At 44.3% G+C, this 122,798-nt stretch overlaps 1 protein-coding gene across 2 annotated transcripts; it reads left to right on the top strand.

The window, feature by feature from the left end:
* The first annotated feature begins 1,247 nt into the window (after positions 1-1,247).
* LOC129857096 (ephrin-A4-like) lies at positions 1,248-67,050 on the top strand. Of its 2 annotated transcripts, XM_055925025.1 has the most exons (6): positions 1,248-1,604; positions 1,718-1,908; positions 43,834-44,147; positions 46,580-46,648; positions 65,144-65,179; positions 65,281-67,050. In XM_055925025.1, exons 1-6 carry the CDS (start codon positions 1,572-1,574, stop codon positions 65,385-65,387), a joined length of 750 nt encoding a protein of 249 aa, XP_055781000.1. In that variant the 5' UTR covers positions 1,248-1,571; the 3' UTR covers positions 65,388-67,050. The 2 variants fall into 2 exon arrangements, with proteins under 2 accessions (XP_055781000.1, XP_055781001.1); XM_055925026.1 differs by lacking the exon at positions 46,580-46,648.
* The last annotated feature ends 55,748 nt before the right edge of the window (positions 67,051-122,798 follow it).

Raw genomic sequence — 122,798 nt, 5'->3', positions numbered from 1 at the left:
CTGGCATGGTGACTCTCTGTAAAGTCTAAAAAGGGGACTATATATACATTATAAAATGATTTCATCTCAATTCTATATTTATATATGTTTGTAGACTATCTGTATCATTTCTGCAACTGTGTCATTTTGTCATAAAGAATAACCTCAGACATACACCGGAGTTTAGAATTTAAAAACGATACAATTATTTTCAAACATAGTGTGAGCCAATCCTCCATCTCCACGGCCATCCTCTGTCATCCTCTCTCAGCCCCTCAGACATTGGTCAGCACCTCCATCTCCTCTTGACAAGCTCTTTGACTCCGCCCTCTCATCTGGATAGCACACCACACCCCCTTAGTTGCACGTGCAAAGAGCATGGATTGGTCTGTGTCGGCACATGGTTCGGTGTGACTAATTTAGTAGTCAGAATGGATCACCCTCCATTTGTAGTGCAATTTAAAATAATTCAACGTGTGGATTGAACTTGATCATAATAAACTATTTTTAGAGGCCAAAACTGCCATCTGAAAAAAATGTTGGCCCGTTCTGGTGATCATAATATATCCACAAAGACCTGGGCCCATATCCACAAAGACCTGGGCCCATATACACAAAAACCTGGGGCCATATCCACAAAGACCTGGGCCCATATCCACAAAGACCTGGGCCCATATCCACAAAGACCTGGGCCCATATCCACAAAGCATCTAAGATCAGTTTGAACTTTAGTTATATGGACAGATCCTAGATCAGCACTTCTACTCTGAGATACTTTGTGGATGGGGGCACAGGGTTTTAGGCACCGCTAGGTTGCTAAGCAGTAGCCAACCAGCAGAGCTCATGACTTCATGCTCCAGACCTGACATGGGGGCCTGGGGTAGACCCCCACCTGTGCCAACTTAAGTACTGTAAGTCTTTTGGCAGGGATGCCTAGATGACATAGGTCTATTCGTTTTCTTTCATATTGTTCTTTGTTTTGTCAGTCTTTCTTCTAAATATTTTGGCAACCATCATTTTTTACCACCTATATTTTAATACACTTCCGCATAATTTTGCACTTTCTTTGCCTTCTGCTGTCCATACTCTTAAGGGAAGAAGAGGAAGAAACGTATTTGATGCACCACACCCTCAGCTCACACGTCGGCGCACCTCACACCTCTAAAAACTATGGAATGTTGACACCGCCCATGCGTTCCACTGATTGGTTTAAAGTTTCCTGGGTCCCTCCCTCGCCCACGGCCCTCTCGCCCTGTGCTCCTCCCAACCCAAATCACAGCGCACCGCTCCAGACAGGACCCACTGACACCTATCAACTGATTCCAGCTCTAATTCGGAAAACGCTGCTATTTAACCTAGCATACTCATAGTTCAGCAGGTGATTATCAACAACTTGCAAGTTAACTTTAGGCATATACTCGGTAAGTTAGTCTACTTTTAAAAGGTTGTTTTTTTGACATAAGGAAATAAGTTGTGCTGCATCAGAAAAAAAGAGGCTATCCTTTTCAGTATCAGTCAGCAACTTTACCAAACTATCTGACTTTCTTTGTTCAACTTTTGAGGGGTCTCTCCATCGTTTGACTTTATTCACCATGCAACAACATAGGATGTACCCCGAAAGGAAGGTATTTTGGTGAATTCGTTTGAGAACGTTTGAACGGGAGTATTGCGTCAATAAAGGTGATTCTACTCTGCGTTAACTGGGGCCACTACTCTACCTGTCACCGAATTCTTTCAGCCAAACACTCCCACCCCGGTCCCCTCGTGCTGTCTTTCCGTGGGTCGCCTGCCTCGCCCGCTAACCGTGATGGCGTGCGGTTGGAGTCCGGGAGCTGTCACGGTTTGGAGAACTACCGTTTTCCTGCTCAACATCGCGTGCACAGCGTCGGCCAAGAGACACGTCGTCTACTGGAACTCCACCAACACTAGGTGAGCTAAGTGTTTCTAGAACAACCAGGGAAATCCTCCCGCTGCTCTGAAACTGGGGGAATAGTTTAGGGATTGTTCATTTGGTAGAGTTTTTGCATTGCTCATTTGGAACAAGTCCATGAACTTCACTTTTCCATTATCTTACGTTTCTGCATGAGTAGCCCACGTCCTTTTGCATTAGCCTACTGCACAGACAGGACAACGCCATAGTGTTTATGCATATTAGTCCACTTTGAGTGAACTTGTAGCACATTGAGATTGGGCAACGTTCAACCTCCAACCCTGTGGTGCCCTAACTGAGCAGTGTGATAGGTCTAACTATAACAGGAGTCAGGACTTCTCCTTCCTACATTCATGTCAAACCTCCAACCCTGTGGTGCCCTAACTGAGCAGTGTGATAGGTCTAACTATAACAGGAGTCAGGACTTCTCCTTCCTACATTCATGTCAAACCTCCAACCCTGTGGTGCCCTAACTGAGCAGTGTGATAGGAGTCAGGACTTCTCCTTCCTACATTCATGTCAAACACCCAACCCGGCTTTTACCTGTATTGACATGCTCACCTACACGGTTATGCAAGAACTAACCTTTTAAACAGTGATGGCTGCCCATGCAGGTCAACAGGCATGAGTCAAGTTGTGCTGACAGCTTCTCCAACCCAGCCACATTACCCAGTCCTTTACTAATGCATAACCCACAGCTAGTCTTCATCATACCCTGGTGAGGACAGCTTCTCCAACCCAGCCACATTACCCAGTCCTTTACTAATGCATAACCCACAGCTAGTCTTCGTCATACCCTGGTGAGGACAGCTTCTCCAACCCAGCCACATTACCCAGTCCTTTACTAATGCATAACCCACAGCTAGTCTTCGTCATACCCTGGTGAGGACAGCTTCTCCAACCCAGCCACATTACCCAGTCCTTTACTAATGCATAACCCACAGCTAGTCTTCGTCATACCCTGGTGAGGACAGCTTCTCCAACCCAGCCACATTACCCAGTCCTTTACTAATGCATAACCCACAGCTAGTCTTCATCATACCCTGGTGAGGACAGCTTCTCCAACCCAGCCACATTACCCAGTCCTTTACTAATGCATAACCCACAGCTAGTCTTCGTCATACCCTGGTGAGGACAGCTTCTCCAACCCAGCCACATTACCCAGTCCTTTACTAATGCATAACCCACAGCTACTCTTCATCATACCCTGGTGAGGACAGCTTCTCCAACCCAGCCACATTACCCAGTCCTTTACTAATGCATAACCCACAGCTAGTCTTCATCATACCCTGGTGAGGACAGCTTCTCCAACCCAGCCACATTACCCAGTCCTTTACTAATGCATAACCCACAGCTAGTCTTCATCATACCCTGGTGAGGACAGCTTCTCCAACCCAGCCACATTACCCAGTCCTTTACTAATGCATAACCCACAGCTAGTCTTCATCATACCCTGGTGAGGACAGCTTCTCCAACCCAGCCACATTACCCAGTCCTTTACTAATGCATAACCCACAGCTAGTCTTCATCATACCCTGGTGAGGACAGCTTCTCCAACCCAGCCACATTACCCAGTCCTTTACTAATGCATAACCCACAGCTAGTCTTCATCATACCCTGGTGAGGAGAGCTTGGCTGTTGAAACATTGGTAATAAATTAAGTGTGCAGAGCTTTTTCTTTTTAAAGAGGCAAAGCAATAGACCTAGTTTGAATGAATACTTCACAGATGTATTCTTCCCTCCGTTCCTTCATTGAGGTAATAATCACTGTTCTGACATGACTGCATTAGTGTTAGTTCTGTAGTGGAAACCCTTGCTTTCACTTGTCTAGCCATGTTGTGGTAGTGATTTATATGTAGGAAGCATTCAAACAGGGAACTAGATACTGAACTATTCTGCTGACAGGTGTGTGTTTGACTCCAAACCACCGCCATGTGTAAGTGTTTAGTTGGTAATGGGAGCGTGCTGTGTGGTTTTGTATAGTGTGTGTGTGAGCAGGAGAGTCCAGTTGTCTATTGACAGGCGTTGTGTTTTATATTGAAAGTCAAGTGTTTTTCTGCTTCAAAAGAGTGATCAGGGGCATGCAAGTATTGTTTCCCTTCGCAAAACATGTGTTGGTGCAAGACATTTGGCAGGAGTGCAACTCTATTCGGCTGGCAGCAGCACAAGTAAATTAGCTTACAATGAAAAAGTCAGGTATTTATTTTGAAAACGATTCATGGCCATCACATTTCTAATGTTTATCATAGAAAGAATGTAGCCAGCAACATTTGCTAATGTTTTGCTTAAAATTAATCTGTCATTTTACCGGAAAGCCATCTACCGGAGAAAAGCAGCTCAGTCTGAGTGCTGTCTGCTGATAGGCCTGTTTGTGAATTCTCATCCAATGGAGGAGTGCAGCTGATGCTGAGCAGAAATTACAATAAGAATCATTTTTGATCTGCGTTAATAAAATGCTGCAAGATATTATTTTATGCGTTTTATCTTTTTGTTGTTGTGAAAAACGCAGAAAAACGCAACCCCTAAGTTTAACTTGCTAGTTATCTAAGTAAGTGTCTGAATTAAGGAGGTGACGGGGCATCATTCGCTTGTAAATGTTCAAACTAACCAAAAATGATATTTGGTAGCACCTACCAATACATGTATATCCTAATGAGCTGATAGCTAAATATCTGCAAAGACAGGCAAACAGATTCCATGGAAATGACCTATTACTTTTGCTAATTTTGTCAGTAGTCTGGTAATAGACGCCCAATGGGATTTTTTTCCATTTAGTGGCGCCCCATTTTGTACTTAGCCGGTAATAGCGTAAATCCCTGGATGAGAGAAGGACGCAATGACGTTATGAAAATCTGGATACCGCCCAAACCATTGCCAAAATCCCAAAGTATCCCTTTAACTGAACCTAAATATTTTAATATGGATGACAGTTCCAAATGTTATGAAATGCATACTTCCTCCCTTCCCTGAGGAAATCTGACCTGCATGTATGTGATTGGATGACAGAATGTATGGTTGCCATCCTACTGTTTTCACCAATTAAATATAATTCCTCAAGGAATGAAGGAAGAGTTTTCTAACTATTTGGAGCGGGGCCCTGCAATTGTGAACCACCTAAAATTGCCTGGGAAACACCGCTGCACCTCTCTCTCTCAGGGGAAGCTGGAAGGGTCACACTCTGTGGCAAGGAAAATACTTTCTGCTGCACCACCCAATCAGAAACCCATCAGTGTGTCTGTGATACTGCACCCAGGACAGGGTCCCCAGGGGCCAGTGTGTGTGTGTTGTTGCTCTCATGCCCACTCTCCTGCACCTCTCTCTTCTCCTCCTCTCCCCTACCCTCTCCTCTCCCTCTGTCCAGAGCAGGATATTGGCTGTGTGATTAGTTTAGGTTCAGCCATTTTCCCTGAGCTGCTGTTGAGAAGCTATAGGCCGTCCCAAGGCCCATAAACCTGGCCAAGCGACCACTGCCTCCCTCTACCTCTGTCTCTGCAATATACCACACCACAGTGCTCTCTTAATCACATATCTAGGATCAGCTCACCCTCCCCAAACCTGATCCTTAACCATTAAGGCTGATCAACAAAACTGACCCGATATCAGTGTCTAGTGGCGTCATCCTACTGCAGTGAGGGTCTAGTGGAGGATCGAGAGGGGCGACAGCTGACAATTAACATTAACACCAGGCTCCTACAGTCACAACACACAGCAGGCTGCTGTTAATATAGATGATTTAGGAGCCTGGCTTGTCACCTTTTCCCATAGAAATCAGGATTTATTGTTTTAATGAAGTAGAAGCAGTGATGTGTGAACAGGGGTTTATAAAGTCAGCCATCTAGTTAAAATGGCTGGAACAAAGACTATAGCCTGGCTGCTGTAATTTATTACTGCTGCACAATTAGCTAGCAGACTCTTCTCTAACACTTTATAGAACATTTATTAATATGTATTAATAAACTAATATACATATGTCTTACTAATAAATGAGTACATTTTAAGCATTACACACATTTATATGCAATAAGAGTAATTACCTAGTAATTGAACGTTATTAAAAAAGTGATTAAAGTTATTAAAGTGTATTAAAATGTATCTGGCTCTAGTCTAAATCAGAGATTTACAGCAGGAGACCTAGAAATGTAGATTTGTTTTGTTGTTTTATATCCTGAATGATTGTTTTCTACAGGAGCTGTATCATTGACCAGGGCTCCACATTCTTTATCTCTGTGGTACTTCCTGGGGTAAATAAAGGTGAAATAAAACACCAGTTATAAACCAAAGTTAATTTAGTGGTGAGTGTGCAGCGTTCCTCCCAGTGTGTAGCAGGCTGGGGATAGTTCTCTGCTGTGGATTTAGACTCCACTCATGGGGTTTGGTTTACCTTGAAGAATCTGTGGCTCCAAACTAGTTTACAACGTAGGTGACCATGCATGTCTGTACATAGGCCTGGCCTCTACTTGTTCTGCCACATGCTTGGTTCTGACATTTTGGTTTTCAAGCTCCATATCGCTGTCTCTGTTGGGTTGGTCTGCTCCTTTATCCCCTGTTCTCGGTTGGCTCACCCTCTCCTCCTCTACACACGCTAACACCCTTCAGTCCTGCTCCTTTACACACCCCTCTGTCCTCCAGAGAGGGGTGACAGCTGACATTTTAAAACTAGTAGTGTATTTGTGGTTTGATATTTCAGGCTTGATTTTCCCTTCCCTTATGAAAAATGTATCAACCCCTATGAAGATGTACATTTAATTATAATTCACATTTCCTGTTGCAGGATTATTTTCCCTCAACAAGTTTAGACACTTACTGTATATGTAAGGAATACCAGTCCAGCTCTCTCTCTGCAGTAGAAGGTAGAGATTTGTATTTATGTTTGTTTCTTTATTGAAAAAGACTTATTGTTTTACAGCTCCTCTGTGTAATATTCATCATGTACCTGGGTTCATGTACTGCACTGTAGACACTGAATGGAAAGCTGACAGTGTCTGTGTAATTGGGCCTAATCAGGGGAGTTATGATTGCACCAGTAGACTTGTTTCTCTCTCTCATATTCCTGTGTGTGTCTCTCCGCTGTGTGCCTAGCTCAGTGTTAATCTCAGTCCTCCCCTGCTAAATGATTAACATGAAGAAGCTGTGAACTATAATCAACAAGACTAAAGTGTGGTAATTACCACTCTATTCCCTGTCCTGCTAACACCATCCCTTCATCTCTCTCTCCCTCTCCTATCTGTGTTGATGATGCTCATGTGTTGTCTTGCCTGACGTAGTAAACATTGTGCTTTATGTTGTGTGTGTACCAGGAGGCAGTCTGACGGTGTAGTTGTGTACTAAACAATGTGTTGCAGTAAGTCCAGTGATTTGTCGCAGGCTGAATCAATGTTTCTGCCCATTGTGCTGCACTAAAGTTCATTTCAGTAGAACAATGACTCTGTCAGGGTGTGTGTCCTAGTCTGTGAACTTGTTTCTTGGAGCATGTGTGTGTGTGTGCATGTGTTCAGGGGGAGTGTGTGTGTGTGTTCAGGGGGAGTGTGTGTGTGTTCAGGGGGAGTGTGTGTGTGTTCAGGGGGAGTGTGTGTGTGTTCAGGGGGAGTGTGTGTGTGTTCAGGGGGAGTGTGTGTGTGTTCAGGGGGAGTGTGTGTGTGTTCAGGGGGAGTGTGTGTGTGTTCAGGGGGAGTGTGTGTGTGTTCAGGGGAAATGTGTGTGCGTGCGTGCGTTCAGGGGAAGTGTGTGTGTGCGTGCGTTCAGGGGAAGTGTGTGTGTGCGTGCGTGCGTGCGTTCAGGGGAAGTGTGTGTGTGCGTGCGTGCGTTCAGGGGAAGTGTGTGTGTGCGTGCGTGCGTTCAGGGGAAGTGCGTGCGTGCGTTCAGGGGAAGTGTGTGCGTGTGTTCAGGGGAAGTGTGTGCGTGTGTTCAGGGGAAGTGTGTGCGTGTGTTCAGGGGAAGTGTGTGTGTGCGTGCGTGCGTTCAGGGGAAGTGTGTGCGTGCGTGCGTTCAGGGGAAGTGTGTGCGTGCGTGCGTTCAGGGGAAGTGTGTGCGTGCGTGCGTTCAGGGGAAGTGTGTGCGTGTGTTCAGGGGAAGTGTGTGCGTGTGTTCAGGGGAAGTGTGTGTTCGTGCGTGTGTTCAGGGGAAGTGTGTGCGTGTGTTCAGGGGAAGTGTGTGCGTGTGTTCAGGGGAAGTGCGTGCGTGTGTTCAGGGGAAGTGCGTGCGTGTGTTCAGGGGAAGTGTGTGTGTGCGTGCGTGTGTTCAGGGGAAGTGTGTGTGTGCGTGCGTGTGTTCAGGGGAAGTGTGTGTGTGCGTGCGTGTGTTCAGGGGAAGTGTGTGTGTGTGCGTGCGTGTGTTCAGGGGAAGTGTGTGTGTGTGTGTGCGTGCGTGCGTGTGTTCAGGGGAAGTGTGTGTGTGCGTGCGTGTGTTCAGGGGAAGTGTGTGTGTGCGTGCGTGTGTTCAGGGGAAGTGTGTGTGCGTGCGTGTGTTCAGGGGAAGTGTGTGTGCGTGTGTTCAGGGGAAGTGTGTGTTTCCGTCACCAGAACAGGGCTGAGATACGACCCGTTACTGGAAAGACCAACACTCAATCACAGGAAGTCTCTACTTGAAGCTTTCAAAACAGGACATGCTCTCCTATAACAGAGACATTTCATAAAGGGTTATTTTCTAGGTTTTCCTTTTCCAATAAAGTAGCGAGATACTGTAGCACATGGCAGACAAAATGGATTGTTTTTCAACAAGCAAGGACCTTTCTCCCTGCATGTGAACTTCCTCCTACTGAGAAGTGATAAGGAAAGGCCTAACTGGGAGGACCAACCCAGGTCTCAGACAGTGATAATGAAAGGCCTAACTGGGAGGACCAACCCAGGTCTCAGACAGTGATAATGAAAGGCCTAACTGGGAGGACCAACCCAGGTCTCAGACAGTGATAATGAAAGGCCTAACTGGGAGGACCAACCCAGGTCTCAGACAGTGATAATGAAAGGCCTAACTGAGAGGACCAACCCAGGTTTCAGACAGTGATAATGAAAGGCCTAACTTGGAGGACCAACCCAGGTCTCAGACAGTGATAATGAAAGGCCTAACTGAGAGGACCAACCCAGGTTTCAGACAGTGATAATGAAAGGCCTAACTTGGAGGACCAACCCAGGTCTCAGACAGTGATAATGAAAGGCCTAACTGAGAGGACCAACCCAGGTCTCAGACAGTGATAATGAAAGGCCTAACTGAGAGGACCAACCCAGGTCTCAGACAGTGATAATGAAAGGCCTAACTGGGAGGACCAACCCAGGTTTCAGACAGTGATAATGAAAGGCCTAACTGGGAGGACCAACCCAGGTCTCAGACAGTGATAATGAAAGGCCTAACTGGGAGGACCAACCCAGGTTTCAGACAGTGATAATGAAAGGCCTAACTGGGAAGACCAACCCAGGTCTCAGACAGTGATAATGAAAGGTGCCAATATCTATGACAGAGTATAATTTAAATGGGTCGTTGTTTTGTTTCAACTTGTAGTTCATTTAGGTATGACAAAGTGTCAGAGGAAAATGTGTTTTTGGAGGGAGGGTGTCGACTAGAGACTTGTACTGTGACTGCAATGTCTATCTTTCTGTAAACATTACCCTACCTGGCCTCAATTTGTAAATCTTTCTAACAAATCCATTGAAATGTGAATTATTGAATAGGAGCACCGTCGAGGGGTGTGTGTGTAATCCACAGTATTGCGAGGCGCCAGCCGGCTAGAGACTGCTGTATTACCCCTCTGAAGGAAATCTTATGTAAACGAGCTGCCAAACAGAAAATATAATCCTGCAGCAAGCAATTGAGGTGGATAAACACACACACACTGTTGTAAATGAGTTATTTTCGGTGGAGAGGGTGAGAGAGAGGCCTTGCACTCTGTATCAGCCTCTCAGATAGTCATGGTGCTGAGTGCATTTACAGAGCAGCTAGAATACCTCTGGTCAAGGTATTTAGGAATTATCGATACCAATTTAAATGCTAGATATAATCACTGACTCCTTGCATTATCGCTGGACTACATATGGACCCAAACCGGCCCCAGACCTCTTTCCATATCTCGCCATTTCTCTCTGTGGATAATCATTATTGATTTTATTTACTGCGTCTAATATTGACTGTAGAGTGAATGTCTTCGTGTCCTGAAACGGCTATTGTCCAGGGACAGATGAAGTTTGGATAGCGGGTCTGTCGGCATGGACACGCAAGCGGCTTCTGTTCGGCACAAAATGGCTGCCATGTGACAAGGAGGCTCGGGATGACGCAGACAAACAGCAGAGTGTGGGAATCATCTTGTATGCATTAAACATCAACAACAACAACAAATGCATTGGTTTGTAGAACCGTATATAACAGAGTTATTCACTCGATCATCAAATCTGGAACTCAAATGGTCCTGCATGTAATGGAATATGAATGTTGGGAGTTTTCAATAGATTCTGTTTGTCTCAGCTGAAAGACATAGTGTTAACCATTTAAGTCATTTCTGTCTCAACTCCCTCTGCTTTACCACTGTGTGTTCTGCTTCATCACACACACACACACACACACGCACACACACGCACGCACACACACGCACGCACACACACACACACACACACACACACACACACACACACACACACACACACACACACACACACACACACACACACACACACACACACACACACACTCATCTCAGAAGCCTTGCCAAGAGGCAGCCAGGGAATTCCCTGCTATAGAAAAATTGAATTAGTATTGACTGAGGAGGATGAGGTACAGGGAGAAGCAGAGGAGCCTAGATTATAGAACGGTACAGGAGCCTAGATTATAGAACGGTACAGGAGCCTACAAGGCATTTGACACACATCCTGTGTTTGACATGACAGCTGTTAGTGTGTTCAGTCCCCAGTTGTTGGGTTTGCATTGTCGTCAGGTTCATGGAAGTTGTGGAATTGACATTTTCCTCTCATGAGCAAGTTGGCATAGCTCATATGATCGTCAATGGTGATGGTTGTTATGACTACAGAGATGGTTTTGTCAGTGTTATCGGATATGCGTAAATGTTTTTTGCTCTGACTAGATTACACTTTGTTTGGACAAATCCTCACGTGTGTCAGTATGATTGATATATTAACCTTCTCTATGCTTCTCTAATACAAGCTCACTGACGGCTATAGAACAGCCATCCATATGCAGGTCTATAGTATCACTCCATCTCAAACCATATTGTCTCCATCAACCTGCAATGGACAAATACATTCAAACCAACTGTGACATTGGAGCTGGAAAACATATGAAAGTGAATTGCCTGTGATCTTTATTGGGCTGACTACCTGTCTGTCTGCTTCTAGATTGTAGGTTTTATCTATCCAGGTACTAGGCTTGTCCCCTGTGAACTAGTGTTACGCTGTACAGTAGAGTGTAGTTCAGTACAGAGGTAGGGTGTACTACTGTTACTCTGTACAGTAGAATGTAGTTCAGTGGAGAGGTAGGGTGTGTTACTCTGTACAGTAGAATGTAGTTCAGTGGAGAGGTAGGGTGTGTTACTCTGTACAGCAGAATGTAGTTCAGTGGAGAGGTAGGGTGTGTTACTCTGTACAGTAGAGTGTAGTTCAGTGGAGAGGTAGGCTGTACTACTGTGTTACTCTGTAGAGTGTAGTTCAGTGGAGAGGTAGGGTGTACTGCTGTGTTACGCTGTACAGTAGAGTGTAGTTCAGTGGAGAGGTAGGGTGTACTACTGTGTTACTCTGTACAGTAGAGTGTAGTTCAGTGGAGAGGTAGGGTGTATTACTGTGTTACTCTGTACAGTAGAGTGTAGTTCAGTGGAGAGGTAGGGTGTGTTACTCTGTACAGTAGAGTGTAGTTCAGTGGAGAGGTAGGGTGTACTACTGTTACTCTGTACAGTAGAGTGTAGTTCAGTGGAGAGGTAGGGTGTACTACTGTGTTACTCTGTAGAGTGTAGTTCAGTGGAGAGCTAGGGTGTACTACTCTGTACAGTAGAGTGTAGTTCAGTGGAGAGGTAGGGTGTACTACTGTGTTACTCTGTACAGTAGAGTGTAGTTCAGTGGAGAGGTAGGGTGTATTACTGTGTTACTCTGTACAGTAGAGTGTAGTTCAGTGGAGAGGTAGGGTGTGTTACTCTGTACAGTAGAGTGTAGTTCAGTGGAGAGGTAGGGTGTACTGCTGTGTTACTCTGTACAGTAGAGTGTAGTTCAGTGGGGAGGTAGGGTGTGTTACTCTGTACAGTAGAGTGTAGTTCAGTGGAGAGGTAGGGTGTGTTACTCTGTACAGTAGAGTGTAGTTCAGTGGAGAGGTAGGGTGTGTTACTCTGTACAGTAGAGTGTAGTTCAGTGGAGAGGTAGGGTGTGTTACTCTGTACAGTAGAGTGTAGTTCAGTGGAGAGGTAGGGTGTGTTACTCTGTACAGTAGAGTGTAGTTCAGTGGAGAGGTAGGGTGTGTTACTCTGTACAGTAGAGTGTAGTTCAGTGGAGAGGTAGGGTGTGTTACTCTGTACAGTAGAGTGTAGTTCAGTGGAGAGGTAGGGTGTGTTACTCTGTACAGTAGAATGTAGTTCAGTGGAGAGGTAGGGTGTGTTACTCTGTACAGTAGAGTGTAGTTCAGTGGAGAGGTAGGGTGTGTTACTCTGTACAGTAGAGTGTAGTTCAGTGGAGAGGTAGGGTGTACTGCTGTGTTACTCTGTACAGTAGAGTGTAGTTCAGTGGAGAGGTAGGGTGTGTTACTCTGTACAGTAGAGTGTAGTTCAGTGGAGAGGTAGGGTGTGTTACTCTGTACAGTAGAGTGTAGTTCAGTGGAGAGGTAGGGTGTACTGCTGTGTTACTCTGTACAGTAGAGTGTAGTTCAGTGGGGAGGTAGGGTGTGTTACTCTGTACAGTAGAGTGTAGTTCAGTGGGGAGGTAGGGTGTGTTACTCTGTACAGTAGAGTGTAGTTCAGTGGAGAGGTAGGGTGTGTTACACTGTACAGTAGAGTGTAGTTCAGTGGAGAGATAGGGTGTATTACTCTGTACAGCAGAGTGTAGTTCAGTGGAGAGGTAGGGTGTGTTTCTCTGTAGAGTGTAGTTCAGTGGAGAGGTAGGGTGTGTTTCTCTGTAGAGTGTAGTTCAGTGGAGAGGTAGGGTGTGTTTCTCTGTAGAGTGTAGTTCAGTGGAGAGGTAGGGTGTGTTTCTCTGTAGAGTGTAGTTCAGTGGAGAGGTAGGGTGTGTTTCTCTGTAGAGTGTAGTTCAGTGGAGAGGTAGGGTGTGTTTCTCTGTAGAGTGTAGTTCAGTGGAGAGGTAGGGTGCAGCACACTTCATACTGGTTTATGGTGTAATAAAGTTCCTTGCACAAAGCACCGCTCCACTTTATCTAATCATCTACACAATATGCAGTAAGGGGTCAGTAGTCGGACTTTGCTGTGGATGTGTGGGTGGGTGTGTACTGAGATTTTCTGTTTTTGTGTGAGTGTCTATACTAAGGTCTGCGTATTGTTTATGTGCTGTAGTCAGGAGGAGGTTGAGACGTGTGGTTATGTGCTGTAGTCGGGAGGAGGTTGAGACGTGTGGTTATGTGCTGTAGTCAGGAGGAGGTTGAGACGCGTGGTTATGCGCTGTAGTCGGGAGGAGGTTGAGACGTGTGGTTATGCGCTGTAGTCGGGAGGAGGTTGAGACGTGTGGTTATGCGCTGTAGTCGGGAGGAGGTTGAGACGCGTGGTTATGCGCTGTAGTCGGGAGGAGGTTGAGACGCGTGGTTATGTACTGTAGTCGGGAGGAGGTTGAGACGCGTGGTTATGTACTGTAGTCGGGAGGAGGTTGAGACGCGTGGTTATGCACTGTAGTCGGGAGGAGGTTGAGACGCGTGGTTATGCGCTGTAGTCGGGAGGAGGTTGAGACGCGTGGTTATGCGCTGTAGTCGGGAGGAGGTTGAGACGCGTGGTTATGCGCTGTAGTCGGGAGGAGGTTGAGACGCGTGGTTATGCGCTGTAGTCGGGAGGAGGTTGAGACGCGTGGTTATGCGCTGTAGTCGGGAGGAGGTTGAGACGCGTGGTTATGCGCTGTAGTCGGGAGGAGGTTGAGACGCGTGGTTATGCACTGTAGTCGGGAGGAGGTTGAGACGCGTAGTTATGCGCTGTAGTCGGGAGGAGGTTGAGACGCGTGGTTATGCGCTGTAGTCGGGAGGAGGTTGAGACGCGTGGTTATGCGCTGTAGTCGGGAGGAGGTTGAGACGTGTGGTTATGCGCTGTAGTCGGGAGGAGGTTGAGACGTGTGGTTATGCGCTGTAGTCGGGAGGAGGTTGAGACGTATGGTATGAATGTTATAGCTACTCCTGTATTTTACTGGATGTTAAAAAAATATATATATTTTATCTTTATTTAACTAGGCAAGTCAGTTAAGAACAAATTCTTATTTACAATGACGGCCTAGGAACAGTGGGTTAACTGCCTTGTTCAGGGGCAGAACGACAGATTTGTACCTTGATCTTGCAACCTTTCGGTTACTAGTCCAACGCTCTAACATGATATTAGTTGTAACCTGCTACAGTAGTATTGTATCATCTCTCCCCCAGTAGTTTAGAAATGCCTCTCCGTAGTATCACAAGCTGCTTTCCTACCTCCCCTGAGAGATCAGGAAAACACACACACCAGCCCCCAGAGATGGTGAAAACAGTGGAAGAGGGGGCTGGAGAATGCGTTAGGAAGGATGGCAGAGAAAGAGGCAACAGATTTCAACTCTCCAAACGGCAAGGCCTTCTCTAGGGATGGAGCGAGAGAGGGAGAGAGGGAGCGAGGGAAGAAAGGATGTCAGCAGGTATTACTATCACTGTCAGGAGGTAGTGTGAGGAGAGGACCCACACACACACATACATTCACCTGCCAATACACATACGCTATATATACACACACATACATACACACACTCAAAGCAGCTGCTAGAAGCCTCTGAGGAGAGTCCGGGGGGAATCCCACTCCATTCTGTGCGTGTAGATATAAAACACCTGTAAGTGTTTTTAGAACAAAATCTAGATGGAACGCTGTATCATGTACTTATTTAAACACTACTCCCACTTTTTACTTGGCTGAGTGGATATATAGTATGAGGTGTGTGTTTTCTAATAATAACCAGTACCACGTGAATTTCAGCTTTCTGTTTACACTATTTCTCACCCTGTTTCACCCTCTTTCTTTCTGTTCCTCGCTTTCTCTCCCTGTTATCTCTCCATTCCCCCACCCCTTCATATCTCTCCCTGTTATCTCTCCATTCCCCCACCCCTTCATATCTCTCCCTGTTATCTCTCCATTCCCCCACACCTTCATATCTCTCCCTGTTATCTCTCCATTCCCCCACACCTTCATATCTCTCCCTGTTATCTCTCCATTCCCCCCACCCCTTCATATCTCTCCCTGTTATCTCTCCATTCCCCCACCCCTTCATATCTCTCCCTGTTATCTCTCCATTCCCCCCACCCCTTCATATCTCTCCCTGTTATCTCTCCATTCCCCCCACCCCTTCATATCTCTCCCTGTTATCTCTCCATTCCCCCCACCCCTTCATATCTCTCCCTGTTATCTCTCCATTCCCCCCACCCCTTCATATCTCTCCCTGTTATCTCTCCATTCCCCCCACCCCTTCATATCTCTCCCTGTTATCTCTCCATTCCCCCCACCCCTTCATATCTCTCCCTGTTATCTCTCCATTCCCCCCACCCCTTCATATCTCTCCCTGTTATCTCTCCATTCCCCCCACCCCTTCATATCTCTCCCTGTTATCTCTCCATTCCCCCCACACCTTCATATCTCTCCCTGTTATCTCTCCATTCCCCCACCCCTTCATATCTCTCCCTGTTATCTCTCCATTCCCCCACCCCTTCATATCTCTCCCTGTTATCTCTCCATTCCCCCACCCCTTCATATCTCTCCCTGTTATCTCTCCATTCCCCCCAGCCCTTCATATCTCTCCCTGTTATCTCTCCATTCCCCCCAGCCCTTCATATCTCTCCCTGTTATCTCTCCATTCCCCCCACCCCTTCATATCTCTCCATGTGTCCTTCTCGCACCCTCTCTATTTGAAGGAAAAACTCTGTTCAACTCTCATTCCCAACAGATTTTTGAGAGGCTTCATTTAAACGAGGAGCATGTCCTGCTGATATTGTCAGACTATTTTGTCATGTGGCCACAATAATCTGGTTATTATTCCCAACATTAGAACAAACAGAGAAGTGGTTGTATTTTTCCAGTCACATTTTCCATCTCCATAGACTTACCCTCCTAGCAGCAGGACTCATGAATCTCATTGGACTTTCATTCAGGTGGAAATGAATGTATTGTAGTCTCTCTGCTTGTCCAAAGACTGTTGGGGAAAAACTCTGAGAGTTGTAATGGTCTGTGAGTTCAAAACACATGTGTGTGTGATGACTATTGACAAGTGCGTAGTCATTGCATCTGAACTGTAGAATACCTACTTTATTTCCTTATGTATTTTGAGCATTTAGTTGGAGTGATATTAAAAAAATAAGATATATATATATATATATATATATATATATATATATATATATATATATATATATATATATATATATATATATATATATATATATGCAATAGGCAAGTCCGTTAAGAACAAATTCTTATTTACAATGACAGCCTACCGGGGAACAGTGGGTTAACTGCCTTGTTCAGGGGCAGAACGACAGATTTTTTACCTTGTCAGCTCAGGGATTCGATCCAACAACCTTTTGGTTACTGGCCCAACACTCTAACCACTAGGCTACCTGCTGGTTACTGGCCCAACACTCTAACCACTAGGCTACCTGCTGGTTACTGGCCCAACACTTTAACCACTAGATTACCTGCTGGTTACTGGCCCAACACTTTAACCACTAGATTACCTGCTGGTTACTGGCCCAACACTTTCATTACTAGGCTACCTGCTGGTTACTGGCCCAACACTCTAACTACTAGGCTACCTGCTGGTTACTGGCCCAATGCCCGAACCATACTCCGGGCCCGAACCATACTCCGGGCCCGAACCATACTCCGGGCCCGAACCATACTCCGGGCCCGAACCATACTCCGGGCCCGAACCATACTCCGGGCCCGAACCATACTCCGGGCCCGAACCATACTCCGGGCCCGAACCATACTCCGGGCCCGAACCATACTCCGGGCCCGAACCATACTCCGGGCCCGAACCATACTCCGGGCCCGAACCATACTCCGGGCCCGAACCATACTCCGGGCCCGAACCATACTCCGGGCCCGAACCATACTCCGGGCCCGAACCATACTCCGGGCCCGAACCATACTCCGGGCCCGAACCATACTCCGGGCCCGAACCATACTCCGGGCCCCAAAAAAAAACAAAAAACGTTTAACTATAGTCACCTCTCTTTTTTTAAATGTGTTTAACATTTGAACAATATACCATATACCAATATACCATAACTGGTATAACAAATAGACTGTCTTCTATTCTAAATTCAATTTCTTGCAAAAAATAAAGCACCATATAACATTTCACAATACATTATATTTTCCTTATGCAAAACCATACCGGAGACTCAGAGCAGACAATAATTTTACAATTACAGTTAAACTGTTTTAAAATGTAATTTGATACTTTGGGGTTAATTTGCTCAACCTATAATTCCGTATTTATTACAGCTAAATCATTTAATGTATTAAATAGTTTCGCTCCAAAATGACACAAAAAAATGTTTTGGTATACCGTGCGTCATTATAACCTACTCTATTCTACCTATCTATACTTTACCTCTATTCTACTGTATGTTTCTATTGTACTCTATTCTGCCTCTACTATACTCTGGTCTACCTGTACTATACTTTTCCTCTATGCTGTTTCTATTCTACCTCTACTCTGTTTCTATTGTACTCTATTCTACCTGTACTATACGTTACCTTTATTCTACCTCTACTATACTCTATTCTACCTGTACTATACTTTACCTCTACTCTATTCTACCTCTACTATACTCTATTCTACCTCTACTATACTCTACTGTATCCCTTTTTCTCTACTCCTCTCTCTCGTCTACTTGTCTCCCATATTTCTCTTTTTACTTCATCTCTACACATTTATTTCTTTGTTTTTGTTCACCATTTTTAAGACAATAGGAAAAGAATATAGAATGTATAGACATTTCATTTTTACACGGATGAGGAGACTTAAATGTTTTTTTAGCGGTTGAGTTTGTAACCAATTAATCTGTTTTATGTAGGAAAAATGTATTTACAGAAGTCAAAAGGTTATTGACAGAATTCAGACCGTTGCTAGGACTACGGTGCTCTGAATGGAGTGTGACAACTGACCAGATAGCTTCAGTTGATGAACAAGTTCTACCTATACTTTACCTCTATTATACCTCTACTGTATGTTTGTATTGTACTCTATTCTGCCTCTACTATACTCTGTTCTACCTGTACTATACTTTACCTCTACACTGTTTCTATTCTACCTCTACTCTGTTTCTATGCAGATAGCTTTGTTCATCAACGTTTTGAACCAAAATCTTTACATTCTAACCATCTGTACATCAACAGTGAGCCATAAGCTCACCTCAAGCAGTGACTTAGATGTCTACATTATTGGGTTAGGTTAGGCTTACTAAAGATTAGTCTTAGCCCAGTAGTAAGAGCTAGAGATTGAGCCAAGGCATTAAGGAAATGGAAGGAAGCGTTTGCCTTTGACTGACATGGTTTAAACATTTACAACCCACTAGGACGTTTTAGTATTACATTTACTAGTGTGTCTCTTCTAACACATTATGTCGCCGTGGCAACTTCCCTGTCAAGGGGGAGTGGTGCGTGCGTGTGTGCATGTATGGGTGAATGTGCGTGCAGTGTGTGTCTGAGGAGACAGGGTGGGGGGAGCTTTGGGGTCCTGTGCGTGACTAGAGCAGGACAAAGCTGGCAGCCTGGGGGGGAAATGGGGGGGGGGGGGGGGGGGGGGGGGGGGGGCGCGGCATTTCATCCTGTCGACAGATCCACTAGATATGAACATGACCCAATCGGACGGAGGAAGATGGGGAGAGAGAGAGGGGATCGTGGACAGGCTGTGACAGAGGGAGTGGGTTAGTGTGTGAGAGAAAAGGGGAGAAGGAGAGAAACAGCGAGGGAGAGAGCTGGTTACTGTAGGATAGTGAGATGGGGCAGTTTAGTCCCCTGGGATTCCTAGGCAGTGACCGTGAAAGTACTTAGATAAACAGAGAAAGGGAGGGAGGAAGACGGACAGAGGTGGGGAGGAGGGGGGAGAGTGGTGGAGAAATGATGACAGGGGGAGGAAATGAGACCTGCTGAAGATGGAGTGAAGGAAAGAGAGGAAAAGAAGGTAAACAAGTCCAGAAGTTTTAAATGAGCTCACTGAGAGAGACTGGAACGGGACGGCTCATAGTGATGGGGGGACAAAATCCATGGAGTTACACATCCTGATATATCCTATCATTTTGACAATATCACAATATTATTCTTGCTCTAGTTGGCTGTACCAACAAACTCTTCTTCTTTTGAAATACGGAGTCAATTTGTTTTCAGTGCCTTTATTTCCCTGACTGATCAAAACAGTTTTTCTCATGGCTCCCTCTTGTCCATATGTAGCAGAAATATGTTTAGAACATCAAATCTAAATAAGATCACAGTATCGAATCACAATGCACATACAGTAGAATCACAATACACAACGTATCGGCACGTAAGACATGCCACAAGAGGTCTCTTCACAGTCCCCAAGTCCAGAACAGACTATGGGAGGCACAGTACTACATAGAGCCATGACTATATGGAACTCTATTCCACATCAAGTAACTGACGCAAGCAGTAAAATGTAGGGGGGAAAAATACAAAATGCAAAATACACCTTATGGAACAGCAGGGACTGTGAAGGAACACAAACATAAGCACAGGCACACACGATAACATACTCACTATACACACACACACACACACACATGGATTTTGTATTGTAGATATGTGGTGGAGTATGGGCCTGAGGGCACACAGTGTGTTGTGAAATCTGTGAATGTTATGTTTTTAAAATTGTATAAACTGCTTTAGTTTTGCTGGACCCCATGAAGTGTAGCTGCTGCCTTGGCAGGAACTAATGGGGATCCATAATAAATACAAAATAAGTATTGGGATAATATTGTATTGTGAAGTTCCTAGCAATTCCCTGCCCTGTCGACTCACTCTCATTGTTCACACATTCATTCCCTCTCTCCTTCTTCCTTCCTTCCCTCCTCTCTCCTTCTTCCTTCACTCCTCTCTCCTTCTTCTTTCCTTCCTCTCCTTCTTCCCTCCTTCCTCCTCCTCTCCCTCTCTCCTCTTAAATAATTCAGACTGGTCCGCTGTGCTGGGGCAGGATCCTAGTTGTCTAAACGAGTGTGTGTGTTCTAAACGAGGGCTCACAACCCCAGAGCCCAGTCCTGCCGTCCTCTCCTCTGTTCCTCCACTAACAACCACAGAGGCGTCAGAGAGAGGGATGAGGAAAGGAGAGGGGAGAGAAAGACAGAGAACACCTGGTCCACGTATATCAACCTCTGAGCAGTGTTAGTACTCACACTGACCTTCACGTCAGAACGAGAGGGAGAGGAAAGAAAGAGTGCATACCATCAGAAGACTGACCCAGTTAGTAAATGATGGTTTCTCAAAGCCAGAGCTGATTTATTGGTGTACACCATTTGCTTAGTGAGTGCCCTTTTCACCAAGCTGAAGTTTGCGTTGTGTGTGTGTGTTTAGGCCCGTATCTCCCTCTATGTCCTCCTTAACCTACTTTTTACAGGTGGTCTTTTCTGAGACCTCCACACACATTCTAGACTACATACAACGTCTAGGATATGGAGAGTACCTAAGCATGGGATTTTGTGACAAAAAACAGGGTGGACTATCCATTTAAAATGCGTCTCGGCAGAAGTGTGTGTGTGTGTGTATATATATATATATATATATACATACACACACACACACACACACACACAGTGGGGCAAAAAAGTTTTTAGTCAGCCACCAAGTTTATTTTACACCATCATTTGCAAATAAATTCATTAAAAATCCTACAATGTGATTTTCTGGATTTTTTTTCTCATTTTGTTTGTCTTAGTTGAAGTGTACCGATGATGAAAATTACAGGCCTCATCTTTTTAAGTGGGAGAACTTGCACAATTGGTGGCTGACTAAATACTTTTTTGCCCCACTGTATATCACACACACACACACACACACACACGCACACACATAGTACCAGTGAAAAGTTTGGACACCTACTCATTCAAGGGTTTTCCTTTTATTTTGACTATTTTCTACATTGTACAATAATAACACAAGACTGTTATTTAAGCTCCATTTAGAGACCTAGAGAGCCCTCATTACTCTGAGGTTTGGAGGAAGGATGGAGGAATGGGTGGGGCAGAGGCTTGACTTGAATCACAGCCTTGGATTGATTGTTTCCTAGGCAACAGTACGGCTGACATTATTTACCCCTACATGCCCCCGTGCGCGCACACACACTCCACTCACATACACACTCTGAAAGCTTGAAGCTACAGTATGCGTTACTTTGTGCATGTATTTGTCCAGGGTGTGTGTGACTTTGCATGTATTTGTCCAGGGTGTGTGTGACTTTGTGCATGTATTTGTCCAGGGTGTGTGTGACTTTGCATGTATTTGTCCAGGGTGTGTGACTTTGCATGTATTTGTCCAGGGTGTGTGTGACTTTGCATGTATTTGTCCAGGGTGTGTGTGACTTTGCATGTATTTGTCCAGGGTGTGTGTGACTTTGTGCATGTATTTGTCCAGGGTGTGTGTGACTTTGCATGTATTTGTCCAGGGTGTGTGTGACTTTGTGCATGTATTTGTCCAGGGTGTGTGTGACTTTGCATGTATTTGTCCAGGGTGTGTGTGACTTTGCATGTATTTGTCCAGGGTGTGTGTGACTTTGCATGTATTTGTCCAGGGTGTGTGTGACTTTGTGCATGTATTTGTCCAGGGTGTGTGTGACTTTGTGCATGTATTTGTCCAGGGTGTGTGTGACTTTGTGCATGTATTTGTCCAGGGTGTGTGTGACTTTGTGCATGTATTTGTCCAGGGTGTGTGTGACTTTGTGCATGTATTTGTCCAGGGTGTGTGTGACTTTGTGCATGTATTTGTCCAGGGTGTGTGTGACTTTTGTGCATGTATTTGTCCAGGGTGTGTGTGACTTTGTGCATGTATTTGTCCAGGGTGTGTGTGACTTTTGTGCATGTATTTGTCCAGGATGTGTGTGACTTTGTGCATGTATTTGTACAGGGTGTGTTTTTTTGTATTCATTTCTGGATAAAGATTCTAAGTGGAACAGGAATAAGTCTTTTCCCAAAGCTAGAGCTGGAGTCCTATTGGACTGGTTCTGTTAGAGGCCTGTCTCTATGACGATTTGCTCTGTGCTCCTCAGCTGTGAGGTCCTCCTGTTTCCTGCTACTGCTGCTCACAGACATACACACACAGACACACACACACACACAGACACACACACACAGACACACACACACACACAGCGCTCAGGCCCTAACAGGCATAAAATAGGGTCTGGGCTGTCGTTTAAGCTGACCAGGCCCCTTGCTTCCCCAGAGTGTGTGTATTCCCCAGAGTGTGTGTTTATTCCCCAGTGTGTGTATTCACTCTCCATTGAGAGATACGGGCAGTAGACCCATCTGAGGCTGCAGGTAATTTAACGGATCATGCTGCAGGAGAGTGGTGCAGCCAATCACTTCAGTAATGCTGAACACTCACACACCAGTGAAGCCGGACAAGGCAGGGAGGCCTGTTACTAACTACCACAGACTGAGTTCAGCTCCAACTCATGTAAACACTGAACAGAGTGTTAGGGATCCTCCTGCCAGTGTCTGTTTAGCAGCAGTGACCAAGGACTGGAGAACCACAGACAGCAGGATGGGCGGGGGGGTCAAGATGCACTTCCTGTTATCCCTGTAGGAAGTGTGGGAAGTACAACACACACACATCGGATGAAGGAGAGATGACAATAGGAAATACAGCACACGGGGACACAAAGGAAAGAGATCACAACAATGTCTTCCACTAATGCCCCATTCACTCTACTCAAATACATTTTACTTGTCACATGTTCGTAAACAACAGGTGTCGACTAACAGGGAAATGTTTACTTACTGGTCCCTTTCCAACAATGCAGAGTTAAAGATACACAGTGAAATAGAGGGGGGACTGGGGGGAGATTTTAGAAGGCAGATGGGTAGGATAGGGAGGAGGGTGGGGAGTCCCAGATGTCTGGGGGGGTTTAAGTCTGTTTGTATGTGTGGAGGAGACAGAGAGAGGACAGAGGCCTAAGCACTAGGTTAGACACAACATGCATGTCTGAGCTGCTTAGGCCACACTGGGTCTGTAATGAGGAAACCAAGACTAAATGAGTTAATGCTGGATAAAGGAGTGAATGAGAGACCGTATAGAATCATATGAGATTCAACGTGGAGGGGAGGAGGCGTTAGTGCTGTGCCATGTATCCAATTAATTCCAATCTATGTTTTTGCGTGATATTCCAAATGCCTGTATCGCAAGAATCACGTGTTTATGTTTGTCCACTTGGCCTAATGTTGTCGCTTTGTTCTCTTCTCCTTCGCGCCTTCTGTGCTGTGTGCACTTTCCCATTTACCCCCACACCAAGCTCCTCCCCCCACACCAAGCTCCTCCCCCCACACCAAGCTCCTCCCCCCACACCAAGCTCCTCCCCCCACACCAAGCTCCTCCCCCCACACCAAGCTCCTCCCCCCACACCAAGCTCCCCCCCCCCCACACCAAGCCCCCCCCCCCCACACCAAGCTCCCCCCCCCCCCCACACCAAGCTCCTCCCCCCCCCCACCAAGCTGCCCCCCCCACACCAAGCTGCTCTCCCCCCCCCCACACCAAGCTGCTCCCCCCCCCCACCAAGCTGCTCCCCCCCCCCCCCCCCACACCAAGCTGCTCTCCCCCACACACCAAGCTCCTCCCCTTGCCACTCACAACAACAAAGATGAGAGATCACTCTTCTCTCTGACAACTTGCTATTTGATTTTGAGGTTTGGTCCAACAGAATGGGTCATATGGAGACTGAAACACATTGAGACCTTAAAAGGAGTTAACGTTTTAATGAGACCCTTTTCTGTCTCAACTCCTCAAACTGCACTCAGAGCAGACGCTACTGAAACAGGAGTATCAATCAACACTGATTCTGGAAAACGAATGCTCAGTTTGTCGTGAGCGGGATTGCAGTACCATACCACTAGCAGCATTTTAACAAAACACTGTTATACTAGCTGTCTAGTCTGTTTTATAAATGTGCAATAAGCATAAAACACAATTATACAAGGAATTGGCAACTCGTTGTCATTCTGAGAAATCCGGTAGGCCACTTGATTTCAACATGTGAACAAAGTGGACAGGCTAGCATGCTGTTCAAACAGTTGGAGACGGACTAAAGCTTGTGTTCTTAACAATTTAACTGTATTACCTCATTAGCTAGCAAATATTTCCAAGTTGGCTAAACTTGAAATATAAAGATCAGCTGACTACACATTAACAGGTGTGCTTGTGCTTTAGAGCTTGTTTGAGACCTGTGTTAATTTTATAAAATGTCTGCTATCAGAAGTTTGTCATTATTAGTAAATGTGCATTAGTCATGGTACCTGTAGGACATTGAGGAGAAAGAGGCCTCTTCCCCCCCCTCTTCCTCTCTCCCCTTTCTATGTCTTCTCATGGGCAGTGGTGCTCAATGTTCCTCTTTCACTCGGGGATGGAAGGATGGCATGTGGAGAGATCGCTGGAGTGATGTTCTCACCTTTGTTGTTTCTCACTCCCTGCATCCCCTTTGTTGTTTCTCACTCCCTGCATCCCCCTTTGTTGTTTCTCACTCCCTGCCTCCCCCTTTGTTGTTTCTCACTCCCTGCCTCCCCCTTTGTTGTTTCTCACTCCCTGCCTCCCCCTTTGTTGTTTCTCACTCCCTGCCTCCCCCTTTGTTGTTTCTCACTCCCTGCCTCCCCCTTTGTTGTTTCTCACTCCCTGCCTCCCCCTTTGTTGTTTCTCACTCCCTGCCTCCCCCTTTGTTGTTTCTCACTCCCTGCCTCCCCCTTTGTTGTTTCTCACTCCCTGCCTCCCCCTTTGTTGTTTCTCACTCCCTGCCTCCCCCTTTGTTGTTTCTCACTCCCTGCCTCCCCCTTTGTTGTTTCTCACTCCCTGCCTCCCCCTTTGTTGTTTCTCACTCCCTGCCTCCCCCTTTGTTGTTTCTCACTCCCTGCCTCCCCACTTTGTTGTTTTTCACTCCCTGCGTCATTTCCTCTCTTCCTCTTTGATGGACTGCTTGAGGTCAAGGACGGTTTCATACACTTGAAGTAGAAGGACCCCTAACCACAATTGTAGGATCAGATTTTCCCACCCCCAGTCCAACCCATATACATTTGGGGGAGGAATAATATCTGACCCTGTACCAGTGGTTCAGGGCATTATCTGCTCTGGACTACACAGAGAAACTGTGTGTTGCTCTTTTGTGTACTGTCATTGACATGTTGCTACACACCACTACAGAACTCCTCTGAGTTGCGGTGTTATTCCATGGTAATGATGACTACCTGTTATGTTTTGGAACTCAGTAGAAATCTGGGAAATCATTGTGCAACCAACTTCCTGTATTATTGTTACAGCATGCTAGACAGACTTTCGTAGAGAGTTGTTACGACATCGTGCTATGCTCAACCAAGATAGTGGTGTGGCTACATACTATGTCCAACCAAGATAGTGGTGTGGCTACATGCTATGCTCAACCAAGATAGTGGTGTGGCTACATACTATGTCCAACCAAGATAGGTGTGTGGCTACATACTATGTCCAACCAAGATAGGTGTGTGGCTACATGCCCAACCAAGATAGTGGTGTGGCTACATGTTATGCCCAACCAAGATAGTGGTGTGGCTGCATGCTATGCCCAACCAAGATAGTGGTGTGGCTGCATGCTATGCCCAACCAAGATAGTGGTGTGGCTACATGCCCAACCAAGATAGTGGTGTGGCTACATGCCCAACCAAGATAGTGGTGTGGCTACATGCCCAACCAAGATAGTGGTGTGGCTACATGCCCAACCAAGATAGTGGTGTGGCTACATGCCCAACCAAGATAGTGGTGTGGCTACATGCCCAACCAAGATAGTGGTGTGGCTACATGCCCAACCAAGATAGTGGTGTGGCTGCATGCTATGCCCAACCAAGATAGTGGTGTGGCTGCATGCTATGCCCAACCAAGATAGTGGTGTGGCTGCATGCTATGCTCAACCAAGATAGTGGTGTGGCTACATGCTATGCTCAACCAAGATAGTGGTGTGGCTACATGCTATGCCCAACCAAGATAGTGGTGTGGCTACATGCCCAACCAAGATAGTGGTGTGGCTACATGCCCAACCAAGATAGTGGTGTGGCTACATGCCCAACCAAGATAGTGGTGTGGCTACATGCCCAACCAAGATAGTGGTGTGGCTACATGCCCAACCAAGATAGTGGTGTGGCTACATGCCCAACCAAGATAGTGGTGTGGCTACATGCCCAACCAAGATAGTGGTGTGGCTACATGCCCAACCAAGATAGTGGTGTGGCTGCATGCTATGCCCAACCAAGATAGTGGTGTGGCTGCATGCTATGCCCAACCAAGATAGTGGTGTGGCTACATGCTATGCTCAACCAAGATACTGGTGTGGCTACATGCTATGCCCAACCAAGATAGTGGTGTGGCTGCATGCTATGCCCAACCAAGATAGTGGTGTGGCTACATGCTATTACCAAACCAAGATAGTGGTGTGGCTACATGCTATGCCCAACCAAGATAGTGGTGTGGCTGCATGCTATGCTCAACCAAGATAGTGGTGTGGCTACATGCTATGCTCAACCAAGATAGTGGTGTGGCTACATGCTATGCTCAACCAAGATAGTGGTGTGGCTACATGCTATGCTCAACCAAGATAGTGGTGTGGCTACATGCTATGCCCAACCAAGATAGTGGTGTGGCTACATGCTATGCCCAACCAAGATAGTGGTGTGGCTACATGCTATGCCCAACCAAGATAGTGGTGTGGCTACATGCTATGCTCAACCAAGATAGTGGTGGTGCTACATGCTATGCCCAACCAAGATAGTGGTGTGGCTACATGCTATGCCCAACCAAGATAGTGGTGTGGCTGCATGCTATGCTCAACCAAGATAGTGGTGTGGCTGCATGCTATGCTCAACCAAGATAGTGGTGTGGCTGCATGCTATGCTCAACCAAGATAGTGGTGTGGCTGCATGCTATGCTCAACCAAGATAGTGGTGTGGCTGCATGCTATGCTCAACCAAGATAGTGGTGTGGCTGCATGCTATGCTCAACCAAGATAGTGGTGTGGCTACATGCTATGCTCAACCAAGATAGTGGTGTGGCTACATGCTATGCCCATCCAAGATAGTGGTGTTGCTACATGCTCAACCAAGATAGTGGTGTGGCTACATGCTATGCTCAACCAAGATAGTGGTGTGGCTACATGCTATGCCCAACCAAGATAGTGGTGTGGCTACATGCTATGCCCAACCAAGATAGTGGTGTGGCTGCATGCTATGCTCAACCAAGATAGTGGTGTGGCTACATGCTATGCTCAACCAAGATAGTGGTGTGGCTGCATGCTATGCTCAACCAAGGAAGAGTTTGGGCTTCACCGAGCCTTACAACCTCTCCACAGTCACGACAACAGCCCCCCCGGTCACTCCACAGACCATTCAGGAACTCTCTTCTACCCTTCTCTCTTCTCCTCTTCTCCTCTTCTCCCCTTCTCTCTTGTCCTGTCCTAGTAGTTCAGTGTACTAGGTTGATGTACTTGTACACTGTTCTCCGATGTAATGGTGTATAATATTATAATTTTTGCCATTTAGTGTACTTTGGTACTTGGTGTGTAGTAGCACAACTTAACTTTTGTCATGTACTTGGTATGCACAGTATGTACTTTGTATGCACAGTAGTAAAGTGTGGTTATATTCAGTGTGCGTGTTGTGTAGTTGACAGTAGTATGTAGAGTAAGTGTTCTGTATTCCAGGGTGACTGTCTGCTGAGGGATTGTTGCTTGTTTAATAATTCTCTCAAATAAAGGATCAAAGGTCCCTGCCACAGTCAACCTCCTGCATTTCATTACAACTACACACACACACAAAACACACACACATACTGTACACACCTAATCCTCACACACACTCATCAGTAATCCCATCCGTTATGGTTTGATTCAGTTGGGAGATGTTGTAGTTAATTGGATATATTTTCCATTGCTGTATTATTGAAGCACTCACCATGTGGGTTGCTGTTATCTTCGTAGTGAGAATGGATTAGTTTCATAGTTAACATTGCACAGTCGTCCTGACTCCACATCCGTCTTCCTGGACTACACACTACACCAACAGAACACACACCTAGCGTCAGGTAGAAGGCTGGACGTGGCTGTCTGACAACACATTCCCCTAGTCCTCCTCTCTCTACTGTCTGTTTCTGTGTTCCTACAATATCATGGTTTTATCCCCTGGCCCATGTCTCTGTCACAGTGCCAGGTTGGGTGTGTGTGTGTGCGTGCTACACTGCCCTGATTTGATTCTCTTCCTGTTTCACTTTGTTCTCTCACTGATTGGCTGCTCTGACATTCTACTCTGTGACACTGTTCTACAGCACTTCCATGATTCTCTGTGCTGTCACAGCTCCCCTGGCTCGCAGCTGGCGCAGAGCATCCTGGGTATAATTGGGGTGTACCACCTCCAAGATCTGGGGGGGTGGGTGGGGGGGATGAGATATCGAGAGGGAGAAGGAAGGAAAGGTTGACAGTGTTTGACACCTTTTGGCAGACAACCTCTCTGTAATTGCCAGGGCAGACATCATCTGAGCTGAGGATAGAGGAGGATGGAGGGACACGTGAGAGGAAGAGTCTGAGATGAGGGGGTGAGGAGAAGAGCGAGACAACGATGGATGGGGAAAGAGTGATTGATATGCAAAGGTAGAGGGGGGAATAGCAAAGGGGGAGAGAAGAGGAGAGGTAGTTTGACAAGACCTGTGTGCAGCTTTAGAAAGGAGAGGAGGCACGGTGACTGACACTCACTACAGGTGGTACACCACTATGTAAACACACTGCTGTCACTGCCTGCACACACACACACCCTGCAGTACGCCAAAGTAAACATACCGCTGTGTGTGGTGGAGAGCCGATACAGGTAATAGAGCTATGCATCGTGACCTGAGGGGTTGAACACAAACACACAGGGGATCAATACTGTGTGTGTGTGTGTCCTGTTTGAGTAGCCCAGATCGATGGGCCCCGTCTTGTAGATTGATCACCAATACTCTGCGGCATTTATTGATTAGGAATCAGCTTAGTGAAGAGCTGTCTCAGTGCTGTCCCTGTGTTGAAGTCTACGGCGCCTCTCTGCCAGCGGTGAAGTCTACGGCGCCTCTCTGCCAGCGGTGAAGTCTACGGCGCCTCTCTGCCAGCGGTGAAGTCTACGGCGCCTCTCTGCCAGCGGTGAAGTCTACGGCGCCTCTCTGCCAGCGGTGAAGTCTACGGCGCCTCTCTGCCAGCGGTGAAGTCTACGGCGCCTCTCTGCCAGCGGTGAAGTCTACGGCGCCTCTCTGCCAGCGGTGAAGTCTACGGCGCCTCTCTGCCAGCGGTGAAGTCTACGGCGCCTCTCTGCCAGCGGTGAAGTCTACGGCGCCTCTCTGCCAGCGGTGAAGTCTACGGCGCCTCTCTGCCAGCGGTGAAGTCTACGGCGCCTCTCTGCCAGCGGTGAAGTCTACGGCGCCTCTCTGCCAGCGGTGAAGTCTACGGCGCCTCTCTGCCAGCGGTGAAGTCTACGGCGCCTCTCTGCCAGCGGTGAAGTCTACGGCGCCTCTCTGCCAGCGGTGAAGTCTACGGCGCCTCTCTGCCAGCGGTGAAGTCTACGCGCCTAGAGGTTGACCGATTTAATCGGAAGGGCCGATTTCAAGTTTTCATAACAATCAGTAATCTGTATTTTTGGACACCGATTTGCCTTTTTTTATATATATATATTATATATATATTATATATTATATATTATATATATAATATATATATATATTATTATTATTTTTGTATTTCATTTTTTATTTTCATATATATATACACTGCTCAAAAAAATTAAGGGAACACTTAAACAACACAATGTGACTCCAAGTCAATCACACTTCTGTGAAATCAAACTGTCCACTTAGGAAGCAACACTGATTGACAATACATTTCACATACTGTTGTGCAAATGGAATAGACAAAAGGTGGAAATTATAGGCAATTAGCAAGACACCCCCAAAAAAGGAATGGTTCTGCAGGTGGTGACCACAGACCACTTCTCAGTTCCTATGCTTCCTGGCTGATGTTTTGGTCACTTTTGAATGCTGGCGGTGCTTTCACTCTAGTGGTAGCATGAGACGGAGTCTAAAACCCACACAAGTGGCTCAGGTAGTGCAGTTCATCCAGGATGGCACATCAATGCGAGCTGTGGCAAATAGGTTTGCTGTGTCTGTCAGCGTAGTGTCCAGATCATGGAGGCGCTACCAGGAGACAGGCCAGTACATCAGGAGACGTGGAGGAGGCCGTAGGAGGGCAACAACCCAGCAGCAGGACCGCTACCTCCGCCTTTGTGCAAGGAGGTGCACTGCCAGAGCCCTGCAAAATGACCTCCAGCAGGCCACAAATGTGCAATCCGTGCAAGCAGTCAGGGTATATGCAGCAGTTTGGGCCGCCTGGCTCATTGCGAACTGTGTGAAGTCCATTTATTCCTTACAAAGGCCGTAATTAATTTGCCAGAATTGTACATAATTATGACATAACATTGAAGGTTGTACAATGTAACAGCAATATTTAGACTTAGGGATGCCATCCGTTCGATTAAAATATGGAACGGTTTTGTTTTCGAAATTATAGTTTCCGGATTCGACCATTTTAATGACCAAAGGCTCGTATTTCTGTGTTATTATGTTATAATTAAGTCTATGATTTGATAGAGCAGTCTGACTGCACCTCTCTGCTAACTGTGTGTCGAGGACTACGGCACCTCTCTGCTAACTGTGTCGAGGACTACGGCACCTCTCTGCTAACTGTGTCGAGGACTACGGCACCTCTCTGCTAACTGTGTGTCGAGGACTACGGCACCTCTCTGCTAACTGTGTGTCGAGGACTACGGCACCTCTCTGCTAACTGTGTGTCGAGGACTACGGCACCTCTCTGCTAACTGTGTGTCGAGGACTACGGCACCTCTCTGCTAACTGTGTGTCGAGGACTACGGCACCTCTCTGCTAACTGTGTGTCGAGGACTACGGCACCTCTCTGCTAACTGTGTGTCGAGGACTACGGCACCTCTCTGCTAACTGTGTGTCGAGGACTACGGCACCTCTCTGCTAACTGTGTGTCGAGGACTACGGCACCTCTCTGCTAACTGTGTGTCGAGGACTACGGCACCTCTCTGCTAACTGTGTGTCGAGGACTACGGCACCTCTCTGCTAACTGTGTGTCGAGGACTACGGCACCTCTCTGCTAACTGTGTGTCGAGGACTACGGCACCTCTCTGCTAACTGTGTGTCGAGGACTACGGCACCTCTCTGCTAACTGTGTGTCGAGGACTACGGCACCTCTCTGCTAACTGTGTGTCGAGGACTACGGCACCTCTCTGCTAACTGTGTGTCGAGGACTACGGCACCCCCCTACTAACTGTGTCGAGGACTACGGCACCTCTCTGCTAACTGTGTGTCGAGGACTACGGCACCTCTCTGCTAACTGTGTGTCGAGGACTACGGCACCTCTCTGCTAACTGTGTGTCGAGGACTACGGCACCTCTCTACTAACTGTGTCGAGGACTACGGCACCTCTCTGCTAACTGTGTGTCGAGGACTACGGCACCTCTCTGCTAACTGTGTGTCGAGGACTACGGCACCTCTCTGCTAACTGTGTGTCGAGGACTACGGCACCTCTCTACTAACTGTGTCGAGGACTACGGCACCTCTCTACTAACTGTGTCGAGGACTACGGCACCTCTCTGCTAACTGTGTGTCGAGGACTACGGCACCTCTCTACTAACTGTGTCGAGGACTACGGCACCTCTCTGCTAACTGTGTCGAGGACTACGGCACCTCTCTGCTAACTAGTTTTTCTGACATGTTTCAAATACATTGGTCCACTTTTAGCATGCAGTTTTCCCCAACCCAGCTCCAGCTCACCTGTTTCAACCAATCAACTAATCATCTAAGTCCTTTATTAGTTAAACCAGGTGTGTGAATACTAGGCTGGAACTAAAGTCTGCACACCCTGCAGGTCGCTGCAACCAGGGTGGGTGATCAGTGACCTAGGCTTTTGACTGGATATGGGGGCTGTATTACACATGTGAAATGGAAATCCTTCCTAAAACACATACTGCTCACACGTAACCATTTTCTGTCCTCTCTCTCTCTCTCCGTTAATCCTTCTTACTCTCTCCTCTTTGTGTCCTCTCTCTGTGTTCATTTAATTTCCTCTGTTCTCTCTCTTTCTGATGCCCAATCATTTTGGGGCTCTTTTCTCTGTCCACCCACTTAACTTGAGACCCCCCCCCCCCCCTCTCTCTCCATGCTATTCTTTCTCCTTTCCCCCCTCCACTGACTCCTTGCACTTGTCCTCTCTCCCGCCCCTCCCTCGCTCTGTCGCTCCCCTATAAAGACTCCCGCTGACGGACCTGAACTTGTCCTCTCTCCCGCCCCTCCCTCGCTCTGTCGCTCCCCTATAAAGACTCCCACTGACGGACCTGAACTTGTCCTCTCTCCCGCCCCTCCCTCGCTCTGTCGCTCCCCTATAAAGACTCCCGCTGACGGACCTGAACTTGTCCTCTCTCCCGCCCCTCCCTCGCTCTGTCGCTTCCCTATAAAGACTCCCGCTGACGGACCTGAACTTGCCGCCCGAGACACACATCCTGTCTTTTATTTCTCTTTTTCTCCCTCTTTCTTTCTCTGCCCCCCTCACCCCCCTCATGTGCTCAGTGTGGAGTGGAGACCAATTAAAGTCCATCTCCTCTCTCTTTCGCGACCTCATGCTCTCTCTACTGTACCTCGCTCACTCTTGATCTCTTTCTCCTATTCTATTCAAGGGGTTTTATTGTCTTGGGAAACATATGTTTACATTGCCAAAGTAGTGAAGTAGATGATACACACTTTTTAAAAAAGAACAGTAAACATTACACTCACAGAAGCTCTCCGTCTCTCTCTGCTCTGTCTACAGCCAGACTCTCCTGGGTCACTAATTAAAACTACACTCTTTTGTCTATCTTTTCTCCTCCCCTAATCTCCTCCACTCATCTCCTCCACTCATCTCCTCCGCTCATCTCCTCCGCTCATCTCCTCCACTCATCCTCTGACTTTCTCTCTTTTTCCTGTCTTTCTTATTCTCATGAGCCTCTCACTTTGTCCATCGTCTCCTCTTTCTCCTTATGTCATGCCATTCTACATCTCTTTATACACTCTTCCCCCTCATACTTCTCCTTACTTCCTTCCTTCTCTGGCTTTCTATTCATCCCTCGCTCTCTTTCTCACATTGACTATCACTGCTCTACATATCTACCTCTTTTCTCTTTCTCTCTCTGTCCCTTTAGGTATTCCCCCCCCAAAAAATATATTTCATAAAATATTGTATTTGGCATTTACTACTATAGGCCAGGGTTCCCCAAACTTTGTCCTTCCAGTCCCTTGACACTTGTGGGGGTCGTAGCGCAAAATGGAGAACACCATAGTCTTTGTGAGAGCCTCTCCTTTCCATAGAGTGAAGTAGTTTGTAGCCCAAACCGTTCAGACGCTACATGTTTTTGTGAGAAGGCAGATTTTGGGGATGTCTCATGGTCTGACAAACACTGCTGTAGCTCGGCCACCTTCCACCATCAATACACTCTTAAGGATTAATATTCTGCAGACTGGTGGACATACTGTATGGCCATGCAGACTGGTGGACATACTGTATGGCCAGTCTGTTTTTCTCTCTCCCCTAGTGGAGAACAGTTAGATATGCTGCTTCTCTCTCTCTACTAGTGGAGGACTGTTAGATATGCTGCTTCTCTCTCTCTACTAGTGGAGGACTGTTAGATATGCTGCTTCTCTCTCCACTAGTGGAGGACTGTTAGATATGCTGCTTCTCTCTCTACTAGTGGAGGACTGTTAGATATGCTGCTTCTCTCTCCGCTAGTGGAGGACTGTTAGATATGCTGCTTCTCTCTCCACTAGTGGAGGACTGTTAGATATGCTGCTTCTCTCTCCACTAGTGGAGGACTGTTAGATATGCTGCTTCTCTCTCCACTAGTGGAGGACTGTTAGATATGCTGCTTCTCTCTCCTCTAGTGGAGGACTGTTAGATATGCTGCTTCTCTCTCCGCTAGTGGAGGGAGGACTGTTGGATATGCTGCTTCTCTCTCCGCTAGTGGAGGGAGGACTGTTGGATATTCTGCTTCTCTCTCCGCTAGTGGAGGGAGGACTGTTGGATATTCTGCTTCTCTCTCCGCTAGTGGAGGGAGGACTGTTAGATATTCTGCTTCTCTCTCCGCTAGTGGAGGACTGTTAGATATGCTGCTTCTCTCTCCGCTAGTGGAGGGAGGACTGTTGGATATTCTGCTTCTCTCTCCGCTAGTGGAGGGAGGACTGTTGGATATTCTGCTTCTCTCTCCGCTAGTGGAGGACTGTTAGATATGCTGCTTCTCTCTCCGCTAGTGGAGGGAGGACTGTTAGATATTCTGCTTCTCTCTCCGCTAGTGGAGGGAGGACTGTTAGATATTCTGCTTCTCTCTCCGCTAGTGGAGTACTGTTAGATATGCTGCTTCTCTCTCCACTAGTGGAGGACTGTTAGATATGCTGCTTCTCTCTCCACTAGTGGAGGACTGTTAGATATGCTGCTTCTCTCTCCACTAGTGGAGGACTGTTAGATATGCTGCTTCTCTCTCCACTAGTGGAGAACAGTTAGATATACTGCTTCTCTCTCCACTAGTGGAGGGCTGTTAGATATACTGCTTCTCTCTCCACTAGTGGAGGGCTGTTAGATATGCTGCTTCTCTCTCCACTAGTGGAGGACTGTTAGATATGCTGCTTCTCTCTCCGCTAGTGGAGGACTGTTAGATATGCTGCTTCTCTCTCCACTAGTGGAGGACTGTTAGATATGCTGCTTCTCTCTCCACTAGTGGAGGACTGTTAGATATGCTGCTTCTCTCTCCACTAGTGGAGGACTGTTAGATATGCTGCTTCTCTCTCCTCTAGTGGAGGACTGTTAGATATGCTGCTTCTCTCTCCGCTAGTGGAGGGAGGACTGTTGGATATGCTGCTTCTCTCTCCGCTAGTGGAGGGAGGACTGTTGGATATTCTGCTTCTCTCTCCGCTAGTGGAGGGAGGACTGTTGGATATTCTGCTTCTCTCTCCGCTAGTGGAGGGAGGACTGTTAGATATTCTGCTTCTCTCTCCGCTAGTGGAGGACTGTTAGATATGCTGCTTCTCTCTCCGCTAGTGGAGGGAGGACTGTTGGATATTCTGCTTCTCTCTCCGCTAGTGGAGGGAGGACTGTTGGATATTCTGCTTCTCTCTCCGCTAGTGGAGGACTGTTGGATATGCTGCTTCTCTCTCCGCTAGTGGAGGACTGTTAGATATTCTGCTTCTCTCTCCGCTAGTGGAGGGAGGACTGTTAGATATTCTGCTTCTCTCTCTCTACTAGTGGAGGACTGTTAGATATGCTGCTTCTCTCTCCACTAGTGGAGGACTGTTAGATATGCTGCTTCTCTCTCCACTAGTGGAGGACTGTTGGATATGCTGCTTCTCTCTCCACTAGTGGAGGACTGTTAGATATGCTGCTTCTCTCTCCACTAGTGGAGGACTGTTAGATATGCTGCTTCTCTCTCCACTAGTGGAGGACTGTTAGATATTCTGCTTCTCTCTCCACTAGTGGAGGACTGTTAGATATTCTGCTTCTCTCTCCACTACTGGAGGACTGTTAGATATTCTGCTTCTCTCTCCACTAGTGGAGGACTGTTAGATATTCTGCTTCTCTCTCCACTAGTGGAGGACTGTTAGATATTCTGCTTCTCTCTCCACTAGTGGAGGACTGTTAGATATTCTGCTTCTCTCTCCACTAGTGGAGGACTGTTAGATATTCTGCTTCTCTCTCCACTAGTGGAGGACTGTTAGATAGTTAGATATTCTGCTTCTCTCTCCACTAGTGGAGGACAGTTAGATATTCTGCTTCTCTCTCCACTAGTGGAGGACTGTTAGATATTCTGCTTCTCTCTCCACTAGTGGAGGACTGTTAGATATTCTGCTTCTCTCTCCACTAGTGGAGGACTGTTAGATATTCTGCTTCTCTCTCCACTAGTGGAGGACTGTTAGATATTCTGCTTCTCTCTCCACTAGTGGAGGACTGTTAGATATTCTGCTTCTCTCTCCACTAGTGGAGGACTGTTAGATATTCTGCTTCTCTCTCCACTAGTGGAGGACTGTTAGATATTCTGCTTCTCTCTCCACTAGTGGAGGACTGTTAGATATTCTGCTTCTCTCTCCACTAGTGGAGGACTGTTAGATATGCTGCTTCTCTCTCCACTAGTGGAGGACTGTTAGATATGCTGCTTCTCTCTCCACTAGTGGAGGACTGTTAGATATTCTGCTTCTCTCTCCACTAGTGGAGGACTGTTAGATATTCTGCTTCTCTCTCCGCTAGTGGAGGACTGTTGGATATGCTGCTTCTCTCTCCACTAGTGGAGGACTGTTAGATATTCTGCTTCTCTCTCCGCTAGTGGAGGACTGTTAGATATGCTGCTTCTCTCTCCACTAGTGGAGGGAGGACTGTTAGATATGCTGCTTCTCTCTCCGCTAGTGGAGGGAGGACTGTTAGATATGCTGCTTCTCTCTCCGCTAGTGGAGGGAGGACTGTTAGATATTCTGCTTCTCTCTCCGCTAGTGGAGGACTGTTAGATATGCTGCTTCTCTCTCCGCTAGTGGAGGGAGGACTGTTAGATATTCTGCTTCTCTCTCCGCTAGTGGAGGACTGTTAGATATGCTGCTTCTCTCTCCGCTAGTGGAGGACTGTTAGATATGCTGCTTCTCTCTCCGCTAGTGGAAGGAGGACTGTTAGATGTGCTGCTTCTCTCTCCGCTAGTGGAGGGAGGACTGTTAGATGTGCTGCTTCTCTCTCCGCTAGTGGAGGGAGGACTGTTGGATGTGCTGCTTCTCTCTCCGCTAGTGGAGGGAGGACTGTTGGATATTCTGCTTCTCTCTCCGCTAGTGGAGGGAGGACTGTTAGATATTCTGCTTCTCTCTCCGCTAGTGGAGGGAGGACTGTTGGATATTCTGCTTCTCTCTCCGCTAGTGGAGGGAGGACTGTTGGATATTCTGCTTCTCTCTCCGCTAGTGGAGGGAGGACTGTTGGATATTCTGCTTCTCTCTCCGCTAGTGGAGGGAGGACTGTTGGATATTCTGCTTCTCTCTCCGCTAGTGGAGGGAGGACTGTTGGATATTCTGCTTCTCTCTCCGCTAGTGGAGGGAGGACTGTTGGATATTCTGCTTCTCTCTCCGCTAGTGGAGGGAGGACTGTTGGATATTCTGCTTCTCTCTCCGCTAGTGGAGGGAGGACTGTTGGATATTCTGCTTCTCTCTCCGCTAGTGGAGGGAGGACTGTTGGATATTCTGCTTCTCTCTCCGCTAGTGGAGGGAGGACTGTTGGATATTCTGCTTCTCTCTCCGCTAGTGGAGGGAGGACTGTTGGATATTCTGCTTCTCTCTCCGCTAGTGGAGGGAGGACTGTTGGATATTCTGCTTCTCTCTCCGCTAGTGGAGGGAGGACTGTTAGATATTCTGCTTCTCTCTCCGCTAGTGGAGGGAGGACTGTTAGATATTCTGCTTCTCTCTCCGCTAGTGGAGGGAGTACTGTTAGATATGCTGCTTCTCTCTCCGCTAGTGGAGGACTGTTAGATATTCTGCTTCTCTCTCCGCTAGTGGAGGACTGTTAGATATGCTGCTTCTCTCTCCGCTAGTGGAGGGAGGACTTTTGGATATTCTGCTTCTCTCTCCGCTAGTGGAGGGAGGACTGTTAGATATTCTGCTTCTCTCTCCGCTAGTGGAGGGAGGACTGTTAGATATTCTGCTTCTCTCTCCGCTAGTGGAGGGAGGACTGTTGGATATTCTGCTTCTCTCTCCGCTAGTGGAGGGAGGACTGTTGGATATTCTGCTTCTCTCTCCGCTAGTGGAGGGAGGACTGTTAGATATGCTGCTTCTCTCTCCACTAGTGGAGGACTGTTGGATATGCTGCTTCTCTCTCCGCTAGTGGAGGACTGTTAGATATGCTGCTTCTCTCTCCGCTAGTGGAGGGAGGACTGTTGGATATTCTGCTTCTCTCTCCGCTAGTGGAGGGAGGACTGTTAGATATGCTGCTTCTCTCTCCGCTAGTGGAGGGAGGACTGTTGGATATTCTGCTTCTCTCTCCGCTAGTGGAGGGAGGACTGTTAGATATGCTGCTTCTCTCTCCGCTAGTGGAGGGAGGACTGTTGGATATTCTGCTTCTCTCTCCGCTAGTGGAGGGAGGACTGTTGGATATGCTGCTTCTCTCTCCGCTAGTGGAGGACTGTTGGATATTCTGCTTCTCTCTCCGCTAGTGGAGGGAGGACTGTTGGATATTCTGCTTCTCTCTCCGCTAGTGGAGGGAGGACTGTTGGATATTCTGCTTCTCTCTCCGCTAGTGGAGGGAGGACTGTTAGATATTCTGCTTCTCTCTCCGCTAGTGGAGGGAGGACTGTTAGATATGCTGCTTCTCTCTCCGCTAGTGGAGGGAGGACTGTTGGATATTCTGCTTCTCTCTCCGCTAGTGGAGGGAGGACTGTTAGATATGCTGCTTCTCTCCACTAGTGGAGGACTGTTAGATATGCTGCTTCTCTCTCCACTAGTGGAGGACTGTTAGATATGCTGCTTCTCTCTCCGCTAGTGGAGGGAGGACTGTTGGATATGCTGCTTCTCTCTCCGCTAGTGGAGGGAGGACTGTTAGATATTTTGCTTCTCTCTCCGCTAGTGGAGGACTGTTAGATATGCTGCTTTTCTCTCCGCTAGTGGAGGGAGGACTGTTGGATATTCTGCTTCTCTCTCCGCTAGTGGAGGGAGGACTGTTGGATATTCTGCTTCTCTCTCCGCTAGTGGAGGGAGGACTGTTAGATATGCTGCTTCTCTCTCCACTAGTGGAGGACTGTTAGATATGCTGCTTCTCTCTCCGCTAGTGGAGGGAGGACTGTTGGATATGCTGCTTCTCTCTGCGCTAGTGGAGGGAGGACTGTTGGATATTCTGCTTCTCTCTCCGCTAGTGGAGGGAGGACTGTTGGATATTCTGCTTCTCTCTCCGCTAGTGGAGGGAGGACTGTTAGATATGCTGCTTCTCTCTCCGCTAGTGGAGGGAGGACTGTTGGATATTCTGCTTCTCTCTCCGCTAGTGGAGGACTGTTAGATATGCTGCTTCTCTCTCCGCTAGTGGAGGGAGGACTGTTGGATATTCTGCTTCTCTCTCCGCTAGTGGAGGGAGGACTGTTAGATATGCTGCTTCTCTCTCCGCTAGTGGAGGGAGGACTGTTGGATATGCTGCTTCTCTCTCCGCTAGTGGAGGGAGGACTGTTGGATATTCTGCTTCTCTCTCCGCTAGTGGAGGGAGGACTGTTAGATATTCTGCTTCTCTCTCCGCTAGTGGAGGGAGGACTGTTGGATATTCTGCTTCTCTCTCCGCTAGTGGAGGGAGGACTGTTAGATATGCTGCTTCTCTCTCCGCTAGTGGAGGGAGGACTGTTGGATATTCTGCTTCTCTCTCCGCTAGTGGAGGACTGTTAGATATGCTGCTTCTCTCTCCGCCAGTGGAGGGAGGACTGTTAGATATGCTGCTTCTCTCTCCGCCAGTGGAGGGAGGACTGTTGGATATTCTGCTTCTCTCTCCGCTAGTGGAGGGAGGACTGTTGGATATTCTGCTTCTCTCTCCGCTAGTGGAGGGAGGACTGTTGGATATTCTGCTTCTCTCTCCGCTAGTGGAGGGAGGACTGTTGGATATGCTGCTTCTCTCTCCGCTAGTGGAGGGAGGACTGTTGGATATTCTGCTTCTCTCTCCGCTAGTGGAGGGAGGACTGTTGGATATGCTGCTTCTCTCTCCGCTAGTGGAGGGAGGACTGTTGGATATTCTGCTTCTCTCTCCGCTAGTGGAGGGAGGACTGTTGGATATTCTGCTTCTCTCTCCGCTAGTGGAGGGAGGACTGTTGGATATGCTGCTTCTCTCTCCGCTAGTGGAGGGAGGACTGTTGGATATTCTGCTTCTCTCTCCACTAGTGGAGGACTGTTAGATATTCTGCTTCTCTCTCCGCTAGTGGAGGGAGGACTGTTGGATATTCTGCTTCTCTCTCCGCTAGTGGAGGGAGGACTGTTAGATATTCTGCTTCTCTCTCCGCTAGTGGAGTACTGTTAGATATGCTGCTTCTCTCTCCACTAGTGGAGGGAGGACTGTTAGATATTCTGCTTCTCTCTCCGCTAGTGGAGGGAGGACTGTTAGATATTCTGCTTCTCTCTCCACTAGTGGAGTACTGTTAGATATGCTGCTTCTCTCTCCGCTAGTGGAGGGAGTACTGTTGGATATGCTGCTTCTCTCTCCGCTAGTGGAGGACTGTTAGATATGCTGCTTCTCTCTCCGCTAGTGGAGGGAGGACTGTTGGATATGCTGCTTCTCTCTCCGCTAGTGGAGGACTGTTAGATATGCTGCTTCTCTCTCCGCTAGTGGAGGGAGGACTGTTGGATATGCTGCTTCTCTCTCCGCTAGTGGAGGGAGGACTGTTGGATATTCTGCTTCTCTCTCCGCTAGTGGAGGGAGGACTGTTGGATATGCTGCTTCTCTCTCCGCTAGTGGAGGGAGGACTGTTGGATATTCTGCTTCTCTCTCCGCTAGTGGAGGGAGGACTGTTGGATATTCTGCTTCTCTCTCCGCTAGTGGAGGGAGGACTGTTGGATATGCTGCTTCTCTCTCCGCTAGTGGAGGGAGGACTGTTGGATATTCTGCTTCTCTCTCCACTAGTGGAGGACTGTTAGATATTCTGCTTCTCTCTCCGCTAGTGGAGGGAGGACTGTTGGATATTCTGCTTCTCTCTCCGCTAGTGGAGGGAGTACTGTTGGATATGCTGCTTCTCTCTCCGCTAGTGGAGGACTGTTAGATATTCTGCTTCTCTCTCCGCTAGTGGAGGGAGGACTGTTAGATATTCTGCTTCTCTCTCCGCTAGTGGAGGGAGGACTGTTAGATATTCTGCTTCTCTCTCCGCTAGTGGAGTACTGTTAGATATGCTGCTTCTCTCTCCGCTAGTGGAGGGAGGACTGTTAGATATGCTGCTTCTCTCTCCGCTAGTGGAGGGAGGACTGTTAGATATTCTGCTTCTCTCTCCGCTAGTGGAGGACTGTTAGATATTCTGCTTCTCTCTCCGCTAGTGGAGGGAGGACTGTTAGATATTCTGCTTCTCTCTCCGCTAGTGGAGGGAGGACTGTTAGATATGCTGCTTCTCTCTCCGCTAGTGGAGTACTGTTAGATATGCTGCTTCTCTCTCCGCTAGTGGAGGGAGGACTGTTAGATATTCTGCTTCTCTCTCCGCTAGTGGAGGGAGTACTGTTGGATATTCTGCTTCTCTCTCCACTAGTGGAGGACTGTTAGATATTCTGCTTCTCTCTCCACTAGTGGAGGACTGTTAGATATTCTGCTTCTCTCTCCGCTAGTGGAGGACTGTTAGATATGCTGCTTCTCTCTCCGCTAGTGGAGTACTGTTAGATATGCTGCTTCTCTCTCCGCTAGTGGAGGGAGGACTGTTGGATATTCTGCTTCTCTCTCCGCTAGTGGAGGGAGGACTGTTGGATATTCTGCTTCTCTCTCCGCTAGTGGAGTACTGTTAGATATGCTGCTTCTCTCTCCGCTAGTGGAGGGAGTACTGTTGGATATGCTGCTTCTCTCTCCACTAGTGGAGGACTGTTAGATATTCTGCTTCTCTCTCCACTAGTGGAGGACTGTTAGATATTCTGCTTCTCTCTCCACTAGTGGAGGACTGTTAGATATTCTGCTTCTCTCTCCGCTAGTGGAGGACTGTTAGATATTCTGCTTCTCTCTCCGCTAGTGGAGGACTGTTAGATATGCTGCTTCTCTCTCCGCTAGTGGAGGGAGGACTGTTGGATATTCTGCTTCTCTCTCCGCTAGTGGAGGGAGGACTGTTGGATATGCTGCTTCTCTCTCCGCTAGTGGAGGACTGTTGGATATTCTGCTTCTCTCTCCACTAGTGGAGGACTGTTAGATATTCTGCTTCTCTCTCCACTAGTGGAGGACTGTTAGATATGCTGCTTCTCTCTCCGCTAGTGGAGGGAGTACTGTTGGATATGCTGCTTCTCTCTCCGCTAGTGGAGGACTGTTAGATATGCTGCTTCTCTCTCCGCTAGTGGAGGGAGGACTGTTGGATATGCTGCTTCTCTCTCCGCTAGTGGAGGGAGTACTGTTGGATATGCTGCTTCTCTCTCCGCTAGTGGAGGACTGTTAGATATGCTGCTTCTCTCTCCGCTAGTGGAGGACTGTTAGATATGCTGCTTCTCTCTCCGCTAGTGGAGGGAGGACTGTTGGATATTCTGCTTCTCTCTCCGCTAGTGGAGTACTGTTAGATATGCTGCTTCTCTCTCCGCTAGTGGAGGACTGTTAGATATTCTGCTTCTCTCTCCGCTAGTGGAGGACTGTTAGATATGCTGCTTCTCTCTCCGCTAGTGGAGTACTGTTAGATATGCTGCTTCTCTCTCCGCTAGTGGAGGGAGTACTGTTGGATATGCTGCTTCTCTCTCCGCTAGTGGAGGACTGTTGGATATTCTGCTTCTCTCTCCACTAGTGGAGGACTGTTAGATATTCTGCTTCTCTCTCCACTAGTGGAGTACTGTTAGATATGCTGCTTCTCTCTCCGCTAGTGGAGGGAGTACTGTTGGATATGCTGCTTCTCTCTCCGCTAGTGGAGGACTGTTAGATATGCTGCTTCTCTCTCCGCTAGTGGAGGGAGGACTGTTGGATATGCTGCTTCTCTCTCCGCTAGTGGAGGGAGTACTGTTGGATATGCTGCTTCTCTCTCCGCTAGTGGAGGACTGTTAGATATGCTGCTTCTCTCTCCGCTAGTGGAGGACTGTTAGATATGCTGCTTCTCTCTCCGCTAGTGGAGGACTGTTAGATATTCTGCTTCTCCCTCCGCTAGTGGAGGACTGTTAGATTAGGGTGCGTCTCCTCAATTCACTAAGGCCCTTCGACACCGTACTGCTCATGTCTGGCCCCATGTTGTTATGCCCAGAACCAGCCAGCCTTGACTGGAGGCTCTAGTGTTTGTCAGAGTCAAGTCCACATTGTACTTTTCCAACTCCCTTTTTCTCCTTAATTAGCATTGTTGGGCCTCTCTCGTTCTCTCGTTCTCTCTCTCTCTCTCGTTCTCTCTGTCGGTTGTTTTTCCTGGTACTGCTCCCAGCTATGTTATTACAAAGTATCAGACACCAAAACAAGTAATAAAGGTGGCTCTACATTATGTTGCTTTATCACCTTGTAATCGTTTTTTGTGGAATATTGATGATCTGTCCATCTTTCTTGTCTCTCCATCTCTCCTCCAGGCCCACAGTTATTTAGACTATCTATCAACCATCCAGCTCTTCTCTCCATCCGTCTCTCTTTCTCTCAGACTAACAGCATTGTATTTTACTGTGTCTGATCGTTATTGTGGAATGTTGATGCTTAATCTCTTTTCCTCTTTATCCTTCTCTCCCTTTCCTTCTGTCTCTCTCTCTCTCTCCCTTTCATTCTGTCTCTCTCTCTCTCTCCCTTTCATTCTGTCTCTCTCTCTCTCTCCCTTTCCTTCTGTCTCAGGTTGACAGGAGGGGATCTGTCCATCCAGGTGAATCTGAATGACTACCTGGATATCTACTGCCCCCACTACCCTCACCCGTCTCCCCCCAGTGAGGAGGCCTACCCCCAGGCCCCACCAGACAGCCTGGCCCTGTACCTGGTGGCTGAGGGGGGGTTCAGGGGCTGTGTGGAGACCCAGGGGGCCATCAAGAGGTGGGAGTGTAACAGCCCCCATGCCGCCTTCGGCCCTGTCCGCTTCTCAGAGAAGATTCAGCGCTTCACCCCCTTCTCTCTGGGCTTCGAGTTCCTCCCCGGACACCACTACTACTACAGCTGTGAGTAGATGGGTGTGTGTGTGTATAAGTCAATCTGTGTGATAACTTGGGTTTCCTGTTTTCCCACTACTTCCAATTTCTGTCTTCCTTTCTCATTTATCGCCAAACACTGGAAGAGGAGGGAGGGGGGAGCAAGGGAGGCAGAGAAGGTAGGGAGCGATGTCTACTGTTTGCTGATCTGGTGCTTCTGTCACCAACCAAGGAGGACCTACAGCAGCACCTAGATATTCTGCACAGATTCTGCCAGACCTGGGCCCTGACAGTAAATCTCAGTAAGACAAAAGTAATGGTTTTCCTAAAAAGGTCCAGTCGCCAGGACAACAAAAACAAATTCCATCTAGACACAATTGCCCTAGAGCACACAAAAAAACTATACATACCTCGGCCTAAACATCAGCGCCACAGGTAACTTCCACAAAGCTGTGAACGATCTGCGAGACAAGCCAAGAAGGGCCTTCTATGTTATCAAAAGGAACATCCAATTCGACATACTAATTAGGATCTGGCTAAAAATACTTGAATCAGTTATAGAACCCATTGCCCTTTATGGTTGTGAAGTCTGGGGTCCGCTCACCAACCAAGGATTCACAAAATGGGACAAACACTAAATTAAGACTCTGCATGCAGAATTCTGCAAAACTATTGTCCGTAAAACACCAAATAATTCATACAGAGCAGAATTAGGCCAATACCCGCTAATTATCAAAATCCAGGAAAGAGCCGTAAAATTCTACAACCACCTAAAAGGAAGCGATTCCCAAACGTTCCATAACAAAGCAATCACCTACAGAGAGATGAACCTGGAGAAGAGTCCCCTAAGCAAGCTGGTCCTAGGGCTCTGTTCACAAACACAAACACACCTCACAGAGCCCCAGGACAGCAACACAATTCGACCCAAGCAAATCATGAGAAAACAAAAATATAATTAGTTGACACATTGGGGAGGTTTGTGGCCGTAAAATGAGTTTCTTACTGTTTTTACAACTTCTGGTCACTGTCCAACCAAAAGAGGAGGGGGGAACAAGAAAAAACGAGGGAAAAAGAAAGGCTTTTAAAGCAGCCGGAGGAAGAGAAGCGTTGAATGAAAGGGGAGAGTCTGACAGTACAGGAAGGGAGGGGGAGAGAGGGGGGGGGTGAGTGGAATCCACAGGGAGGTAGAAAGGGGGAGCAACAACAGCGAGGGAAAAGGGCGAGGAAAATAATGGATGAGAGACGGAGGGAAAGAATCTTTACATAAATTACTATTGCGGTCTGCTGGACAATGGAGCATTGTCAGGGCATGAGAGACAGACACACACACACAAAGCACTGGGCCATTGTGGCTGCGCAGGGCTGGAGAACACAACAATAGCCTCCTCGTGTGTGTATTGTCCACATCAAAGATAACGCTTGAAGTTTGTCCAAACGTCTGGCTGGGTGAAAGGGCCAGGCCATAGGGACAGTATAATGGTTTTAGACTGGGGACACGGCAATAGTATTAGAGCCGTTAATAGTATTAGCTGTTTCAGTCTGTCTCTTATCGTGATCCACACTGACAGCTCACATAGCATCCGCGTCAATCAGCCCAGTGATCTATAGTCACTAGATGGCATTGCTAGAAGGAACAGCATTCTCAGAACTGACGAGCAAGTAGACAAGCTTTTGTTCGGTTACGTTGAGGGTTAAGATTAGAGGTGGCTGTTTGAACTTGAAAGTATAAGTTACCATCCTCTTTAATATATGCCATTTAGAAGACTCTTTTATCTGAAGTGACGTAGTCATGCGTACATACATTTTACATCGGGCTGGTCCCGGGAATCAAGCCCACTGTCCTGCAAGCGTCATGCAACTGAGCTCCAGACGACCAGATAGTGACCGTGTTTCTGTCGCTTAACTCTGACAGTAGCTGCCAAACAGGAAACACCTTGACTCCCACAATGCATTGTGTCAGTCCCCTTTGACCCCTGTAGTGGTTGCTGTCTGCTGGAGTGTCCAAATGGGAAACCTTTTCTGTGGTTTCTTTCATACTAACTGAATGCCGTCCAGCTGAGTACTGCTGGTTGGTGAAGGGTGACGTCATATGGTGACACATTCTAGATTATTGTCAAATACATGAAGGGTTGAAAATCTCCAACTCCCAACACTTCACACATACCTTTACTGTGACAAGGCAATCTCTCTGTCTCTCTCTCTCTGTCTCTCTCTCTCTGTCTCTCTCTCTCTGTCTCTCTCTCTCTGTCTCTCTCTCTCTGTCTCTGTCTCTCTGTCTCTGTCTCTCTGTCTCTGTCTCTCTCTCTCTCTGTCTCTGTCTCTCTCTCTCTCTGTCTCTCTCTCTCTCTGTCTCTCTCTCTCTGTCTCTCTCTCTCTCTCTCTCTCTCTCTCTCTCTCTCTCTCTCTCTCTCTCTCTCTCTCTGTCTCTCTCTCTCTCTCTGTCTCTGTCTCTCTCTATCCAGCATTGCCTACAGGGGAAAGCTCCCCGCTGCCCTGCATGAAGCTGCGAGTCACAGTGTGCTGTGAGCCCAGTGAGTAAACTCCTCCTTTTCATCTCTCACTCACTCACTCACTCACTCACTCATAGGCTCTTCTGTGTGAAACCAGTATGTAGAGCTCTCTAACGTCTCCCTCCATCTGTTTCCATATTTCCTTCTCTCGGTCTACCAGAGGTAGCTGGGGACGTTCCTGCTCTTCATCTCACGTTTGATGTTCTCCTCCACCTCATATCTTCCTCTTCCTCTAGCTCAAATCAAAATGTTTGTGATGGAGGGCATCCTTTTCTTTCATCATTCTCCTTCTCCCTTTCTCGCTCCACTAATCTTCTCTTTCTGCCTAGTCAGTTTACCCCTACCGGGGGTACATGGCTACCTCAGTTACCTCGTACACCTGCACATTGACTCAGTACTGGTACTCCCTGTACTGTATATAGACATGTTATTTGACTCTTTATTTTTATTGGTTATTCACTTTGTTTTTTATTCCTCGTGAATCATTATTATTTTTATCTTATTTTTAACTCCACATTATTGGAAAAGGCGCTGTAAGTAAGCATTTCATTGTTAGTCCAATAACATTTCATGTGGTTCTCTGTATAGCTCTGTAATTGTCCCTCTTCCTCAGTTCCTAACTTCATCACTCCTGTTGACCTCCCCTTTTTGTCCCAGCAGTATTCTGACCCCTCCCCTTTTTGTCCCAGCGGTTTTCTGACCCCTCCCCTTTTTGTCCCAGCGGTTTTCTGACCCCTCCCCCTTTTGTCCCAGGAGTATTCTGACCCCTCCCCCTTTTGTCCCAGCGGTTTTCTGACCCCTCCCCTTTTTGTCCCAGCGGTTTTCTGACCCCTCCCCTTTTTGTCCCAGCGGTTTTCTGACCCCTCCCTTTTTTGTCCCAGCGGTTTTCTGACCCCTCCCCTTTTTGTCCCAGCGGTATTCTGACCCCTCCCCTTTTTGTCCCAGCGGTATTCTGACCAACTGATCGATCGACTTGTCCATCTCCAAGGTATTTCTAGTTGACGATAAAGCTTTGTGTTGCCCTGCGCGCCGGCCGGGTAGGGAAACTGTTACCATTTCATTTGTCTGGGTACAAACACTGCCTTCCCGGTGAGCCTGGATAGGAAATCAAGTGAACTATGCCACCGCTGGCCAATCAGATGACCGTGTCTGCAGTAACGTAGCAGCATAAAGAAAGCTACTGTGAGATTTCAAAACGTTTCAAACCATGACGAGAGAGAGACGAGTACAGCAAAGAGCTGCTGTTTTTAAACGTTTCAAACCATGACGAGAGACAACGAATACAGCAAAGAGCTGCTGTTTTTAAACGTTTCAAACCATGACGAGAGAGAGACAACGAATACAGCAAAGAGCTGCTGTTTTTAAACGTTTCTAACCATGACGAGAGAGAGACAACGAATACAGCAAAGAGCTGCTGTTTTTAAACGTTTCTAACCATGACGAGAGAGAGACAACGAATACAGCAAAGAGCTGCTGTTTTTAAACGTTTCTAACCATGACGAGAGAGAGACAACGAATACAGCAAAGAGCTGCTGTTTTTAAACGTTTCAAACCATGACGAGAGACAACGAATAAAGCAAAGAGCTGCTGTTTTTAAACGTTTCTAACCATGACGAGAGAGAGACAACGAATACAGCAAAGAGCTGCTGTTTTTAAACGTTTCAAACCATGACGAGAGAGAGAGAGACAACGAATACAGCAAAGAGCTGCTGTTTTTGAACGTTTCAAACCATGACGAGAGAGAGAGAGACAACGAATACAGCAAAGAGCTGCTGTTTTTAAACGTTTCAAACCATGACGAGAGAGAGACAACGAATACAGCAAAGAGCTGCTGTTTTTAAACGTTTCAAACCATGACGAGAGAGAGACAACGAATACAGCAAAGAGCTGCTATTTTTAAACGTTTCTAACCATGACGAGAGAGAGACGAGTACAGCAAAGAGCTGCTGTTTTTAAACGTTTCAAACCATGACGAGAGAGAGAGACAACGAATACAGCAAAGAGCTGCTGTTTTTAAACGTTTCTAACCATGACGAGAGAGAGACGAGTACAGCAAAGAGCTGCTGTTTTTAAACGTTTCTAACCATGACGAGAGAGAGACGAATACAGCAAAGAGCTGCTGTTTTTAAACGTTTCTAACCATGACGAGAGAGAGACAACGAATACAGCAAAGAGCTGCTGTTTTTAAACGTTTCTAACCATGACGAGAGAGAGACAACGAATACAGCAAAGAGCTGCTGTTTTTAAACGTTTCTAACCATGACGAGAGAGAGACAACGAATACAGCAAAGAGCTGCTGTTTTTAAACGTTTCAAACCATGACGAGAGAGAGAGAGACAACGAATACAGCAAAGAGCTGCTGTTTTTGAACGTTTCAAACCATGACGAGAGAGAGAGAGACAACGAATACAGCAAAGAGCTGCTGTTTTTAAACGTTTCAAACCATGACGAGAGAGAGAGAGACAACGAATACAGCAAAGAGCTGCTATTTTTAAACGTTTCTAACCATGACGAGAGAGAGACGAGTACAGCAAAGAGCTGCTGTTTTTAAACGTTTCAAACCATGACGAGAGAGAGAGACAACGAATACAGCAAAGAGCTGCTGTTTTTAAACGTTTCTAACCATGACGAGAGAGAGACAACGAATACAGCAAAGAGCTGCTGTTTTTAAACGTTTCTAACCATGACGAGAGAGAGACAACGAATACAGCAAAGAGCTGCTGTTTTTAAACGTTTCTAACCATGACGAGAGAGAGACGAGTACAGCAAAGAGCTGCTGTTTTTAAACGTTTCTAACCATGACGAGAGAGAGACGAATACAGCAAAGAGCTGCTGTTTTTAAACGTTTCTAACCATGACGAGAGAGAGACGAGTACAGCAAAGAGCTGCTGTTTTTAAACGTTTCTAACCATGACGAGAGAGAGACGAGTACAGCAAAGAGCTGCTGTTTTTAAACGTTTCTAACCATGACGAGAGAGAGACAACGAATACAGCAAAGAGTTCATGTTTAAGTTCTTACTCAGCACTGTCAACACTTTGTATTCCACACGTTTATAAGCCATAAAATAGGCTTCTCCACTCAGCGCTGCAACAAGCAGTGCAGCAGTGATGAATGAGTAGGAAAGTGTATCTACAGACTTGTTGTTGTTGTTAGCGACTTGGGTCTTTTTTAATATCAAGGAATATTTCACTTTCTCTGGTCATAGGAGTAACAACATGCATTTGTGCATGAGGCGGAAATAATGCAGTGCGACTTGAGTTTCGCCAACAGCTGGAAGGTGTATCTTTTTGGTCAGTGTCAGTGGAGGAACGGGAGAGCGAAGGGATGTTGAGAGGTGGACCCTCAGTCTGCTGCTCTCTCCCTCTGCTGAGACTGTCAGTGGAGGAACGGGAGAGCGAAGGGATGTTGAGAGGTGGACCCTCAGTCTGCTGCTCTCTCCCTCTGCTGAGACTGTCAGTGTCAGTGGAGGAACGGGAGAGCGGAGGGATGTTGAGAGGTGGACCCTCAGTCTGCTGCTCTCTCCCTCTGCTGAGACTGTCAGTGTCAGTGGAGGAACGGGAGAGCGGAGGGATGTTGAGAGGTGGACCCTCAGTCTGCTGCTCTCTCCCTCTGCTGAGACTGTCAGTGTCAGTGGAGGAACGGGAGAGCGGAGGGATGTTGAGAGGTGGACCCTCAGTCTGCTGCTCTCTCCCTCTGCTGAGACTGTCAGTGGAGGAACGGGAGAGCGGAGGGATGTTGAGAGGTGGACCCTCAGTCTGCTGCTCTCTCCCTCTGCTGAGACTGTCAGTGGAGGAACGGGAGAGCGGAGGGATGTTGAGAGGTGGACCCTCAGTCTGCTGCTCTCTCCCTCTGCTGAGACTGTCAGTGTCAGTGGAGGAACGGGAGAGCGGAGGGATGTTGAGAGGTGGACCCTCAGTCTGCTGCTCTCTCCCTCTGCTGAGACTGTCAGTGGAGGAACGGGAGAGCGAAGGGATGTTGAGAGGTGGACCCTCAGTCTGCTGCTCTCTCCCTCTGCTGAGACTGTCAGTGGAGGAACGGGAGAGCGGAGGGATGTTGAGAGGTGGACCCTCAGTCTGCTGCTCTCTCCCTCTGCTGAGACTGTCAGTGTCAGTGGAGGAACGGGAGAGCGGAGGGATGTTGAGAGGTGGGCCCTCAGTCTGCTGCTCTCTCACTCTGCTGAGACTGACCATCAGCCCAGTAAAATAAAAAGCTAATTATTTAAAGTGAGGCACAGCTGAGTGAGCATACAAGTAATACAACAATGGATCTATTACCGGTGTGATCATATAGCCTGCCTCAAATGTTTTCATATTTTAAAAAACAAATAAAATGTCCTGAACAACAATGCTTTGGCAGGTAAATTCAAGCAAAGCCAGTATGTGGTGATAATGTATTGGCCTGTAGCTTCAAACCTCATTGCTACACTACTGTTTTTAATATGTTAATGTTTCATAGGCTTACATTTTAAGTCATGTTAATAAACAGAGCGGTAGATCTCAGCATGCATTTTGACTGAGTGGTCTTGACTCAAAGGTTGGTGACTGCTGCTCTAGCATCATCGTGTGTGTGTGCGTCAAAAGAACACAGACCTTTTAGTATACATTTGTTATCAGCTCAACAGTAAGCTCTCTTGCTCCCTCTCTTTCCTCTCTCACACACACTTTCTCATTCTCTATCTCTCTTTTTACCTCCGTGTCTCTGGTGTGAATTCCCAGAGTTGTTCTAACCCAGCTCCTTCCTACAGAATGTTAGTCTTCCGGTCCACTGAGCTGCCTGTTCCTATTCCGGTCGGGAATGTTGCCCAGTCACTGTGGGAATGCCTCTACACTACAGTTGAAGAGACGTGTGTGTGTGTGTGTGTGTGTAAGAGACGTCTGTCCCAATTCCCATCACATCCCAGTGGACTGGGCAGGAGGGCTAAGTAAATGTCCCAGCCTCGTCTCCACGCTACAGGCAGGGACATCATTAGTTAGGTGTGTGTGTGGGGCGTGCCTGGGTGGGTCTTCTCTTCATAGTGTATATCATCAGCCCAGAACCAGGCGCTGTATAATGCTCTCTATATTCTCTCTTCTTAAACACCTACTCTATTCCAAAGAGAGAGAGGAAAGAATTTTGGAAAGAATTAACAAAAAAACTAGAATGCTATTTGACCCTAAACAGAGAGTACACAGTGGCAGAATACCTGACCACTGTGACTGACCCAAACTTAAGGAAAGCTTTGACTATGTACAGACTCAGTGAGCATAGCCTTGCTATTGAGAAAGGCCGCCGTAGGCAGACATGGCTCTCAAGAGAAGACAGGCTATGTGCTCACTGCCCACAAAATGAGGTGGAAACTGAGCTGCACTTCCTAACCTCCTGCCCAATGTATGACCATATTAGAGAGACATATTTCCCTCAGATTACACAGATCCACAAAGAATTCAAAAACAAATCCAATTTTTATAAACTCCCATATCTACTGGGTGAAATTCCACAGTGTGCCATCACAGCAGCAAGATTTGTGACCTGTTGTCACAAGAAAAGGGCAACCAGTGAAGAACAAACAGCCTTGTAAATACAACCCATATTTATGCCTATTTGTTTTAACCTGTGTGCTTTAACCATTCGTACATTGCTACAACACTGTATATATATATAATATGACATTTGTAATGTCTTTATTGTTTTGAAACTTCTGTATGTGTAATGTTTACTGTTAATTTGTATTGTTTGTTTCACTTTTGTGTATTGCTACCTCACTTGCTTTGGCAATGTTAACACATGTTTCCCATGCCAATAAAGCCCCTTGAATTGAATTGAGAGGGGATCATTTCATCTGTCCAAATAACTAGAATGAACGTTTGTGTTCTAATGACCCCGTGGCTGTTCATTAACAACACTCTGGATAGTGTTTCTGTGAGGAACAGCAGGATTGACCTTCTGACTGTTTCCTTCCATTGCTGCTGTTTTTCACACTGACTGAAAATATGCTACGTTTTTCTTATACTGTACAGGATATTTACCCAAATGGACATTATTCTCAGTCTCTGTTCCTTTCTCTCTTTCTTCCTCTCTTTCATTCTGTCTCTCTTCCTCTCTGTTCTCTCATCCTGTTCTCCTAGTGAAGCTAATCCGGACTACATTTCAAGAGCCCTCTTCTGTCTTTTTCCTCCTCTCTTTTTAGTCTTCTGTCGTTCCTGAAGTGGCACTAATCTCCCCCTCTCTCTGTCTCTTCTCCTCGTTCCCCCTCCCTCCTTTTTATGATCTGTCGCTACTGGAGCAAAACTAATCTAGGCTTCATCCACTCCATGTCTCTCTCTCTCCTTCCATCCCCATGTTTCCCACCCTCTCTCTCTCCTTCCATCCCCATGTTTCCCACCCTCTCTCCCTCCTTCCATCCCCATGTTTCCCACCCTCTCTCTCTCCTTCCATCCCCATGTTTCCCACCCTCTCTCCCTCCTTCCATCCCCATGTTTCCCACCCTCTCTCCCTCCTTCCATCCCCATGTTTCCCACCCTCTCTCCCTCCTTCCATCCCCATGTTTCCCACCCTCTCTCTCTCCTTCCATCCCCATGTTTCCCACCCTCTCTCTCTCCTTCCATCCCCATGTTTCCCACCCTCTCTCTCTCCTTCCATCCCCATGTTTCCCACCCTCTCTCTCTCCTTCCATCCCCATGTTTCCCACCCTCTCTCTCTCCTTCCATCCCCATGTTTCCCACCCTCTCTCTCTCCTTCCATCCCCATGTTTCCCACCCTCTCTCCCTCCTTCCATCCCCATGTTTCCCACCCTCTCTCTCTCCTTCCATCCCCATGTTTCCCACCCTCTCTCCCTCCTTCCATCCCCATGTTTCCCACCCTCTCTCTCTCCTTCCATCCCCATGTTTCCCACCCTCTCTCTCTCCTTCCATCCCCATGTTTCCCACCCTCTCTCTCTCCTTCCATCCCCATGTTTCCCACCCTCTCTCTCTCCTTCCATCCCCATGTTTCCCACCCTCTCTCTCTCCTTCCATCCCCATGTTTCCCACCCTCTCTCTCTCCTTCCATCCCCATGTTTCCCACCCTCTCTCCCTCCTTCCATCCCCATGTTTCCCACCCTCTCTCTCTCCTTCCATCCCCATGTTTCCCACCCTCTCTCTCTCCTTCCATCCCCATGTTTCCCACCCTCTCTCTCTCCTTCCATCCCCATGTTTCCCACCCTCTCTCCCTCCTTCCATCCCCATGTTTCCCACCCTCTCTCTCTCCTTCCATCCCCATGTTTCCCACCCTCTCTCTCTCCTTCCATCCCCATGTTTCCCACCCTCTCTCTCTCCTTCCATCCCCATGTTTCCCACCCTCTCTCTCTCCTTCCATCCCCATGTTTCCCACCCTCTCTCTCTCCTTCCATCCCCATGTTTCCCACCCTCTCTCTCTCCTTCCATCCCCATGTTTCCCACCCTCTCTCCCTCCTTCCATCCCCATGTTTCCCACCCTCTCTCCCTCCTTCCATCCCCATGTTTCCCACCCTCTCTCTCTCCTTCCATCCCCATGTTTCCCACCCTCTCTCTCTCCTTCCATCCCCATGTTTCCCACCCTCTCTCTCTCCTTCCATCCCCATGTTTCCCACCCTCTCTCCCTCCTTCCATCCCCATGTTTCCCACCCTCTCTCTCTCCTTCCATCCCCATGTTTCCCACCCTCTCTCTCTCCTTCCATCCCCATGTTTCCCACCCTCTCTCTCTCCTTCCATCCCCATGTTTCCCACCCTCTCTCTCTCCTTCCATCCCCATGTTTCCCACCCTCTCTCTCTCCTTCCATCCCCATGTTTCCCACCCTCTCTCTCTCCTTCCATCCCCATGTTTCCCACCCTCTCTCTCTCCTTCCATCCCCATGTTTCCCACCCTCTCTCTCTCCTTCCATCCCCATGTTTCCCACCCTCTCTCTCTCCTTCCATCCCCATGTTTCCCACCCTCTCTCTCTCCTTCCATCCCCATGTTTCCCACTCTCCTTCCATCCCCATGTTTCCCACCCTCTCTCTCTCCTTCCATCCCCATGTTTCCCTCCCTCCTTCCATCCCCATGTTTCCCTCCCTCCTTCCATCCCCATGTTTCTCTCTCTCCTTCCATCCCCATGTTTCCCACCCTCTCTCTCTCCTTCCATCCCCATGTTTCCCACCCTCTCTCTCTCCTTCCATCCCCATGTTTCCCACCCTCTCTCTCTCCTTCCATCCCCATGTTTCCCACCCTCTCTCCCTCCTTCCATCCCCATGTTTCCCACCCTCTCTCTCTCCTTCCATCCCCATGTTTCCCACCCTCTCTCTCTCCTTCCATCCCCATGTTTCCCACCCTCTCTCTCTCCTTCCATCCCCATGTTTCCCACCCTCTCTCTCTCCTTCCATCCCCATGTTTCCCACCCTCTCTCCCTCCTTCCATCCCCATGTTTCCCACCCTCTCTCTCTCCTTCCATCCCCATGTTTCCCACCCTCTCTCTCTCCTTCCATCCCCATGTTTCCCACCCTCTCTCTCTCCTTCCATCCCCATGTTTCCCACCCTCTCTCTCTCCTTCCATCCCCATGTTTCCCACCCTCTCTCTCTCCTTCCATCCCCATGTTTCCCACCCTCTCTCTCTCCTTCCATCCCCATGTTTCCCACCCTCTCTCCCTCCTTCCATCCCCATGTTTCCCACCCTCTCTCTCTCCTTCCATCCCCATGTTTCCCACCCTCTCTCTCTCCTTCCATCCCCATGTTTCCCACCCTCTCTCCCTCCTTCCATCCCCATGTTTCCCACCCTCTCTCTCTCCTTCCATCCCCATGTTTCCCACCCTCTCTCTCTCCTTCCATCCCCATGTTTCCCACCCTCTCTCTCTCCTTCCATCCCCATGTTTCCCACCCTCTCTCTCTCCTTCCATCCCCATGTTTCCCACCCTCTCTCCCTCCTTCCATCCCCATGTTTCCCACCCTCTCTCTCTCCTTCCATCCCCATGTTTCCCACCCTCTCTCTCTCCTTCCATCCCCATGTTTCCCACCCTCTCTCTCTCCTTCCATCCCCATGTTTCCCACCCTCTCTCCCTCCTTCCATCCCCATGTTTCCCACCCTCTCTCCCTCCTTCCATCCCCATGTTTCCCACCCTCTCTCTCTCCTTCCATCCCCATGTTTCCCACCCTCTCTCTCTCCTTCCATCCCCATGTTTCCCACCCTCTCTCTCTCCTTCCATCCCCATGTTTCCCACCCTCTCTCTCTCCTTCCATCCCCATGTTTCCCACCCTCTCTCTCTCCTTCCATCCCCATGTTTCCCACCCTCTCTCTCTCCTTCCATCCCCATGTTTCCCACCCTCTCTCTCTCCTTCCATCCCCATGTTTCCCACCCTCTCTCTCTCCTTCCATCCCCATGTTTCCCACCCTCTCTCTCTCCTTCCATCCCCATGTTTCCCACCCTCTCTCTCTCCTTCCATCCCCATGTTTCCCTCCCTCCTTCCATCCCCATGTTTCCCTCCCTCCTTCCATCCCCATGTTTCTCTCTCTCCTTCCATCCCCATGTTTCCCACCCTCTCTCTCTCCTTCCATCCCCATGTTTCCCACCCTCTCTCTCTCCTTCCATCCCCATGTTTCCCTCCCTCCTTCCATCCCCATGTTTCCCTCCCTCCTTCCATCCCCATGTTTCTCTCTCTCCTTCCATCCCCATGTTTCCCACCCTCTCTCTCTCCTTCCATCCCCATGTTTCCCACCCTCTCTCTCTCCTTCCATCCCCATGTTTCCCACCCTCTCTCCCTCCTTCCATCCCCATGTTTCCCACCCTCTCTCTCTCCTTCCATCCCCATGTTTCCCACCCTCTCTCTCTCCTTCCATCCCCATGTTTCCCACCCTCTCTCTCTCCTTCCATCCCCATGTTTCCCACCCTCTCTCTCTCCTTCCATCCCCATGTTTCCCACCCTCTCTCTCTCCTTCCATCCCCATGTTTCCCACCCTCTCTCTCTCCTTCCATCCCCATGTTTCCCACCCTCTCTCTCTCCTTCCATCCCCATGTTTCCCACCCTCTCTCCCTCCTTCCATCCCCATGTTTCCCACCCTCTCTCTCTCCTTCCATCCCCATGTTTCCCACCCTCTCTCTCTCCTTCCATCCCCATGTTTCCCACCCTCTCTCCCTCCTTCCATCCCCATGTTTCCCACCCTCTCTCTCTCCTTCCATCCCCATGTTTCCCACCCTCTCTCTCTCCTTCCATCCCCATGTTTCCCACCCTCTCTCTCTCCTTCCATCCCCATGTTTCCCACCCTCTCTCTCTCCTTCCATCCCCATGTTTCCCACCCTCTCTCCCTCCTTCCATCCCCATGTTTCCCACCCTCTCTCTGTCCTTCCATCCCCATGTTTCCCACCCTCTCTCTCTCCTTCCATCCCCATGTTTCCCACCCTCTCTCCCTCCTTCCATCCCCATGTTTCCCACCCTCTCTCCCTCCTTCCATCCCCATGTTTCCCACCCTCTCTCTCTCCTTCCATCCCCATGTTTCCCACCCTCTCTCTCTCCTTCCATCCCCATGTTTCCCACCCTCTCTCTCTCCTTCCATCCCCATGTTTCCCACCCTCTCTCTCTCCTTCCATCCCCATGTTTCCCACCCTCTCTCTCTCCTTCCATCCCCATGTTTCCCACCCTCTCTCTCTCCTTCCATCCCCATGTTTCCCACCCTCTCTCTCTCCTTCCATCCCCATGTTTCCCACCCTCTCTCTCTCCTTCCATCCCCATGTTTCCCACCCTCTCTCTCTCCTTCCATCCCCATGTTTCCCACCCTCTCTCCCTCCTTCCATCCCCATGTTTCCCACCCTCTCTCTCTCCTTCCATCCCCATGTTTCCCACCCTCTCTCTCTCCTTCCATCCCCATGTTTCCCACCCTCTCTCTCTCCTTCCATCCCCATGTTTCCCACCCTCTCTCCCTCCTTCCATCCCCATGTTTCCCACCCTCTCTCCCTCCTTCCATCCCCATGTTTCCCACCCTCTCTCTCTCCTTCCATCCCCATGTTTCCCACCCTCTCTCTCTCCTTCCATCCCCATGTTTCCCACCCTCTCTCCCTCCTTCCATCCCCATGTTTCCCACCCTCTCTCTCTCCTTCCATCCCCATGTTTCCCACCCTCTCTCTCTCCTTCCATCCCCATGTTTCCCACCCTCTCTCTCTCCTTCCATCCCCATGTTTCCCACCCTCTCTCTCTCCTTCCATCCCCATGTTTCCCTCCCTCCTTCCATCCCCATGTTTCCCTCCCTCCTTCCATCCCCATGTTTCTCTCTCTCCTTCCATCCCCATGTTTCCCACCCTCTCTCTCTCCTTCCATCCCCATGTTTCCCACCCTCTCTCTCTCCTTCCATCCCCATGTTTCCCACCCTCTCTCTCTCCTTCCATCCCCATGTTTCCCACCCTCTCTCCCTCCTTCCATCCCCATGTTTCCCACCCTCTCTCTCTCCTTCCATCCCCATGTTTCCCACCCTTTCTCCCTTCTTCCATCCCCATGTTTCCCACCCTCTCTCCCTCCTTCCATCCCCATGTTTCCCACCCTCTCTCCCTCCTTCCATCCCCATGTTTCCCACCCTCTCTCTCTCCTTCCATCCCCATGTTTCCCACCCTCTCTCTCTCCTTCCATCCCCATGTTTCCCACCCTCTCTCTCTCCTTCCATCCCCATGTTTCCCACCCTCTCTCTGTCCTTCCATCCCCATGTTTCCCACCCTCTCTCTGTCCTTCCATCCCCATGTTTCCCACCCTCTCTCCCTCCTTCCATCCCCATGTTTCCCACCCTCTCTCTCTCCTTCCATCCCCATGTTTCCCACCCTCTCTCTCTCCTTCCATCCCCATGTTTCCCACCCTCTCTCTCTCCTTCCATCCCCATGTTTCCCACCCTCTCTCTCTCCTTCCATCCCCATGTTTCCCACCCTCTCTCCCTCCTTCCATCCCCATGTTTCCCACCCTCTCTCTCTCCTTCCATCCCCATGTTTCCCACCCTCTCTCTCTCCTTCCATCCCCATGTTTCCCACTCTCCTTCCATCCCCATGTTTCCCACCCTCTCTCTCTCCTTCCATCCCCATGTTTCCCTCCCTCCTTCCATCCCCATGTTTCCCTCCCTCCTTCCATCCCCATGTTTCCCTCCCTCCTTCCATCCCCATGTTTCCCTCCCTCCTTCCATCCCCATGTTTCCCTCCCTCCTTCCCACCCTCTCTCTCTCCTTCCATCCCCATGTTTCCCACCCTCTCTCTCTCCTTCCATCCCCATGTTTCCCACCCTCTCTCTCTCCTTCACCCTCTACCTATCTGACTCTGCTCCCTCCATCCCTCCAACATTTTCTTTGTCTTTTCTATCTCTCCTCTGTATCTCTCCATCTCCTCTCTGGCCACTTATTTACCAACTCTCCCTCTTTTATTTTGTTCTCCCTCTCTGTCATGCAGGGGCTGTTCTGTAAATGTGTTGGGATGAGGATACACGAGGAGAGAGCAGGATGAGACTGAGATGGATGAAAACGTTTCTCTGTCTCTCTGTCCATTAGTGGTGCAGCTGTTGTTGTGCTCCCTGCAGCAACGCCTCATACTCTCTCTGGTTCCTTCCTGTAGAGGTTCCCTTTTATCTGACAGCCAGCATGGCAGTGTGACACATACAGTGTGTGTGAGGCCCAGCGATGGCCGCTCCTGTCCTTTAGCCACAGCCTCTCTCTGGGTGCTCAAGATGCTTTATTTCAACTGAGTCTGTGTCTCTCTCTCTCTGTCTCTCTCTCTCTGTCTTTCTCTGTCTTTCTCTCTCTGTCTCTCTCTCTCTGTCTCTCTCTCTCTGTCTCTCTCTCTCTGTCTCTCTGTGTGTCTCTGTTTCTCTGTGTGTCTCGCTCTCTGTCTCTCTCTCTGTCTCTCTCTGTATCTCTCTGTCTGCATGTCCATTAGTGGTTGTTTAGTGCAGCTGTTGTTGTGCTCCCTGCGGCAACGCCTCATACTCTCTATGGTTCCTTCCTGTAGAGGTTCCCTTTTATCTGACAGCCAGCATGGCAGTGTGACACATACAGTGTGTGAGTGTGAGGACCCAGCGATGGCCGTTCCCGTCCTTTAGCCACAGCCTCTCTCTGGATGCTTTCAACTCTATCTCTATGGCCGTCTCGCTCCCTACGGCCGTCTCGCTCCCTACGGCCGTCTCGCTCCCTACGGCCGTCTCGCTCCCTACGGCCGTCTCGCTCCCTACGGCCGTCTCGCTCCCTACGGCCGTCTCGCTCCCTACGGCCGTCTCGCTCCCTACGGCCGTCTCGCTCCCTACGGCCGTCTCGCTCCCTACGGCCGTCTCGCTCCCTACGGCCGTCTCGCTCCCTACGGCCGTCTCTCTCTCCTGTCTTTTTCAAACAACAAACCGTGCTCTGAATGTACTTTTCAGGTGGCGATTCCCTGTAGTTGGGAACGAGCACGCACAAACACACGTGCGCGCACACACACAGGGACCTGAAGGACAGAGCGGTGACAGAGGGTCCATCAGGTACACTGTCATTGTACCAAGGTCACCCAGCACTCTGTGGTGACATCTTCTTCTCTCCTGTGTCACTGTGTGTGTGTTTATCCACTCAAATTAACCAGCACTCTCCTGTGTGCGTGTGTCACAGGCCAACTTTTTCTCTAACTGAAATGAACTAAAACAGCCGTAAAGAGAGCATGGCAGGTAGGACACAGTTGCACGTGACACAGGAAGCTCCTAAGGTCTGTGCTGGGAGTAATTAGTCACTTTATCTATGTTCCTCTCTCCCTGTTGGTGTCTATTTATTGAATTCAATTCTCTTTGGATATCTTGGTTCTGCAGACTGCTGAATGACATTGTAAATGAACAGAAAGTCTAAGTTTGACTCTACTGTAAATTTGAAACTACTGAAGTGTCCCGGTGAAAAGTATCCCCTACCCACTCCAGTGAGCGGTGTCACGGCAAATAGCCCTCTTCCCCAATTCTGCTGTGCTAGAACAGTGTTGCATCAGACACAACCTTCAAAATCCGCATCACCAGAGTGGTGTCACGCTGAAACAGCTCCCCCTGCTGCTCCGCCTTTCTTTCCTCCTTTCCCCCCCAATCTTCCGCTATCTTCCTCTACTTACCTTTCAATGAAGACAACTTCTCCAAACATGAAGTCTGCTGTTGCTCCTCACCCTCCTCTCTCATTCTCTTTCCTTCTCTCTCTTTCCTGCTGTGTGAAGCCATTATAGTCCTTCTACTCTCTCTAATTGATTTCCTCTTTCCTTCTCCTACACTCCTCTTTTTCTCCCTCCCTCTCTCCCCTGCTGTGAACAGTCCATCGTGGTCATTTCAGGTTGCAGTCCCCTCTCCGGTCTTTCACTTCTTTTGCGCTTTTTTCAACTTTTTTTTCTTTTTCTATCCTGAATACCTTTGTGCCCCCTGCCCACCCTTCCGAACACACACACCGCCCGTCTACTTCTCTCTCCGACTTCCAGCACAACACTGAAGGACTAACTTTGACCAACTTCCTACCGTGATTAGATTTTTCTCTTTTTCGGCGAGCAGGTTTGGAATGTTTTCCGCCCAGGAAGATGGCTCCCTACCTCTAGTCACTGTGTTTATAAAATGGCGGCGTGGGGAAGGAGAGGTGGAGTCACGGAATGGTGTCTCTGCAGTTCTCTGTCTGGAGACACACATGCATGCTCACATCCACTCACACTCACACAGTGGGTCTCTCTCTGCAGTGCAGTGCTTTCCTGAGACGCATGCGACCATGGCAGCCATTTTGAGGTAGAGCTGACCGTGACCAATACAGCACAGTTATCTACAGCACACATGTAGTCATGTACAACAGCAATACACAGATAATAACTTTGGTATTTCCACCATTTAGATGCATTGTGAGTAGTTAAAAAAGCTTTTTATTTCCACTAATTTTAACATTCTGTCATAAAGAACGTATGTTCAACTTAATATCTCAAGAGGTTAAACAGAAAGTGCCTATTAAGTTCCAGATAAAGTATCTGGGTTGCCCACTTGTTAAATCAGCCATAAATCCCCTTGTGACATGGGGAATGCAAGCTTGTTCTGTACAACAGGGAAGGGCAATTGAATGTAAGCTTCACAAAATAATGTCATTGTGAAAGCGTGTCTTGTCTGTGTATCTCTGGGTAACAGGGTTGATGTGTTACACTCCACCTGCTCAGTTTTCCACCACAAAACAGCAGAAAACAGCCCAAGGAGTAGGACCAGCTCACCTGCTTTTACCATGATGTTAGATGTTCAATATCTCTATTTAAAAAGGAATCGTTTCACCAACATTTTATTATGTTATTAAAACGAGTTCAGTTCACATAACAGGATTGACCTTAAAATGAATCACTTCAATATTCATCTTAAGAAATTACTTTGTTAAAGAAACAAAATAACTAGGGCATTACAATGATGGTGAAAATTGAGATATGTTGGGGTTAAGTGGGTTAAAATCTTCCTAGAAGTAAGAGGATGCACAGAGGGACACGTCAAAATGCTGAATGTTGGTACTTTAGTCATTGTTAAAGGTGATCGCTTCTCTATTTCCTGTTTGCTAAAATTCTAATTCTAATCTTTTCCATAACCAAACATATTGTATTTTCAGCTGTTTGAAGCAGCAAAACAAAGTTAAAGATTCAAAGAAGTAACATAAGAACATAGAACAGATCTACCGCTTCATAGACTTGCTTTCAATGAGAATGACAGATCTGTAACTCACATTTCTATGTGACTTTGGTCGGGTCGTCCAAAAAGTGACGTATTGCACCTTTAATATAAAAATCAGATTTATGGAATTTCCTATGTGGCCTATATTAATGGACACTCATTAATATTCAATATTTGTGCACAATTTCTGCTTGAAATATCAAAGGGACGAAAAGGCACTCATTTCGTAGAACGACCTATTCATTATCAGTGAACACTCATTTCGTAGAACGACCTCTTCATTATCAGTGAACACTCATTTCGTAGAACGACCTCTTCATTATCAGTGAACACTCATTTCGTAGAACGACCTCTTCATTATCAGTGTACACTCATTTCGTAGAACGACCTCTTCATTATCAGTGTACACTCATTTCGTAGAACGACCTATTCATTATCAGTGAACACTCATTTCGTAGAACGACCTATTCATTATCAGTGAACACTCATTTCGTAGAACGACCTATTCATTATCAGTGAATGGAAAATTATATTTCGTCTTTCAATTATTTTACGTGTATATATATTTTTTTATCATTGATTCAACATTTAATTGTTTATGCAGACTTAGTGTTCTTCTTGAAACGGCAGTATAGTTTGGTATAGTATTACGTTTATAATTAAACCATTATAATCACGCAGAGTCATTTTAAAGTCAGCAATTGATGTAGGCATTAGGTCAATGCGTACATTTAAAAATCAGATCATGCTCTTTAATGTATTAATTTAGTCTGAGTACACACTTATTTGTTGCCTTTGATGTAAATAGTTTGTTATGTTCTGTTAATTGTATTTGGAGAATTACCTGATAAAACCTCTGCACATTATTGTGCTGGCTTGGAGCTGTTGTTATCCATCAGGTTGGACATGAAAGATTGGATTAATAGAACCCTGCAACTTTTTGTTTGTTATTTAATCATTATTAACTAATGTTACAAAACAGAATAAGAAACAGAAGTGATGTGCTTTGGACACAAAATGCCTTCACATTTTCTTCTGCTTACCGTTAGTGCTCACACACACACACACATACACACACACAGTGAGAGGCCCGATCACAGCATGTAATTTAATGCTTCGTTAACTCTTCCATAGTTATTTCTTCAGAATATGAGAGGTTTGTTAAGCCCCTCCCTCATCAACATGGAAGCCTCTGACTTGTAGTACAGCCGTGACTATATACATAACAGAATATAATACCTATAGATACCTTAGTCAAGCCCGAATCTCACACACACACACACACAGAAAGAAAATGATCTCCAAGCTAAGCATTCGATCAGTGAGCCATCTTGTGAAAAACATACCTTAGACATGGTTCTGCTGATGTACACAATTCATTGTAGGAAAACAGTCAACTGGATAACAGTTTCATTACAACGATCTTCTCCACATTTCATTTTCTTCCTAGACCTTCCCCTGCCCTCTCCCTTCACTATCATCCTTACTTTTCTACTTCTTTTTGCTCTTTCTGGTATTGTAGCCTTCTCTCCCACCTCTCTCTCGCCCTCTTTTGCCCCTCCACCTTGCTTTGCCCTCCAGCACCCATCCACCCCTCTAACTCCCTCGTTCCTCCTCTCTCCCTCCAGTCCTCCATTATTTCCTTTTAGTCAGCCCCCCTGCTGAGGGAGTGACACCCAGACACAAACACCCTCTCCCTCTCTTTCTCTCCCTCTCTCCGCCTGACCTTCTTACAATCTTTCCTTCCCTCCCTGCTTTTCTCCGTCTGTTTTTCTCCCAGCTCTTTTCCACCTCCACCCTTTCATTTCCTCTCCTATGTCCTCTTCTGTTTCTCTGTCATTCTGAATTGTGTTGCATTCTTTCTTTTTCTCTTTTCCCTCTCTCTCTTATTCTTAATCTCTCTCTCTCTTATTCTTAATCTCTCTCTCTCTTATTCTTAATCTCTCTCTCTCTTATTCTTAATCTCTCTCTCTCTTATTCTTAATCTCTCTCTCTCTTATTCTTAATCTCTCTCTCTCTTATTCTTAATCTCTCTTATTCTTAATCTCTCTCTCTCTTATTCTTAATCTCTCTCTCTCTCTCTCTCTCTTAATCTCTCTCTCTCTCTCTCTTAATCTCTCTCTCTCTCTCTTAATCTCTCTCTCTCTCTCTCTTAATCTCTCTCTCTCTCTTATTCTTAATCTCTCTCTCTCTCTCATTCTTAATCTCTCTCTCTCTCTCATTCTTAATCTCTCTCTCTCTCTCATTCTTAATCTCTCTCTCTCTCTCATTCTTAATCTCTCTCTCTCTCTCATTCTTAATCTCTCTCTCTCTCTCATTCTTAATCTCTCTCTCTCTCTCATTCTTAATCTCTCTCTCTCTCTCATTCTTAATCTCTCTCTCTCTCTCATTCTTAATCTCTCTCTCTCTCTCATTCTTAATCTCTCTCTCTCTCTCATTCTTAATCTCTCTCTCTCGCTCTCATTCTTAATCTCTCTCTCTCGCTCTCATTCTTAATCTCTCTCTCTCGCTCTCATTCTTAATCTCTCTCTCTCGCTCTCATTCTTAATCTCTCTCTCTCGCTCTCATTCTTAATCTCTCTCTCTCGCTCTCATTCTTAATCTCTCTCTCTCGCTCTCATTCTTAATCTCTCTCTCTCGCTCTCATTCTTAATCTCTCTCTCTCCCTCCTGACTCACTTTCTTCGCTTGTTTTTCATTCAACCTTTAAGAAAATTTGCATTGGGGACATATTTTAGGGTTGCGTAGTCATTTTTCATGGCATTTGGCTGTGAGTAATGGTAAATACCCTCCCATAGTCATTTTTCTGTTTGTTTTTTTGTTTCATGCAAGTAATGCCGTAGTTTTTGGGAAACTTGAAAATTACTTGACTAATGAACTTTATTTTTATGTCCTTCCCTTTCTTCCCCTTGCTTAGCAACCAAAGGGTCCAAGCAGAACAAGCAGGAACAAGGTGAGATACAACTGCACTCGTGTGTGTGTGTGTGGTATGCAACGCATGCGCAGGATGTTCATTGGTATTGATAAACTGCTAATTCTCTGGCTCTCTCCCAGGTACCCCAGCTCTTCACAGTGATGTGTGTTCAATGAGGACAGTTTCTCTTCTCCTCCTAATCCCACTCTTGAACTTCCTCTATCTAACATCCCTCTCTTCAAGCTGACCTCCTGAGTATCTACCATGCCCACTGTAGATGGCCTGCCTCACCCACTCAGTCCCTACTTTAAACTATCCACACCTCATAGGGAGGCCAAGTCTTCAATTCAGACCCTAAAATAACTGCAATAGGATAGACGTCTACACACCAACACATCACCTCTGTCTTTTCTGGAGTGGCACTCTTCTTTCTCGTCTTGGTCTCCTCTTTTCTCTCTGTCCACTCTCTCCTCTCGTTCCCCCTCTTCCATCTCTCGCTCCTGACTAAAGCTCCCTCTGAAACACTGATTCTAATCTACCATCAAAGCTCTCATTCTTCATGTCACACCTTTATCCACTCCATCCTGTCGACTCTCTCTTCCTCTCGTTCTCTGTCTCTGTGTGTGTGTGTGAACATAATGAGCCAGCTGAGCCAAAGTGGACCATCCAGACGTTGTTCTGTTAAATGACTACGGAGAGGACCAGACTTGACTGCTTCTGAACGGAACCATGTTTTTGAGACGAAAAACAACTTTTTTGTATCAAAAGTGGGACCAACTGTTAAACGTTATTAAAACAGTTCACCAGTGACGACACTGCTTAAACCAGGATATGCTGTGTGAGTGGAACCCTGGGAATGATGAACTAGAATATTGTGACTGTTCTGCTACGCCCTCTACTGGGATCATACTGGTTAGACTGGTCCAACTGTTCTGTAACACCTGACACTCTGGGATTGGAGAATAGACCCTGCTACTCTGTGGTCTTCATCTGACCATATCTGGAATTAACTGGACTGTGTGTGGTGGTTTACCTCTGTCTTTAAAGGACCTGTTTACAGGTCTAGATTAACTCTGATTGCTGTTGTTTAGAGTGCTATCAAGAATAACTAAAGCACAGGTTACCCTGTAGTTATAAAACATACATTTGTATCATCTTTTCATTAAACAAATAGCATTAAAAATGCCATTTTATTATCAAAGCAATTTAAATTAATACATTTTATTTTGATTCATCTTTTATCTGTTGGTTAGATATGACATTTTTGAATTTATTACTTCAATGCAATATCAAATTCCATTCACAAAAGTAATATAACACTAAATTGCATTTACAGTAGAAGTGTTACAAATATACATGTTTTCTTTTCAAAAGTGAGAGATTAACCTGAAATTATTCTTATTAATTTAATCTCACAAAAACGAGTATATTTAAATTCATATTTCTGATAAATTGCTTATCTTAATCCAACATAATTAATCATTCTTAAATACAGGCTTTTCTGGGATGCAGTTTTTCCCACGTTCTAATGTTGTCTTTGGTCAAGGCATTTAGAAAACAAAGTTTTATTTCAGAATAAATATGTTGACTATTAGATATGCCTGTAAGCACTTACTCATGAAGAGGAGTCTGTAGTATTACTTTACTCACACATTTGGATAACATGCTTCAATGAGAGTTAAATATTTAGTTCTAGTCTACACAGGTTATTCAGGAATATAATGATTATTCCAGGGGTTTAAACACATATGTCTGGAACCTTGTTGTATAAAGCTGGTGCTCCCAGATTTAGTTTTTTTTGTTTTCACATTTTAGTGAAGTATGTAGCATCTTCTATGAAGAGCGAACTGCAAACTGAGCCCTTTTATACAAGGTGAGACGACAAAATAAAGATGATTGCAATGTCTTAACTTTTTGTGGTTTATTTGTCTTCCTCCTTATTTTGTTTTACTACAGGAAGTTCTATAATCAAGATGAATTTAGACAGTATACACACACACCTTTATTTATGGGATACAAACATACACTGCTCAAAAATAAAGAGAACACTTAAACAGCACAATGTAACTCCAAATCAATCACACTTCTTTGAAATCAAACTGTCCACTTAGGAAGCAACACTGACAATAAATGTCACATGCTGTTGTGCAAATAAAATAGACAAAAGGTGGAAATTATAGGCAATTAGCAAGACACCCCCAATAAAGGAGTGATTCTGCAGGTGGTGACCACAGACCACTTCTCAGTTCCTATGCTTCCTGGCTGATGTTTTGGTCACTTTTGAATGCTGGCGGTGCTCTCACTCTAGTGGTAGCATGAGACGGAGTCTACAACCCACACAAGTGGCTCAGGTAGTGCAGCTCATCCAGGATGGCACATCAATGCGAGCTGTGGCAAGAAGGTTTGCTGTGTCTGTCAGCGTAATGTCCAGAGCATGGAGGCGCTACCAGGAGACAGGTCAGTACATCAGGAGACGTGGAGGAGGCCGTAGGAGGGCAACAACCCAGCAGCAGGACCGCTACCTCCGCCTTTGTGCAAGGAGGAGCACTGCCAGAGCCCTGCAAAATGACCTCCAGCAGGCCACAAATGTGCATGTATCAGCATATGGTCTCACAAGGGCTCTGAGGATCTCATCTCGGTACCTAATGGCAGTCAGGCTACCTCTGGCGAGCACATGGAGGGCTGTGCGGCCCCACAAAGAAATGCAACCAACACCATGACTGACCCACCGCCAAACCGGTCATGCTGGAGGATGTTGCAGGCAGCAGAATGTTCTCCACAGCATCTCCAGACTGTCACATGTGCTCTGTGTGAACCTGCTTTCATCTGTGAAGAGCACAGGGCGCCAGTGGCGAATTTGCCAATCTTGGTGTTCTCTGGCAAATGCCAAACGTCCTGCACGGTGTTGGGCTGTAAGCACAACTCCCACCTGTGGACGTTGGGCCCTCATACCACCCTCATGGAGTCTGTTTCTGACCGTTTGAGCAGACACATGCACATTTGTGACCTGCTGGAGGTCATTTTGCAGGGCTCTGGCAGTGCTCCTCCTTGCACAAAGGCGGAGGTAGCGGTCCTGCTGCTGGGTTGTTGACCTCCTACAGCCTTCTCCACGTCTCCTGATGTACTGGCCTGTCTCCTGGTAGCGCCTCCATGCTCTGGACACTACGCTGACACAGCAAACCTTCTTGCTACAACTCGCATTGATGTGCCATCCTGGATGAGCTGCACTACCTGAGCCACTTGTGTGGGTTGTAGACTCCGTCTCATGCTACCACTAGAGTGAGAGCACCGCCAGCATTCAAAAGTGACCAAAACATCAGCCAGGAAGCATAGGAACTGAGAAGTGGTCTGTGGTCACCACCTGCAGAATCACTCCTTTATTGGGGGTGTCTTGCTAATTGCCTATAATTTCCACCTTTTGTCTATTCCATTTGCACAACAGCATGTGAAATTTATTGTCAATCAGTGTTGCTTCCTAAGTGGACAGTTTGATTTCACAGAAGTGTGATTGACTTGGAGTTACATTGTGCTGTTTAAGTGTTCCCTTTATTTTTTTGAGCAGTGTATGTTCAATGCACAGGAGTATGTTCATTGTGAGACCTCTGAGGCTCCAGATGACCTTGTGGTTTAAAGGCCATTGTAACCTGAGAAAACCAATGGAATATTGATCCGAGTTTATATTTGATGTACAGTCGGCAGAACCCTGATAAGACCAAGACATTGCATGCTCCTGGGAGTACTCCTTCATTGATCATTCTACAGTAGTTATTTATATTCTTATCAAGACCGATATGCAACAATGAATACAGTAATATCAGCATTTGTTTAAGATCCACTTACATCTAAATAACCTATATGTTTGTGCAGTTGGGCATGCCACGCCCACTAGACCTGTTTCTGTACCTGAGCTTCGCTTGCTAATGTCACCATGACATCGCTTACAAGCGTGATCAAGGATTTCTATTGGAGAAACAGTTTTTGCCTATATGTTTGAACATAAATTTATGTAGGATTTTAAATTATAGCCCCAGATATCCAATATCCCTGGTGTTTACGAATCTCTTTGGCCCGACAGTCTAGGGGGGGATGGTAACGACACCCGTAACATAACTCATGCAAAGTGTAACAGTGACAAAGTAATGGTGAGAACGAAATAACACAGACAACTTAATTACCGTCAAACACACGGTAAAGGGGGGGGGGCAGGAAAAGGGGCTGAGCTGGACCCAAGGAATGAAAGAATAATAATCCAAAAACACCCCTAAAAACTAGACTAGCCTATTTCAACAACAGCTAACTAACCAAAAATACAGGGGGTGGTCCGCCCAGTTCTAACTAGTGTATTTAACAAAGTTTACCTACGGGTAGTGTATGCCCATGGGCGACCTGTCTGGTTACCCCCTTTTCCCACCATCAAACAAACACCATAACCAAAAACAATACTCACAGGTGGGGACAAAGTGACATGTATCCTAAACCACACAAGAAATCTACAAACATATGGCATGTACAGAGAGATTGACCTCCAGAGAACACAACTAACAGGGTTTTTAAACCAAGGGAAAGGGACTGTGATTGGGTAAGGGAAAAGGAGCAGGTGTCTTCCGATTAGCGACTGATTGATGACTGATTGGGGAATGATGATTGTCACCTGTGAGTAGGGGAGAAGGAGAGAAAAGAAATACACAGGATACACACAGAATATTTGCATCCGTAACACCTGGATATGATGGCTAATGTCTCTTATTTCATGGTTTATAATCTCATCTGATTTGTATTTATTATGGATCCCCATTAGTTCCTTCCAAGGCAGCAGCTACTCTTCCTGGGGTCCAGCAACATTAATGCAGTTACATACAATTAGGCAATAAGGCCCAATATGGTTTGATATACCATGGCTGTCATTACAAATATTACATGACATTACATTTTATAACACCCAATACATTTAGTCTGATCCCTCAGGCCACTGTTTGTCACAGATAATACATGATCTTTAGGACTGGTTCTGAGTTTGACTATAATACATGATCTTTAGGTCTGGTTCTGAGTTTGACTATAATACATGATCTTTAGGTCTGGTTCTGGGTTTGACTATAATACATGATCTTTAGGACTGGTTCTGGGTTTGACCATAATACATGATCTTTAGGACTGGTTCTGGGTTTGACTATAATACATGATCTTTAGGTCTGGTTCTGGGTTTGACCATAATACATGGTCTTTAGGTCTGGTTCTGGGTTTGACTATAATACATGATCTTTAGGTCTGGTTCTGAGTTTGACTATAATACATGATCTTTAGGACTGGTTCTGGGTTTGACCATAATACATGATCTTTAGGTCTGGTTCTGGCTTTGACCATAATACATGATCTTTAGGACTGGTTCTGGGTTTGACTATAATACATTATCTTTAGGTCTGGTTCTGAGTTTGACTATAATACATGATCTTTAGGACTGGTTCTGGGTTTGACCTGGTGGCTCTTATGGACCATAGCAGTTAGTATGGAAGGCACTGGTTGATTCTCTGATCCACCTCTACGCAGACGACACCATTCTGTATACTTCTGGCCCTTCTTTGGACACTGTGTTAACAACCCTCCAGACGAGCTTCAATGCCATACAACTCTCCTTCCGTGGCCTCCAATTGCTCTTAAATACAAGTAAAACTAAATGCATGCTCTTCAACCGATCGCTGCCTGCACCTGCCCGCCGTCCAACATCACAACTCTGGACGATTCTGACTTAGAATATGTGGACAACTACAAATAACTAGGTGTCTGGTTAGACTGTAAACTCTCCTTCCAGACTCATATTAAGCATCTCCAATCCAAAGTTAAATCTAGAATCGGCTTCCTATTTCGCAACAAAACATCCTTCACTCATGCTGCCAAACATACCCTTGTAAAACTGACCATCCTACCAATCCTCGACTTCGGCGATGTCATCTACAAAATAGCCTCCAATACCCTACTCAATAAATTGGATGCAGTCTATCACAGTGCCATCCGTTTTGTCGCCAAAGCCCCATATACTACCCACCACTGCGACCTGTACACTCTCGTTGGCTGGCCCTTGCTTTATACTCGTCGCCAAACCCACTGGCTCCAGGTCAACTACAAGACCCTGCTAGGTAAAGTCCCCCCTTATCTCAGCTCGCTGGTCACCATAGCAGCACCCACCTGTAGCACGCTCTCCAGCAGGTATATCTCTCTGGTCACCCCCAAAACCAATTATTATTTTGGCCGCCTCTCCTTCCAGTTCTCTGCTGCCAATGACTGAAGCGAACTACAAGAATCTCTGAAACTGGAAACACTTATCTCCCCCACTAGCTTTAAGCACCAACTGTCAGAGCAGCTCACAGATTACTGCACCTGTACATAGCCCATCTATAATTTAGCCCAAACAACTACCTCTCCCCCTACTGTATTTATTTATTTATTTAGCTTCTTTGCACCCCATTATGTCTATCTCTACTTTGCACATTCTTCCACTGCAAATCTACCATTCCAGTGTTTTACTTGCTATATTGTATTTACTTCGCCACCATGGCCTTTTTTTTGCCTTTACCTCCCTTATCTGACCTCATTTACTCGCATTGTATATAGACTTATTTTCCAACTGTATTATTGGCTGTATGTTTGTTTTACTCCATGTGTAACTCTGTGATGTTGTATGTGTCGAACTGCTTTGCTTTATCTTGGCCGGGTCGCAATTGTAAATGAGAACTTGTTCTCAACTTGCCTACCTGGTTAAATAAAGGTGAAATAAAATAAAATAAATAATAGTAAGGACTCCGTCTTTGACGGCTAACACTAAGGACTGGTCCTGTCCCCTGGATTCAGTGCTCCATGTACTTCAGACACAGGTGGAGTAGTACTGGGGTGAGGGGGGATTGATGATTTTGTTTTTTTGTGACCCCAGGAACCGTCAACCATTGGGAGTAACTTCCACAAGATGTCCAAGTCCCGAGGTAGCACCTGCTTTAGGATTGTGAAGTCTCTAGGCGACTGAATTATGTCAATGGCAGCCAGGGTTGTTCTTAAGAATTCCCACTTAATAGATGGTTGCTTGGCCAAGGTAACTTTGTATGGCAAGCTCTGTGGTGGTATTTTAATCCTTCCTCTGAACGAGGGTGCTAGGTACATCTGTAGACGGTTGGCAAGTATTGTGGCAAATATTTAGTACTTTCGTTTAAGTGACATATGGAGTCCCGCATGTATTTTCTTCTTCCTCAGTATTCCATTGTAATAATGTTTCAATATCTCTGATTTCATGAGATTCTCTCCTCTTGATCCATTTGATGAGTCGGTCAAGGATTTCATTGCCACAAGGACTTCCACTCCACGGAATTTTCCTGCTCTTCTGTCTAATTTGTACTTGTCTATTAGTTTGCTGTCTCCTAACATCCTCAGCTTTTGATGAACATCTGTTAACATACTTCTTATTTCAGGAACATGGATCTTCAGAGACACAGGGTTGTGATCTGAAATCCCTGGGACAGTGTGAATCTCACAGCTCTGGGCACATGGGGCTTTGTCCTGTTGCATGAAGAACATATCTAACCGGGAGTGGCTGGTGTTCTGAGAGCGAGTGAAGGCTTGTTCTGTTGGGTGAAGTCTTGCCCAGACGTCCACTAGGCTCCGTGAGGAGATGAACTCTTCCAGATGAGGCCTCAAGGTTGTGTGCTGTCTGTGTTCAGATGCAGAGATCCTGTCAAAGTCAGGGTCAAGGACTGTGTTGAAATCCCCTCCAATCACTAAGATGCCTGTTATCATATCCTGAAGATACTGTGACAACCTCCCCAGTACTGTCTTGTCTTCTTTATGATTGTACACGTTCACAAGAGTGAAGAGTTGACCATACATCTGACAGAATAGCACAATGTAGCCACCAGCGTAATCTTCATCATGGCAGATGTACTGATAGTGTGGTATGTTTTTATTCACCAGTATGGCCACTCCTTTGCTACTCGGGGAGTAAACTGTAAAGTAAGAGGTCCAACCTCTCACTTCATTTATGTCTTTGTAACCTTTAGGTCCAATATGAGTTTCTTGAAGGAAGATTACATAATCATTCCTGCCATTCTTCATTATATCAATCAACTTATTTGGGCTGCGTTTTGTTGGTTTAACACCACAAGTGTTCCAGGTGATGATAGAGAGACTTTTTCCTGTAGATTGTGCCATAGTTCTTGGTGTTTCTAGGTTGGATTCTAAAACATAAAGATATCAGTTTGAGTTCATAATAAGCTGCTTTAAATCAGACTTTCCTCTTTCTAACCAAAAGATTCAGCCAGATTCAGCAAGTACTTGCCCCTACATAAAAATGTTTTTTTTGTGGAATATAATTAAAAAACAAAACTCAAAGGTGAATCTCTGCTTTTCTACCATTAACCATCTTCATGTAGTAATGGTGAAGTTCTACATGCATCTGCACATCAACACATACTATAAAACAACGTATAATAACCTCACCTGTGTAGTGCTGATCCAGGCGTGTCTTCTCTGCCGTGCTGTATGACCTGTGTAGTGCTGATCCAGGTGTGTCTTCTCTGCGTGCTGTATGACCTGTGTAGTGCTGATCCAGGTGTGTCTTCTCTGCCGTGCTGTATGACCTGTGTAGTGCTGATCCAGGTGTGTCTTCTCTGCCGTGCTGTATGACCTGTGTAGTGCTGATCCAGGTGTCTTCTCTGCCGTGCTGTATGACCTGTGTAGTGCTGATCCAGGTGTGTCTTCTCTGCCGTGCTGTATGACCTGTGTAGTGGTGATCCAGGTGTGTCTTCTCTGCCGTGCTGTATGACCTGTGTAGTGCTGATCCAGGTGTGTCTTCTCTGCCGTGCTGTATGACCTGTGTAGTGCTGATCCAGGTGTGTCTTCTCTGCCGTGCTGTATGACCTGTGTAGTGCTGATCCAGGTGTGTCTTCTCTGCCGTGCTGTATGACCTGTGTAGTGCTGATCCAGGCGTGTCTTCTCTGCCGTGCTGTATGACCTGTGTAGTGCTGATCCAGGTGTGTCTTCTCTGCCGTGCTATATGACCTGTGTAGTGCTGATCCAGGTGTGTCTTCTCTGCCGTGCTGTATGACCTGTGTAGTGCTGATCCAGGTGTGTCTTCTCTGCCGTGCTGTATGACCTGTGTAGTGGTGATCCAGGTGTGTCTTCTCTGCCGTGCTGTATGACCTGTGTAGTGCTGATCCAGGTGTGTCTTCTCTGCCGTGCTGTATGACCTGTGTAGTGCTGATCCAGGTGTGTCTTCTCTGCCGTGCTGTATGACCTGTGTAGTGCTGATCCAGGCGTGTCTTCTCTGCTGTGCTGTATGACCTCTGATACTCTCTGCTATGCTGTATGACCTGTGTAGTGCTGATCCAGGTGTGTCTTCTCTGCCGTGCTGTATGACCTGTGTAGTGCTGATCCAGGTGTGTCTTCTCTGCCGTGCTGTATGACCTGTGTAGTGCTGATCCAGGTGTGTCTTCTCTGCCGTGCTGTATGACCTGTGTAGTGCTGATCCAGGTGTGTCTTCTCTGCCGTGCTGTATGACCTGTGTAGTGGTGATCCAGGTGTGTCTTCTCTGCCGTGCTGTATGACCTGTGTAGTGCTGATCCAGGTGTGTCTTCTCTGCCGTGCTGTATGACCTGTGTAGTGCTGATCCAGGTGTGTCTTCTCTGCCGTGCTGTATGACCTGTGTAATGCTGATCCAGGTGTGTCTTCTCTGCCGTGCTGTATGACCTGTGTAGTGCTGATCCAGGTGTGTCTTCTCTGCCGTGCTGTATGACCTGTGTAATGCTGATCCAGGTGTGTCTTCTCTGCCGTGCTGTATGACCTGTGTAATGCTGATCCAGGTGTGTCTTCTCTGCCGTGCTGTATGACCTGTGTAGTGCTGATCCAGGTGTGTCTTCTCTGCCGTGCTGTATGACCTGTGTAGTGCTGATCCAGGTGTGTCTTCTCTGCCGTGCTGTATGACCTGTGTAGTGCTGATCCAGGTGTGTCTTCTCTGCCGTGCTATATGACCTGTGTAGTGGTGATCCAGGTGTGTCTTCTCTGCCGTGCTATATGACCTGTGTAGTGGTGATCCAGGTGTGTCTTCTCTGCCGTGCAGTATGACCTGTGTAGTGCTGATCCAGGTGTGTCTTCTCTGCCGTGCTGTATGACCTGTGTAGTGCTGATCCAGGTGTGTCTTCTCTGCCGTGCTGTATGACCTGTGTAATGCTGATCCAGGTGTGTCTTCTCTGCCGTGCTGTATGACCTGTGTAGTGCTGATCCAGGTGTGTCTTCTCTGCCGTGCTGTATGACCTGTGTAATGCTGATCCAGGTGTGTCTTCTCTGCCGTGCTGTATGACCTGTGTAATGCTGATCCAGGTGTGTCTTCTCTGCCGTGCTGTATGACCTGTGTAATGCTGATCCAGGTGTGTCTTCTCTGCCGTGCTGTATGACCTGTGTAGTGCTGATCCAGGTTTGTCTTCTCTGCCCTGCTGTATGACCTGTGTAGTGCTGATCCAGGTGTGTCTTCTCTGCTATGCTGTATGACCTCTGATACTCTCTGCTATGCTGTATGACCTCTGATACTCTCTGCTATGCTGTATGACCTCTGATACTCTCTGCTATGCTGTATGACCTCTGATACTCTCTGCTATGCTGTATGACCTCTGATACTCTCTGCTATGCTGTATGACCTCTGATACTCTCTGCTATGCTGTATGACCTCTGATACTCTCTGCTATACTGTATGACCTCTGATACTCTCTGCTATGCTGTATGACCTCTGAAACTCTCTGCTATGCTGTATGACCTCTGAAACTCTCTGCTATGCTGTATGACCTCTGAAACTCTCTGCTATGCTGTATGACCTCTGATAGTCTCAGCTATGCTGTATGACCTCTGATAGTCTCAGCTATGCTGTATGACCTCTGATAGTCTCTGCTATGCTGTATGACCTCTGATAGTCGCTGCTATGCTGTATGACCTCTGATACTCTCTGCTATGCTGTATGACCTCTGATACTCTCTGCTATGCTGTATGACCTCTGATACTCTCTGCTATGCTGTATGACCTCTGATACTCTCTGCTATGCTGTATGACCTCTGATACTCTCTGCTATGCTGTATGACCTCTGATACTCTCTGCTATGCTGTATGACCTCTGATACTCTCTGCTATGCTGTATGACCTCTGATACTCTCTGCTATGCTGTATGACCTCTGATAGTCTCAGCTATGCTGTATGACCTCTGATACTCTCTGCTATGCTGTATGACCTCTGATAGTCGCTGCTATGCTGTATGACCTCTGATACTCTCTGCTATGCTGTATGACCTCTGATACTCTCTGCTATGCTGTATGACCTGTGATACTCTCTGCTATGCTGTATGACCTCTGATACTCTCTGCTATGCTGTATGACCTCTGATACTCTCTGCTGTGCTGTATAATCTGTGTAGTGCTGATCCAGGTGTGTCTTCTCTGTCGTGCTGTATGACCTGTGCTACTCAGGTGAGTCTCATTAAATAGTAATGGTTGCTTGCATCCATAGAAACAACCACACCCACCTCTGCATCTTAACAGCAACTATTAGATTGATGCCGGTACTAAGGCTCATGGAATGCCACTCGAACCGCAAGTCAGACAGTTACACACCGTGAGTCAGACATTTACACATGACTTTTGTTTCATTTGAGTTTCTATTTTTAATCCCAGTTTTGAATGACTACCTTTACATTTTATCAAACAAATTATATGTTATTGTTGAAGTAGGAGTTACTGCCAATGTAATCAAACAATTATTTATTGAAGTCCCTTTCTTGTATTTTATAGAACATCTCACGTGTATGTTAATTAAACCTTCAGAAGTAATGCAATCTGCAGGGTAACATTTGTCTCTCTATTTGACCTTGCATTGTAAGGTTTAAAGTATAATTGCCACATCCTTTGTTGTGGGGGTGTGTGAATTTTCTTATTTTTAGTTGTAATTTTGTCCTCTTGGAGTTAAGGAATGTCTTCTGAGACTTGCATGGGAACACTCAGAGACAAATGTCATTATTTTCCTTCAAGTTCAGTGAATTTTGTCCTCTTGGAGTTAAGGAATGTCTTTGAGGACAAATTACGTAGAGCAGGATGTACTAGATAACAGGGTTATGGTCTTCATTATGATTCAATGAACTTGAGGTCATTTCTATAACTTCACAAAGATCTCATGTGTTTGTTCAGTCTGTATAGAGACAATGGAGGATTACTGTGTCGTATGTGTTAAATGTCCTTTTGTGATTCCTTTTACTAATTACAGTGGAAATGTTGGTGTGTGATCTCTGTTGTGCTGTATTACCAGTGATACTCAGGTCACTTTGAATATTAAAGACTGTATGCATCTATAAATCACAGCTGCATCATCAAATACTTTTTATTGCATTTTTTATCAAATGTGAAGCCACATAGTAATGTTTATGTTTCTGAAAGCTATGGAAGAAATGCAATTAAGGGAATGTAAGAAATATTTCCTATGAATAACCACGTTTCCATCTACAGTTTGTAAGCGATTAAAGTTATACTGTAAAAACAAATCAAGACAGCTGTGATGGAAACAGGATGTTTCTGTGCAATTTTATAAATGCCGACAGATCATTTGTTCGACATGGTGGGATATTTTGTGTCTGTAAAATGATTGATGCGAGAAATGGCGGTGGAAACGCCTTCATGCGCAAATATTGATATAACAACCATATCTGTAAGGACAGACGCTTGGAGACGAGAAGCAAGTACAGGGAGTGAACATTGAATAAATAAATAGACATGGAAAAACAACATTACTGCTAACTCGAGGATCAAACTGAGGAGCAGACAGATATAGAGGGGCAATCAACAAAGTAATGGAGTCCAGGTGAGTCTAATATTGCGCAGAAAAAATCTATAAAATGATTGCAGTAAGACTGTAGAATTTCCTTTCCTTTGCTACTTGTGAATTTTTCTGGTTTATTTTGTCTTCATTTGTGTTTTCTTTGTTTACTACAGGAAGTTCTAAATCAAGACAAATGTAAACAATATACACACCTTTATTTATGGAATAAAGACATTGTATGTACAATGTACAGGAGGAGTATGTTTATAATACTATAATACTGTAACCTGAGAAATCCAATGGAATATTGAGTTGAGTTTATATTTGATGTACAGTCGGCAGAACCCTGATGAGACTGAGACATTGCATACTCCTGGGAGCACTTCTCTTACCAACAGTGTTTTCAGAAAGTATTCACACCCCTTGATGTTTTCCACATTTCGTTGTGTTACAGAATTAAGATGATCTGACATTACTTTAATTTGACTGTGTTTACATATTTAAGGACAAAACTTATGTAGAATATGTTAATGCTGACCTTTTTCACACTGTAAAGACGAATGCATAGGAAATATCTATTAACCCATGTCGGGGGAGAGGGTGTGTGTAGGGGGGGGTTCTACTAAGCTATATGGACTTGTTTTAAGAAGGTCATACCAAGGATCATTTTGCTGTTTTATTTTGAATTTTAAGACCCCTTGAATTATCCCAAAAATATATTTTTAAAATGATTTGATTTACAATTATTTTTGGCCTTATTAGCCTATACAAATGCATTGAATAACAGATTCACTACATGGAACAACAGAGTCCCAAAACAATATCAAAATGAAGTTTGTTATGAAGTGTCTCTCCTATATTTGATAGAGAGTGGATAAGTTTGCCATTATACACACTACAATCTTAATATACACATGGCCAGAAGTATATGGACACCCCTTCAAATTAGTAGGTTCGGCTATTTCAGCCACACCCGTTGCTGACAGGTGTATAAAATCGAGCACACCGCCATCTCCATAGACAAACATTGGCAGTAGAATGTCCCATACTGAAGAGCTCAGTGACTTTCATCATGGCACCGTCATAGGACACTACCTTTCCAAAAAGTCAGTTTGGCAGGAGAACGCTACCTGCCCAATGCATGGTGACAACTGTAACATTTGGTGGAGGAGGAATAATGGTCTGGAGCTGTTTTTAATGTTTCTGGCCTCTTAGTTCCAGTGAAGGGAAATCTTAACGCTACAGCATACAATGACATTCTAGATGATTCTGTGGTTCCAACATTGTGGCAACAGTTTGGGGAGAAGGCTATTTCCTGGTTCAGCATAACAATGCCCCGTGCGCAAATTGAGGTCCATACAGAAATGGTTTGTTGAGATCGGTGTGGAAGAACTTGACTGGCCTGCACAGAGCCCTGAAGCAAGTCCCTGCAGCAATGTTGCAACATTTAGTGGAAAGCCTTCCCAGAAGAGTGGAGGCTGTTATAGCAGCAAAGGGGGCGCCAGCTCCATATTAATGCCCATGATTTTGGAATGAGATGTTCGACGAGCAGTTGTCCACATACTTTTTAGTGCACCTGAATTTGTGTACTTCCATAAATGTTTTCAACTTACCGGGGGACCTTCAGACGAGTCTTGTGGGGCCTGTGGGCGTCCTGGAGCAGCCGACATGTACATGTTCCTGAGAGTCTAACCTTTACACAGAGGGGTTGATGTGTAAACGATGTGGACGTTACAGACAGAAGTTGGCAGATCCTCTGACTTCAGACGAGTCTCCTGACACTTGTGGAGGTCATAGAGCAAAAGGAGAACATTGTGTTCATGAGAGTCTCATCTTGCCAAACCGTTCAGACGCTACAGACAATTTTGTAAGAAGACCGATTTTCTTGTGTAGGCCGGGGACCTGTGTGTTGGCACAACAAAAGGACAGTTTCTAATGTTTCAGAGGCTACTGATGTCACATGATTTGACATGACGTTTTAGGATGCTATTGGGTTGCGTTTCACAGGGTTAACAGTTAACATGATGATGCAGAGGTGGGTGTGGATGTTTATATGGCTTCATGCAACCTTGGATACTCACCTGAGTATCACTGGTCATACAGCACCACAGGGATGACACACCAACATTTCCACTGTAATATGTAAAGGGAATAACAAACGTACATGTAACACTTGAGACACAATAATAATAATAGTGAAGTTATAGAAATGACCTCAAGTTCATTGAATCATAATGAAGACCATAACCCTGTTATCTAGTACATCCTGCTCTACGTAATTTGTCCTCAAAGACATTCCTTAACTCCAAGAGGACAAAATTCACTGAACTTGAAGGAAAATAATGCCATTTGTCTCTGAGTGTTCCCATGCAAGTCTCAGAAGACATTCCTTAACTCTGAAAGCAAGAGAAAAGAAAACTCCACACTCCTCCACCCCCTCAAAGCAATGCTTTCGACAGTCATACATTACACCTTACACAGTGGAAGGTTAAATAGAGAGAACAATTGTTTTACTTCTAAAGGTTTAGGAGAAATGTGAGATGTTCTATAAATCACATGGGACTTTAATAACAATTGTTTGATGATATTAGCAGTAATTCCTACTTCAACAATAACATATAATTTGCATAACCAAAACTAAATAGGTAGTGATTTAAAACCTGGATTAAAAATATAAACTAGTAACTGTTTTATGGTTGGGTGGATTTCCATAAGACTAATCTTCAGCATCTTATAATAGGTGTTTGTATGACACAGAGGTGGGTGTGGATGTTTTTGAATATGCACTCAGCCTTTAATATTTAAAGAGACTCAGCTGAGTATCAGAGGTCACACAGCACGACAGGGAAGACAGCTGGATCAGTGCTGCTCACAGGTGAGGTTATTGTTTTTAATATAATGGGAAATGAAGAAGCAATATTTAGAAATAGGCAGATTTGAAAATAGTGACGTTTGTAATTTTTTCCAAATCAATTTAGAGATATTTAGATATGATACAAATCAAGTTTTAAGCCTAATGTGCAGTAAAAATGTGTAATTAACAAATGCTCAACAAAGTGATTAAAAAATCCCCAATGATTTTACTAAATGGAATATCTGAGAAAATATTTTTCATATAAAGTAAAGAAATAACCGAAAGCATGATTTACTGATGTTGCTATGGATCTTTTATTAACCCTGTCAAGAATTGAAATATCTATATGACAACACGGATATGGATGTGAATTTTTGTCAATGTGTGCTTACATACAGTATGAACAGAAAACCATTTGACTATATATGAACAAGAGATACTGATGCACTCAACAGTGTTTGAACAGTATAATGGATCTTGTATTATGATTCAAATTTCAGTTGATTAAGTTTTTCTATAAACATCCATAACTATTAAATATTTTCTGAACGGGTGTTTTAGGTAATTGTTTGAATGAACAATTGTGGACAAAATCTTAAGTCTATATAACAAACCATAGCTAATGTTACAAGTCTACATCATTTAGTTTATGGAAGAAGGAGACCTTATTTTTGATCTGATCTGGTGACAGTGTCTATACTACCTGTGTTGTGTTGTTTCATAGTCTGTTGTGTCCTGGGTGGATCAGGTCCTGTCTTGAAGAGGCTCAGCATTCAGAACCATGGACATGTCTGGGCATCGCACTCTACGCTTTGTTACTTGGAACATCCGGGGGAAACGTTACAAAACATCTTCAAAAACTGAAAAACTTGGCTTGGTGTTAAAACAACTAAGAACACTGAACGCCTCAATAACTTTTCTTCAAGAGACGCACATTGGACCCAAAGACATAGATCTATTTGAAATTGCAACAAGCTGGAAATCATACTTCACTGTTTACTCTACACAAAGCAAAGGAGCAGCCATACTATTGAATAAAAACATAGAACAACACTATCAATACATCCGCCATGATGAAGAACCCACTGGAAGTTACATTGTGCTGTTCTGTAAATTGTACGGCCAAAGCTTCACTCTTGTGAATTTGTACAACCATGCAAATGACAAAAGGGTGTTAGAGACACTGACACACTATCTTCAGGAGATGGCCACAGGGATCTTAGTGGTTGGAGGGGACTTCAATACAGTCATTGACCCTGATATAGACAGGATCTGTGCAACAGGGACTGCACAGTACACTCTTCTGAGGCGTTTTCTCGAGGAATTCACCTCCTCCCTAAATCTCGTGGACATCTGGGGAAGACTAAACCGAACCAAAAAAGACTTTTCTCGCTCTGAAAAGAAAAGCCACTCTCGTTTAGATATGTTCTTCATGCCAGAGGACACAATATGGCATGCTCAGCACTGTGAGATTCACAAAGTCAAAAGACTATCAGACCACATGCCTGTGTCTCTGGAGCTCTGCCTTCCTGAGACAGAGAGACAGTGTGTGCCTCAACCAGGCTGTAGACAGTGTGTGCCTCAACCAGTGGGTCCGGTGGTGCCAAAAGCACTTGGGCGTAGTGAACCACCTGACATGAGGATAGAAAAGATCAGCGGGGCAGAAGTTTTAATGGCCATGAAATCTTTGATCAACTCAGGTCAACGAACACCTGATGGATCCATTGTGATTGACGTCAAACAAAATTGCCCCAAAATGACAGACAAATTTAAACTCTCTTTTAACAAAATGGTCAGAACAAAAAATATACCAAAAGAATTCAAACAATCACTCATCACCAAGCACGGCCACAATTTCAGTGTCAAGTACATAATATTTGCCACAGTGTTTGCCAGACGATTAAGGATGTTCTTAGCTCCATCGTTCAAAAGTAGAAAGAAAGAAGACAAACCTAACTTCTCTGTTAGTGTGATCTTCCGAGAGGTGACAACAGAAATCCGTTGGCTCTTCTTGAAGGATGCACTGTCGTCCATGAAGGCGATTCGGCCTCCAACCCCCCGGGATTTCAGCATTTTGAGGGAACTGCTTCCAAATGTTGTGGGATCGGCAGGTTCTAAAAAGCAGCTACTGCAAGGCTGTCCCCTCACCCCAACAATCATCACACTCTCCCTGACACAACTGGCTAGCATAGTCCGCCAACATCTACCTGATACCACAGTGGAGGTTTTCAGGCACAGACAGTGTCTATATGTGTACATGCCAGCTGACAGATACTCTGTTCTAAGAAAACTGCTCTCAAAATTCATCATAAGATCTGGGCTCAACCTAGTAGGTAGTGTGGGCAGACCTTAGGAGGACTTGATTGGCATTCCATGCAAAATTATTTGGAAAAGATGTGAAAAATTATATAGAAAAATATCCTCAAACTATGAAAATGATCTGACTCGTCCTGTTGGGACACCCACCGATAAATAACCTACAGTGCCTTGACACCCCTTGACATTTTCCACATTTTGTTGTGTTACAGCCTGAATTTACACCCTGAGGAAGGCACTGTGATGCCCAAATTTTGGTAAATACCAATTAAATTGCTGGGAGATTATACATGGAGTGTGTGACTTTATTTTTGATAGTTTACAGCCTGAATTTAAAATGGATTCATTTATGGATAAACAATACATCATAATGTCAAAGTATAAATATGTTTGTATTTTTTATTTTTTTCAAATTAATTAAAAATGAAAAGCTGAAATGTCTTGAGTCAATAAGTATTCAACCCCTTTCTTATGGCAAGTCAAAATACGTTCAGGAGTAAGAATTTGCTTAATAAGTCACATAATAAGTTGCATGAACTCAGTCTCTGTGTAATAATAGTGTTTAACATGATTTTTGAATAACTACCTCATCTCTGTAAGCCCACACATACAATTATCTGTAAGATCCCTCAGTCGAGCAGTGAATTTCAAACACAGATTCAACCACAAAGACCAGGGAGGTTTTCCAATGCCTCGCAAAGGGAACCTATTGGTAGATGGGTAAAAATAAAAAAGCAGATATTGAATATCCCTGTGAGCATGGTGAAGTTATTAATTACACGTTGGATGGTGTATTAATACACCCAGTCACTACAAAGATACAGGTGTCCTTCCTAACTCAGTTGCCAGAGATGAAGGAAACCACTCAGGGATTTCACCATCAGGCCAATAGTGACTTTAAAACAGTTACAGAGTTTAATGGCTGTGATAGGAGAAAACGATGGATCAACAACATTGTAGTTACTACACAATAGTAACCTAATTGACAGAGTGAAAAAAAGGAAGCATGTACAGCATACAAATATTCTAAAACATGCATCCTGTTTGCAACAAGGCACTAAAGTAATACTGCAGAAAAATGTGGCAAAGCAATTTACTTTTTTGTCTTGAATACAAAGTCTTATTGGATTTTCCCCAAACATTTATTTTATTTATTTTTATTTATTTTACCAGGTAAGTTGACTGAGAACACGTTCTCATTTGCAGCAACGACCTGGGGAATAGTTACAGGGGAGAGGAGGGGGATGAATGAGCCAATTGTAAACTGGGGATTATTAGGTGACCATGATGGTTTGAAGGCCAGATTGGGAATTTAGCCAGGACACCAGGGTTAACACCCCTACTCTTACGATAAGTGCCATGGGATCTTTAATGACCTCAGAGAGTCAGGACACCCGTTTAACGTCCCATCCGAAAGACGGCACCCTATACAGGACAGTGTCCCCAATCACTGCCCTGGGGCATTGGGATATTTTTTAGACCAGAGGAAAGAGTGCCTCCTACTGGCCCTCCAACACCACTTCCAGCAGCATCTGGTCTCCCATCCAGGGACTGACCAGGACCAACCCTGCTTAGCTTCAGAAGTAAGCCAGCAGTGGTATGCAGGGTGGTATGCTGCTGGCTGACAAACATACAATATATGACTGAGTACCACTCTCCATATTTTCAAGAATAGTGGCGGCTGCATCATGTTATGGATAGGCTTGTAATCATTAAGGACTGGGAGTTTTTCAGGATAAAACAGAAACATAATGTAGCTAAATCTTGGAGGGAAACCTGGTTCAGTCTGTTTTCCACCAGACACTGGGGGATGAATTCACCTTTCAGCAGGACAATAACCTAAACACAAGGCCAAATCTACACTGTAGTTGCTTACCAAGAACACATCAAACGTTCCTGAGGCAGAGTTATAGTTTTTACTTCAATGTATTTGACAATCTATGGCAAGACCTGAAAATGGTTGTTTAGTAATGATCAACAACCAATTTGGCAGAGCTTGAAGAATTTTCAAAATAATAATGGCTAAATGTTGCACAATCCAGGTGGTGAAACGTCTTAGAGACTTACCCTCTTAGAGACTTGAAACCTCTTAGAGACTTGAAACCTCTTAGAGACTTGAAACCTCTTAGAGACTTGAAAACTCTTAGAAACTTGCCCTCTTAGAGACTTGAAACCTCTTAGAGACTTACCCTCTTAGAGACTTGAAACCTCTTAGAGACTTGAAACCTCTTAGAGACTTGAAACCTCTTAGAGACTTGAAACCTCTTAGAGACTTACCCTCTTGGAGACTTGAAACCTCTTGGAGACTTGAAACCTCTTGGAGACTTGAAACCTCTTAGAGACTTACCCTCTTAGAGACTTGAAACCTCTTAGAGACTTGAAACCTCTTAGAGACTTGAAACCTCTTAGAGACTTACCCTCTTGGAGACTTGAAACCTCTTGGAGACTTGAAACCTCTTAGAGACTTGAAACCTCTTAGAGACTTACCCTCTTGGAGACTTGAAACCTCTTAGAGACTTGAAACCTCTTAGAGACTTGAAACCTCTTAGAGACTTGAAATCTCTTAGAGACTTGGTGTAATCGCTGCCAATGGTGCTTCTACAAAGCATTAACTCAGAGGTGTGAATACTTATGTAAATGTGATATTTCTGTATTTTATTTTCAATACATTGACAAAAATGAATACAAACAAGTTTTCAATTTGTCATTATGTTTTTTGTGTGTAGATGGGTGAGAAAAAATATATTTAATCCATTTTGAATTCAGGCTGTAACAACAAATGTGGAATAAGTCAAGGGGTGTGAATAGTTGTATATAAATGGAAATGTATTTATTGTATGTAAATGTAAATATCACACTGTATCGCTGTATGACCTACAATGTATGGAAGACAAGTGCTCCCAGGAGTATTCAATGTCTCAGTCTCATCAGGGTTCTGCCAACTGTAAATAAATAGAACCTCAACTCAATATTCCATTGGGTTTCTCAGGTTACAATGACCTTTCAAACCACAAGGTCATCTGAAGTTCCTTAGGTGTCATTATAAAGATACTCCTGTGCATTGTGTATAATACTTCTGTAGTCCATCAATAAAAGTCTGGATTTATATTGTATATTGTCGTAATTATAGGACTTCCTGTAGTAAAAAACAAAAACAAAAATGAAGACAAATAAACCATGAAAATTCACAAATAGCGAATTAAAGAAAATTCAACAGTTTTATTGCAATCATCTTTATTTTGTCGTCACCTTGTAAAAAAGGGCTCAGATTGAAGTTCGTTCTTCTTGGAAAATGCTACATTCTTCACTAAAATTATAACACAAACGACAAATCTTTGAACTGTGAACTGATTGTAATACACTCTAAATCTGGGAGCGCCAGCTTTATACAACAAGGCTCCAGACGTCAGTGTTCATACCCCTGGAATAATCATTACATTCCTGAATAACCTGCGTAGACTAACAAACATGATCTAACTCTCATTGAAGGCATATTGGTATCCAAATGTGTGAGTAAAGTAATACTACAGACTCCTCTTCATGAGTAAGTGCTTACAGGCATATCTAATAGTCAACATATTGATTCTGAAATAAAACATTGTTTTCTAAATGTTGTGACCAAAGACAACATTAGAACGTGGGAAAAACTGCAGCCCAGAATAGCCTGTATTTAAGAAGGATTAACTATGTTGGATTAAGGTAAACTAATCAGAATTATGAATTGAATTAAATATAAACTGTTTTTTCTGGGATTCATTTAATAATAATTAAAATAAAATAAAACAATATGTATATTTGTCTGGTTTGTGATATTTGTAACGCACTTCTACTGTAAATTATACTTTAGTGTTCCCTGATAGAACTTTTGTGATTGGAAAATAAAATTGCTTTGAAGTAATAAATTCATAAATGTCATACTGTATATCTAACCAACAGATAATAAACATATCACACAATCAAAATACAAGTAAGGAATTTAAATTACATTGATAGTAAAATTCAATTAATTTATGCTATTTGTTTAATGAACAGATGATCAAAAATATGCTTTATAACAACAACAGAAATACAGGGTAACCTGTACTAAAGAGCTTGAGTTATTGTTGATAGAGTTACAAGTATAACTATACTGAGTTCATCTACACCTGTAAACATTTCCAAAAAAGTTCAACCATGTAAAAATTAGACGAGTTTTATATAATCAAAATGGACACCAACACATGTCTGGACCCCTCTAAAACATCAATATTTAACTGAAACACCAGTCTTTACTGCACTAAAACGAGAATCTCTATTCAAACTTAAACACCAGCTTTAGGCCTCTGCTCATTTGTGGAGGGCCTCGCCTGGTTAAGTGCTCAGCAGACAGTCTAAATACCTGCACACCTGGTTGGCAGGTAGCAAAGTGGTTAGATCGTTGGGCCAGTAACCAAAAGGTTTGTAGATCAAATCCCCGAGCTGACAAGGTAAAAAGCTGTTGTTCTGCTCCTGAATAAGGCACTTAAACCACTGTTCCTAGGCTGTCATCGTAAACAAGAACTTGTTCTTAAGTTCTTAACTGACTTGTCTAGTTAAATAAAGTAGCATCTTTGGAATATATTTTGCAGAACATGAAGCTCATATATCATATCACCGGAGCAATTAGGGTTAAGTGCCTTGCACATTTAAGCTAGTCAGCTCAGGGATTCAAACCAGCAACCTTTTGGTTACTGGCCCAATGCTCTCCAAGGCTACCCGCTGTCCCAGTCTGATATTTGAAAGGTAAATAGCAGCTTGTCAACTCCAGCCTGCTGCTTGATTTGCCTGATGGGATTTCCATGGAGGTGCTCCTTCCTCTCTTTACATGCAGATCGGTTTGTGATTTGCATAGACCCAAAGGTCTCGCTCCTCTCTTTCTCTTTCTTTTTATCCCTTTTTCTCGCTCCTCTCCAGGTGATTTCAAATCACTGAGAATCCATTCATCCTGTGTGTTCAGCATCCCTCCCAGGATGGGGAATTTAATTGCTGTATCATCAGCTGTTTCTTTCTTGTTTTATCAGTCACTGATAGTCACTCAATTAGCCTATGTCAGCAAACATTTTTTAGATTGGTAGGTTAATCTAGTGGTCAGCTATCTAAACTTAGTAGTCATGGTCAAATTACCGGCCAGGGGCCCCCATTGATTTCATTAGTCTCACTCAGATATCATATTAAAAACAGCAAAAATGTCTCTCCATCCCATGGCAAAATGTATAAATCTGGATACGCACATGAAAGAGTATATGGAATAACGGGCAGAGGAAGTGGAAGAGAGAGGACAGAGGATGATATTGAAGGAGAAAAGACAATGATAGAATGCGTTGGAGGATAGAGAGGGCAGTATGGGGTAGATATGAGGAAGTTTGGGCGCCTTGGTAGTTAATAGTAGACCTGAGTCTGCTTCAGGTAAACAATCTGACCCTGATTACTGAACAAACAAGACACCTGCTCAAAACACACACAAACACACACAAACTGACAGACCAAAGTCAGGCAAATCTTTAAAAAACACAGGAACACTGAAGGTTGACCAAACTTTACACTCTGACACTCTGGGATCTTTATTTCTGTGGTCTTCATCTGACCATATCAGGGATTATCTGGATCTGGTGGTTCATGTTTTGGAATGGGGACTCTCTCACCCCACTCCTTCCTCCTGTACCCCTGTCCCCCCTTCTTCAGTCTTAAAAGGCAATCAAAAGGAATTGTGGGACACATACTGAAGGTACCACCTCACCTCACTCCAGTGAACATGCTCCAAACCACATCAGCTGATTCGCAGATGCTCCTGACCAACCAGGTGTGCAAGTATTTAGACTGCTGAGCACTTAACCAGGTGTGGCCCTTCACCAATGAGCTAGTGTTTATGTTTGAATTCAGGTTCTTGTTTTAGCGCAGTCGACTCTGCTTTAGGTTTTTCAGGTAAATATCGAGGTTTTGTAGAGGTCCAGACATCCATTTAGAAAAACATCTGTTCATTTTAACATGGCTGAACATTAGTCAATTCAATGTTATTATCAATATAATTGAAACTAATTACAAATTTATTTGATTTGTGTAGTATCTGTTGGTTAGATCTATGACATTTATGAATGTTTTACTTCAATGCAATTTCATTGTTTTACATTCACAAAAGTAATATCAGGGAACACTAAAGTTCAGTTGCTGTGTTTAAGTGTGTGTTTAACAGATATATCACACACCTAACAATTATTCATGTTTTGTTTTTAAAAGTGAGAGAATTCACTTAAATTATTGTTCTTAATTTAATCCCGCCCAAACGAGTGCATATTTATTCTTATTCTTTGCTAAACTTAATCGAACATTATTTGTTTAAAGATTTCCCCCCATGAATCGTTCTTAAATATAGGATTTTCTGGGTTGCAGTTGTTCACACGTTCTAATGTTGTCTTTAGTCAAGGCATTTAGAAAACAACGTTTTCTTTCAGAACAACTATGTTGACTATTAGTTATGCCTGTAAGTACTTAGTCAGGAAGAGGAGTCTTTGGTATTACTTTACACACACATTTGGATATCAATATGCCTTAAATTAGTGTAAAATCATTGTCTCTGGTCTGAGCAGGTTCTTCATGAATGCTATTATTATTACAGCCGTGTAAACACTGATGTCTGGAACCTTGTATACTGTAAATCTGATGCTCCCACAATTAGAGTTTATTACAATCAGTTCATAGGAAAAAAGATTTCAAAATGTTGTGTATGTTTTTTGTTTTCCACATTTTAGTGAAGTATGTAGTATCTTCTATTAAGAGAGAACTGCAATCTGATCCCTTTTTTACAAGGAGAGACAAAATAAATATGATTTCAATAAAACAGATTCAGATAATGTTCAGAGTTGGAGAATATTTTTTCATAACATTTTTCTGATTGATCAGATTCTGCGTGGAATGCCAAGTCCTCCTAAGGTCTGCCCACACTACCTACTAGGTTGAGCCCAGATCTTCTGAGGAATTTTGAGAGCAGTTTTCTTAGAACAGAGTATCTGTCGGCTGGCATGTACACATATAGACACTGTCTGTGCCTGAAAACCTCCACTGTGGTATCTGGTAGATGTTGGCGGACTATGCTAGCCAGTTGTGTCAGAGAGAGTGTGATGATGGTTGGGGTGAGGGGACAGTCTTGCAGTAGCTGCTTTTTAGAACCTGCCGATCCCACAACATTTGAAGCAGTTCCTTCAAGACGCTGAAATCCCGGGGGGTTGGAGGCCGAATCGCCTTCATGGACGACAGTGCATCCTTCAAGAAGAGCCAACGGATTTCTGTTGTCACCTCTCGGAAGATCACACTAACAGAGAAGTTAGGTTTGAATTTGTTCTCACTATTTTTGAACGATGGAGCTAAGAACACCCTTAATCGTCTGGCAAACACTGTGGCAAATATTATGTACTTGACACTGAAATTGTGGCCGTGCTTGGTGATGAGTGACTGAATTATTTTGGTGTAATTTTTGTTCTGAGCATTTTGTTACAGGAAAGTTTAAATGTTTCTGTCATTTCTTTTAACATCAATCACATGTGACCCATCAGGTGTTCGTTGACCTGAGTCAATCAAAGATTTCATGGCCATTAAAATGTCTGCCCCGCTGATCTTTCCTGTTCTCATGTCAGGTGGTTCACTACGCCCCAAGTGTTAATCTCCTACAGCCTTGTTCAGGCACACACTGCCTGTCTGTCTGTCTGTCTCAGGAAGGCAGAGCTCCAGAGGCACAGGCATGTGGCCTGACTGTCTTTCTCCATTGTGAATCTTACAGTCCTGAGCATGCCATATTGTGTCCTCTGCCATGAAAAACACATACAGTTGAAGTCGGAAGTTTAAAAGTTTAAACATTTAAGTTTAAAACTAGTTTTTCAACCACTCCACAAATGTCTTGTTAACAAACTATAGTTTTGGCAAGTCGGTTAGGACATCTACTTTGTGCATGACACAAGTCATTTTTCCAATAATTGTTTACAGACAGAGTATTTCACATATAGTTCAATGTATCACAGCTCCAGTGGTTCAGAAGTTTACATACACTAAGTTGACTGTGCCTTTACAGCTTGGAAAATTACAGAATATGATGTCATGGCTTTAGAAGCTTTTGATAGGCTTATTGACATCATTTGAGTCAAATGGAGGTGTACCTGTGGATGTATTTCAAGGCCTATCTTCAAACTCAGTGCCCTTTTGTTTGACATCATGGGAAAATCAAAAGAAATCAGCCAAGACCTCAGAAAAGAATTGTAGACCTCCACAAGTCTGGTTCATCCTTGGGAGCAATTTCCAAATGCCTGAAGGTACCACGTTCATATGTACAAACAATAGTACGCAAGTATAAACACCATGGGACCACGCAGCCATCATACCGCTCAGGAAGGAGATGCGTTCTGTCTCCTAGAGGATAACGTACTTTGGTGCAAAAAGTGCAAATCAATCCCAGAACAACAGCAAAGGACCTTGTGAAGATGCTGGAGGAAACAGGTACAAAAGTATCTATATCCACAGTAAAACAAGTCCTATATCGACATAACCTGAATGGCCGCTCAGCAAGGAAGAAGCCACTGCTCCAAAACAACCATAAAAAAATCCAGACTACGGTTTGCAACTGCACATGGGGACAAAGATCGTACTTTTTGGAGAAATGTCCTCTGGTCTGTGAAAGAATAATAGAACTGTTTGGCCATAATGACCATTGTTATGTTTGGAGGAAAAGGGGGAGGCTTGCAAGCCAAAGAACGCCATCCCAACCGTGAAGCACGGGGGTGGCAGCATCATGTTGTGGGGGTGCATTGCTGCAGGAGGGACTGGTGCACTTCACAAAACAGATGGCATCAAGAGGCAGGAAAATTATGTGGATATATTGAAGCAACATCTCAAGACATCAGTCAGGAAGTTAAAGCTTGGTCACAAATGGGTCTTCCAAATGGACAATGACCCCAAGCACACTTCCAAAGTTGTGGAAAATGGCTTAAGGACAACAAAGTCAAGGTATTGGAGTGGCCATCACAAAGCACTGACCTCATCCTATAGAAAATTTGGGGGGCAGAACAAAAAAAGTGTGTGCGAGCAAGGAGGCCTACAAACCTGACTCAGTTACACCAGCTCTGTCAGGAGGAATTGTTCAACTTGGGTCAAACGTTTCAGGTAGCCTTCCACAAGCTTCTCACAATATTTTGGGTTTCACGGTTGGGATTCACCCAAAATATTGTGAGAAGCTTGTGGAAGGCTACCCGAAACGTTTGACCCAAGTTAAACAATTTAAAGGCAATGCTACCAAATACTAATTGAGTGTATGTAAACTTCTGACCCACTGGGAATGTGGTGAAAGAAATAAAAGCGGGAATAAATCACTCTACTATGATTTCACATTCTTAAAATAAAGTGGGGATCCCAACTGACCTAAGACAGGGAATTTTTACTAGGATTAAATGTCAGGAATTGTGAAAAACTGAGTTTAAATGTATTTGGCTAAGGTGTATATAAACTTCTGACTTCAACTGTATGTAGAATCTTCTATGAAGAGTAAACTGCAATCTGAGCCCTTTTATACAAGGTGAGATGACAAAAATAAAGATGATTGCAATAAGAGTGTTTTTCCTGGTTTATTTGTCTTCATTCTTGTTTCTTTGTTTTACAACAGCAAGTCTTATAATCAAGACAAATTTAGGCAGTATACACACACATGCAAATACACACACACATACAAATACACACCTTAATTTGTGGAAGACCAAAATATTATGTACAATGCACAGGAGTATGTTCATAATGAGACCTCAGGGTCTTCCAATTGCCATTGTAACCTGAGGAACCCAATGGAATATTGAGTTGATGTTATATTTTATCTAAGGTCGGCAGAAACCTGATAAGACCAAGACATTGCATACTCTTGCGAATACTTCTTCTTCATACATCACAGCTCAAACATCTATACATTATAATATGTACAGTAGTTATTTATATTCCTATCAAGACAGATATGCGGCAATGAATACAGTAAGATCAGCAGTTTTTGAAGACACACATCTAAATAATCTATATGTTTGAAAACATATGCCCATGTATATAGGTTGTAATGTATAGGCTGTTGTGAACCCAGATATCTAATATCCCTGGATATGAAGTGTAATGCCTCTTATTTCATGATTTATGATCTCACCTGATGAAATGTGTCTCACAGATAATATATGATCTTTAGGTCTGGTTCTGGGTTTGACTATAATACATGCTCTTTAGGTCTGGTTCTGGCTTTGACTTTCACTCATTGTTCTGGGTTTGACCTTCACTCACTGTTCTGGGTTTGACCTTCACTCACTGTTCTGGGTTTGACCTTCACTCACTGTTCTGGGTTTGTGGCCTGGTGGCAAAGGGATAGTTTTATCTGTGTTAATACTAAGCCCAGAGTCTTCTCTTAATTTTAAGAGTACAGCTGCCACATTTGGCAATTCCTTTTCTTCCATGTGAATCACACAACACCGTCTGAATTACCACACACTGGTTATCTGAGTTTGATCATTAATCTTGTATTGCAAATTCTTCATCACCTGTCATTGGATGCCGGTGATAAGACTCATGGAATGCCACCCGTAAAACAGAGCTACAAAGTTTATTTGAGTTTCCATTTCCAATTAAGGTTTTGAATCACTACCTTTAGCAAATGATATTAAATATCATATTATATCAAATCAAAATCAAATCAAATGTTATTTGTCACATGCGCCGAATACAACAGGTGTAGACCTTACAATGAAATTCTTACTTACAAGCCCTTAACCAACTATGCAGTTTTACAAAAAATACATGTTAAGAAAGTATTTGCTAAATAAACTGAAGTAAACATGTACAGTAAATAAAAAAAGAAGAAAAGCTAAATATATTTTGTTGATGATGTAGGATTTACTGCCAATGTCATCAAACAATTAATATTAATTAAAGTCCCTTTCTTGTATTTTATAGAACATCTCACGTGTATGTTTCTTAAACCTTCAGAAGAAATGCAATCTGCAGGGTAACATTTGTCTCTGTGCCTTTCCATTGTACGGTGTAGGATAGTTATATATAGTTATATTCTCCTACATTCATTTCACATTCCCACAAACTTCAAAGTATTTCCTTTGAAATGGTATCAAGAATATGCATATCCTTGCTTCAGGTCCTGTGCTACAGGAAGTTAGATTTGGGTATGTCATTTTAGGCAGAAATTGAAAAAAAGAGTCCGATCCTTAAGAGATTTTAACAAACATCCACACCCACCTCTGTGTCATACCATGCCAAAGATTAGTATTATGGAATTCCCCCCAACCATAAAACAGTTACATATGAGTTTCTATTTTTAATCCAGGTTAGAAATCACTACCTATTTAGTTTTGGTCATGCAAATTATATGTTATTGTTGAAGTAGGAATTATTGCCAATGTCATCAAACAATTGTTAATAAAGTTCCATGTGATTTATAGAACATCTCACATGTACAGTTGAAGTCAGAAGATTACATACACTTAGGTTGGAGTCATTAAAACTCGTTTTTCAAACACTCCACAAATTTCTTGTTAACAAACTATAGTTTTGGCAAGTCGGTTAGGATATCGACTTTGTGCATGACACAAGTAATCTTTCCAACAATTGTTTACAGACAGATTATTTCACTTATAATTCACTGTATCACAATTCCAGTGGGTCAGAAGTTTACATACACTAAGTTGACTGTGCTTTTAAACAGCTTGGAAAATTCCAGAAAATGATGTTGTGGCTTTAGAAGCTTCTGATAGGGTAATTAACATAATTTGAGTCAATTGGAGGTGTACCTGTGGATGTTTTTCAAGACCTACCTTCAAACTCAGTGCCTCTTTGCTTGACATCATGGGAAAATCAAAAGAAATCAGCCAAGACCTCAGAAGTTTTTTCTTTAGACCTCCACAAGTCTGGTTCATCCTTGGGAGCAATTTCCAAACGGCTGAAGGTACCACGTTCATCTGTACAAACAATAGTACGCAAGTATAAACACCATGGGACCACGCAGCCGTCATACCGCTCAGGAAGGAGATGCGTTCTGTCTCCTAGAGATTAACGAACTTTGGTGTGAAAAGTGCAAATCAATTACAGAACAACAGCAAAGGACCTTGTCAAGATGCTGGAGGAAACAGGTGCAAAAGTATCTACATCCACAGTAAAACAAGTCCTGTATCGACGTAAGCTAAAAGGCCGCTCAGAAAGGAAGAAGCCACTGCTCCAAAAAGGCCATAAAAAAAGACAGACTATGGTTTGCTACTGCACATGGGGACAAAGATCGTACTTTTTGGAGAAATGTCCTCTGGTCTGATGAAACAAAAATAGAACTGTTTGGCCATAATGACCATCGTTATGTTTGGAGGAAAAGGGGGAGGCTTGCAAGCCGAAGAACACCATCCCAACCGTGAAGCACGGGAGTGGCAGCATCATGGTGTGGGGGTGCTTTGCTGCAGGAGGGACTGGTGCACTTCACAAAACAGATGGCAGGAAAATTATGTGGATATATTGAAGCAACATCTCAAGACATCAGTCAGGAAGTTAAAGACATCAGTCAGGAAGTTAAAGCTTGGTCACAAATGGGTCTTCCAAATGGATAATAACCCCAAGCATACTTCCAAAGTTGTGGAAAATGGCTTAAGGACAACAAAGTCAAGGTATTGGAGTGGCCATCACAAAGCCCTGACCTCATCCTATAGAAAATTTGTGGGCAGAACAGAAAAAGCGTGTGCGAGCAAGGAGGCCTACAAACCTGACTCAGTTACACCAGCTCTGTCAGGAGGAATGGGCCAAAATTCACCCAAATTATTGTGAGAAGCTTTAAAGGCAATGCTACCAAATGATAATTGAGTGTATGTAAACTTCTGACCCACTGAGAATGTGATGAAAGAAGTAAAAGGTGAAATAAATCATTCTACTATTATTTCACATTCTTAAAATAAAGTGGTGATCCTAGCTGACCTAAGACAGCGAATTTTTACTAGGATTAAATGTCAGGAATTGTGAAAAGCTGAGTTTAAATATATTTGGCTGCGGTGTATGTAAACTTCCGACTTCAACTGTATGTCTCTTAAACCTTTAGAAGTAAAGCAATTGTTCTCTCTATTTGACCTTCCACTCTGCAAGGTGTAATGTATAACTGTTAAAAGCATTGCTTTGAGGGGGTGGAGTTGTCTTCTGAGACTTGCATGGGAACACTCAGAGACAAATGGCATTATTTTCCTTCAAGTTCAGTGAATTTTGTCCTCTTGGAGTTAAGGAATGTCTTTGAGGACAAATTACGTAGAGCAGGATGTACTAGATAACAGGGTTATGGTCTTCATTATGATTCAATGAACTTGAGGTCATTTCTATAACTTCACTATTATTATTATTGTGTCTCAAGTGTTACATGTACGTTTGTTATTCCCTTTACATATTACAGTGGAAATGTTGGTGTGTCATCCCTGTGGTGCTGTATGACCAGTGATACTCAGGTGAGTATCCAAGGTTGCGTGAAGCCATATAAACATCCACACCCACCTCTGCATCATCATGTTAACTGTTAACCCTGTGAGACCCAATGTTGCAAAAATGAGTTTCCTAAATGGCATCCTGTACCAGTCCTAAACTAAAAGTCCTAAACATAATGCACACTACCTAGTGCATCTACTGTACTTAGACCCAGATGTATCTCTCAGTAGTATTTGTTTTGTGTTGGTATGATTATTGTGACATCCGTAGCCTCTGAAACATTAGAAATTGTCCTCTCGTCTGACACCTCACTGGTCCCCTACACAAGCATATGCAGTGCATGACTTGAAACATGTTTCCTGTCTTCTCAAGATGTAGTAATTATGTAGAAAAAACAAGTTGAGAAACAAACATTCCAGGCTAGAGCTAGAGGTAATTTTGTAAGTGTTGGAAAAACGCATCATTGGGCTTAAGGTGTTGCCAAACTGAGACAGGGCCACATTCATATGTTGATAGATAAGTTAGAGCAGTGTTTCCCAACTCTCTCCTTGGGGCCCACACAGACATTTCACATTTTTGTTTTAAACCAAAACTGGGACACCTGATTCAATTAGTGAACTAATCATCAAGCCTTTAACTAGCTGAATCACGTGTGCCAGTTTAGGACTAACTAGAGTCTATTTCAGCAGGAAATCTAATTAGAATAATAAAAAGTCCCCATCAAAATCCGTCAGTTTAAGCTGGAGAAATCTGTTTTTTGTATTGGATGCATCTCAATCCACCGCATTCGCCGATGTCACACTTCCACATCTGTGGTGAAAGGTGACAGAGTTAGAGTAGTGTTTGTCAGACCATGAGACGTCCCGAAAATCGGTCTTCTCACAAAATTGTCTGTGGCGTCCGCATGGTTTGGCAAGATGAAACTCTCATGAACGATGATGTTCTCCTTTTTCTCTATGACCACGAGTTCAGGAGACTAATCTGATGTTGGTACAGCGTATCGGCCAACTTCTGCTGTAGCGTCCAAACTGTTTGGGCTACACACTAATATGACCCCTCTGTGCAAAGGTTAGACTCTCACCAACATGTACATGTACAGGCCTCACAAGACTTGTCTAAAGGTCCCCCGGTACCAGTTGAAAAAATGAATGGAAGTATACAAAAGTATGTGGACACCTGCTCGTCGAACATCTCATTCCAAAATCATGGGCATTAACAAAGAGTTGGTCCCCCCTTTGCTTCTATAACAGCCTCCACTGTTCTGGAAACACTTTCAACTAGATGTTGGAACATTGCTGCGGGGACTTGCTTCTATTAAACCACAAGAGCATTAGTGAGGTCGTGCACTGATGTTGGGCAATTAGGACTGGCTTGCAGTCGGTGTTCCAATTCATCCCAAAGGTGTTCGATGGAGTTGAGGTTAGGGCTCTGTGCAGGCCAGTCAAGTTCTTCCACACCGATCTCGACAAACCATTTCTGTGTGGACCTTGCTTTGTGCACGGGGGCATTGTTATGCTGACCCAGGATCTTCCCCAAATTGTTGCCACAAAGTTAGAAGCTTAAAATCGTCTAGAATGTCATTGTAAGCTCTAGCGTTAAGATTTCTGTCCACTGGAACTAAGGGGCCTAGCCCAAACCCTGAAAATCAGCCCCAGACCATTATTCCTCCTCCACCAAATGTTACAGTTGGCACTGTGCATTGGGGCACGTAGTGTTCTCCTTGCATCTGCCAAACCCAGATTCGTCCTTTGGACTGCCAAATTGTGAAGCGTGATTCCAGAGAACGCATTTCCACTGCTACAGAGTCCAAAGGCAGCGAGCTATACACCATTGCAGTTGACGCTTGGCATTGTGCATGGTGATAACAGCACTTATAGTTTACCTGGGGCAACTCTAGCAGGGCAGAAATTTGACGAACTGATTTGTTGGAAAGGTGGCATCCTATGACGGTGCCACGTTAAAAGTCACTGAGCTCTTCAGTATGGGCCATTCTACTGCCAATGTTTGTCTATGGAGATTGCATGGCAGTGTGCTCGATTTTAACCAGGTGTGCAGTTATTTAGACTTTCTGCTGAGCACTTAACCAGGTGAGGCCCTCCATCAATGAGGAGAGGCTTAAAGTTGGTGTTTGTTTGAATGGAGGTTTTTCTTTTAGCACAGTTAACACTGCTTTATGTGTTTCAGTTAAATGTTGATACATGTGTTGGCATCGATTTTGATTATTTGATAAAAAAAAAAAAATTACAAATGTTTACAGGTGTAGATTAACTCAGTATAGTTATGCTTGTAGCTCTATCAACAATTACTCAAGCTCTTTAGTACAGGTTACCCTGTATTTTTTAAGTTATAAAATATTTATTTTGTTATAATCTCTTCATTAAACAAATAACATAAATTAATTACATTTACTTGTGAGCTAGATTTTGCTTTGTTATTGTTTTCATGACAAAACATCCAATTATGAAAGCCAATGACAGTGAATTTTGTCACCGTATTCAGAAAGCTGACTAAGAATCTACAGTATAAGCCACGTTGTGTTTGCTTTATGTAAACCCCTTGATGTCTGGTTTGAAACCCCTTATCTACCCCAATATACATTAAGCACTGTAAGCAGTGGTCGAGCAGATATCATATTAAAAAGGGGTGTGGGGGGGGGTATGGATTTGGGGACGTACACCCTTGAGCAACTGCGATCCCTCATGATGAGTTCAGATTGTTTATGACCCCCACCACCATGAAACTTGCCCATCTTTTCTGGCATGGGCACTCTCACCCGACTCCTTCTCCCTGAACCCCTGTCCTCCCTTCAGTCTTAAAAGACAGTCAAAAGCACTTGTGGGATACAGACTGAGGGTACTGCCTCACTCCACCTCACACGCTCCCAACCACATCAGCTGATTGGCAGATGCTCATGACCAACCACGTGTGCAGGTATTTAGACTGTCTGCTGAGCACTTAACCGGGTAAGGCCCTCCACTAATGAGGAGAATCCTAAAACTGGTGTTTATGTTTAAATAGAGGTTATTCTTGTAGTGCAGTAAAGACTCTGTTTTAGGTTTTTCAGTAACAAATGTATGTTTTGTAGAGGTCCAGATGTGTTGGAATCAATTTTGATTATATGAAACATTACTGAAAAAAATCTCCTAATATTTACATGGCTGAACTTTTTAAATAAATGTTTACAGGTGTAGATGAACAGTATAATTATGCTTGTAGCTCAATTAAGAATATCTGAAGCTCGTTAGTACAGGTTACCCTGTATTTGTTATCATCTGTTGTTAAATAAACAAATTAAATGTTATTATCAATGTAATTTAAATGCATTACTTTTATTTTCTGTATTATTTGTTGGTTAGATATATGACATTTAGAAATGTTTCACTTCAAGCAATTTTATTTTCCAATCACTAAAGTCATATCAGGAAACACTAAAGTTAATTTACAGTAGAAGTGTTACAAATATATCACAAACCTAATTAATATACATGTCTTCTTTTCAAAAGTGAGAGATTTAACTGAAATTATTACTTATTTAGTCCCACAAAAACAAATGTATTTTTTATGAAATTCATAAAAATCCAACATTAATCATTGACAATTTACCCCCATAAATCCTTCTTAACTATTGGCTTTTCTGTGCTGCAGTTCTTCCCACATTCTAATGTCTTTTGTCACAGCGTTTACAATATGTTGACTTAGATATGCTTGTAAGCGCTTAAGAGGAAGAGGAGTCTGTAGTATTACTTTACACACACATTTGGATAACAATATACTATTAATGACGTTTAAATAATTTTGTCTGGTCTAAGCAGGTTATTTAGGAATGTAATGATTATTCCAGAGGTATGAACACTGATGTCTGGAACCATGAAAATATTACTACAAATAAGTAAAGTACAAAACACACATACACACTCTCACCCCTAGGAGCTGTTTGAATTTATTACAATCAGTTCATACGAAGAATACTTTTTGTTTAGTGTGTTTTAGTTTTTTGTTTTCACATTTTAGTAAAGAATGTAGCATCTTTTAAAAGAGTGAACAGCAATCTGAGCCCTTTTTACATGGTGAGACAAGAAAATTAATTATTGCAATAAAACTTTAGAATTTTCTTTCTTTTGGTATCTGAGTTATCCTTGTGTATTTGCCTTAATTTTTTTCATTTGTTTTACTACAGCAAGTCCTATAATCAAGATGAATTTAGACACTATACACATGCAAATACACACACACATGCAAATACACACACATGCAAATACACACACATGCAAATACACACCTTTATTTGTGGAAGACAGATATACATCAGATATAAACTCAACTCAATATTCCATTGGGTTTCTCAGGTTACACAGACCTTTCAAACCACAAGGTCATCTGAAGTTCCTGAGGTCTCAATAGGAACATACTCCTGTGCATTGTACATAATAATATTCTGCACTGTCCCACCCTGATCTGTTTCACCTGTCCTTGTGATTGTCTCCACCCCCTCCAGGTGTCGCCCATCTTCCCCATTATCTCCTGTGTATGTCTACCTGTGTTTTCTGTCTGTCTGTGCCAGTTCGTCTTGTTTGTCAAGTCAACCAGTGTTTTGTCTCAGCTCCTGCTTTTCACAGGCTCTCTTTTTCTCACCCTCCTGGTTTTGACCCTTGACTGTCCTGACTCTGAGCCTGCCTGACCACTCTGCCCGCCCCTGAGCCTGCCTGCCGTCCTGTACCTTTGCCCCACCTCTGGTTTACTGACCCCTGCCTGCCCTTGACCTGCCTATTGCCTGCCCCATTGGATTATGAAACTGTTGTTAATTCGACGTTGTCTGCATCTGGGTCTTACCTTCAAACCTGACAGGAAGAGCCCTGATAAGACAGTGACATTGTATACTCCTGGAAGCACTTCTCCTTCATACATCATAAGTTACCTCAAACATCTATACAGTATAATATTTAGCTACAGTAGTTATTTATATTCCTATCAAGACAGATATTCAACCATGAATACAGCAACATGAACACATACATCTAAATAATCTATTTGTTTTAAAATAAATGTACAATAATATAGGTAGTAATGTATCGGACCAGATATCCATCTTTTTAAGTGGGAGAACTTGCACAATTGGTGGCTGACTAAATACTTTTTTGCCCCACTGTAGGTAGTAATGTATAGGACCAGATATCCAATATCCTTGGACATGAAGTCTAATTCCTCGTATTTGATTGTTTATGCTGAACAGCACAGGTTCAACACTTCATGGATGTAGTTCCTTATATTTTTATGTTTATCTCATTGTGAAGCTGAAGGCAATATCCACATTCAGAGAACAATAACAGTTTCTAATATTTTTCTAAGAACATTTAATTTAATTTGAATGTCTATCTTCTACTTAAAATGTTACCTTCAAACTCAGGTCAGACTCCTTTCTGATTTCAGAGAGCAGTTTGACCACAGAACGCTGTTTCTCTTGTCCCACGTGTATCAAAAGACTCCGTCTTTGACGGCTAACACTAAGGACTGGTCCTGTCTTCTGGATTCAGTGCTCCATGTACTTCAGACACAGGTGGAGTAGTGCTGGGGTGAGGGGGGATTGATGATTTAGTTTTTTTGTGACCCCAGGAACCGTCAACCATTGGGAGTAACTTCCACAAGATGCCCAAGTCCCCAGGAAGCACCTGCTTTAGGATTGTGAAGTCTCTAGGGGGAGACTGAATTATGCCAACAGACTGCAGTGCTTTTTTTAAGAATTCCCAATTAATCGATGGTTTCCTGGCCAGGAACACTTTGCATGGCAAGCTCTGTGGTGGTATTTTAATCCTTCCTCTGAACGAGGGTGATAGGTATATCTGCAGACGGTTGGCAAGTATTGTGACAAATATTTTGTACTTTCGGTTCAGTGATATATTGAATCTGTCACGGTTTTCTAAAGTAGAACCCAGAAGCAGACCAGGACAAGGAGAGTAAGACGAAGGTGAGTATTTATTTACAAGTTTGAATGTAGTGATAGAAAAATCCAAGTGGCGGAGCGGGCAGCGGAGGTGAGTTGATGGGATTGAATAGGCAGATCCAATGAAGTAACTGAAGTCACCGACGACCAGGTAGGGATGGGAGGAGTGTTCCGGGTGAATGACTGTAGACAGAAAAAACAGAGGTGAGTTCAAGGCAAGCAAGACGTACAAAACAAACTCTATCAAACTGGAGGCTGATACGCTGGCACAACATACTGTTCATGGCTAACGATCCGGCAGGGAATGGATGTCAGGTCAGCGCTTATGAAGTGGAGGGGTGATGATCAGGACCAGGTGTGCAGATAGCTGATGGGATACAGGTGCGGGTACTCAGAGATCCTCCAACCAGCTACGTCGCCCGGCAACCAGACAGGGTGCGTTCCAGGACACCGGAAAAAACACTCCAGGACAGAACACAGGCAAAAACAGACTCAGGAAGCGGGATTCGTGACAGAATCCCTCTGGTATTTCCTTCTTCCTGAGTATTCCATTGTAATAAAGCTTTAATGTGTCTGTTTCCATGAGGTCCTCTTCCCTTGATCCATTTGATGAGTCGGTCAAGGATTTCATTGCCACAAGGACTTCTGCCCCACTGATTTTTCCTGCTCTTCTATCTAATTTGGTCTTGTCTTTTAGTTCAGCATCACCCAACTTCCTCAGCTTTTGATGAACATCTGTTAACGTACTTCCTATTTTAGGAATGCGGATCTTCAGAGACACAGGGTTGTGATCTGAAATCCCTGGGATAGTGTGAATCTCACAGCTCTGGGCACATGGGGCTTTGTCCTGTTGCATGAAGAACATATCTAACCGGGAGTGGCTGGTGTTCTGAGAGCGAGTGAAGGTTTGTTCTGTTGGGTGAAGTCTTGCCCAGATGTCCACTAGGCTCAGTGAGGAGATGAACTCTTCCAGATGAGGCCTCAAGGTTGTGTGCTGTCTGTGTTCAGATGCAGAGATCCTGTCAAAGTCAGGGTCAAGGACTGTGTTGAAATCCCCTCCAATCACTAAGATGCCTGTTATCATATCCTGAAGATACTGTGACAACCTCCCCAGTACTGTCTTGTCTTCTTTATGATTGTACACGTTCACAAGAGTGAAGAGTTGACCATACATCTGACAGAATAGCACAATGTAGCCACCAGCGTAATCTTCATCATGGTAGATGTACTGATAGTGTGGTATGTTTTTATTCACCAGTATGGACACTCCTTTGCTACTCGGGGAGTAAACTGTAAAGTAAGAGGTCCAATGTCTTTCCATCTCTATCCATCCATGTCGTTCCATCACTTTAAATCAGTTAGGTCCAATGTGAGTTTCTTGAAGGAAGATTACATTATCATTCCTGCTATTCTTCATTGTATCAATCAATTTATTTGGGCTGCGTTTTGTTGTTTAACACCACAAATATTCCAGGTGATGATAGAGAGACTATTTGCTGTAGATTTTTCCATAGTTCTTGGTGTTTCTAGGTTGGATTCTATAACATAAAGATATTGATTTTATATTAAGCTGCTTTAAATCAGACTTTCCTCCTTGTAACCAAAAGATTTAGCCAGATTCAGCATGTATTTGCATAAGCACAGAAGATGATTTAAAAACCAAAGCTTAAAGATGAATCTCTGATTATCTGCCATTTACCATCATCTACTTGAAATAATAGTGAAGTTCTACACACAGTTATGTCACCAACAAATATTTAAAAACGTATAAAAACCTCACCTGTGTAGTGCTGATCCAGGTGTGTCTTCTCTGCCGTGCTGTATGACCTCTGATACTCTCTGCTATGCTGTATGACCTCTGATACTCTCTGCTATGCTGTATGACCTCTGATAGTCTCTGCTATGCTGTATGACCTCTGATACTCTCTGCTATGCTGTATGACCTGTGATACTCTCTGCTATGCTGTATGACCTCTGATACTCTCTGCTATGCTGTATGACCTATGATACTCTCTGCTATGCTGTATGACCTCTGATACTCTCTGCTATGCTGTATGACCTCTGATACTCTCTGCTATGCTGTATGACCTCTGATACTCTCTGCTATGCTGTATGACCTCTGATACTCTCTGCTATGCTGTATGACCTATGATACTCTCTGCTATGCTGTATGACCTCTGATACTCTCTGCTATGCTGTATGACCTGTGATACTCTCTGCTATGCTGTATGACCTGTGATACTCTCTGCTATGCTGTATGACTTCTGATACTCTCTGCTATGCTGTATGATCTGTGATACTCTCTGCTATGCTGTATGACCTGTGATACTCTCTGCTATGCTGTATGATCTGTCATACTCTCTGCTATGCTGTATGACCTCTGATACTCTCTGCTATGCTGTATGACCTGTGATACTCTCTGCTATGCTGTATGACCTCTGATACTCTCTGCTATGCTGTATGACCTCTGAAACTCTCTGCTATGCTGTATGACCTCTGAAACTCTCTGCTATGCTGTATGACCTCTGAAATTCTCTGCTATGCTGTATGACCTCTGATACTCTCTGCTATGCTGTATGACCTCTGAAACTCTCTGCTGTGCTGTATGACCTGTGATACTCTCTGCTATGCTGTATGACCTCTGATACTCTCTGCTATGCTGTATGACCTGTGATACTCTCTGCTATGCTGTATGACCTCTGAAACTCTCTGCTGTGCTGTATGACCTGTGATACTCTCTGCTATGCTGTATGACCTCTGATACTCTCTGCTATGCTGTATGACCTGTGATACTCTCTGCTATGCTGTATGACCTCTGATACTCTCTGCTATGCTGTATGACCTGTGATACTCTCTGCTATGCTGTATGACCTCTGATACTCTCTGCTATGCTGTATGACCTCTGATACTCTCTGCTATGCTGTATGACCTGAAATACTCAGGTGAGTCTATGTAAATACATGTAAATAAATGTGACTCACCACCTGGATTCGGTTTTATGTAACAACATTTGAATTTCTGTTATTTACATTGGATAAAAGAGACTCAGAGGTACAAAATGGTATATCATACATTGCATTTGAGGAAACAATGGGAAAGTAATTCTGCTTTGAAATTTGATCAACTTGTAAACTCACTTTTCAGAAAGCCATCTTTGTCACGTCTGCTCCCGCTCTTCCCTCCCCTGGCGCTTGAGGGCGCCAGGCTGCCCTGCATCATGCACTCCTGCCATCAATTACGCACACCTGCCTTCCCTCGTCAAGCGCTTCAGCGATATTGGACTCACCTGGACTCACTTATTATCTGTTTATTACCTCCCTATATTTGTCAGAATCCCTGCTCTGTTCCCTGCTGATGCGTTGATTGTTTTTTGTCTGTATTGCTCGTTTGCTGATGCCGTTCCTGTCTCGTTCCATGTCCGTTCCTTATGAATGTTTGACTCCCCGTACCTGCTTCGTCTCTCCAGCGTCCTCCACGTGAACATCTTTCAATCTTTGTTACTACTATTGGAGCTAGCTAAAAGTACACTAACTTGAAATGAAAATATTTTGTCAAAATTAGAGTGGAGTCTTTTGTTAAGACATGTAGCTAGCTAGCTAAACAATGGACCATAATCACAACTCATGACGTTACTACCCTGCAGGTAGCTAACCACCAGGTTCTATGGCTATAACTAGTCAAGCAAATGTGTCTGAGATATGAAGAATAAAATCATACACATAACGTTAGCTAGCGACCCAGCCAGCTAACGTTAGCTAGCTAACAGTACACTTGAAATGAAACCACTTTCTGTCAAAGTTAGAAACGTGTCATATCTGAAAATCTCACCAGTATACATCATGGTTGGACGCGTCTGATGCAATGCATGGTTGCCTTAGTTTGAAGATGTATTCCAGACTGGTGTTTTCTCCATCTCCTTAGCTATCATACTTGAATTCCACTGATTTCAATACGCATAACGTTAGCTAGCGAGCCAGCCAGCTAACGTTAGCTAGCTAACAGTACATTTGAACTTGACATTAGGTTTATGCAGTTTTACCACGCAATATATATATATTTTTTTTTTAAGCCGCATTCGACACAAATACCTAAACATACTGACCAGCTCCAATAGACAGACGCAAGCTATATGGTAGACCAATCCAAACTCATCTCTCGGCATGTCCAGCCTACTCATTATCTCAGCCAATCACGGCTAGCAGGAAGGTTGCTCCTTTTTCTGTGGCTAAACCAACTAGGCTCGTCATTTAACAATTGTATTCGTATTTACAGATGGCATACAAGTTTGATATTAAGGCACAGGAAAGTTTACATGTTTGGGAAGGCATTTCTGCAAAAGAAAATGCATTTTAATTTATTTATTTTTTACTACGTTCAAACAGCTCTCCTGTGAAGTCGTGACTCGCGACATACACCTAGTCTCCTGAATCGGGTCACAAATGCCTGCATCCATACAAACATCTACACTCACATCTGTGTCATACCAGCACTTATCATTGGATAGATGTCAACGATAAGACTTATGGAATGTCAACCCTAAAACAGAGCTACATAGTTAATTTGAATATCCATTTCCAATCCAGGTTTTGAATCACTACCTTTAATTTTGATCAAGCAAATTATATGTTATTGTTGAAGTAGGAATTACCGCCAATGTCGTGTGGAATTTCATTGTTGTTGTTGTCTTGCTTTGAGAGGTAAGGAATGTCTTCTGGGAATCGCGTATGAACACTTGAGGATAAATGACCATAATTTTCATATAAATTCAGTGACGGTAGTGCAGGAATTACCTGATGACTGGATTATGATAGTTGATTCCAGAAAAAAATGGTAAAACATTCTTTGAACAATTCAGTGACATTTATATACATTTATATTAAATTCGTTGTATAGATCTGGACAATGCATCGAACATGTTACAAACCCCTACAGTTATTACTGTATAACTGATTATTTGACTTTAAAGTACTACTTAAGTAGTTTTTTGGGTTATCTGTACTTTATTTTACTATTTATTTTTTGACAACTTTTGTACCTCACTACATTCCTAAAGAAAATAATGTACTTTTTACTCCATACATTTCCCTGACAACCAAAAGCACCAGTTACATTTTGAATACTTAGCAGGACAGGAAAATGGTCCAATTCACGCACATATCAAGAGAACACGTGGACATCCCTACTGTCTCTGATCTGGCGGACTCACTAAACACAAATGCATCATTGTAAATTATGACTGAGTGGTGGAGTGTGCCCCTGGCTATCTGTAATTTTTTTAAACAAGAAAATGGTGCTTTGCTTAATATAAGGAATTTTAAATGATTTATACTTTTTTTACAGGATCGGTGGGTCTCCTGCGAGACGGTTGAGCTAATGTAGGCTAATGCGATTAGCATGAGTTTGTAGGTGTAACAGTTTTGTTCCGTCCCTCTCGTCGCCCCTACCTGGGCTTGAACCAGGGACCCTCTGCACACATCGACAACAGCCACCCTCAAAGCATCGTTACCCATCGCTCCACAAAAGCAGCTGCCATTGCAGAGCAAGGGGAACAACTACTTCAAGGTCTCAGAGCGAGTGACGTCACCAATTGAAACGCTATTAGTGCGCACCCCGCTAACTAGCTAGCCATTTCACACTCGCACCCCTTTTGACCTCCTCCTTTTCCGCAGCAACCAGTGATCCGGGTCAACAGCATCAATGTAACAGTATAGCTTCCGTCCAGCTCCTCGCCCCTAGCTGGGCTTGAACCAGGGACACATCAACAACAGTCACCACGAAGCACTGTTACCCATCGCTCCACAAAACCCACAGCCCTTGCAGTGCAAGGGGAACAACTGATTCAAGGTCTCAGAGCGAGTGATGTCACCGATTGAAATGCTATTAGCGCGCACCCCGCTAACCATTTCACATCGGTTGCATAAGTAACAAGGACATAGACATATCTGATATTGGCAGAAAGCTTAAATTCTTGTTAATCTAACTGCACTATCCAATTTACAGTAGCTATTTACACTGTAGCTATTTACAAAGAATACCATGCTATTGTTTGAGGAGAGTGCACAGTTATAAACTTGAAAAGATATTCATAAACCAATTAGGCAGATTTGGGCAGTCTTGATACAAAATTTGGAACAGAAATACAATGGTTCATTGGATCAGTCTAAAACTTTGCACATACACTGCTTCCATCTAGTGGCCAAAATCTACATTGTGCCTAGATTTTAAAGTCATATATTGGCCTTTCTCTTGCATTTCAAAGATGTTACAACAACAACAAAAAACGCATGCTTATTTCTTTGTATTTTCTTTTACCAGATCTAACTTGTTATATTCTCCTACATTAATTTAACATTTCCACAAACTTCAAAGTGTTTCCTTTACATGGTATCAAGAATATGCATATCCTTGCTTCAGGTCCTGAGTTACAGGCAGTTAGATTTGGGTATGTCATTTTAGGTAAAACTTGAAAAAAAGGGATCGATCTGTAAGTATATTTGAGCAATTACATTTACTTTTGATATTTACAGTAAGTATATTTAGAACCAAATACTTTTAGACTTTTACTCAAGTAGTATTTTACTGGATGACTTTAACTTTTACTTGAGTAACTTTCTATTAAGGTATCTATACTTTACTATTATACTATACAATTTATACTATACAATTGGGTACTTTTTCCACCACTGGCTACTGATATTCAGTCTCCTTAAATATTAAAGGTTGTGTGCATCTAAACAAACATCCACATGTATCCTCTGCGTCATACCAGCACCTATCGTTAAATAGATATGACCTATGGAATCCCACCTGTAAAAACAGTTTTAGATTTCCATTGAGTATACATTTCCAATACCGGTTTTTCATCACTACCTTTTAGTTTTGAAAATTGAAATTTGAATTACTGCCAAAGTCATCAAATAGATGACACTTTTTATTTATTAAAGTCCCATTACGGTAACCTTTAAGATACCATAATGCTCCCGAGTGGTGCAGTGCATCTTGCACTGCATCTCAGTGCCAGAGGTGTCACTGCAGTCTCTGGTTCGAATCCAGGCTGCATCACATCCAGCTGTGATTGGGAGTCCCATAGGGCAGCGCACAATTGGCCCAGCGTCGTCCGGGTTTGGACGGGGTAGGCCGTCATTGTAAATAAGAATTTGTTCTTAACTGACTTGCCTAGTTAAATTAAAACATCATTTTTTAAAGTATTTAGTATTATATTAGGATCCCCATCAGCTGTTGCTAAGGCAGCTCTTCCTTGAAGCAACAATTAAGAAATGCAATCAAAAGGATTCAATTTGTCTCTCTATTTGACTTTCCGTGGTGTAACATGTAATGTATAAATGCCCCATTCTTTGTTTTGAGGAGGTGGGGGGTGGGAGGCGCATTCTGATGGTCTTATTTTTATCTTGCTTTCAGAGGTAAGGAATGTCCAGTGGCGATTCTAGCATGTAAAACTTGGTGGGGCAAACTCAACTAAAATGTTTTAGCTGCGTGCCAGCAAAGCCATTACACAACACTAAACAATACATTAAAGGCACTATAACGGTGACTATAACGGTGACAAACGGTGCCCACAAAGTGTTTGGGCCTACATAAAGTTGTCCCAACACCTTACCACTGCTACACCTGGCTATCAGCGCAGCCTTGTCTATCAGCAAAACAGTTAATTCAACCTTATTTACTGCCTTTAAAAAAAATTTTTTGCTGATATGGCTGACTTGCTTAAACAAATGTGGTTTCTACTGACATTTGAGATGTACAAACTATTGCATAAGGGAACGATGAACGGATAAGAGGCAATCCGTAGTTTTGTTTAAGACATTAATGAGCGAGCTAAGACGGACATAGTCAATATAACTGTTTGTTCAGCACTTTTTAAATGTACAGTGACATAATTCAGAACATGGGCCCTTCTTACAGTATTCTCCCTGTACACCAAGCCAGAATCGTAGGATAAATAAAGGGGAGATATAAGCAGACAATGCAAGCTCTTACAATATTCGATGAGATTTCTCTAAAACAGCCTACATGTGCACTACCAAGTCAGAACAGTAGGCTAAGTTATGAGGGGGAAAAGGACCAAATTATGAAGATGAGGCACATGGGCTACTGACAGCTTACTACACTTAGTATTACTTTCTTAGCTAGAGTATACATATCTCCCTGACATATTACATAATTTATGCAGCAGCATACAATACATTTTTTGGACTCACAGTTGTGCTGTGCTCACTTGAACAGGAAGGTGGAATGGTGGTCCATCTTGTGGGCATATTTTGTGATGAAACTTTGTCATCAAAGTGCTTTCAAGACAACTGGGAATTCAGAAAAAACAAGGTCTAATCATGACGTCAGTTATCTTCCGGTCGGAGCTTTAGAAAGAGGCCCGAGATCCCGACTTGGAATTCCGAGTTGGATGAACGTTCAAAACTTTTTTCCCCAGTCAGAGCTAGTTTTGTTCCGAGTTCCCAGTGGCTTTGAAGTCACAGAAGTTTGAGATTTTCAAGTTTCCATTTTTTTTACATGGCAGAAGTCTTGCTGGATGGACAGCATGGCCAATATATTCAATCTTTTCTGGCCCATGGTGATGCGTGTGAATATTGGAGTGGCCATCACAAAGCCCTGACCTCATCCTATAGAAAATTTGTGGGCAGAACAGAAAAAGTGTGTGCGAGCAAGGAGGCCTACAAACCTGACTCAGTTAAACCAGCTCTGTCAGGAGGAATATGCCAAAAGTCACCCAACTTATTGTGGGATGCTTGTGGAAGGCTACCCAAAACGTTTGACCCAAGTTAAACAATTTAAAGGCAATGCTACCAAATACTAATTGAGTGTATGTAAACTTCTGACCCACTGGGAATGTGATGAAAGAAATAAAAGCTGAAATAAATCATTCTCTCTACTATTATTCTGACATTTCACATAATTAAAATAAAGTGGTGATCTTAAATGACCTAAAACCGGGAATTTGTACTAGGATTAAATGTCAGGAATTGTGAAAAACTGAGTTTAAATGTATTTGGCTAAGGTGTATGTAATGTTCTGTATATCTGTATATCTATATATATATATATTTATTTTTTGCTATATAGGTTTCTCTGCTCCACCTGCCCTGAATGACGGGTCGCCACTGGGAAAGTCCTTTGAGAATTGCATGTGAACACATTACATTATGTACATACAAGTTTAGTGACAGTAGAGCAGGTTGTACTAGATAACAGGGTTATGATCTTCATTATGATTCAATTAACTGTCTTGAGGTCATTTCTATAACTTCACAAAGATCTGGTGTGTTTGTTCAGTCTGTACAGAGACAATGGAGGATTACTGCGTCTTCAATGTTGCATGTCCTTTTAGGATTTCCTTTACTAATTACTGAGGCAATGCAGATTTGTTTGTTGTTGTTGATGCTTGGTAAGGTTACACAAAACACACACAAACTGACCAATCGTTCAAGACGTTCTCAATTATATGCCCAATCAAATACTTCTCAGCCATAGCCTATACTGGTCACTGAGCAATAACATCCTTACTTCAATAGTGAAAATCTGAAGGACGTTGCAAATAGCAATTTCTGAAAATCTGTTGCTTTGTTAACGTTCTCAGTACAAAGCATGAAGCCCGCAAATCCAATCAGTGAAAATGTTCTCATCAGTTTCACAAAACGGTTATGAATCAAATCAAATCAAATTGTATTTGTCACATGCTTCATAAACAACAGGTGTAGACTAACAATAAAATGCTTAGGGGTCCTTCCAACAATGCTGGGAGAAGAAAATATAGAAATAATAGAACAATAATAAATACACAATAAGTAACGATAACTTGACTATGTACACGGGGTACCAGTACCGAGTGGATGTGCAGGGGTACGAGGTAATTGAGGTAGATATGTACATATAGGTGGGGATAAAGTGACTAGGCAACAGGATAGATAATAAACAGTAACGGAGGCATATGTGATGAGTCAAAAATGGTCAACACACATATTATGGGTACTATTGGTTCCCTGTTTAATAACTAACTATTGATCAGTCTTATGGCCTGGGGGTAGAAGCTGTTCAGGGTCATGTTGGTTCATCTGTTTAATAACTAACTATTGATCAGTCTTATGGCCTGGGGGTAGAAGCTGTTCAGGGTCATGTTGGTTCATCTGTTTAATAACTAACTATTGATCAGTCTTATGGCCTGGGGGTAGAAGCTGTTCAGGGTCATGTTGGTTCATCTGTTTAATAACTAACTATTGATCAGTCTTATGGCCTGGGGGTAGAAGCTGTTCAGGGTCATGTTGGTTCATCTGTTTAATAACTAACTATTGATCAGTCTTATGGCCTGGGGGTAGAAGCTGTTCAGGGTCCTGTTGGTTCATCTGTTTAATAACTAACTATTGATCAGTCTTATGGCCTGGGGGTAGAAGCTGTTCAGGGTCATGTTGGTTCATCTGTTTAATAACTAACTATTGATCAGTCTTATGGCCTGGGGGTAGAAGCTGTTCAGGGTCCTGTTGGTTCATCTGTTTAATAACTAACTATTGATCAGTCTTATGGCCTGGGGGTAGAAGCTGTTCAGGGTCCTGTTGGTTCATCTGTTTAATAACTAACTATTGATCAGTCTTATGGCCTGGGGGTAGAAGCTGTTCAGGGTCCTGTTGGTTCATCTGTTTAATAACTAACTATTGATCAGTCTTATGGCCTGGGGGTAGAAGCTGTCCAGGGTCCTGTTGGTTCATCTGTTTAATAACTAACTATTGATCAGTCTTATGGCCTGGGGGTAGAAGCTGTTCAGGGTCATGTTGGTTCATCTGTTTAATAACTAACTATTGATCAGTCTTATGGCCTGGGGGTAGAAGCTGTTCAGGGTCCTGTTGGTTCATCTGTTTAATAACTAACTATTGATCAGTCTTATGGCCTGGGGGTAGAAGCTGTCCAGGGTCCTGTTGGTTCATCTGTTGAACTTGTTGATATCTGTTTTGAAAGGCTTTCCATTACACTACAAATATACTGCACTGCCAGAGCGCTTTTACTGCAATGTATCTCCTTGCTCCCCTTCTCTCTCATTGTATTATTTATTTTCCCCAGTAAGTTGACTGAGAGCACATTCTCATTTACAGCAATGACCTGGGGAATAGTTGCAGAGGAGAGGAAGGGATGTGTCAGCGATTGGGTGCAGAGATGTAGCGGAGTCAGGCGCAGGACACAGGTTTGAGCAACACAACTGCGTTTACTCACAAAAAGGCAAGCGATATTCCAAATAGGAAAATACAGACAAACTAACACCTACAACAACCACTAAGACACCAACAATCACGGACAGAACAGAAAGGTATGCCAGAGGGTTAAATAAGGAACATGATATGGGAATTGAAACCAGGTGTGTGTAATACAGACAAAACAAAACGAAAATGAAACATGGATCGGTGCTGACTAGAAAGCCGGTGACGTCGACCGCCGAACACCACCCGAACAAGGAGAGGGGCCGACTTCGGCGGAAGTCGTGACAGGATGAATGAGCCAATTGTAAGCTGGGTGACCATGATGGCAAGTTTGGGAATTTCTCAGGACACCAGGGTTAACACCCCTACTCTTACAATTTATGCCATGGGATCTTTAGTGACCACAGAGAGTCAGGACACCCGCTTAATAACATTCCATCCGAAAGACATCACCCTGCGATCTTTTTGTTAGACCAGAGGAAAGAGTGCCTCCTACTGGCCATCCAACACCACTTCCAGCAACATCTGGTCTCCCATCCAGAACCAACCCTGCTTAGCTTCAAAAGCAAGCCAGTAGTGGGATGCAGGGTGGTATATGCTGCAGGCCAATATAAGCAGGGGTCAAGGTTTTATTAACTGAACTCAGAACTGTGGCAAACCTGAGATTATGAGAATTCCTTTATGTGTAGAACTGAAGCTAGACGCGAATTTAAATCACCTCACTCAGTCACACACAGTTCAAAGACCTCACTCCAACTCTTTCTCTCTATATATCGTCTCTCTCTTTCTTTCCAATTTCATTGATACTGAACATCCCATTTCCTGAATTCTGATTGGTCGACTTTACATGCAGATCAGTTTGTGATTTTCATAGACTCAAAGGTCTCGCTCCTCTCTTTCTCTCTCTCTCTCTCTCTCTCACTCCTCTCCAGATGATTTCTCACAACTGAGAATCCATTGATCCTGAGTGTTCAGCATCCCTCTCAGACAGGGAGCTGAATCACTGTCTAAAGCTGCCTTTGTGTCCTCTTACAACCGAGAGAGCATGCAATTGGATTAGAGACCTTCCCCTATAGAACACAAACACTATCTGAAGAAGGCTTACATCTGGGGACGTTAAGGCAATAGCTCTCTACCATATCAAAGTCTGTCAGACGATTTCACACCTTTTCACGTCAACAGTGATCTAAAGTCAAGCTGTGTCTGTATTCCATGGCATCTGTTGTGTAAATAAATTCAGCAATATGCATTATGGGAAATCTGCAGAGCTCCAACCCAGACAAATGGGGAAGATTGGCACCATCTAGCTCCTGTTTATTAGACGGTGAAACTGTGATGGAGAAAGTTGGACATGAAATACTACAGGGAGTGAGGGTGAACGGAGCAAAGGGAGGAAGTGGAAGAGAGAGGACAGAGGTATTGAAGGAGAAAAGACATAGAATGATGGATTGCGGTGGAGGATGGGGGAAGAGAGAGGGTGGGATGGGGTAGATACTGGATTTGGGAAAAGGGGAATAGTGAGTGAGGGATAAAAGAAGGGCAGAGGGAGAAAGGTTGGCAAAGAATGGAAAAGTGGGGTGAGGGGGAGAGATTGGGGTAGAGTGAGATGAGGAGGGTGGGATCAGGAAGAGTGGGCACCTTGGTAGTTAATAGTAGAGCTGAGACTGCTTCAGGTAAACAATCTGACCCTGATTACTGAACAAACAAGACACCTGCTCCAAACACATACACATTGCATTTGTAATTGACAACACACTCACTCTCTCTTTATTTCTCTTTTTAAATGAAATAAGGCTAACCTTAAAAAAACACAGGAACAATTAAAGTTTACCAAACTTTATTAAAAAAGTTCACCACTGACGACACTGCCTTAACCAGGACATGCTACGTGAATTGAACCGTAGGAATGTGAAATGGAAATCAGTGACTGGTCTGCTACGCCCTCTACTGGGATCATACTGGTTAGACTGGTCCAACTGGGCTGTAACACCTGACACTGGGATTGGAGAATAGACCATACTACTCTGTGGGAGTAATCTGACCATATCTGGGGATACCTGGAACTGTGGCTGGTGGTTTGCTTCTCAGATTGAGTTGGGAGGGATGTGAGGGAGGGAGGTTTCTATCCCCCCTTCCTATATTGTTTTGGCATGGGCAAAATATTTTAAAAAGCTCTGGTGGCAGAAACGAAACTCTAGCTAATGTCTCACAAGGAACCCAATTCAGTATGTAGACCAGGCCCCTATCGCACCCCACCCTTTCCCCCTGTACCCCTGTCCCCCCTTCTTCAGTCTTAAAAGGCAATCAAAAGGATTCTTGGGACCCATTGGCTGATTGCCGGATGCTCCTGACCAACCAGGTGTTATTTAGACTGTCTGCTGAGTACTTAACCAAGTGATGCCCTCCACCAATGAGGAGAGGCTTAAGGCTGGTGTTAATTTGAATAGATGTTTTTGTTTTAGCGCAGTAAAGACTCTGCTTTAGGTGTTTCAGTTAAATATTTTCGTCTTGTAGAGGTCCAGACATACAAAGTCAAAAGTTTGGTCACACCTACTCAAGGGTTTTTCTTTTTACTATTTTCTTCGTTGCAATATAATAGTGAAGACGTCACAACTATGAAATAACACATATGGAATAATGTAGTAACCAAAATAGTGTTAAACAAATCAAAATATATTTTAGATTTTACATTCTTCAAAGTAGCCTCCCTTTGCCTTGATGACAGCTTTGCACACTCTTGGAATTCTCTCAACCAGCTTCACCTGGAATGTTTTTCCAACAGTCTTGAAGGAGTTCCCACATATGCTGAGCACTTGTTGGCTGCTTTTCCTTCACTCTGCAGTCCAACTCATCTGAAACCATCTCAATTGGGTTGAGGTCAGGTGATTGTGGAGGCCAGATCATCTGATGCAGCACTCCATCACTCTCATTCATGGTAAAATAGGCCTTACACAGCCTGGAGGTGTGTTGGATCATTGTCCTGTTGAAAAACAAATTATTGTCCCACTAACCACATACCAGATGGGATGGCGTATCGCTGCAGAATGCTGTGGTAGCCATGCTGGTTAAGTGTGCCTTGAATTCTAAATAAATCACAGACAGTGTCACCAGCAAAGCACCCCCACACCATAACACCTCCTCCTCCATGCTTTACGGTGGGAAATACACATGCGGAGATCATCCGTTCACCCACACCGCGTCTCACAAAGACACGGCGGTTGGAACCATACATCTCCAATTTGGACTCCAGACCAAAAGACAAATTTCCACCGGTCTAATGTCCATTGCTCGTGTTTCTTGGCCCAAGTACGTCTCTTCTTCTTATTGGTGTCCTTTAGTAGTGGTTTCTTTGCAGCAATTCGACCATGAAGGCCTGATTCACACAGTCTCCTCTGAACACTTGATGTTGAGATGTGTCTGTTACTTGACCTCTGAAGCATTTATTTGGGCTGCAATTTCTAATTAACTTATCCATTGCAGCAGAGGTAACTCTGGGTCTTCCTTTCCTGTTGTGGTCCTCATCAGAGCCTGTTTCATCATAGCTTTTGATGGTTTTTGCAACTGCACTTGAAGAAACTTTCAGCATTCTTGAAATTTCCATATTCAAGTAATATTTTACTGGGTAATTTTCACTTTTACTTGAGTAATTTTCTCTTCAATGTATCTTTACTTAAAAATCTATATACACTGCTCAAAAAAATAAAGGGAACACTTAAACAACACAATGTAACTCCAAGTCAATCACACTTCTATGAAATCAAACTGTCCACTTAGGAAGCAACACTGATTGACAATAAATTTCACATGCTGTTGTGCAAATGGAATAGACAAAAGGTGGAAATTATAGGCAATTAGCAAGACACCCCCAAAAAAGGAGTGATTCTGCAGGTGGTGACCACAGACCACTTCTCAGTTCCTATACTTCCTGGCTGATGTTTTGGTCACTTTGAATGCTGGCGGTGCTCTCACTCTAGTGGAAGCATGAGACGGAGTCTACAACCCACACAAGTGGCTCAGGTAGTGCAGTTCATCCAGGATGGCACATCAATGCGAGCTGTGGCAAAAAGGTTTGCTGTGTCTGTCAGCGTAGTATCCAGAGCATGGAGGTGCTACCAGGAGACAGGCCAGTACATCAGGAGACGTGGAGGAGGCCGTAGGAGGGCAACAACCCAGAAGCAGGACCGCTACCTCCGCCTTTGTGCAAGGAGGTGCACTGCCAGAGCCCTGCAAAATGACCTCCAGCAGGCCACAAATGTGCATGTGTCTGCTCAAACGGTCAGAAACAGACTCCATGAGGGTGGTATGAGGGCCCGACGTCCACAGGTGGGGGTTGTGCTTACAGCCCAGCACCGTGCAGGACATTTGGCATTTGCCAGAGAACACCAAGATTGGCAGTCAGTGTTGCTTCCTAAGTGAGTCAGTGTTGCTTCCTAAGTGGACAGTTTGATTTCATAGAAGTGTGATTGACTTGGAGTTACATTGTGTTGTTTAAGTGTTCCCTTTATTTTTTTGAGCAGTGTATATAAAGTAACCGGTCGTAAAGTAACGATGGACTGTCGTTTCTCTTTGCTTATTTGAGCTGTTCTTGCCATAATATGTACTTGGTATTTTACCAAATAGGGCTATATTCTGTATACCTTATCAAAACACAACTGATTGGCTCAATCGCATTAAGAAGGAAAGAAATTCCACAAATGTAATTTCCTGTATTGCTCAATAGAGAGAGAGAGAGAGCCAACCACACACAAGTCAGAGTTAAATTATATATTCCATCTTTAATATATATACAAGCTTCACCAAAGCCCTTTAATGACTCTCAGATCAATTCATTGTCTATAAATGAATTCTCTGAGAGTCCTTTAAAAAACAGTTCTTAGTTTCATTTATAGCCAAGATACACCCTTCTCAACTTACAAAGAATCCTTTACCCGAAAGAGGAGTATCCTATCGCTAGACAGCATCAGCTATAAATCATCGTTCAGTTTGATCTCCCAAGACAAGGTTTAAATCTCATGCTTGATACTTCACTCTCTACCAAAACATTACCTCATCCAATGGCATATATCAATTGTCATTTCTAGATACTCCCAAACCTGGACAAACTCAAAATCAGACAGTGAGCCCCTTAGGTCATATAATAGGTCAAGATAAGGGCAACCTCAGAGGGGACATACAATGGTTCCAGACGCTGCCATACTCTTTCCCCCAATGAGAAAAGTAGGGAGTGACTGGCGTACAGACATTGTATGAGATTACTAACTGGTTCCCCATTCATAACGCCATCCCTTCACATGGTTTAGGAATAGTTACAAACAACGTTCCCATAAGAAAACAACGTTCCATTCTGTCCTCCTCCCCTTCTGATATTCTACATAGCACCACATGGTTTAGGAATAGTTAGACACATTCCCATAAGAAGACAATGTTCCATTCTGTCCTCCTCCCCTTCTGATATTCTGCATAGCACCACATGGTTTAACAGACACATTCCCATAAGAAGACAATGTTCCATTCTGTCCTCCTCCCCTTCTGATATTCTACATAGCACCACATGGTTTAACAGACACATTCCCATAAGAAGACAATGTTCCATTCTGTCCTCCTCCCCTTCTGATATTCTACATAGCACCACATGGTTTAACAGATACATTGACATATGAAGACAAGCCTGACCTCTCCCCTCTCTGGCCCCAAGTGACTAAGCCCTAGCTGACAAGATTCTAATGACAAGTATCTCACAAGCATATGATGAAAATAACATCTTATCTATCTATGTTACTTAGCTAAATCTGATTCTGCCACGACACTACCTCATGAAGCTGGTTGAGAGAATGCCAAGCATGTGCAAAGCTGTCAAGGCAAAGGGTGGCTATCTGAAGTATCTCAAATATTAAATATATATTTGTTTAACACTTCTTTGGTTACTACATGATTCCATATGGGTTATTTCATAGTTTTGATGTCTTCACTATTATTCTATAATGTGGAAAATAGTAAAAATAAAGAAAAACCCTTGAATGAGTAGGTGCTCTAAATCTTTTGACTGGTAGTGTATATGTCTATGGTTCTAATTCATATAGAAGAAATGCACTCAGGATAATTTAATATATATTTCCAATGCAGTTCTCTTTCCAGTCTGCAAAATGTGTGCTTTAACATATTCAAAATAAGTTTTGTCCTTAAATGTATCAACACAGTAAAATGACAGTAATTTCAGATCATCTTAATTCTGCCATTCTTCTTTCATTTCAATCCCAGACTCCTCTCTGATGTGGGAGAGGTGGTCCTGCACAGACTTTCCTACCAGAGTGTCTACGTAGATCTGAAGACTCCTTCTTTGGTAGCTGAGGCTAGTGGTGACATTGGGGATGACTCTGGAAATCTCATCTGCCATGTATTTGAGACTCAGGCTGAGTAGGGCTGGTGTGAGGGGACAGTCATGATGTAGATGTTTCTTATGAACACGGGAATGTTCAACCCTAAAAAGCAACTTTCCCAAGATATCCAAATCCTGGGATAGCACCTTCTTCAAAATGATGTCCTCTTTCGGATTTTTTTGTAATGAGATTGCCTTCATTGATTTAATTGCAATGCTTAAGAACTTCCAATTGATCTGTGTTTTGCCATTGATGACCAAAGTAACGGTGCAATGTGGACGTAGGGGTGTCTTGGTCCATTCTTTTAATAAGGGTTCCAAGTACTTCTGCAGACGGTTGGCAAGTACTGTTGCAAATATTTTGTGCTCTCTGTTGAATCCTTTAGGGATTTTTTTATTTTCTCTAAGTACTTCATTATAATAGTGTTTTAATCTTTCTATCTCCATAAGATTATCTAACGTTGATTTATATAGTTTTGAGTGTGTGGAATCATCTAATCTTGAATCATGTGGTTCACATGGTGGTGATTTTCTGGAGTCATCTGACCACATTGATGGTGATCTTCTGGAATCATCTGACCTTGAAAGGGATCGCCTAGAATCATCTGACCTTGATGGTGATCGTCTGGAATCATCTGATCTTGACCGTGTTCGTCTGGAATCATCTGATCTTGACTGTGAAAGTCTGGAATCATTTGACCGTGATCGTCTGGAATCATCTGACCGCATGGATGGTGATTGTCTGGAATGATCTGACTCCATCTGGCGTCGTGTATCGTGTGGAGACGGTGTTAGACATCTGTCATGTTTTGTTGATTGTCTATAGTCATCTGACCACATTGATGGGGATTGTCTGTAGTCATTTGAACTTGAATCATATAGTGTTGCTTGTCTGGAGTCATCTAACCACCTTGATGGTGATATTCTGGAATCATCTGACCTTGATGGTAATCGCCTGGATTCATCTGACCTTGATGGTGATTGTCTGCATTCATCTGACCTTAATGGTGATCGTCTGGAATCATCTAATCTTGACCGTGATCGTCTGGAATCATCTGATCTTGACCGTGATCGTCTGGAATAATCTGATCTTGACCGTGATCGTCTGGAATCATCTGATCTTGACCGTGATCGTCTGGAACAATCTGATCTTGACCGTGATCGCCTGGAACAATCTGATCTTGACCGTGATCGTCTGGAATCATTTGATCTTGACCGTGATCGTCTGGAATCATCTGATCTTGACCGTGATCGTCTGGAACAATCTGACCGTGATCGTCTGGAATCATCTGATCTTGACCGTGATCGTCTGGAATCATCTGATCTTGACCGTGATCGTCTGGAACAATCTGACCGTGATCGTCTGGAATCATCTGATCTTGACCGTGATCGTCTGGAATCATCTGATCTTGACCGTGATCGTCTGGAACAATCTGACCGTGATAGTCTAGAATCATCTGACAGTGATCGTATGGAATCATCTGACCGCCAGTATGGGGATTGTCTGGAGTGATCTGACTCCATTTGGAGTCTTGCATTGTATGGAGACGGTGTTAGACATCTATCATATGGTTCATGTTTTGTTGATTGTCTATAGTCATCTGACCTCAATGGGGATCGTGTATAGTCATCTGACCCTGAAGTCACCACCTCATATGGTGGTGATTGTGTTGAGTCAGTCAGGGATTTTATCGCCACTAGGACTTCAGCTCCACTGATTTTTCCTTGCCTTCTTGTTTCACTGTCTCCTATCTGGCTCAGTTTTCTGGGAATAACCTGTGTTATTGTACATTCTACTTGTATTCTCAGAGACACAGGTTTGTGATCTGAAATCGCATTAGGTTGGTGAATCTTACATGTCAGAGCATGGTGTGCTTTGTTCTGTGGCATGAAGAACATATCTAACCGGGAGTGGCTGGTGTTCTGAGAACGAGTGAAGGTTTCTTCTGATGGGTGTAGTCTTGCCCAGATGTCTTGGAGGTTCAGTGAGGAAATGAAACTCTGCAGGAGAGGTCGTAGGGATGTGTGCCGTCTATGTTCAGATGCTGTACGCTTGTCAAAGTCAAGGTCCAAGACGGTGTTGAAATCCCCCCCAATCACTAAAGTTCCAATCTTCATCTCCTGAAGATACTGTGACAACCTCCCCAGTACTTGCTTGTCTTCTTTATGATTGTACACGTTCACAAGAGTGAAGAGTTGACCATACATCTGACAGAACAGCACAATGTAGCCACCAGCGTAATCTTCATCATGGCAGATGTACTGATAGTGTGGTTTTAGTTTTTTATTCACCAGTATGGCCACTCCTTTGCTACTCTGAGAGTAAACAGTAAAGTAAAATAACCAATGTCTCACTTTTTCAGTCTCTTTATAGCAGTTTGGTCCAATTCGAGTTTCTTGAAGAAAGATTTTATCAGCCTTCTGTTTCTCAAGATGGTTTACGATATCAATCAATTTATTTGGGTACCGTTTTGTTGGTTTAACACCACAAGTGTTCCAGGTGATGATAGAGAGACTTTTTCCTGTAGATTGTGCCATAGTTCTTGGTGTTTCTAGGTTGGATTCTAAAACATAAACATATCAGTTTGAGTTCATAATAAGCTGCTTTAAATCAGACTTTCCTTGTAACCACAATATTCAGCCAGATTCAGCAAGTAATT

Source organism: Salvelinus fontinalis, chromosome 6 (assembly GCF_029448725.1).
Source record: "Salvelinus fontinalis isolate EN_2023a chromosome 6, ASM2944872v1, whole genome shotgun sequence".
In the NCBI taxonomy this organism is placed as follows: domain Eukaryota; kingdom Metazoa; phylum Chordata; class Actinopteri; order Salmoniformes; family Salmonidae; genus Salvelinus; species Salvelinus fontinalis.
The sequence above is the reverse complement of the archived record's forward strand: the minus strand, read 5'-3'. Positions and strand labels throughout refer to the sequence as shown.

Coding starts and splice junctions, on each gene's coding strand:
- LOC129857096 (XM_055925025.1), top strand. CDS start 1,572: ATGCAACAACATAGGATGTACCCCGAAAGGAAG. Junction 1,909..43,833: donor TGGAACTCCACCAACACTAG/GTGAGCTAAGTG, acceptor CTTCTGTCTCAG/GTTGACAGGAGGGGATCTGT. Junction 44,148..46,579: donor ACACCACTACTACTACAGCT/GTGAGTAGATGG, acceptor CTCTCTATCCAG/CATTGCCTACAGGGGAAAGC.